The following is a 138443-nucleotide window of genomic DNA, read 5'->3' as shown; positions in this document are numbered from 1 at the left end:
AAGAAGAAATGCTAGACTGGAATTCCCCCTGCTTGATAAACTCCAGAGATGTATTTTGCAGCTTTGTTGGTATTGTTAAACTTCTCATAAGCATGGATGTAAAGTGCAAGCTGCGTGGCTTTAGAAATGTAGGTATTAATTAAGGCCAAAACAAGTGATGTTTTATATGTCTATTCAGATTTATGTGACTGAAGGGATAATACACATTTTTCATGTTTTTCTTTTTCTACTGAAAATTATAAAAAACATCTGTTTTTTTGAAACAGATTTCTAGAATTAAGGAATGTTTGTTGCAAATAAATATATTGGGAATCTTATTATTCAGCATCTTTTAGAAGTAGTTCTTTGTCCAGCTGATACAGAACTAGATGGTTCTACAAATACTGTGGGAGGAGCAGAAAGGAGTCTAGGAAATCCTACTACCAATGTAATATTAGAAGCTGCTTATGCTGAGGTAGCACTAGCTACTTCTGGTCATCATTTAAAATATTTTTGGTAACCCAAAATGTTTTGAATAGGTTGGTATTTAATCTTGGAAATGTGTCTTCATTTAGTTTGGAGTAGCCCTTCCTGAGTAAGAACAAATCCAGTCAGTGATTTGTAACACACACACAAAAGCATTCAAAGATGGTTATATTGGAGGAAAAGAAACCTCTGAAGAAATTAGGAACCTAAAATTAGCAAAGAATTTGGAAAAGTAAATCTTAGTGCTTCATATATCAATACACGTACTGGAAATATCAGCATGCTAACATGTGAACTAATCACATAAGCTAACCACTTCAGGTTATAACTGAAGTACAATAACATAAATACCAGTGCATATACAAACACATAGTCTTATGAGAAATAATTTTAAAATTGGTATACATAGGTTAGATTGTATTGGTGATTCTGTACACTCTCTGTCTCTGTGTTTTTGTTTTGTTTTGTTGTGTTTTTTTTGTTTTTTTTTTTTTTTTCTTTTTCTTTTAAAGTCTATGTTATCCAAGGCAGGAATCAAGCATATTGTGTTTGCAGAGCAAATATGGTAAAAATGAAGAATGATGCTTAGTTAAAGTACAGCAGTACTGTAATGAGACAAAATAGCTTGGGTGAAATCCTGGTTGTAGTCTTGAAAGCAACATATTTTTGCAATTATTTCCACTCCTCAATCAAATAAGAAGCAATTTGAGAACAGATTTCCCACATATAAAACCTTGATCCTACTAAATCTGCAGAGAATTGGTTTTGCCAAATATGCTTTAAATCAAAATGCTCCCAAACTATTTGAAAAAGCTTCTGCAAGTTTTCATATACAATCAATTTTGACGGTGTTGCTATCTCCATTTTCCTGTTCTTCGTAGCTAATAATTACTCTCTTTATACTGTTTTTGTTTGGCTTTGTTTGTTTTTTAAAATCACTGTTTTACCCGGTGTCCAGATGGCTTTGGTTTTAAGTTGGTTTTATCATTATTTTATGATGGAAGGGATTATGATTGAGATTTGGTTTCTCCATCAATCCATGTATGCAATATTTAAAAAAACCAAACACACCTTTAACTATAGATGTCATTAAACCAACATTTGTTTAATTTTCTAAGACTATTTACTGCACATAAAGTTAAGTATGTGTATACATCTTTACAGTACTGACTCCTACCTCACTATTATTTGAACAACTTTTTAACACACATTCTTTCTTATTTAGCATAATCTCAATCCACAGTAAACCTCAAATTTTTCAACAAGAAAATGTATTATTTAGCCAGATGTTTATGGAAGAAAAACCTATGTCGTTATTTTCTGCTATGATTTTGTATATACACTTTGTTTAAACCTAGTATACCCAGCAGAGGGTTTTACTATGGATGATCTTTTTGCTAACCTTCCTGTTGTAGATCCACTGCTAGTAGTCAGAATTCCAGAGAGACAGCTATTGGAAACTTTTTAAAAGGAGTTTTACAGATAACACAGCTCTTGATAGAAAGTCTGTGGTGTGATCATCTGGTCTGTTCCACCTGCGTATGAAAATATTAGTTGTCTTAGACACTTAAAATGCTTCACACCATTTCACTTAATGCTGATAATGGTATCACAAACCTTGTGTTATACAAAGTATGATGATTACTTCTCTACAAGAAACATTTCTAATATTATTACTGTATTATGCAAATATAAAAACTGGGATAAAAACTTAGATACCTTTCATTTGGTAGTGTTTTAACATAGATGATCAGTTCTGGACTGTTGGCAATAAAAGTAACAGCTGCTGCCTCAAATACCCTTATAATTGTAGGATATTTGGTGCAAGTAAGTTCTTATTAATTTTGTTATTATAAGAGCAATATCTTTTTTGCTCTGAGTCTGGCTCTCACAGCATTGTTCTGAATGGTTCATTAATTTGATTTATTCCTTTTTCCTATTCAGTATTTGTCTTCTTAACTTCCAGATTTCCTCAGGTAGCAGGAATAGAATTTGGACTTCATCCAGATGCAGAACCAGGGCACAGAACTGTAGGAGACTCAGTAAAAAATCGAGGACTGTATCTGAAGGAAAGCAAGGTCCATCAACTTGTCATTAAGAAATACTTGGTTAAGGTACGTGGTGATATGTTTATTGTTGTTATTAATGCCTGTGAAGCTTTAATTCCATAAACCACAATCTGACTGCTGAATTGTAAGAGTATACTGGATTATAATTTCATTCTTTCCTGGTTTTTCCCTCTGTTTTCAAATTTGTTCATTTACTGATATTCTTACATGTCTTTAGTTTGATAAATATTCCTGCCATCCTGCAGATTAGAAAACACAGATATCAAGCCTGTTTTTTAAACTCTCTTACTCGTCTTCTAGTAAAGTTCACACATGCAAATACTATTTTTGCATATTCAAATTAAGTATAGCTATTTGTAGCCACAATCTCTCAGTCTTATTTGCATGCAAAATGTACATGTTCAATCTGGAAGTTATTTAAGAAGGTAGCTCCAAGCAATTTCAACTCACTTTTCCAATGAATAAAAAATTCATACCAAACCAAAAATTGAATAGTTTTATTACTAATGCTTTTGCAACCTTACAGTTCAGAGCAATTTTGAAATAGGCATTTAAATGTGTACATTGACAGAACTGTCATATATGTGACTACTTATTTCTCTCAGACACTTTTTTTTTTTTTTATGGTCATCTTTTAATCATCCAGTTTACTGGGAATTCTAATAATGCAAATAAAGCTATGTAATACACAAAATACAAAGTACTAGGACATTAGTCTATGAGAACTTTACCAGAGTACAGCTGAAAAAAGCCAGGAAAGATCTGTGACAGCTTCCGGCTATCCAACCCCATAAGTCCACAGAGCTGCTACTTTATGAATATGGTAATACTTCCTCAGATACAAGCTGCTTCACAGATTACTCACAGTTGATCATTTTGGGGTGATTGTTCCTGCAGGCATACAGAGATGGGTTTCTGAAGGGATGTGGAAATGGAGGAGGTAGAAAAGACTCTTAAGGAGGTCAAACCCTGTTTTGAAATTCTAGTCCCCTTGTAGGGAAGTGGATTTAACATACACGGGCTTTGGATTTAGCATATAAAGCTTTCAAGGGACATAAGCCTTTCTGATAAAGTCCTCTCTCTACCCTCACAAAGTCTGTGACAGAACTATTTTGCAGGATGTAGGTCTACTGATACATCCTGGCACTGTCACCATCTATCTTCTTTTCTTTATTAGCCTCTCATAAACATCTCATAAACATCCATAAACGTCTGGAGAGAGTGACAAGTGTATCACTCTATCTCCTCACAGAATCACAGAATCATCTAGGTTGGAAAAGACCTTGAAGATCACCTAGTCCAACCATTAACCTAACATTGACAGTTCCCAACTACACCGTATCCCTAAGTGCTATGTCAACCCAACTCTTAAACACCTCCAGGGATGGGGAGTCCACCACTGCCCTGGGCAGCCCATTCCAACACCTAACAACCCGTTCTGTAAAGAAATACTTCCTAATATCCAGTCTAAACCTTCCCTGGCACAACTTGAGGCCATTCCCTCTTGTCCTATCGCTTGTTACTTGGTTAAAGAGGCTCATCCCCAGCTCTCTGCAACCTCCTTTCAGGTAGTTGTAGAGGGCAATGAGGTCTCCCCTCAGCCTCCTCTTCTCCAGACTAAACACCCCCAGTTCCCTCAGCCGCTCCTCGTACGACATGTGCTCCAGACCCTTCACCAGCTTCGTTGCCCTTCTCTGGACACGCTCGAGTAATTCAATGTCCTTTTTGTAGTGAGGGGCCCAAAACTGAACACAGTCATCGAGGTGCGGCCTCACCAGTGCCGAGTCCAGAGGCAGGATCACTTCTCTGTCCCTGCTGGCCACGCTATTTCTGATACAAGCCAGGATGCCATTGGCCTTCTTGGCCACCTGGGCACACTGCTGGCTCCTGTTCAGTCGGCTGTCAATCAACACCCCCAGGTCCCTCTCTGACTGGCAGCTCTCCAGCCACTCCTCCCCAAGCCTGTAGCGCTGCTGGGGGTTGTTGCGGCCCAAGTGCAGCACCCGGCATTTGGCCTTATTGAAACTCCTACAGTTGGCCTCAGCCCATCGCTCCAGCCTGTCCAGATCTCTCTGCAGAGCCTCCCTACCCTCGAGCAGATCAACACTCCCACCCAACTTGGTATCATCTGCAAACTTACTGAGGGTGCACTCGATCCCCTCGTCTAGATCATCAATAAAGATGTTAAACAGGAGTGGCCCCAAAACCGAGCCCTGGGGGACACCACTCGTGACCGGCCGCCAACTGGATTTAACTCCGTTCACCACAACTCTCTGGGCCCGGCCATCCAGCCAGTTTTTTACCCAGCAAAGCGTGTGATCATCCAAGCCTCGAGCAGCCAGTTTTGCCAGGAGAATGCTGTGGGAAACGGTGTCAAAGGCCTTACTAAAGTCAAGGTAGACAACATCCACAGCCTTTCCCTCATCCAGTAAGCAGGTCGCCCTGTCGTAGAAGGAGATCAGGTTTGTCAAGCAGGACCTGCCTTTCATAAACCCATGCTGACTGGGCCTGATCATCTGTTGACCTGCACGTGTTGTATGATGGTACTCAGGATGAGCTGCTCCATCAGCTTCCTGGGCACCAAAGTCAAGCTGACAGGCCTGTTATTTCCTGGATCATCCTTCCGACACTTATATATGGGCATCACATTGGCCAATTTCCAATCTGTCGGGACCTCCACAGTCAGCCAGGACTGCTGGTAAATGATGGAAAGCGGCTTGGCGAGCACCCCAGCCAGCTCCTTCAGCACCCTCGGGTGTATCCCGTCTGGTCCCATAGACTTGTGTGTGTCTATGTGATGCAGTAGGTCACTGACTGTCTCCTCCTGGATTGCGGGGGGGTCGTTCTCCCAGTCTCTGTCTTCTGGCTGAGGAGGCTGGATTCCCTCAGTACGACTAGTCTTGTTATTAAAGACTGAGGCAAAGAAGGCATTAAACACCTTGGCCTTTTCCTCATCACTCGTTGCCATGTTTTCTCCTGTGTCTAGCAGGGGATGGAGGATCTCCCTGGTCTTTCTTTTGCTGTTGACATTCTTATAGAAACATTTCTTGTTGTCCTTGAATGCTGAAGCCAGATTAATTTCTAGCTGGGCTTTAGACCTCCTGATTTCTGCCCTGCACAGCCTCACAGCATCTTTGTAATCACTGTGAGTGGCTAGCCCCTTCTTCCAAAAGCTGTGAACTCTCTTTTTCTCCCTGAGTTGCAGCCAAAGCTCCCTGTCTAGCCAGGGTGGTTTTCTCTGCCGCCGGCTTCTCTTACAGCACTCCAAGCACAAGTGGCAGTAATTTTGTTGTTCTGCATTTTCCATGGTTACAAAAGTTGGAATTAATTTAAAATAACTTCAATACCAAAAAGAAGGCTGTAAAGGAAGCTAAGACCATATTATTATTGGAAGATCCCCTTCAGTTTTTATATACCTGAGATTAAAGTGGGATATGTGGGTTTTAAGTCCTGATTTAATTGAGCAGGTCTGAAAAATCCCGCCTAAGATTTTATTCTTTACAGACATGAATATGGCCCTTCAGGATATTTTTAGGTTCTTCTCAGTGATGCTTGAATAAAGCTATTTCTTTCAGAACACTATTTACTTATGAGAAGGGACAGATGCTGATCTGAGGAATTCTTTAGATGACTGCAATAGTAACTTAAAAGTCTTCTCTGAAAGAGACTCTTGCCATCTATTCATGAACATTACAGGCTGAAATATATTCTTCTTATTTTCATACCAATAAACCATGTCCCTGTCCCAAGTTTGAAATACAGAAGAAAAAATCTAAAAAAAGGAATCTACTTACAGGCAGTTTAAGATAGTGAGTAAAATCCTTTTAATTCAGTTCTCATGTAGTCAAAAACATAAAAAACACTCAAGAAGTGAGGCATTATTCTTTGTCATCTACATTTGTGCACTTAAAGGAACAGTTTATGGCATATTCTGATACTGGCTATGTTGCATCTTATTCAATTTTTCCTACACCCTAAAGACTGTGAATAAAATGCTGTATTTTACTGGTATTATGTCTCACCTTGTGAACTTCCAATGATGGCTCTTATTTAAAATATTTATTGCTTCATAGGCAGGAAAAGCACAATATGGTGTTTGGTTTTTAAACTGACTGTACAGAGGAACAGAGAAGTCACTTAGTAGTAGATGCAATACCAAATATGTTTTAATCTCTTCCAGAATAGGATAGGGAAGTCTGGCTGACATTTTGTGATAAGCACTTGTTAGATACATGCTTTTGATCCTAAGAATGGTGTGAAAAGCAAAGATGAAACCATTTTCACAGATCTGTATTACTTAAGCCAGACAAATGGTCACATGCTCCTATGAATGGTGCTGAAAAGCACAAAAAAGTCTGTCTCAAAGCATTCACATTAGCCAAACCCTTCTATTTGTAATTTTGCCAAAGTAATTTATAACCCCATGTCTGTAAAGGTTTCAAAAATTCTATTGGGAGTGGATGGCTTTGTTTTGAGAAAGTGTGAAGCAATCAGGTTAAATCCACAGAACAAAACCTAGAAACACTATTAGCATTTCACAAACAATGGAGAGCTTGAGGTAATGCAATGATGATCTAATTTATGATGAAAGAAGTTTCAAAGTTCTGTGAGAAGCAGAAGTTCCTAATTTTCCTTCTAAATCTTTTCTTTCACTGTCCTTCCTTAGGTTCACTGGCTATGCCTCTTTATTTCCGTACAGCTGTGTGAATTGCTTTATTATAATTTTTTCTGTCTTTGAGAAACCAATGAAAAAATGTCACCTTTTTTCTGTTGGACCTGCTCATAGCACAAGTATCTTTTGATGGATAATAAAAGTGGCCTAATTGATGTCTTCCTTATCTTGCCTTATTGATCCTGCTGCAGCAGGCATGCTGGGTGCAGGAAAGAGTCATCCTATTCACAGTCTGTCCAAAGCTAATACAACCCCCACATTACTTTAAATGGCTCATGAGCACAGTGGGCTGGAGCTCTCTAATGAGCTCCTTGATACATGCATACAGGTCAAGCAAGGTTCTTCCCACTCTCTGAATCCCATACTGGCTCCCTCCTTATCACCACATCATATTTAAACTATTTTTCCTCACACAGAAAATTAAAAATAAATTATTCTTTTTCACTACTCTCCCTCTCTCTTTTTGTCATAATGTTCAAACTCATTGATGACTCTCTTCTATTAGAATGATCAATCAACATATTCAATTTGCACAGGTACTGTTCTCAGTCTGTGCATCAGAGTTTTCAATCTTTGAAAAGCTCCTGGGTACTACATGCTGGCGTACACCCTATGCATTAGACTTGGCATGTACATAGATCACTAGTGCACTCACTCCACACTGTGTTAATGGTATTTTTGAAGGAACAGGTAGGAGATGTAGTACTACTGTTAAGATCTTCTTTCAAGCTGTGGATTCGAGGGCCAAAGTCTTAAAACTGCACTGTGTGTAACTGGCATGTAAGAAATCTCTAGCAAAAAGCGGTAGTAGTTAAGTTGAAGCTGAACTTTTAGCTTCAACTCATCTGCATGAGATTATTCTGTGCTGCATCAAGAGAAGTGTGGCCAGCAGGTCGAGGGAGGTGATTCTCCCCCTCTACTCTGCTCTCATGAAACCCCACCTGCAGTGCTGTGTCCAGCTCTGGGGCCCAACAGAAGAAAGACATGGACCTGTTGGAGCAGGTCCAGAGGAGGCCATGAAGACAATCAGGGGGCTGGAGCACCTCCCTTATGAGGACAGGCTGAGAGAGTTGGGGTTGTTCAGCCTAGAGAAGAGAAGGCTCCGGGGACATGTTACAGTGGCCTTCCAGTACTTAAAGAGGGCTACAGGAAAGATGGGGAGGGACTTTAAATGCTTTAAACCCCAGTTTTTTATTATAACCTAAAATTTTGATAAATAAGCCAAACTTCATGGATGACAAAGACCATGACTGTGGAATTAGTTTGTTCAAGTTTATGTAGGATGAATTATTCATTGCTAGATCTCTACTTTCAATCATAGAACCACAGAATGGTTTAGGTTGGAAGGCATCTTAAAGATCATCTAGTTCCAACCCCCTGCCATGGGCAGAGACACCTTCCACTAGACCAGGTTGCTCAAAGACCCGTCCAACCTGGCCTTGGACACTTCCAGGGAGGGGGCATCTACAGCTTCTCTGGGCAACCTGTTCCAGTGTCTCACCACTCTCACAGGAAAGAACTTCTTCCTAACACCTAAGCTAAATCTACCCTCTTTCAGTTTAAAACCATTACCCCTTATCCTATTGCTATACTCCCTGATAAAGAATGCCTCCTCATCTTTCCTGTAGGCCCTCAATAAGGTCTCCCTGTGGAGCTCTCTGGGCTGTGAGCACACATTGTCAGCTCATGTCCAGCTTTTCATTCACCAGTACCCCCAAGTCCTTCTCCGCAGTGCTGCTCTCAATCCACTCATCACCCCAATGTTTTTACTTATGACTATTGAAAAGAGAAGTATCTTCAGAGTTTTAATCAGGTATTTACTCTGATATACTGTGGTTTTATTATGCCTAGTCATGTAATTATACATTCTCCCTATATATAGCAACATAAAAAGACCTAGTAAGCACATTCATATATACTACTACGTTAACTATATATTAAGAGATTTTAAATAGAGTGGTTTTAGCTGCATTTAGTGTATTTCATTTTTACAGGACCTCACAGAATGTACTGAAATAGCCTCATCAAGCTGTTGCTGCTTTTAGAACATTGAGATTTTTTTTCTCAGAAGTACAAACAATGATTGTTTTCTGGAAGCTGGATTAATGAAGGATCATGATTAAAAAGGGCTCAAGGTATCAACATACTCAGATCTTCAAGTTGGGCATTTACCAGGGGAACTGAAATTCAAAATAGGACTTAGATAGAATTCCATCTATCTAGAAGAGAGAAGATTAGATGCAGGAGAATGGGATTCACAATAGTCGCATGGCGACTGGGGGAAATGTCTAAAATATGAAAGGTATATCCAAGACTAGCATTTGCCTCTTTTCCCCTCCTCACCTATACCTCCAACCAAACCATGTTACTTAAAGATTAAATTTCTGTAAAATAGGAACTCAGAAACTCCATCTTCTACATTTAATAATGTATTTAAATTCAGATAGAATCATAGAATCATTTAGGTTGGAAAAGACCTTTAAGATCATGGAGTCCAACTGTAATATAGTATCTTTCTTTCACTTGACAGTAAAGTGTTGCTGCCCCTTCACATGCCTACATAATCATGTAGCGCTTAGGCCATTTCTGTGGACAAGGGAAGTTGTGATTCTAGGATATGTTATAAACCTTTCCTGGAAGCGCTCTGGCCATTAAACTGTAGAAAAAGATTACTGCGATCAATGATGAGCACATGTATCATTATATGTATCAGATACTGCTATTCTAAGGGGATTTAGGTGTCCAGGACCTTTGGAGAGCATAGGCCTAATTCATTCTACGTTAACAATTCCTTCCTGGGAATAAAGGAGAAATATTTGGAGAGCTGCAGCCACTTAATCTCCACTTTTTAAACAGTCACCTAGAGTCTGTTCTGGCAGCGCATGGGCAGTTTGCAGTGTCATCTGACTGTGCTCCCTGCCATCTGTATGATTTCTCAATGCCAACTGGTACTGCATACAGCCAGCTATGCTGGCTCTAGTCCATGTGAGAATTCCTGCACTAAAAGGGGAGTAGAGCACAGCAAACTCAGGTGCAGTATGGCTGTTGCAGCAGTACAGAAAAAGGACTAGCGAGAGACTGGATTTTTCTGTAACAGTAGGTCAAAAGCAAGGGGCTGGTGAACAATTTTCATTGTTGAATCAGGACTTCATCCTTACCTGTTTGGAAGCCTCTCTTTTCTAGGATTTGACAAGGACTAGGACTTTTTATGAGGACATGTAGTGACAGGATGAGGGGTAACAGTTTTAAACTGAAAGAGGGTAGATTTAGATTAGATAGAAGGAAGAAATTCTTTACTGTGAGGGTGGTGAGACACTGGCACAGGTTGCCCAGAGAAGCTGTAGATGCCCCCTCCCTGGAAGTGTCCAAGGCCAGGTTGGACGGGGCTTTGAGCAACCTGGTCTAGTGGAAGGTGTCCCTGCCCATGGCAGGGGGTTGGAACTAGATGATCTTTAAGGTCCCTTCCAGCCCAAACCATTCTATGATTCTATGACATTTTGTCCTTCAAATCCTTGATTTTAGGTGCACTGTGACTATGGTTAGACTCATTGCTTTACCTTTCAGGAAGAAACAGAAATGAATCACAGTTGTTGTTGCATTTGAAGATTTTTAAAAATGTAATACCATTTGTTATGTTTGAAAAAATTTGTTACTCTGCTTTTGAAATCTACCCATTATTAATGTCTAAGAAGTAATTTCAATGTATTTAAGAAGATTTTTTTTGTATTCACCATACATCACAATTGCATTGTTTTTCTAATATAATGTGAATTGTGCTTATAGTGTTTTTCAAAGAGACAGCTTAATAGTCTTTATAAGTATCCTTTTGTACAAAAAAAGTTGTATGACTGCTATGATCACATTGCTGATCACTGATGATGCTAAGGATGGGAAGGTTTATGACTCTTCGGTTTGTGCAATAACTACAACATTGCTTTACCTGTATTTGTTAAAAAGTTTAGGTATGGAATATACTCTTCTTGTGAGTAACAAAACAGAAAAATGTTGAATAAATCACATTGTGATTTGTATCTTGTTGCCTGAAGCAACTTGCTATCTGCACTATTTAAAGGTTTAGAGAATGTCTCCTTTTCCTGCTGAGGGTACTTGGTACATGGAGGCTAGTGGGAACCTTCCAGAAATCTCCTTCTTACCAGTGGGTCACAGACAAATCCTGAAAAACTTCTAATGTTAAACTTCCTGTAAAGCAGTATATGCTAAGACAGTTGTGTTATTTTTAAAGTCAATAAATATTTTAGTTAGTATCTACACAAGCCATGCATATGTAATTTGGTTGTCCTTTGATTTAAATTATGATAATAATGAGAATTTAGCTACTGTTGCCAAAATATGTGTTAACCTGTTGGATTAACACTGTAACACTTGTATTTAGATATCATAATGTGGTTGTAAAAGTGCCTTTCACTTGAGAAGCTGTAAGTGCTTTGCATATTGAGCATTGTTGCTACTAGACTGCATGGAAAATGGAAATTCTGAAGAACTTGATTTTAATGATTAAAAATAATGACAATTTGACCTGTAAATCAATCTGAAAATAAGGCACTTTAGGAATAACAGATAAGGAAAGAGAAGGGTATCGTGATTTATGCTACTGTTATCATTACACTATATTCCTGTTTTAAGTGGAGTTAAAGAAAAATACCAGTACAACTTGGTAATTTAATGCCATTGTGTAATTTTTTGTAGTTTAGGATTTAAATCACAATCTAGATGACAAACAAAAATGAGTTTGGGAGCCTTAACTCCTAGGTGAGTATAATATAAAATCATAAAAAATTTTGTAAGTCATGCAATTGTTGTTCCTGTAAAATTGTACTATATGCATTGGAAAAATCTGTGACCATATATCTAATTATTAACTTTTACGTTCATTTAATTCACAAGTGTTTTAAAAGATTAAAAGTGGGGTCCAGTTCTTTTAAGAAGAAACCAGATAGGATCATAAATTGCCTGTAACTTTAACTTCTTGCAAACATTGTGTGCTTGATAAAAGAAAATTAGCATATTCTTCTTCCCCTGAAGTCTAATTCAAATTATTTTAGAACTAGTTTAACTTCTGACAGCTGAAATGCATACATTAGCTAGCTAGAGCCATCTGCAAGGCAAAAACATTTTTACCTCATATGTTCTAATTGGAACGTGTTGTCTTTCAGGCATCATCAGATGCCATGCTATGACTGGTAATGAATTCTGGAATCATGTATATCCCCAAGGATTTCTGATTTGCATGGATTAAGGACAGGCTTTTGTAAATTTCAGTTATTTTCACACTTTGATTTTAAGTCTAAACAATATTTCCTGGGTAGCAATCTAGTTACATGAAGAGTTAACACCACCAAACCAGGTATAATTTTAGGGAGATTGAGATTACATAGGATTCTTTAAAGTATTATTTTTCACTTTTCATTGAACAGGATGGTCATCTGGATTTTTATGTCAGTATCTAACATCCTTTATTTTATACAGGTAATACAGTGAGGCTACATGAGATTTCCTTTCTGCTCAGTCTGAATTTCATTCTCCAGCTCATAAACAGTGGAGTACATTATATGCTTAGCATTTTAATACTAATTTTTAATGACAGAGTAAAAATTATTTAAAATAATTAATTTTTAATGCTTGTATCAATATGAAATTACGTGCCATGATCTTTTTATTGGTGGCATTTACTTTTTTCTGCTTCATTGTCTTGTTTGAGGATAAAAGATTAGATGTGGAGTATATTTTAAGTGATTGCTTGATTACATTTTAATGGCTTACTGGAAATGTAGAAATATTTCAACTGAATGCTGAAAATGTTTGATGGAAAATGAAATAGTTTATTATTAAGTTCAAATGATATCTAGTGAAAAGTCAGACTATAACTTTCTCATCCTAAAACCAAACTGCAAATTTAAGCCATCACTAATACGGTATCATAGTGATATGTATCACTCGTATAACGTCAATCTAGAAATCATGGGAACCATTTTATTTCACTTGTAGATTAGTATTTAGATGTCAAGGGAATGAAGCTGGAGTCCTTCCAGATTTTATGAAGTAAAATGGACATTAAAAAAATGTGGCTGAGGGAAGGCAGCATTGCTGATGGGTGCTAGAGGATTATCTGGTTCGTATATGCTGTAGTACTGAGGTCTAGTGTATTATTCAAACTCAAAAACTATTTAGTTAAGTACACACAGGATACTGACTGCTGCTGCAGTATTAAAGGAAGTGCTAACAGATATATTTAAAATTTCAAACAATCCTGCGGGGCTTTTTTCAGTAGTAACACTTTTCATGTATCATGAGCAATGCTGAATGAAGAAGCATGCTTTCCTGCCCAAGGATTGATGTGTAAAGGCCTTATGCCTCTGAGAGTCCTTGGGAAAACAGGTCCAGGCAGGCTGAGCCAGGACCTTGAGGGCTTTCATTTTCACAGATGAGCAGATAGGTTCATAAGCCACTCGTCTGTTCCTGTTCTCATTTCCTACCAGCCTTGAACAAAGCACTTACCTGTTTTCTAGGCAACAGTCAGGAAAAAATAACTTTGTGACATTAACACTGACCTTCCTTTCGAGGCCAGACTGAAAGGCAACCAGTACCCGCCACTGCTACACAGTATACCTCCCTGGCAGTGGTTGCTTTGCTGTCATTTGCTTATCTGCTACTTCACACCTTCATGACTGGTTTCTTGCAAGAACTAACCATGCTCTGGCTCCTGGAATCTTTTACAGACTTCTATACAGGGACCCCAGTCACTTTGAAAAGATCTTGGGCTTTTGTTTATATCTAGTGCTACAAAGTGTTTTGTGAGCTTCTTTGTCAAGTTATATATATTCCTTTGCCACAATTTTAATTAAAGGTTGTAAAATAAATTAGGTCACAGATTCTTACCTGGGTATAAGTTCAGAGTTTCAGAGGGGTATGTCATGCTCCAGCACATCAACTGATTGAAATCAAAGAGCCACTCCAGAGGACAAAAAGTAATGAAAAATAATAGCACATCACCTTGTCTCCTTTGGGTAGGGTTCAGCAGTCACAACTCAAGCAAAAGACCTTAAGAAAACTGGCAACATTCAGGAATATTTGAATGAAGAAGAAAAGGAAAAGCCACGTCTGCCATCAGATGCCCTGGATAACTCCCTAAGACTTGCATGGGACACCTGTGCATTCAAGCACAAAAGCAGACCCTAAAGTGCCAGTGGAGACTGTGTATCTGAATATGTACAGAGTGCCCGGCACAGCATTCAAAGGGCAAGAAAAGCCATTTGGTCTCCTACATAACTCTGTCCTGCTGAGAGCCCTTCCTTGAGAAGCATGCCCTGAGCTCTTTGTTCTACAGTGTCAACCTGCTGACTTGCCCAGGACCACTCCTCAGATCAAATTTGTCAGTTTATTAAGCACGTTTTCTCCAGTGTGTATCAGAGATGAAGCTGGTCCTGTAGGATCTGTCTCTAATGAAATAATTTTAGTGAAATCACAACATGGAATTATACATACCTTCAGTCTTTTAGGAACTTTTTTTTTTTTTTTTTAAATAAGAAATCACTCTGTAAAAATATAATCAAATGAAAAGTGAAATGTTCTAAATAAAGATTACATTTTATGGTTAAACTTCCACAGAATAACAATGGAAAGTACTTTCAAGTAGGATTACATTTTAATGCCTTACTGGAAATGTAGAAATATTTCAACCGAAGAAAATGTTTGATGGAAAATGAAATAGATTATTATTTATTTTAAACTAAGTTTTATTTTATTAAGTTCATTTTGACAGTACGTATTTTACAGGATTACATCACAGCCACAAAGAAATCCTAACATGTCTAAGACACTGGAGGTTTAGTTTACTTTCAGTCATAGGGTAATCAAATGTAAGTAAATATAAAATTTGAACTTGTTTGTGCCACAAGAAATTCTGAAAACTCATTTCAGAAATTCCATCAGAATATGTTTTACAGTGATGGAAAAAGTTTATAAGACAAAAATCCAGTAGTAGTTATATATGAGAAACTGGATCTTCACAATGATGGCTCCTGTTGATACTGCTGGGATCTGGATCATTGCTGACATCCATCATAAATAGGTGTATTTAAGGTTTATCAGGCTTTGGCTCCCAACGTAAGAAATCCTAAAGAACATATTTTGGAGAAAGGGGATCTTCAGCTCTGCACCAGGTCCCTTTAGACGGAAGGTCTCATGTTGGGAATGCCAAACCGAGGCACTCAAAATTAGGAGGTGTTTTTGGAAATTTGAATTTAAACCCTTACCTGTAAAATACCAGATTTTAGACTTTAAAATTAAATCATAATAAAAAAGTTTAAATAACAAATTCTGAATATCTGACAGATTACTCATCCTGGAATAATACAACTAGATTTCTGGTGATTCTTTCCTTGGTACTCTTCTGAACTTTATTGAGGACTGCAACAACCACAGATTTCAATAAGTGGAAGGAAAGATAACTCCTTAAAAGTTTGAAATGGTACCCAAAGAGAGATTGGTTGTATTGACTCAAGATACTAGTGAGAGAAAAAAAAAAAATTAATTGTTCCAGACAGGGAATTACAGATATGTATAGAAAAGAACAGAAATGGACAAATGTGGGACACGTTCTTCCAGCATTGCACTGCCTTGTGGTATTAAGGGAAACCATGATGTTCTACTCAGAACTTTCTGGTTTATTTGCCCATTATTGAAGGATCCACTTTTTCTAGTCCTCAACCTGGTAAATCTTGTATGATGACTTCACATCATATAAGAGATGCTCTAGTCCCTTAATCATCTTAGTGGCCCTTTGCTGGACTCTTTCTAGTAGATCAGTATCTCTGTTGTACAGGGGAGTCCAGAACTGGACATAGCACCCCAGGTGTGGCCCCACCAGTACTGAGTAGAAGGGAGGGATCACCTCCCTTGACCTGCTGGTCACGCTCCACCTAATGCAGCCCAAGATACCATTAGCTTTCTTGATTCAAGGGTGCATTGCTGGCTCATACTCAACTTGGTGTCCACCAAGTTCTCCTGCAGAGCTGCTTTCCAGCTGGGTAACCCCCAGCATGTACTGGGGTGGGGCATGGGGCTGTTTCCAGGTGCAAGACTTTGCACTTCTCTTTGTTGAAGTGTATGAGGTTCCTTTCAGTACATTTCTGCAGCCTGTTGAGGTCCCACTGGACAGCAGCATAACCCTCTGGTGTATCCTCCCAGTTTTGACCTCTGCAACTTGCTGAGGGTATGCTCTGCCCCAGCATTCGGATCATTAATGAAAATGATGAACAGGATAGGACCCAGTTTTGACCCCTGGGGTACACCACTAGTAACTTGCCGCCAGGTAGACTTTCTGCCACTGATCAAAACCCCCGGAGCTTGGCTGTTCAGTCAGGTTTAAGTCCACCTTACTGTCTGCTGTTACTGTCTGTCTTAGCCCTTTCTGCTAAATAAAGGGCATCTCTAAGGAGAGTTTGTTGTCTTGCTCCACATCTAGCCCAGAGCAATCCACAGCACATCTTGCCTTCTTTCTCTCAGCATCTTCCTGGGTGCAGGGCTGAACACCGGCAGAATGCTCTTGATGTCCCACGTTTGTCTCTTCCGTCTACTTGCGACTCCCCTTGTACAGACCTGGAATTCCCCAGAGGGGACTGTGCATCCCACATTTATGAAGCGGTCAGGATTGCCAAGGACAAAAGATGCTGAAAACACATACACAAATGCAACACTACACACCATCAAGATGGTTACTTGTCACTTGATAGCTATAATAGCTACTATTCCTCCCAGAGGTCCATCTTATCAGCACTACTTTTCTCGAAAAATAAGCAAATAAATCTAAACTCTGCTTCTTCATCATCCTTTTCCATCTCAGTATCAGCAACTGTGATAATGTTGTTGTTGACATACGGTAAATATTTCAAGTGTGTATGTGTATGTAGTGTACTGGTAAAGGCTTAGATCTCAGCTTCTGTGGGCAGGTGCACAGCTGTGAAAGAATCTGTTGTGTTTCACAGTGGCTACTCCCTGTGCAGCTATTGCTTGGGAATTTTTTTTCAAATTGTGTAAGGGAAGCAAGATGACTGGACCTTGGTAGGAAAGCTACAAACATAGCCACTGCTAGGCAAGAAACTCACACACTTCTGAGTGTGCACAAAGTCCCTTTGCTTGTCAAAGCTAAATTTAGTCTTGTCCTGGATTTCTGCTGCCTTCAACAGTTAACTGGTCTGGACTAACAGCACCAGGACTGAGTAATCTTCATTATCAGAATGTGTTAAGATCCACACCTTGCCCGAGGATGATTTCTGACAGAAGCTGACTGTTTCCTGGAAAGTACTGAAACAAATTCAAGGCTGCTAGTATGAAAAGAGTTAATCACAGTAGTAAAAAAATTCAACAAACCCTAGCTGAACCCTGAGCAGAAACAGAATAAATAACAAACAAGACATTGATTGAAAAAAATATTAAATTTTAATTCCACCAAGCAAAATCTAGTGAAATGAGTGCAAAATATTACAAACAAATTTTATTACAAACATTTTAATACTATTGTAGATAAGAAAGACAACCTGGCAGAACAGGATCAATTCAACCAGAAAATTGCTTACAAAGGACCTGCTCTTGCTCCAACAATATCAACAGCATTTTACAGGCAGACTTCAAGGAAAACCAGATTTGAGCCTTTGAATTTTTATTGTATTTTTACAAAAGCATGTATCTCAAAAAAGCAATAAAGGACAAATAGCTCCACTCTATGCCTTTTAGGTGTTTTCCTATGAAGGATGTCTCAGAGTTGCAACAGTCTTCATTATGTACATTTGTAATCTTTTAAAACTAATTATCCCCTGGAATTAATAACAACAAATATGAAGGAAAACAATATAGCCCAAGAAACAGTTTCTTGTTTAGGCCTCGAAGAAAGGTAGAGTTACACAGTTAGAAATGCCATACAAAATTGTCACTCCTACTAAATTTATGAAAATGCAGCCACCCTTAGTCATCAATTCTTGCTATAAACGTACAAAAGGGGTCAATATTGCATTGGATTTTTTACTCTCTTTTGTTGCCTTTTTCAGAATAAAACCATGGTAACATGCTATTAAAACTGATGTAAGTAACTTTTTCTTATATTAGTTAGTACCTACAGTATGTTTTTTATCTCTCAATATATTTTGGAATACTTACTTAAGGATAATGCTTTTCAGATATCCTGGTTAAATAATTTTAAATTATGTTATTACTGGAATTTCAGACTATGTCAGCTAAGTTAAAGTAATTTTTCATAACATCTTTTTATTTTAATATTTTCTGAGATCAAAAGATAGAAGCAATTTTGGCTTAATAGATGAATCAGTCCCTCTCTTTGCTGAGATAAGAGCAGTAAATTCATAAGATTAGAGACACAATAAAAATTGCAGTTAGAATACCAGTCCTGGCATAGATGAGAAAAATGTTTAGAATTATTGATAATATTTGAGCATACAGACCTACATCTGCATGTAGCAAAACATGAGCCTATGACCTAAAAAACCCTAATTTTTAAAAGACTTGTTTGTATCAATATAAAGAGGGAAATTCACCAAATGTTCTACTACAACCTTGAAAGTTTTTAAAATGTTATGCATATGCCACCTGTAACGGAGTCAATCACCTTTAGGTAGAGACAAAGTAACTGGATATACTGCTATTACAGAAAATGCATTTCTGTCAGAACCATGACTGTGATGGTGATAGTGAATTTCAATTATTATATCTCCTTAAATTTGCATAACTTTAAAAAGATGGCAAAAGTTATTTAGTCCAATCAGTGTTACTAGACTTGTAATTTTTAATCCTACATATATATTCTCCAAGAGATTATTCTCTGCAGCCTGTAAGAAAACTAAGTATTAGTAGCTGATTTACTGCTGTTTTTCAGATTAAGTGAAAGTTTCTGGTCCTGACCACTTTATAGCCTATAAGAGACTGACCATGCTGGCCCTGCTCCAGTAAAGAAGCATAAACACATGCTTAATAAAACCCCTGAAATCATTCCATTTCATCATATTGGGCAGATGGCACCTTCCACAACACATTTCTCCTTGTTCTCTGCTAGAACAGGGGAGTACACCACCTACTGAAGAACCACAGGTCTCCCACACAAATCCTGATACCAGAGGGACTACATACACATACTCACATGCTCTTCTTGATGAAACCACAGTGTATTTTGCAGGGTCATGCCCTTAGAAATAAAGGCTTCCTTGTACCTTCCTGAAAAGTACGCCCCTGAACTACCTCGTACCATTCTTCAGCACCTGATTCCCGCAATATTTTCCAATATCCTATTTATAATTTAATAGATGCTCTTTCACTTTCATTTGAAAATACTGTGTAAAGCAGCAAATATGGAATGATTGCTGAACTGGCTGCAGTTCTGTAACTGTAACTCAGCAATCTATATATAGAGTAACTATAAAGTGCTTTAGAATTGTTTCACACGAAAGGTGCAAATAAATACTATGTCCTCTTATACGATCCCCCTGGAGACATATAGTCCTGGTGAGTCCACACTTGAGTGTATCCTCAAATTGTTACAGCAATTTAAAAATTATACTGATTTCTTACACTGGAGAATGCTTCTTTCTCCAATATTTACTAGTGTCTCACAGCATCATAGTCAGCAGGCCTGCTGCTTGCCCTCCATTAGCTGTCTTGCTGGATCCAAACACACTCATCTGGGTGGGTTAAAAAAGGTACAGTGCTACTCTGGCAACCTGCACAAAAATGGTCGCTTTAATGTGCAGAACCTGGGGTTGTTAGTTGATTCCTTCTGACTGCCATTTGCTGAAAAGATGGAACTGTCAGCACACTGTGCAGTATCATTTCTCTTTTTGGCTCAAAATTTCAGGCATTGTGTGCAGCACATCCCCACAGTAGAATGCTAACAGGTATCAATTGTCAAAATTTTCGAGGATTTGGATTATGCCATTGAAATAGCTCTAATGAACGTCTATACAATGCATGGTGCAGCACTGCAGTGCTTATAATCTCCTGTTCTCAAAAGATTTGACTATGAATGAGAAGCATCTTTATTGCTTTTATGTGTGAGGAATTGAAGCACCAATGAAAAAGAAAAGTGTGCCAATGTAAGAGTCAAACCCCAAAATGATTCTATCGATCATATTCTTTTGTAGTACACAGAACTCCCCTAAGAACAAGCAGTATTCTATATTTCTACAGAGTAATTATTTTATATATTAGGGGTAAATCCTGTTCCTACCAAAATCAAGGCAAAACTCCCACTGAATGAAGTATGATCTGGATTTCACATTATATTTGGAACCAATTTCAAGTACTTTGTCACACATAGCAGAAGTATCAAATAGCCTCACAGCATGCTTGATGCAGTCTATTACAATTCTGAATTATAAAAACACAGTATCAAAGAGTTTGACTTCTTCAAGTTTTTTCTATTCACATACTGTGGTTCACATGACTCTGTCTTCCTTAACTGTGGTTACTACAGACTAAAAAGGGAAAAAGAAATAACAAAGAAAACAGAACACAATAAATCCTATTACCCAGTTGACTGAATAAATGTAGATTATCACCATGTCCATATCAAATCGCCATCCACGGCTATCATCCTCAAAGTCCATGTAGTCCATCCTGTGAGCAGCATGTGGGAAATGCCTCCTTGTTACAGTACCTGAGCGTCTTTGAAAACCTGCTGAAAAACAGACTAGGAGATAAAAATCTTTATAAAACCAATCACATTGAGTAAAAAAAAAAAAAAAAGTTAACCCTCCTTCCCCCAGTTATTTACAGAACAAATGGAAGCAGGAAATCTCACACCTCATTGTTAGGTTTCCTCACTTTGTTGGATAAGAAGCTCTTTGTGGACTTGATTTCGAGATTTAAAAAGTAACTCTGTCTTTCATGTCTGGAAAAGAACATGCTTGTTTGTTTGGATTTGGTAAAATAATGCTATCTGCTTATTTTATCCAGACATATGAAACCTCTCTTTTGGTGCATTCTTCCACTGATTTTGATTCAGTGATCCAAAAGTAAAAGGTTCCATATACTGTAATCTCTTCAGTAATTAATATCTGGATTTTCTAAGTCTACTCATCTGAATTCTTCAGTAATTGAGGTACATACAGATGTGTACACACATAGTTCAACAGTGCACATACATTTGAATTCCTATTTCTAGTATTTGAAATTTTTTTTTCAAAACACTCTTCCAAATAACTCCTTGCTTTAATATTATGTCTCTATATGATACATACCAGGTTAAAATTCAATTTTTATCCTACTGTTTGTATGCTGATAATACCTTAAAAATATACAGGCAGATGCAAACACAGCCTTTCAAGCAGAAGAAAAATCCTGTGACTCCCAAGAATGACTTGAGTATGGGGTCCTACCAAAAGGTCCTTCCTCTTCATTCCTCCCCTGACTTCTCTATGTAGTAAGAGAAGTACTGTAGGAGCATAGTTCTTGTATATGTCAAGATACGAGGTTAAAGAAGTGTCTGTACAGCTGTATTAGACAGCAGATGGTGGGACAGGAAAGAGGCTGGGAGCTGCGCTGCAAAGGCAGAAGATCCATCCAGTTCTGATGAAAGACAAGGAGGGAATGCAGTCATACTGGTCTAGATTTTTGTTCCATTTTTCAGGTAACTCTCAATCTTTATGATGCATTCTTTGATTTCGAAAAACAGGTCTTTGCTGAGCTGCCCAGATTCTTTTCCCCTGCACTGACATGATGGCTTTTGGTGTCTCCAAGTGGGTAGGAAGTGTCCCTTTCTGTATGCACCACTGCACATCAGTGTGCCTCAGCGTGTTCCTCAGTTTTAAGCTACTGCTGTGCTGCCTTCTAGTCCACCTTAATTAAGCCTCCTTGAAATTCCTTAATCTTCTGTTTTTGACTAATAGAAATAATTGTGTATAATTGGTGTTCACACGCCTGTAATTTTCATTTTAACATTCTCAGATCTTATTCAAGGAAACTGAGAAACATATTTTTAAAAAGTGTCCTAATACAGAACTCTGCTGGAATTTCAATATTTTTCCTTTTCAGTGGTGGGTATTTATTTTTTCTTTGTATTTTTTTCTGAATCAATATTTTGCCCAAAACTTTTATAGTACAATTGTTTCCACACCTTCCAAAGAAAAGTATTTTCTCTCTTTGGTATCGTTTTTAAGACAGTTCATCAGAGACCTTTTTACTTCAAATTACAAAGGTAGACTCTTCCTCCTGTATTCATTTAATGATTGCTTTACTTTGAAATTTGACTAGACTACTGAGATACAGAAATTCTTCCTTTGGAGAATCACTCACTGTTAGACATTGTTGCATTTCTTTTAATTTTTTAATTTTAATGACAATTTGGATCAGTTTCTCATGTACAGATACTAAGCTTTTAGATCTGTATACATCAGAATCTCTTCAACATTATTTTATTTTGGAAACTATACATGAAATCTTCATGCTCGTCAAGAGAGTGATGATATTTTATGACGGTTTTCAGTGATTATAAGTGGGCTAAGATTTGTCCCACAGCTAAATATGCTATACTGCATCTAGGAAAAAAAAGTTAAAATTTCCAGGGATTTGCTTCTAAAGAGTTTTAGATTATAATACCAAAAAATTTTATGCAACTCCATGAGTTAAACATCTGCTTAAAGATGCTGAAGATCTGTTTAAAGTGTGATACGTACCTCCTTGGTTTTTATGCTATACTTTAGATTATGTTAAATTAAAATTACATTAATTTAAAACAGTATCTCGATTACTGAAAAAATAACATTAGTAATTGGTAACAAAATTCTGAAAAATATTAGTCCTCTTTACATATCCCTCTGTCAAGATGCAATTTACTTGAAAAACACTCATTTAAAAACTTACCTCAATTTCAAACCTGTATTTATAAATTTCTTTTCTAACACTTGTAAACATTATTCTCAAATAGAAACCTCAATATATGATGTTATGTTCTGTTTTTTATTTAATTTGCAAATGGCATTAAATGTTATCACTAATGATATATCATTCACTTTGCTTTTTACATGTGAAATTTAGTGTGTATTATCCTCTCTGGAGGATCTTAGTCAAGACTGCTACCTGTGCTTTCTTTTTATTTATTTCTGTACTTAAAGTAAATATAACACAAAATGCTAGAGGCTGGGTTTGGATCAACAGCGATAATCAGGGAATTATGCAAACATGTAGCTACATTAGTTTGGACACATTTTATCCTTGTTTGCATGTCTGTGCAACTCACCTTAAGCAAACCTGCACTGAGTTTATCACAGATTAGACTTTATAATGTAGTCATTCTACATTCAGGAACAGCAGTTTCAGTATTCTCTAATTGCTCTTCCTACAGAAAGCCACAGAAAAATTGTTGGTGCTGTATTAAAAGTATGTATACAATCAGGAACTGCTTACTATACAGCATGTGTAATCCCTGTGGCTTCCCTGCATGTGAGTAAAGCTATTCAAAGTTGACAGCCAGTTATGTGGAACAGATTTCAATTCCATTGTTGAAATAGTCTCTTTTTTACCATCTGTAAACTGATTAAGCTTCATCTGAAAAGGTCAGTAGTACAATTATTACGTAAACCAAATTCTACGACTTAACAGAGGCTGACAAAGAATGAGAACAGTTTATTTTCCCTGAAGTATATTACCATATAAACTTGTGTACAGTACTGGAACAAAGGATCACATTTAGAAACCCCGTATGATCATACACAAAGGTTACTGCAGATTCTATGATCCGCCCTGTAACTACTGTCTTTAACAAATTCTGACATGAAAAATACCTTTATATGTCTGTCTATCCAGCCGGAGTGGAAATAAGCCATGTCTCTGCATCTGATTCTAGCCATCTACAGATAAAAACTGAGAGCTGTAGAGTTCCTCAAAAACTGTACAGCAACATGGAGTAGGGGTTTGTATTATGAAACAGAATAGCTGAGGGAGCTTCAAACCCCTTCTAATCTATTTGCTCCTTTTTATAAAAGAAACCCTATATCATTTGATGAAAACAGTTCCTAAATAATTTATACACAGTCACGTATTTGTTAAAACATATATTTTACTTAACTTTCTTTGTGCATGCCTGTGTTTCTATACCCTGAACAAGAATTTCCACTCAAATCACATGTGTATGCAAGCCAGTGCCAGCAGTCTGGCATACTGTTAGTGGAAACCTGTTATTAGATAACAAAAACAATGCTTTGTGCAAATCACACTTTTATACCCACCAAAGAATGCAAATAAAAAAGGATTTTCACCATAGGCATACCTGTTGCATGTGTCCCTGCCAGTTTTTGCAATCTCCTGTTGAGGTGCTAGTAATACTCAAAATAAGACTACAGACAATTTAAAATATTCTCCCAATTTTATAAATTGACTGACCTCATTTTGCTTTGACTAAAGAATGTAAGATATGAGATGGAAAATTTCACTCTAAAAATGTGCCCAAATGAATAATATGCAAGGCTATAATAACCATTTACATTGTAAGTGCTCATGTAAAATTAAATTACCTAAGAACAAGTGTTCTTAGGTAATCAGATGTACCAAGGTCATTTTGATGCAGTCTCTTCTTTCTGATTATGAGCTGCAGCAGATAGAGCTACTGAAAGACTATAGTCAAAAAGGCAAATACAGACTGATTCCTTCCCATATGTGCCCTTGCAGCACCCAGCAGCTTAGGACCCCAGTGCTTTGGAAACTGTGCCCAGAATAGTGTGTTAAATTGGCATCGACAGGATTTTCCTTCCTTGCACGTGTCTGTGCGTACTTTTGAACGAGATCTCGTATCGCCTCCAGTTACTATGCTTTGTGTCCCTTGGTGGAGTAGTCTTAGAGGAAATAAATTGATTTCCTTTAAGGTGAAACTAAATCAGAAGATGCACTCTGAGAGCTCTGATGTGTTCCAGTAATATGCTTCAACCACTAACAGGCATTCAGCCCTTGGGACTGGAATTAAGTTGCCCCTGTTGCCTAAAATGCAAACGTTGACGTCTGGCCCTCAGCACCATTTTTTTTTTTTTGCACTATCTGTGATGGCTGATATAATTGCTAATGCAAGAATGCCTCTGAGAGACAGTGAACAATCTTTCCTAAAACATCTTTATGCCATTCATAGTTTTACAGGCCTCTTGTAGCTGTTTTTTGTAATATCCTTTCCAAACAAAAAACTTGTAAATTTCCTTCACATGGAAAAGCTTCCATATTTCAGATCACCCTTTACACATTATGCTTCACCATGCTTTATCCTTCTTTGAGATGATGTAATCTAAAATTATATGCAAAACTTGAGATGTGGGATCACCACAAATCTAGACAATGACATAATGTTTTCCATTTTGTTATGATCCTAATAATTCCTGCTTACATTTTGACTATGGCTGCACATTGAATGTTTTCAGAAAACTAATCACAGTATTACCCAGATCTCTTTTCTTAAGTGGCAATAGCTAATTTACAGCTCAACATAGTGAATATTCTGTATTATGGAGATTGCATAGCCTCTGTGGGCAACCGCTCCACCACTTGACTGTGCTCACAGTGTAAGTGTTTTTCTTACTTGCAGTCTGAACCTCTCATATCCATTATCGCTCATCCTCCTGCCATGCACCACTGTGAACAGCTGGTCTGTCCTCCTGGTGGTCTCCTTATAGGTACGGTAAGGCTGCCTGGAGATCCTCCTCAAAGCCTACCCTTCTCCAGACTGAACAAGCCAGCTCCCTCAGACTCTCCTCACAGGTCAGGTGCTCCAGGCCCTTTGCTAAACCTGCTCCAATTTACTGCTGTCTTTCCTGTATTGGGGGGTGGGCAAAATTGTAGTATTTTAGATATCATCTGCTGAGTACTAGGGGATAAAAACTTCCCTCAGCTACTGCTGTTCAGACATCACGCTGTTCATAAAGCCCAGGATGCTGTTGGCCTCCTTTGCTGCCAGCTGACACACAGCTTGCTCTCCATCAGGACGCCCAGGTCCTTTCCACAAAGCTACTCCCCAGGCTGTCAGTGCCCAACCTGTCCCATTGCCAGAGGCTCTTCCTTCCCAGGTGCAGGACTCAGCATTTGTCCTTGTTGAATTTCACAAGGTTCCTTTCAGCACACTTCTCCAGCCTGTCTAGGTCTCACTGGCCACCCTGCTGCTGTCTATCAACCTGTTCTCTGATTTGTTGTCCTCTGCAGATCTGATCAGAGTGCATTCTGTTGCCTCCTCGAGGTTGCTGATGAAAAGAACTGTTAGCTGTTGAGTTCATATTTACTATCACCAGTGAACTGAATAATTTAGTACCACTGATGAACTTTATCAGCTGTATATGTATCACTTTTCCAAATCACATATGAGTGTTCTGAACTACCCAGACTGCTGTGGGGTTCCAACAACAGTCCAATGTAGTTTGCTACATGCTCTTTTATGTCATAATTTCCATCTTCTACCTCGGTCTGGTTTTCTTTTTATATGCCCTGCTGAAAGGAACTTTTATCTGCTGAAGCATCTGCTTTACTGTTTCAGCCTGTTTCTCCAGTCTGTCTTGGTCTCTCTGAGTAACAGCCCTGCCGCTGAGTCTACCAACTGGTCCTCCAATTTGTTGTCATCTGCAGACCTGATGACAGCATGGATAAATGGACCGAAATTTCCCAGAATTCTGCACCTTTTTCAAGGATAAAGTGTTTTTATATCGCTTTCACAAACAAGGTATCATCTGGAACTTCTTGCATAAACACCAACCTTCCCCCATATGCACATCATGCGGCATCATATTCTGGTTATACTAATATAATAGCTAAATTGCAAGATTGCTAGTTAAAATAAGCTGTGAGATCTGTATTTCCAGCAAAGAAAAACGTATATATTGCTAAAGAGGTTTATGAGAGGATGGCACTTATCCTGTGTGAATGACTGCAGGCATGTCCCATTGACTTTTGATCTCATGTCCTAAGCTCTAACTCAGTCTCAAGCCCTCCACCAAACTCAAGTCCCTGAAGCATCCAGTTCCCCAAACGAAAGCCACTCAATCACCACCCTTCTCAGATCCAGACTTTTAGTTTTTCTCCTCCTCCTGCATGAAAAGCTTGAACCTCCCTAGCCTCCTGTCTCAGACATTTCAGCTCCACACACATATTGTCACAGAAGTCAAAATCTCATTTTTTTCTAGAGAAAACCCTCAAATTCCAAACTTCTCTTGTCTCAGAATGCACACCATAACCTCCAGCTTTCCTATGCTAAAACTTCTACCCCACTTTTCAAGGCCTTTCTCACTGCAAAGTCCAATCACCCTCCCAAACCTCCCTTGCTATCCTACTCCTACCTTCCTCTCACGTTTTCTCTGCTGTCTGAATATTTCTCGGCTCTTGCCCTTCTGATTTCACCTATGGGCTTCCACTGGCTGCCAGCACCTTATATCCATGTGTGACTAAACTTACATGATGGCCTAAACATCTCTCCATTCTTTTTCCATTCCCAAATTCCAAGTCCTGCTTTCTGCTAGCAGTTGGGCTTTAGAAAACCTGGATGTAAAATGTACTTAAGCTGGACATAATCCTTATCTGAAACCATTTTTATATTCACTATGATGTCTACCTTACTAGCTATAGGACTTCTACAGGGCTTTGGGTTTAAATGTGGAAATGTGTGACAGTCCCAGAAAAGTAAATTGTGTGTAAGCAGTTATTTGCACATGCATAAAATGCGATTTATTGAACTCAGTGTGCATACAATACAGAGTCCTTCTGTATATGAACAAATCAGCAGCATTCAGGCAATTTAATGGGGAATACACAGTAACTGCTTTTCAAGATATCAAAGAACGTTGTCTGCAAAGGGTCTAGAAAAGCAACTGATTACTGTAAAAATCTGAAAAACCATGTCCTGAAGCCTTTCATATGGGGCACAAGATTCAACTGCATTAGGGGCATTCCTTTTTATAAGGCAGAGTGGTTAGGAACCAGTGATCATCTCTGTTACAACCAGTTTTTTGTTTTGTGAATTTCATAGGACATTTGACATAAGAAAAAGAACATCATGCTACATACAAAACTATGCAGAAATCCCAAAATGGGGTAATGCCACTAACTGACATACAATTAATCTGTTGAAGCAAAATTTTATAAAAACTGCAGTCCTACAAAATCAATTACCATGCAAATAATGCTTCTTGCTGATCAGTATCAGCATAAATATTGGCACCTAAGAATCATCTCTACTCTCTTAAAACTTTATAAATCCTACATGGATCTGGGAAGAAATATACACAAATGAACCAGAAATCACTTAGCAATTAAAAGAAGAAAAAAACCCCCAAAATAATTCCTGGAAGTTCTTGTAGCATTTACAGTTCTTACAAATATTTATTTCATACTGCTGTAACTTTCCATATTATTTTCAAGATTATAAATAGGATCATCTATTCATTTTTTTGGTAGCTATTCTCTGACTTTTTCTACAGAAATATGTAATCAAAATAAGACGAGGATTTAAGATTATATACTACATATCAATACAGAAAGCTGTACTTCAGCATTTCTTTGGACCCTTTATTGTGAATCACTGCAGTTAACACCTCTCAGGCCTTCAGGACAGAGAGGAGGCAAGCTCTCATTTGAAGTTTTTTTCCTCTGTGAAATACTGTAAATTTAATTCAATCAAAATTACACTTGACAAAGAGATATGACAGTTTTGCTCTGCACAGTAAATGAAGATGAGATTTTTTTCCATTCAAACACAGCTCATTGGATTCCAGTGAGGATTACTTTATAATTGAAGTTTTTTGCATGTTCCTACCATTAGTTTGAATTCTAAGACATAAATATAGTGCCTCTGCCATAAATTAACAACGACCTTCTGAATATTAAGTAAATAACCAAATTAGTAAGGCCTTTGACACCATTTCCCACAGCATTCTCCTGGCGAAACTGGCTGCTCATGGCTTGGATGGGCACACACTTTGCTGGGTAAAAAACTGGCTGGATGGCCGGGCCCAAAGAGTTGTGGTGAACGGAGTTAAATCCAGTTGGTGGCCGGTCACGAGTGGTGTCCCCCAGGGCTCGGTTTTGGGGCCACTCCTGTTTAACATCTTTATTGATGATCTAGACGAGGGGATCGAGTGCACCCTCAGTAAGTTTGCAGATGACACCAAGTTGGGTGGGAGTGTTGATCTGCTCGAGGGTAGGGAGGCTCTGCAGAGAGACCTGGACAGGCTGGAGCGATGGGCTGAGGCCAACTGGAGGAGTTTCAATAAGGCCAAATGCCGGGTGCTGCACTTGGGCCGCAACAACCCCCAGCAGCGCTACAGGCTTGGGGAGGAGTGGCTGGAGAGCTGCCAGTCAGAGAGGGACCTGGGGGTGTTGATTGACAGACGACTGAACAGGAGCCAGCAGTGTGCCCACGTGGCCAAGAAGGCCAATGGCATCCTGGCTTGCATCAGAAATAGCGTGGCCAGCAGGGACAGGGAAGTGATCCTGCCTCTGGACTCGGCACTGGTGAGGCCGCACCTCGATTCCTGTGTTCAGTTTTGGGCCGCTCACTACAAAAAGGACATTGAATTACTTGAGCATGTCCAAAGAAGGGCAACGAAGCTGGTGAAGGGTCTGGAGCACATGTCGTACGAGGAGCGGCTGAGGGAACTGGGGGTGTTTAGTCTGGAGAAGAGGAGGCTGAGGGGAGACCTCATTGCCCTCTACAACTACCTGAAAGGAGGTTGCAGAGAGCTGGGGATGAGTCTCTTTAATCAAGTAATAAGCGATAGGACAAGCGGTAATGGCTTCAGGTTGCACCGGGGAAGGTTTAGACTAGATATTAGGAAGTATTTCTTTACAGAACAGGTTGTTAGGTGTTGGAATGGGCTGCCCAGGGAGGTGGTGGAGTCCCCTTCCCTGGAGGTTCAAGAGGCGGGTTGACATAGCGCTGAGGGATATGGTGTAGTTGAGAACTGTCAATGTTAGGTTAATGGTTGGACTAGATGATCTTCAAGGTCTTTTCCAACCTAGATGATTCTGTGATTCTGTAAAAATGTGTGAAGGCTAAAATACCTGTTGCTATTTTATAGACTAACAATTCAGCTTTTACTGATTAAAACACAAACCATAAACATAGCTAATATATCTTATCAAAGATTTGGGTTATTGGAAAAGAAAACAAGAAAAAGCTTTTAAAATGAATGACAAAATCGATAAAGACACATTAAATGCATGCATACACATTTTACATTGACTGTTTTGCATAACTAACATTTTTGTTCATTTATTAAATATGAAATCTATATTCAGTGACTACGGTGCCCAGTCTCTCTCATAAATTCAAAGCAGAACTAGAACAACTCATGTTTTGTATCTCAGGCTGTTTATTTCCCTCAAGCAAATGACTCAAGAAGCAAAAGGTCTGTGGGAGGGCAGAAAGAGCTTAGAAAACATGCTCTTCCAAACATCTGTGATTATTCCATAATTATCAATACTCACAAATACAAGCTAATTGGCTAGTTTAAGCACTGGGATGCATACTAAAACAGGAGTAATTAATCTCACGTTTCACAATGTAAAAGCCATTTGACTGTGGAAGCCATAAATGAGTTTTGATAGCCAGCCAACAAGCAGACTTTTTTTAAACTAACCAAGTGAATTATTTGTTTGCTTTTTCATTCTTCCCCTAAACCATAACAAACTATGTACCAAACAGGCAGGACATCATATAACAGCTTTTAAAATGACTTATAGCAAAACCTACTCTCCTACTTTAAAACCACTTTATTTCAAAATTCAATTAAGGGTGATAAAATAAAAATCATATACAGATGAAATAAAAATACTATGGAGTAATTGAAATGAATGTCTTTGTTTTCAGGGTGCAAACTAGCTCTGTGAGTAAATGAAACGTTGGCTTTTCTAACTGCCTTCCCCTTCACCATACCTGTTCTGACTGCAATCCATATAGTTTTGATGACTGATACCAAGAAATGAAGCTGTACAGTCTCCCTCTGAGATCATGTCATGGATCTAAACTGCACAGTATGCATACATTCTAGACCATAAAATGTCTTCCATTAATTTTAAAGGTAAGTTTTCTACATATATATTGATGATGTAGATAAACTGTATCTTAACAGTGAATTTAACTTGTGGACAACTTCTCTCCTTGCCGTGACAGTGCAGACAACAAAAAACAGGGAATCTCAAACAGCAACCTGTAGTATTTAATTTTCCGTGGTATGTGCACCAATAATCTATAAGAAAAAATAATTTTAGAAAGTATTCAGAATATTCTGACTATGAATTTTCCTATTAATTTTAATCTATTTTCCATTTATCTTCCACTGTCTCTTCACTAAATCTCTTACTCATCACAGTCTCAAACTCTATTCACCATCAACACCTTCTTCTGTTGTTCCTACTTTTTATCACTGAACTTTTCTAAAAATCATGTTGCAAGTTTATGTTTTCTTTACATTTGTCATCTCTCAGCTGATCAAATACTATATTTCAGCTTTTCTTGTTAATTTCAGCAATTCTTGTTAAATTTCATCATAAGTGCCTTCACCCTTTTGTATCATATTGTTGTAATGGCAGCACCTCCCTCCAGTTTCATTCTTCCCTACAACTCCTCCCTAAACACTTACACCCCTTCAGGCTCCATTTGTTCGGACTGCTACCATACAAAATATGTAGAGGCAAAGCTATTGATATTTATAGGTAGGCTTAATATAATAGCTCAAGATGACTGAATATGTATAAAAAAATAGCATTAAAAAGGATCTCATACCAATGCTTGTCTCTAGTGTGAATGCTACTTGGCATACTGCTCAATTCTCTTTAGATGCTTATTTCTTGACTTGCATGATTGCTTGTTTTGTTAAAAAACAATTAATTTAGTACTAAAGACCATTTAACAAAAACTTTGCAGATTTTTGTTATACACTGCTGTCCACAAATGTTTCAGTGCTTAAGGCTTCAATGTTTTAAGCTAATTTTAGTGGAACACTGCAAGATAACAGTTACGCAAATACTTTCTTAAAAATAAATTCATGAATTGGCTCTACTTGTCTTAAGATGGTCAGTCTGGCAGCAGAGGTCAGAGGGAATACACAAGATAGGCATGGCAGGGCCTCACCACACCCCTCTGTAAGACAAGGCTGTGTGTATCTACACAAAGCATTTAGTTTATTTGCAAATCTATCTGTCTGGCAACATGCCTCCCTTAATTCCTCCCCAGAAACAGGTGAATGACCTACCTTGGAGCCATGGCATTGTCTCGGAACAAATTCATATTCAGTCTTAGCTAATATCAACCCCAAAAATTTCTACTTCCCATCTGAGCAAATGAAAGAAATATTAATTCCTCCAGAGAATAAAAGATACAAAGCACAACACCGTATCTTGAGAAAGCTGTCATAGTGTTTCTGAACTGAAAGTTTTCTGATGCTGACAGTAATTAACCAGTTTTTAGGAAGCTGACCAAGGTTTTATGGAAACAGCTGTCTGAAAAGTCTTCATATATGTTCACCAGAAAACGAAAATCAAATTTTCACAAAGAAAAGTAACTTAAAAGGTTATCAAGAAAGAAGCTATTTAAAATTAAAATGTTTATGAAATGTTAGAAAATCCTTCCTTTAGTCCTTCATTAAATGTGTAATGGTGGTTAACTCTGACTTTTTGTGACACCATTTCAAACATCCATTTTTACCTACTCAGTTAAGATATTCAAAAAGTCTCCTGACTTTGCTGTTTGCTCATCTCTTGCTTCTTTGAGAAGGTGTGGTTAATCTGGCTCTGATCTAATAAAAATACAATCACCTTTTCTTCCTTATTATTCTCACACGTCACCTTGAGTGCTTTCATGCTTACTCTTTTGACCTTCATCAAATTCAGATTTCAGCTTTTATCTTCATTTTTAGGGATCTACAAAATTCTGCCTTGCCCAAAAAATGTAGTCTGACTTTTTATAATTATGCTATGTGAGTACCATATTCCTCCAGAAATCCTAGCAGTTTTCTACCTAATAAGTGCTCTAGGATCAAACTGAACTCAGGTTCATGTCCAAATTTTGTAATGGTGTGGATCTATCTGTGTCACTGGTACAGATGTATGAAACAGATATCCCGGGCATGTTAGGTAGCAGAAACAATGTACGTGTTCATCCTACTTTCTTTTCTGCTAACTCACTGATAGTGATGAAGCCAACATATCCCTACAAGCTACTCTCAGACAAAAATTCTTTGTTATTCTTACAGTAAATGGAATTTCTATGAGGCATCGAATCAAAAGACTGAACACCAGGCAAACTTAACTTTCAAGGTAAGATGTGTTTACACTAGCACAGTTGAAACTGTTTAGGGGCTACTTCAGTACAAAACGCTCTCCTATGCAGTGCATTTCAGTGCTATGTGGATCAGGGGAGTATGCAGGGGATGCATGTCTGACGTAACTTTTACTAAACATAATTAGTTCACAGCTAGTTAGGAATATAACCAATTTTACTGGTCACTGCTCAGTGGCCACAATCTATCTTTTTGACATTCTATTTGGCATAGCTGGCAAGGTTCACTTTCCACTGCCACTAAAATGCATAGAAAGATACTTGCTAATTCCTGCCGGCGATGAAAGCAGAAGGCATCTTTGCTTCCACTTGTTCACAGAGACCTGTCATAACTTTAATTAGTCTCAGCAGAATCTTAACACAAAACATAAAAATTTAAGACCAAGAGATATTTTACTCTCTAAACAAATTCTGTGATGAAAGACTACCACTTCAAAAAACTAGTAATCCGAAGTTTACCTAGGGTGGTTTAACTAAGATTATGTATTGCTCTAATTGTCTTTAGAGGGCAAATAATAAATATTTATGTAATCTTATTTAATAAATACATAAAATCTTTTTACGATGCCTAAGTTAAAATTGTAATGGAAGACATCATTGTCATCAAATTGTAGGATATCTCATAAGAATAGGCATACTAAGAATAGACTAAAGGTCTTCCTACCCTATCATTTTTTCTCCAACAAGGTCAAACAAGGAGGAACTGGTGAATGACGCGGAAAGAACATAACAACAGGGCAAGCATATTGCAGTACTTTCCTGGTATTCTCTCTCAGCTCCCAGGGGCTTGCAGTTCAAGGATCTCCACAGGCAAATGTGCTATCTTTGAGTTTAATACACTTTACCCCATTTTTCTTCCTAGAATCTGTCATTATTTGAACCCATGCTCTGGGATAATGATAATTTTATTTAATGTCCTCTAGTTCTTTTATTAGGACACAGTGCATAACAGCAGCCCATTCACTTCTGCTATGCCTCTCATGATTTTAATTACCTCCATCATCCTCCCTCTTTAGTCATCTCTTGTTTTGGCTGAAGCACTCTAGTCTATTTACATATTCCTCATCACGAAGTAATTTAAAACTGACATCCTTATTTATCTTCTCTGTACCCTTCCAGTTTACTATCTCCTTTTGCGATGAAAGGCAAAACAATGTAAACATTGCTGAAGATCAGTCAGTACCATGACAGTCTTCTGCCACTGCTTGCACTTGGCTTTCATTTTTATTATCCCTAATATTTCAGTACTGTAAGCAAATGTTATCACCTCCATTTCTACAAACAAATATGCTGGATAGTACAAACTGTACCATGTACCCATCTAGGACCAGACTGCTAATGTCCCTCCAGAACACATTAGCAGAGAAAAATGCATCATTTTTCTCTGCTAATGTCTTCTGGAGAAAATGAATCATTTATTTTCATCCTTTGTTTGGTATATTTTAACCAGATATTAGTGGATGAGAGGACTTTCCCTCTTATCCTGAACACAACTTTGTTTTTTCAAGCATCTTCAGAAAAGAACCTTCTTAAAAGGTTCAAAAAAATTTTGGAATTTGTAAGCTGCAGGGTGAAAAGCACGATACCTCTAACTCCACTACAAGTTCATTTGGGTCCCTCCAGTACAGCTGTGGGACCATGGCTGTGTAAGAGGTCTAAAATGTTCTTAGTTTCTCTTACCAGGCAGTATGAACACTTGGTTCCCTAAGCAGAAATAAAGATGCCAATCTAACATCCATTCAGGGACATGTCAAGAATTACATAGGGAAAGGCTACATACAGTATGTTCTTTTGCCATGGCCATTCTATCACAATCCTTGGTGTTGCATAATTTTAGCTATCAATATTACTGGTACATTGGTCTAAGAATATCATGGTTAAATGGAAAAAAGGAATCCTGATGACACATATAGACTGGCTAGAATTTGATTCCCTTCAATGCACTCATGAACCAATATGACTGAGCAGACATTAATTTCTGAGAGGTGTATCACTCTCCTACACAGGCTAGCTCTGGATGCAGTCTTCAGGACTGGAAAAAGGCTACAAAATACCTTTTGCAATGAGACTGTGGTTCGCAAGAAGTCTGATGAACAGTCTCTGCAAAACAGCTTAAAAGGTAAATAAGGCTATTGATACTTACACCATGCTTTGGTACTAACACTGCTGGCAAAACAGCAGGGACAGAAAGTGGCAGTGCTAACAGGGCTGAAGCTTAAGACATCTCTGTGGCACTGACCTTTGTACCTTGAAGTTTCCCTTCCATTTTATTTTGGTTCTTTTCAGATTCACTTCTGCTTGGTGAGTTGCAGCAGTGAAGGCTGAAGGCTACTCAGAGGGAAGCTATGACCTTTGGACCTTGGAATCAAGAAATCAGTCTTATGTTTCTTACCAGTGACCTGATGGAGCTGAAAGAACTTGGGGGCAATGAAAATGGGTGCAAGTGTTAGGGTCCAAGTGCTGACAAATCAGCAAAATGACAAAGTTGCCATCAGTGCAGCTGACGTAAGACACACTCAACCAACAGCGCTTGGATTCTGTGTTTTCTGTCTTAGTATACTATACACATAACAGATGCTCAAAGACTACACTTCCCAGTAACGTGTGTCTCCTTGAGGTAGAAAATTCAGTTACCGTGAAGACTGTAGACTGTAAATGCATTGATAGGACAAGAGGCAATGGCCTCAAGTTGCGCCAGAGAAGGTTTAGACTAGATATTAGGAAGCATTTCTTTACAGAACGGGTTGTTAGGCGTTGGAATGGGCTGCCCAGGGAGGTGGTGGAGTCCCCATCCCTGGAGGTGTTCAAGAGGCGGGCTGACATAGCGCTGAGGGATACGGTGTAGTTGGGAACTGTCAATGTTAGGTTAATGGTTGGACTGGATGATCTTCAAGGTCTTTTCCAACCTAGATGATTCTGTGATTCATCTTGTGAGAAATGAATGTGTGCACATTATTTTTTGTGATTCCACAAGCTATAATGAATAATTTGATGGATCCTGGCTAAAAAAAGAAATCCTTCTGGTGAAGAAGCATTGCATGGTCCCACAACTGCAGTCTTGAGTAGTATAATAAAGGAACAAACAACTTAAAACAAAGAAATGAGGAAGTAAGGAACTTAACTGAAAGAAAAAAGTACAATAAGGTAGGATATAATAGTAGGACTTGGGAAAAATAGCTCAATATAAGCATTATTCTGAGAGACTTCTTATACTCCAGCATTACTTTTTAAAAAATACATAAAATCAATGCTGCACATTCTATTTTCAGGAACACCTATCTTGTTTCTCTTCTCAGTAGATCACAGCATCAGAAACTTGAAAACCAGTATCACTTTTTTCTTCTTTTTAAACAGAGAAGTATACACTTAAAACTTGAGGTAACTTTATAGCTGTATATTTTCACAGCTGTTACCATCCTTCCTTTATTGCCTATCTGACTGAAATCATGTTAACAAGAATCTTGAATCAGGAAAGTAGATTTTAAACTGTTGGACCCCAATTTTAAAGACAGATACAAAAATGTATCAACAATTGTTATTTAAAGGTTTCACAACATTTCTTTTTTTAAAAAAAATATGTTGGAAATTGTGCACCCTTTTCTCTAGAGAATGATTCCACAAAAGGACATGGCATATGTGACCTACTGAGGTGGTGGGAATTTCTACTAGTATTAGCAGGTGTTGAAAACACTGTATCTTGCAATCCTTGACTGATGCAGAAGCCAATAGCTTTTTATTAAGTCACTAAACAGATGAGATCAGTAAAGAACTAGCACAGATTTCATTGTATGTGATATTGCGGAAATGTTTTCTAGATTAAGGATTTAAAAAACCAGATAAAAATAATTACTCTGTTTCTAAATAGGCTTTCTCACTTTCAGTTTAATCATCATATTTTAAATAAAAACATAAGCATAAAAACAGTTGGAGGGAACTTCCTATTAGCCTAGGAATAATTATATCTTGAAATAGTCACCAAGGGTTGTAACTCAGAGGTTTCATAAACCTCCCCTTCCCCCCCACTCATTCTCAACACCTAGCTATGTACTTATTTTCAGGCATATCTACATCTTACTCTATATGCAGACAGCCAGCACCCTTTTACATTACCATCACTATCTTGATTACTCTGTTCTGTATCTCTGGTCTCTTCAATGTATTTCTATCGCAGATTTATGCAAAAGCTTTTGAAATAATCCTTTTAGGTCCAGTGCACTAATTCTCTCAGTCTGTTTTTTTAATTCCTGCACCTGGCTACATCAACGTCACTGTTAAATTAAGTATCGTATTTTCAATTTAAATTATCTTTATCATTTCTTTTAGTCCACATTTCTGATATCAAATTATATTTGGAGACTTACCCTTAGTTTGTGAACTTTTGGTAACTGTACAGAATTTATAGAATGCAACTCCAATTTAATGGCATGCAAGGGCTACACTTATGATGTTATTAAACTATAAATATGTAACAGGATCCAACTGAGCATATTTGCTATTTAACTAACATACTCAAACTACACTATTTATTTTTAAATCTATTTAAGGAAACCATTGTTTAAGATGTTATTTCTATTGTGCAATTACATTTTTAAAAGTTACCAATACTAAAAACAATAACTAATGTAGTATCTTTGTTAATCTCATATAAAACAAGACATTTTAGAGGAATATTTAAAATTAGCTTGTTAACTTCCACATATATTAAAAATCTGAATAGTAAAAGAAGATCGGCTTTGCTTCTTGAATTGCATTTCCATTTTATCATTAACTTATCCTTGACCAATTAGAGCATATCATATGCAAGCAATGCCACAAGTAATGTTTATGAAACAAATGGGAATTCTGTTAATGATTTTAATTGGAAACAATTACAATGCAGTATAAGGACAAACTACTCTGGAGCAATTTTCATCAGCTTGAAAGCACAAAAGTGCTACAGTGCTGAGGTTTCTTACTTTTTGTATAGAAACTCAAAAGCTATGGATGTTTGGGTTTTTTTTTTAGTTAGAAGTTAATTTTACATTCCTCATGGAAATTCTCGTATGAAAGAAGACTCACGTATTGATTACAAAATCTTTTTGAGTCAGTGCATCAATTCAGGAAAAAAAGTAACGAAAAAGAAAAGACACTTCATTTTATCTAGCAGTCCTGCAATGTTCAGAAAGTCTAAATTAGTTCAAACTGATAAGTCTTCTATATAATCTAGGCTTCTCAACATCCTTCTGTCCTTACATCCCAATCTAATTGTGAGGTCTGATTTCATCAGGTCTAGCATGTCTAAGGAGTGGTTTACTGTTTAAAGTTTATTATTTTTATGTCTGGAGTATTAAAATAAGATTGTGGAAGAGGTTTTGTAAAACGGAAAACTGGAATCATACAATATTTGAAAACAGCTCCTAGAGTCTCAGTGACCACTGAACCTGCTGGATATGAACTAGACAAAAGAGCATACACATTTCTAACAGGGCCACAGAATTTCTTCTTTGACAATGAAGTGTTGTCTTATAAAGAGGCAGTTATTCTCACATTCAAACTTGCATGTTTTCATCACTTTCTAAGCACTGTAATCACATCCCTTTTCACTCCAGTCACTCTACTCATGTAGCCACTCTCTTCTTCTTCCCATTCTTTAAATTTTGCTTTCTGCAACTCTAACATCTTATTAGGCTGTTACCTTCCTAATTAAACAAAAATTAGTCTAATTAGCCTCTTTCCCCTACTGCTCTCAGTGATATTAGGGTTTGCATTTGCAAGGGCATCTATTACAGTGTCAGAAGTCTTTTGCTGCCACTATGCTCAGTCTTATGCCCCTGTAAAGTTCCCAGGAGCCTCCTGAGGCAGGGAACATAATGCAAATATGGAACTTTAGATGCTGCCAAGCACAATTTAGATATAAGCCCAGAAAAGCAATCCAGGAAGAAAATATTATACACTCATGTTTTGAACTGACACAAACCCTGAAATAGCTTTTATTAAAATAAAAACTCAGAAGAGAGACACACTGCAGTGACACTTGTAGTTAAGAAGGCAAAGACAAAGTTTCAGACAGCGATGTGTTCAGGTTTCCTATTAACTAGATTTAATCATGTTCCCATTCGATGTGGGACTTTTAGGCTATACTTTGGAGACATGTAAATTCAGCATTCTGAATTAACTTCATAGAACGACATGCCCAATTTTCAAGTAGCACAATACTGAAGCTGTATGACCTCTCCAGATCTTCCTTTTATTTTTAATTATTTATGTTTTGTACAAAGCTCAGCATGGTAACTTTTCATATTTATGAAACACATGATTCATCTGACACTCTGGAACATATATGAACTATGTCACATACATAAAGTCATGTATTACAATAAACCAATACGCTCAGCATCAACATCCACACTACATTAACTGCTGTTAGAGAAAAGAAATATGCATCTTTGTTTTCCCTGCCAACAGCTTCCCCTCTGAGTAATATCAAAGATGATACACCAGTCCTCAAACTTCTCAAGTCTGCTCATTTTTGATAGCTAGTATCATTTCTTGTTACTTTCAGTATCAAATCATGACCTTCTGTGACACAGTTTTGCAAGTGGAGGATCAGAATTTATTAAATTTGACCTGTAGAAAAGCCTGAGTAGACTCACAAAAGAAATATAAAAAGGATGTCCTGGTTTATTTTTTCCACGTACTTTTAGAAGCAATCTATATTGTTCTTTCGAACAGGAAAAATATATCTGCTATCAAGACTCGTCAGTACAGAAAGTAACTATACAAGTAAACATAGATGAGGCCTGGTGAAGAAAGGCCATTAGACTGAAAACAGGGAAACATGGGTAAACAGCAGATCCCACATTTCAGTGGTCTAACTTAAATGTTTTTCAGTTAACAACCAGTTAATACCATGAAGATGTTTAAGTGTTAAAGCAGCAAGAAGAGGACTAAGCTTTCTTCATATTCTAAGCAGAAAACAAAGCTAAAACACCCACACCCTTTACTTCATTTCATATGTATAAAACAAACAATAGAGAATAATATATAAGGTATTCCATTTTTTTTGTGTGACTTCTTTCATAAAAGACTGATTCTGATGTTTTTTTTGGAGAAGTCTTTACTGACCACACTCAGAACCAGTGACTTTTTTCCCTGAGTAATTTTCTTTATTCCACTATGCAGACACATTTTTTTCCAAGCAGGAAACTACATACAATTATCCTGATAATGTGCACAAAATTAAAGATTTAAGAATAAATAAAAAGGTGTACACTCAAATTGTCTTTTTACAATTTGCAGTTTATCTTTAGATTCAGAGCACTGTGTATGAGTCACCCAGGAGAATTTAATTCAGCTCTACTTTAATAATCATCCATCTCTGATCTCCTATGGCATGTATTAGCTAGAGACTTATTTTCAACTACTGTACTCAAGATGAGTGAAGTTTAGGGAAAAATTAAAAAACTTACCTTCAAAAACTCTGAAGGCTTTCTTGCAGCTTGGTAGAGGCCATTTTGCAGAATTTGATTTTTGAAAATTTTCTTTTAACTTCAAATATTCCGTGGGGAAAAAAGATTTGGTAGAGTTGTTCAGTTCTACAAGAATTAATGGGAGAGAAGGTATACATCAACGCTGTAAATACAGCAATAATTTCCATACATTTATACTACAAAATAAAAATGCCTTATCTACTGTGTAATGCTTTTTCTAACATCTCTTAAATTGTTTTAAAATCACATAAACCAAAGCATTTCCAGATATATCAAGAATAAGTCTTAAACATGCCATTTTGACTCTGTTCCTCTGAAAAAAACATTTAGGAAAGATGATGTAAAAATCTAGCAAAGTGAAGTACATAATAAATCAGTACATAATAAATCAGGCTATTTAACTTACAAAACTATGATGACCTCTATGAATGACATCTATCAAACTGACTGTGGTATTAATTCTCAGTTCACATTGGTTTTTGTTTAACACCATCAGTCAGTAATGCAATGAGAGGGGAAGAGTCTGAAACTTTTTTTGGAGATTTTTAAAATGTTGAGGATTAACAGGAATTAAGAACACATTTGTAGAATGAGTAATGACATGTTGCAAGAGTTGACATTACATATTAATCTCAAGAAATCATCAGCTTCTCAGGATATAGTTTGGGCAAATATCTACATGGACTGCAACTCAAAACTGTCAAAACTAACCTATCCATAGCAATACAACAATGGAAAACAATTTAAAAATAACCATATGTTCCTACCACAGAGGGAAAGTGATCTGCTGATAACAGATGGAGTTGCCAAGCTAGTAGTTAACAGGGAAAACTTCGAACCCCCCCATTTTGGCCCTTCAAACCACCATGGCTCCAGATAAATAATAATTATAGCAGATGCTACCATAATTCTTTCTGTACCTTAAAAGAAAGAAAGGTCCTTCACAGATCTTTGAAAAGGCTTATGTATTATTATTACCTGGTTCATTGTAATTGTACATACTTTTCCAATAATCAATATTTTATGAAAAGATCAAATCTTTTTCTCTGGCAAATTTGAGAAAGCTAAGCTTTTTGTGAGCAGGCTCCAGAAGGAAGAAAACATTCCAAATGCCCTTTATGTAAGAGGAAGGCATTAGCAGATTTGAAGCAAAACCAATATGCTGGTCTTATGCTAAAAATTACCCTGTATTTCACCATGTCAGAACACTGGTGGAATGAGGCTACACAACACATGCAGAGTACAGAAATCTCCAAATCCTTCTATCTCATCATGTGAGAACAGTGCTACTGCACCCATAAACCTCTGTCAGTGAAGGGAAAGAGGCCATTTTCTCTCCTAAATGTAAAAGGTACAAGCTGTGTATTTCTCACTAGCAGTTTTATATTTTTATATAAGAGCTTTATATGCTACTGAACGCATTTGGATTAAGTATATTCAGATTCAGAGAAATAGCTTCTGATGAGACTCTGCTTGCCTCTCACAGCATCAACAGAGAATATTTTAGTTTCCTTCTACATGCCATAAAAATCAGTTCAGTTCTTTCAACTTTATTGTTCAAATTTAAACACTGAAATCTCTGGTGAGGCATCTAATTTGTGTTTTTCAGAAAAGGCAGTGGTCATAACTCTTACTGGCTTTTAGGTGGTTGCTTGGTTAGGCTTTTAATGAAAGATCATTTCAGGCTGGCCAGGTCACCTGTCTTTCTGTATGTATGTGACCCTTTCCCTGCCATGTGTCTGGACCTCCCATGCACAACCACTACACTGAAGCTGCATTTCTCCAAAGTGGTGGATTTATTTTATGAGTGCCGTACCTGTCCCTTCTTGGCCACACTTAACATAAATGAAACTTTAGATGAATGGAAGCACAGATGCCAACACCTGGCTCACTCTTTCCCCTGACAGGACAGGCATTTAAAAGACAAAGTAACTTGAAGTGGGTTGCCACAATCAGATCAAAAGCTGTGGTCTCAGATGTATCCTGGGCCCCCTATCATCTGACTTAAGAAAGCCTTTAAGAAAGATGGAAATGCATGGCGGACACCATCAGAGCAACCCATCTGGACTAGAATTCACTCTCGAAGGAACCAGTGGAAAAGCCTCACTTGATCGAGGCATCAGGCCAGATGAAGTATCCTAAAGGGTCAAATCCAGCTTTGTAGCTCTGGGTTAAGCACTCTTTTTCTTCATAATTGGTGGATAATTGACCTGTTAGTCTTCATCTTTTTTTGACATGTTACATGCATTCTTCTGTTGCAGTTATGTTCAGTTTGAAAAACTGTACAAGCTGAAAAGTGAACTTCTGAATATATCCTTAAATGTTTTCTTTTTGAGATACCCTCGTAAAATAAAATGCAGTTATACAAAAGGAAAGCTGCAGAAAATATCCAGAATAAGTGAGTAAAATAAGACATCCCAGCTGTAGCATTAGAGAAATACATAAAGAATACTAACAACTTTTGCTTTGCTGACTGCACAAACCTACAGCAGCAGTGACTTTAGCGTAACTTTTAAAAGGCTTAATAAATCTCCCGAGTAAAAAAAGTATTTACAACCCTTTACATTGGTCTGGCACCATTCATCTTTCTTAAAGTGTTGATTTTACTAATTTCTCTCAGGATATGATATCATCATCAATATTTCTTCGTACATTTAAAAGGTGCTCAATATGTTAGGCACTGAGAAAGTACAAAATATTTTTCTTAGTATATGTATAATAAACCAAAGTAAATTTAGTGTATCTATTTTCACATATATTGCTAAGTCAAGCATATATTGCTATATACTGAATAGCAATAACAAATAACTGCTGTAAGGGCATATGGATCTATCTCATCTGAAGTTTTAATACTAAACACATCTTCACGTACTGTTAAGGCTCTCTATTCACAGTAGAGTCTCAATTTACATATTTATGACACTGTATTTAACTTTAGCCACACAAATCCTTTTCCTCAAAAAAACTACATACCTTTTTAATATTTTCACAGAATGGGTTAGGTTGGAAGGGATGTCTTGAGATCAACAAATCCAACACACCCTGCTCAAGCAAGGTCAGCTAGAGCAGGTTGCCCGGGAGTGTGTCTGGTTGGGCTTTGAGTATCTCCACAGATGGAGACTCCACAGCCTCTCTGGGCAACCTCTTTGATCACACTCACAGGAAAAAAGTGTTTTCTCGTGTTCAGATGGAATGTCATATGTTTCAATTTGTGCCCGCTGCCTCTTGTCTTGTCAGTGGGCATCACTGTGAAGAGTCTGCTTCCCTCTTCTTCATTCCCTCCCATCAGGTATTTTTACACATTGTATATTAAGTACTCAAAGGCTACAAATAATCACGGTAATATTTCATTTAAATGACAGTACTTTAAATGTGTTGAAAAGTTCTGCAAATATATTTTAGCAAGTATCTACTCTCTTTGTGCTCTCTCAGTAGTATTTTACTGCAACAAATCTGTTAAATACCTTTTTAAAAATTTAAATAGCCCTAAAACAACAAAAAGTAATTCTGTATTGGTGAGCCACACTTCATCTGTACATCAAAACCAAAGGAGCATCAAACATTAAGCAAATGAAACGAGAACTGAGGCTGAAGCTTTCCATTCATTTTCTTTGCTGCAGTGCTGACATAGTCCCTATCTCTGGCCACCAGCAGCTCTCCAGTGAACCAACCTGGGGCAATTAGTTTGTCTGAAAAATATCTGAAAAATGCCTCCTTCCCACCCAAATGAGTTCTTATATTTAGCCCAATCAGTTCCTCTAACTGGTCTGCCATCAAATTATACAAAGTTGTGCCTGTGCAGAGGAAGAGTCTGTGCATAACCAGAAATAGAAGCTGGGCAACTCTGCTGATCAGTGTGAAATCATACTTTAATCTGCATCCTCAACCTGTCATCATCACAGCACTCTCTCAGTTTAAAGAGGATTGTTGCAAGATCTTTGCAGCATGCAAAATAAACAAACACTCCTGCATGGCTTAGTCATTTACATTACTTTGTGACCAGTCTATCCACAGTTTTAAGTGCTGTTAAGGGCCTAGCTCCAGATATCATAGTGCAATTTTATTCATGGTGCTTGAATTTACCTTTTTAAGCTTCAGGCATAAAAGGCTGACTCATGCTGTTCCAGCTAACCCATCTACAGCACTACTTACCCTCTTCTATCCCTGTACCCATTCTGACACCAAACACCCCTTACCCACCATATTTTCCTACTGCTAAAAGTCAGGAACACTAGAGATGAGAGAGTAAAAACTGTATTGTAAAAACTTTCATTTTTATACCTGTTTGGAAAAAGACTCGGGCAATTGTAGTGCGACACAGTGGACATGGAGTGCTGGCTGGATTGTCTTTGGCAAGCATCCTTAAGCAAGGTTCACAAAAGATGTGGTGGCATGGATAGCACATGTAAGGATTGAAATAAACATCCAGGCACACTGCACAGAGATAGCTTTCTTTATCTCCTCTGAGTTCACGCTCATCGTCTGTATGCAGGTTATCATTTGCAGTCTGCAAGAAGAAAAAGAAAACATCTTTTCACAGCTCAGCTCATAACTATTTTGGATAAACCAATCAGCAGGAAGGTGACTTTAAATAACACTTAAGAAGTTGGTACACACTGGTGATATTCTTAATTTTTAATACAGGTTACTTCTAACAAGATGATGAAACATACTGATAAGACAGGAATGTCACAACAAGCACTCTGTGGGAAAGGAGAACAAAAATGATATGAGACAGTAAAGAAGGAAATAACAAAACCAAAAAGGCTGCGTAAAACTGTACTGTGATCAGATTTCTTCTTTTAAAAAGAAATTTTAACAATTTATTTGTAACTTTATTATGAAATACCTGGTTACTTTGCCAGGAAAGGCAAAACAAAACAAAAATCACTAAAAATAACCTGTGGATTGTTCTGCCTTTGAAAGGTAATTTGTGAAGGGCACGTTTCAGCAAGAATAATGACTCACAGTTTGAAACAAGCCACAACTTTATTACACAATGCAGAATCTAAACCTTGAAAGTAGAAAGTCTAGGAACCCCTAGCATCTTTGGTAACTGCTTGTTTTTGCCAGCACATATGCTCCGAATTTCCTTGCACTGATATATTTGTAGGGGGACATAGCTGGACTTCCTAAATGGTGTACATGCCATATGAGTGTAACAACTTGTGTATACTGCCAGGTTCCTGCTTTGAACCTTGTAAGATGGCTAAACCTTTCCATGTAATCTGAAGATCTTAGAGTAATGGCAGCCAGGGTTTTTGGTTTAAAGAAAAAGTATTTCTTTTCATCTCTGTGGGAGCCACACAAGAGACACTGATTTTGCTCTAGCTCTTCTATCCATCCTCTCTGTTTCACAGCTAACAGACCCCAGCATAGTCCAATACCTAAGAGACCCATCAGGAAGGAACTAAGACAGGAGGGTATCAGACACTGCTAAGTATCAAAACTCTTCTCTCATGCCCCTTAATCTAAATTCCCAATCCTTCCCCAATGATTGCAGTTTAAGTGTCTTAATTCTAAGCTGCCCTGCAGTACCAATGACTTCTTGCAAGCTCCAGTATCCATACTTAATGATCCTTGCTCAACCACTGGTCTGTACCTACTGCTTTGCTACTCCTCCAATGCTAGTCCTGCAAGTCCTTCCAGACACCTATTATTGACCTATTGTTGATGCATTTCTACCCAATAAATACTATTCTCTTCTAGAACAGTTGTTTGATTTGCATCTAATTTGCATACTCACTAGTATGTAACACAGGCCACTTTTGATACTCATAGGCCATGGCAGATGGCCACTGCCTGATACTGGTATACCAAATATTAATGACAATTGTTATTTTGTGCCTACTGTAGAGATGGAAGTCTCTAGATCTGTTTCAGAGATGATTACATGTATAGCTTACCAGTTTGGATTTCTGTGGTCTCTCATTATAGTTAGTCCTCTTCTAGCTGGGATACTGTACACTGCAAATAATGAATAAGCCCTAACAGTACGGGTACTGTGGAGTGCACTTAAAAATACAGAGCAGAAGTATTTACCCAGAATTTATCAGTTCTGGGTAAGCACTCATCCTGCCAGTCCAGCTCAGCCTTTGCATTGCACTTTCCAGAACACCAGGTGCCAAGAGGGCTTGTAAATTCTGGCCTGCTGTGACACAAACACATGGAGATAGTCTAGTGCAAACCTAAACATCAATAACTGTGTGACTCTTTTAACGCTTATTTCAGAACTAATTACTCCAGCTTGATTTTCTCTGTGACAGACTTGAGATGGGCCCAGAAAACTTCAGTGTATACAGAGGCAACTGCGCTGTACTGACAAGCAGCCAGTGTAGGTCTGGCTGGGACTAGGTTCTGAGTTCTCTAGCATCTAGAGAAGCTAAACCCAGACAGTAACAACTGGGACTATTACTTCCAGCTCCATGCTGTAGGAAAGAGTGTTAAAAGTAGCACTGTATGACAACTAATCAGCAACATGGTTTAACACAGACTGTCTCTACATTTACAGCACAACAACGTGCACCAGAACATAATGGGAAAAGGTAATTGCAAGTTGATTATAGCTAGGTAATTTTAGAATGAAGGAAGCCTCACATTACCGTTTCTTTGATAAACAGTGGAAAATAATTTGACACAGAAATTGAAAAAAGTAGTCCGAGATTAATACACGACAGAGATGACTTCGGCAGAAATTAGGAAACACTAGTATGTTCTGACAATAACAATCCTCTCCAACCCAGCCATGTGGTCTTGGCAGTGTTAGGTTAACGGTTGGACTTGATGATCTTAAAGGTCTTTTCCAACCTAAATGATTCTATGATCCTATGTAAGGACAAAATCATAATTAAAAGCTAGCACAAAACCAAAAGATGGGGGAGGGGAAAGCAAGCTTTTGTTGACTGGTTTTGATGGGCAAATAGACAATGTGTACAGAGGAGCTGCCTGTCTCACTGACTGCAAGTTAAACATCTTGCATGAGCCGATTAAGTAAATGAGGGAGCTAGAGACAAAATAGCTGAGAACTCAAGGGTATGGTTGGTTCTGAGACAGGTTTGTAATCACAGTAAGAGGCACAGACAGGAGAATCTCAGAGACAATTGCAATTAGAAAGAAGACCAAAATTATTCTAATGTGGAAACTAGGCTCTAGTTAAGAGTAATTTGCTTAGTTGAAGAGCTGTCTTTTCCACAGCTTTGTGCTCCTTCTCAAAAGACCTATCTAGGCACATGGCATCATTTAGTACTGCAAGGCTAAAATCAGAGCAATGTTCTTATGCAAGAAGCCCTAATTTAAACAGGCACTGTTTTTCATTTGCAATTAAGCAGTGCCTATGTGTTCCAACTAGAGTCAGAGCTTCGATCTTTGAGAGCTTTACAAGCATAAACCAGAATGTTGTTCTTGCACAATTACAATACAGACAAAATTGAGAAAGGCCATGTAAACATCAAGGACAGTGATGGGAGCAAAATACTGCCAAATACTAACAGTAAAACCTTGAAAGCAAACCTGTTAATCCTAAGAAAGGAAAGAAAGGTAAGAGCCTTCAAAAGTTGCCGTCTTCCCAATTCACTTGGGAACTGCTAATACTGACTGTATCACCTAACAGTAACCCCTGGTATTTCACCGGTTGGACAGCAGAAGGGTTTTAAAAAACAACAAAAAAAGAGAGGACCAGAGGATCAAATTCTGCGTGAAAACTCTATAAAGAATGTCAATTAACAAGGAATCTAACATAATTTGGCTGGACTACATCAAAGTATTTGATTCAGTCCAACATTCAGAGAGAACACATGCACCAATGAATAACGTGATAGTTAATGTAAGATTTACCTGTAATCATGTGAAAGACCTAGAACTAGTGGATGTAGACACCAACAATGAAAGATTCTATACGTATGCTACCAGTAAAAGGGAGTTCAGAGTAAAATCTGAGACTATGATCAGGACAGTCATAAAACTAAATAAAGCACATATAACACTTATCCCAAGATGCCAAACTATGAAAAAGAACGTGCAAAACCCTTCATTCTAAACCGACCAATTTAGAATGATTTGTAAGATCAAAAATGTCCACAGTTAATGGAAATGATGACCAAGAAGAGAAATCCGTTCTATACTTCACATGATTATCTTGCAAAGATAACTGCCTGAAATAAAATGTGGGAAAATTACATAAAACTGTATTTCATAGAAATATTAACCCATCAAAGATTAATGATCAAAGGTGGAATTTTTTAAAAGGCCTTGAAGTTAAGTGAATATTACATAAAGTTTTCCATATATTTCACTTTTTAAACAGAAGAATGAAAGCCTAAAGATACCTGGTATGCTTCGTTCATGCAAACAATCCCAAGTTAGTTAGTAGCTGACTTACTATTAGTGCATAATAATTGTACCAATAAATTGCCCTGAAATGACAGCAGCAGAAGAATCTAAATGCTCATAGGGCTATGTTCTTCTACTAACCGAGAGTTAAAATAGAATGGCATGGACTGACTCTCCCCATCTAAATGAAATTAGTGTGAAAGCAGAGTCAGGGATAAGCCATTCAACATGGACATGCCATTTTCAGGGGAGCACTCTGCACCACTGTGGTACTAATAATGAGAAATAATCTGTATATTGGGATGTGCTAAGCAGCACAGTGCTGTGCAGTATGGTGCACCAGAGAAACACCTAGCAGTGTGAGATGCTGGCCTGAGTAGTAATGTTCACTGTGAAATGGCTGAGCATTAAATAGTACAGGATGGTGCAGAAAATTGTGTAAGAGTGATGAAGAGCCCTATGGAACAGACACTGGGGAAACAAGACATATGCATTATTAGTGTGTGGCCCACCAAATACATCCAAATGTTCTCTTAAAATGAGAAAGGTTATTCACCCTTGCCATAAAAGTGTGGAGATCCCATTCCAGACTGCACTTGTAACATAACGGTGATTACATGCTCTACTGGACAATAATCTTTCTTAGTAATTCTTTACTAAAAGATACTGACATATGTGGTGATCAGAATACATATTCCATTAGATGTTATATAGACTAGTGAGGAGGGGAAAAAAATTTCTTTCTGTCCTTGTATGCTTAATGTAAAGGTGGATAAAACCAGTCTCTTTGTGGAAGCAGCTCCTTCACTGTTCTCTTATGTGAACAGTACCACAAAAGGGGAACAGTGGTGTGAGAGGCTCAGGAAGCCACATTTTCACCCTTACAAACCAGGATGAAGACCTGATTTCCTGCACATTCACATATCTCCCATTTTGAAAGAGCCCAGTATGCATACTCTCCTTTGTTCTCTTGGAAGCTGCCTCTCGGTCATCTGTTCCACACTATTTGTAAGCTGTACATAAACAAATCTACAATGATTTGCAGCTCTAAAATAGACTTTAAGCCTTCAGTTATACTATATAATCAGAATCATACACCCTAGGTCTGAAAAAGTTTAAAAGAATAAATATTGAGCCTGTTTTGTACAGGAATGGATCAAAAGAAAAATAACTACTTCTTGGTTGCTACTAGAAAAAAATAATCAGTGGGTTTAGCATGATTTCCAACGGAAATGCGGCTTATGGGAGTGCCATGTCTATCCATCTGTCAGATCGTCCTGCAACAGCTTTTGAACCCATTAGACAATTGTAGCCAAATCTGATATAAAGGGCTGTGACCTCAGGTATACTGGCTTCCTGAAAATTGCATAGAAATTGACAGCTAGATTGAGTAGAGAGACTGAAATGAGTGCTATTGCTATGGGAAAGTCTGCAGGTGCTTTGTTGCTTTAAACAGAATTTATCTAGCCTAATTTCTGCAGACTAAATTGGTGACTTTCTATGGAGTTTCAAAAGCAAACTCAGAAAAAAAATTCAAGTCCAATTTTTAAATGTAGGAAAACCCCTACCAAAAATCTTTACCAGACAAACTAGCGGGAGTTCTTCCAAATCAGGCCATATGGCCATCAGGGTTTGTATGCTTTTGAGAACTCTGTTTTGGTTGACTGGTATGATGAATGGAAAAGGGCATCTTTTCAGGTGTCTGGCAGACCTAAGCTTGAAACATATAAATCATAATTGGGCAGAGGTGACAATGCCCATGGCTTAAATATCTGAACAAATCAGTAATTCAGTCTGAACTCCCTGCACTCTAAATTTCTTCCCATACAACATTTCAGAAAAACACAAGGGCAAGCCAAAAACTTCCAAGAACAGCAAAGCAGCCAAAGCAGCTCTCTGGAGCTACTGACTGCCATGTCCTCCATTCATACCCTCTCTGCTGCATTTGGATTGGATAAATTGCTCAAGGGGAAACAACTGAAGGACATTTTCTTCATTCTTCTTCTAGAGAAGAATGTTCTTCTGTTTAAAGCTAACAGTATATTTTTCTTTATCCTGTATCATTTAGAAGTAGCTTTAGACAGAGGAGATGTTCTTTGCAGATGAAGGCTTCTCACACAACTACTGATAGGACACCTACACTTTCTGTATATGGGGCTCTAAAGAGACAACAATAAATGAATAAACAATGAAAGTGAAAATCAGAATATTCTCAACATATATTCTCACTCTAACCTCTAGTTAGCCTCTTCCATGTTCCAGAGAAAATAAATTACCTGTCTCCCTGCTTCTCAGAGAAGATACTCTCCTTAACACTCTAATTCCCTTTCCCTCTCTATTTGAGTTATCAAAGGTTGTTCTGAGGTCATGTTTATTCATGAGGGCTACTGCTTTGCAGACCTGAAAAGACTTTTTGACCCTCCAAACTGTTTTTTCCACACTCTAACAGTTTGACTAATCAAATAGGCTTTATTTGATTTGTTTAATCAAATATATGTACACATACTAACTTCTATCAATCTCAAATTGTTTCTATCTTTAGGTAATGATGGCTATAATAGTATTACTACAATCTTTTCTTAATCCTGAATGATCTCATAGTGAATAACAGGCAAGTTAAATTTCTTATCTAGTTACAGTTTACTGAATTAATATGCATAGGCCATAGTCGAGAAAATTAAGTATCAAGTTTTTAATGTTTACTGTATCCAAACATTACACATGCTACAAACAGAGTCAGGTCAATAACTCTATGAGTTTATCATACGTCTGCCTAAGATAATTATCCAGTCTATTATTTTAATATTTGAGCACTTCACGAGTGCATCTCATTTAGCTGAATTTATTTTCTCTAATACACATTAAAATTTCTTGTACTTGTCTACTGTGACTTTGTACTACTGTCAACCTACTCAGCTATGATAAACTCATGAAGTTCTGCACAGTGCTGCTTGGACTTGACTAGGTGACTGTCTTTTCTCACATCACTGGTGAGTCATTAGAAGGTCCAAGTCTGTTAGCCACCAATTAAAATGCATGCAGAAAAATTGGATAGTGTACAGAGAAGATGTTAGAGACTAAAACAGTGAGCCAATAGCCTGAAGATGAGATGCTCACAGAGAGCAAATGATGCTTGTTAGTTACGAGCCCTAATGTGTACTGTCTTCTTTTGTTCAGGTATAGTAAGACACAGTTCGGAGGAAGGATCAAAGGTGCTGACAAGGCTGCGCATACTCAACCAATCTTTGAGAATTGTTCTGAGTTCACTACTCTCTCAGGAGCTAAAAGATGTTGTGTTGTACACCCTGAGATACAAATAAATCTTCTCGTATGTTGGCCTCGAAAAGTTACCTTGAAGATATTGTTGAAGCACACAGAAGGAGATAGGAAACAATTTTTTTGGTCCCAGATGGGAACACTTGGGATAACTGGGTACTAGGATCCAGGCAACCAATATGCATGGACACAGGGCCTTGCTTCAGTGCTTACGAACATCATTTGGAGCACTGTACAGGAAACTACTCCTTATGAGTAGTAAGCAAGAAGTCAAGTGTCCAGTGCCAAGGAATTATGTATTTCATTTAACCTATGTGATGCTGCCCCTTGGATGAAGTCATTCATATCATCAGCAGACCAGAGGCCTCACCAATGGAAGATGTAGGGAAATGAAAAACCTGACAATTCTATGGAGCCTTGTAAGGCCAAAAAACTCTTCAGGTATGGAATGCCAGGACACCTTCATAATGTGGATATAGAAAACCACTGGAAGCATATATTTGTGCTTGCCCAGAAGGATGTTCTTCTCTTGCTGCCTACATAGACTGCTTTTAAAGGGTCTCCTGAAGTTCTACACAGGTTGTTACTCAAATCTCTTCTACAATAACATACCCAAGTTTGAACATCTACAATTTAAAACTGACATTGAGAACCAGAGAGGGCACAACAAAAACATATAAAAACCTAAAATATATCATAAAACAGAAGGCAAAGGAATTCAATCAACTTCATTTTTCAAAATCTACCATAAAAAGGAATAAGATGCCAAATCATACAGATGCAATTAACACTTCAAACTGAAAATAAGCCACAGATTTGAAGTGAGAACTGTAACAATTTAAATGGATTATCAATGTGATAAACTCTCCATCACATACAAGCTACAAATGCAGACTATTTTTTTAAAATAGCTAATCTCATGGCTGGTAAGTTAATGGAGTAGGTACAAGACACTGAGTGCAAAGCCTACGGGGAGGCTGTTTATCAGTGTATAACTATTACAGCCCAGCCGCAGACAGAAGTTAACTAAGAGACAGTACTAGCACTGAAATGGCTAGACTAATTCAGCACTCTACAGAACATAAAGCCCATCCTTGTATATGGGCACTTCGCTGGAGTCTAAGTAGGTTCAGCCTGCATTATTCTTTGGAGAAGCAGTTATATTCCAAAAATATCAAGGCAATCTGACAATATCTGGCTTTCATAGACCTAAAGCTATTACAAAGAAACAATAAAAACATGATTTATTCAGAATGGATTTAAAGTTTTACAGGGCATATTTATTTAATCTGATTGTTCAAATCAAATTAATTAATGAACATTATTTAAAGCATTTTTTAAACTTCCAGTTAGAGATTCATTGAGTTACAGAACTGTAATAATCTCAGTAGCCTGATAATGACAAACATTATTTAACAATAGTTAAATGCATTGTTAATATGATTTTTTTAAAGTAAAAGGACAATTTTAAGTACATAACGAGTATCTTAAGAAAAACAAATTTATAAAATCCCTTGATACATGGCAAGTTAACCAGTTTTTCTGACTGAAATACTTTTAGTTCAGCACATCTTTAATCTTATTTATGTCAGGAGATAAGACTTAATTTGTGGAAGAAGTGAAAAAAACCTCAGAAAAACAGATAAAGGAGAAGAAAATTATCTATTTCCTTTTTATTCCTGTATACACTTCACAGAACTAGAATAATGACTATTTTATTGTATTACTGATTCATACTGTTTTAATCAGGTTGAAACAGGCCACATGCAACTGAAAATCCCTTGTGATAGATGTTTTACATGGGTATTATGTACATATGCTCTTTCTTTCCAAGCATCTTATATATTTCAGTTTCTTGTCATGATGGATTTGAAATTATTTAAACATTTTTTGTTGTGCAATTTGGTTAATCTCTGCAGTTCCTTCTATGGTGTAATTGAGCCTTTAAGCTTTTGGGATATACATCTAAACTGGCAGCTCTAAATATTATTAGCCTCTTGGAAATTTCTCTTAGGAGAATCATATTCATTGTTTAAGGAACATCTGTAAACACAGCTTTTATTAAGATCTCTTGAAGAACATGGCAACTACTTAATTGACTTATCATAAAGTATTATTCCTATTAAAATTTAATTATCAAGATTAATTCAGAGACAGGCCACTGGAATAAATGTTACTCAAAGTACTTGAATCACAATCATCTTAATGCTTTACTATTTATATCCACCCCTAAACTAGTATATAAGTGCCATGTTACAAGCCTATCTTAATTTTTATTTTCATTTTGCATTTAAAAAACAGGCACATTATTTATTCAGGCATTTAAGGGAATGATATGAGCATTATAGCTAAGTTGACAAATGAAGCTTTACGCCAAAAATAAATATGCAGAGTAGAGCATCCAGGCACTGCTATTAATGTCACTACACCTAACAATAAAGCAAATATTAATAATCATTCATCTTTACTGTAACCAGGATTCCAAACAAAAAGGAAGAAAATTCATTTGCAGAGGCCTTCTATGAATCTCCTAGAGCCTTGATGCAATGCCTAAATAACAGATAAAAGGTTGTGTTGGCCCTTCTCGTGTGAACTCCATCTAGAGAAAACACCTTTTTTTACAACTTTTTTTTTTTTTTTTTTTTTTTTTTACAGAAGTTGTAGGGGAAAAAATGAGAGTATTGTCCCTCCTTTTGGTATTACAGATCTCCTTTGCATTTTAGAAACTGAAACGATGTAGAACTGACAGTAACACATGTGATAAACACTCTTCTGAGGTTTACAGACATATTTGAACTGGAAGGTTAAGTTATAGGCCTGAAGAAGTAAACAAACTACAAGCACAAAGACTGCCTTCTGTTGAGCCCTCCTCTCTAGTCCACAAGAGTCCAAGTGTTCTCTAGTACAACCTAGTAGTTGTTCTGGTACATGATAAAAAGACGGAGTCCTGTCAATTAACAAATATAAAGAGCTAGAGAATCAATAAAATATTTCTGCTGAAATATTAATATTATACCTGTACAAATATCATATCTTTCAATTTTAACACAGAGATTTGCAGCACTGAAATAACATACAATTGTATGCATTTATTTTCCCATTCTATTTCTAGGCTTTGTGTGACTGTACACTATTACTCTGTTAGGGAAAATACTCATAACAAAATGTTTGTAAAAGAATTTCTGGAACAGTGCTGCAGTATGCTCGCAGCTTTGCATAAATATAGTCATAGTATATCAAACAACATATCTGAAATTATTCTTATCATTCAGCATAAATCTAACGCAAATTACAGTGATGCATGACACAATCTGAGTTAACGGATAGCATACAAAGGGTCTCTTTGTTCAGAACACCTACTCTTATCATTGAAATAGATCTCTTCCCCAGCACTATACAGCTGAAAGTGGAGTAGACGACATGGGAAGACTGCTGGTCAGAGATGAAGGTCCACTCCTGTTTTGAACAGCATTGTCAAACTGTTTATAACTTAATATATTTCCACTTCTAGAACTCAGCTTTATAAACAACATCAGTCTACAGTTTTTAAGTTTCCTACCAAAGCCTCATTGTTCCTCGGATTTGTCAGCTCCAAATTATATTTCTCTCTGCTTTTGGAGTCTACAGCAACTGCATAGATTTGTCTGTTAACAGTTATCAAAAGATCAACACAATGAGAGTTACACAGAGCTCCTGGGTACTAGATATAGAAGACTTACTACTGATTTGGACAGAAAGATGTGTTTCCTGAACTTAACACTTGTTACGATCTGGACTGGGACCCCAGGATGTCATAAAGATTCTGTGATCCCCTTGGGTTAAATTAAAGTGAAATGACACCAAACAACCAGCTAAAATGTTTTAGTTGTGGTAGAAATGGCTTAAACTTGGAAAAGGATAATAAGCAATGTGGTCTCTTATAAATCTGTAAGAAAGAAAAGAAAGGGAAGAAAAGAAAAAGGAGAGAAAGAGAGTCAAAGAAATCTGGCCACCACCCCTGAATCCAGCGTTGGTCTCAGGTTGGGTAATCCTGGGTGGTGAGTGCACACACAGCAAAGTTTTCTGTTTCCTTTAAGTTCATCTTATCAGCTGATTAGTATACTAGACAAAGAGAGGCAGGTATTCTATGAACTCATTTCCATGAGAGATGGGGAAAAGGTGGAGCATGGGTTCTGTGCATGTGCTGGAGGGTAATGGGGTACATTAACCCTTTTGCCCAATTGAGTTGGTGGTCGTGATCTCCCCCTAAAACCTTTACTTTTTCCTCAGTTTTTGTTTCTTGGGCAATTATCCAGTCATTAGCTCTATCTGGTGTTGGTTGTTTATCTCTCTTATGAATCTTTTAGCTCTTCTTCTAGGCAATAGTCATAAATTAAGGTGTAGGCATTAACCCTGAACATATGGTTTTACTCAGTCTATGACTCCTCTCTTTGAGGCTTATCTAAGGAATTTGGCTATACAACTGCAAGGGAGTGGAGCTGTGCACCCTTTGAGACACCCTGTGCTTCCCTGGGCAGATAATTCATTTCTTAGACTAACCACAAAGGCCACAATTTGTCCTTGAGGCTTTTCGTGTCGATGAATTTGAGGCATTAATTCCTTCAATTGCTCACAACTCTCATCACAGGCTTTTTCAAAAATGTCTTTAAAGAAATTTTACAAGAGTTTCTTAGTAGTATTACATAACCATGACCTTCCTTTCAGTCATTAACTGTGCTGGCTACATGATCACCCAAATTTTATTAATACAATAATAACACAGATTTCCAACACAGGCTGGGGCAGAAGTGAGAAAGTTCTTGCCTTTTATTTATCAGATAGAAGAGAATTCAGGTAAGAACCATCACGACTATGACTCAAAAAAGGTATTTAACCCAGATAAATTAACTGTGCCTCTATCTGTATTCATCTGGATGCACATTATAGTATGCCCAACCTTGACCCTTCAGATGGGCACCTGTCAAATGCAACATCCTTCTGTCTGGACTGGGTGCCCACAGTGTCCTTTTCATTGGGCTGGGACATGCCTACCTCTCACCCCAAAACCAAGGTACAAACAAGACACCCTAGATTTAAGAATCTGCAAGTACCCTCTGTTTCCACAATCGAGGCGTAGTTTGTTACATACTACAGTAAAAGAAGGATTCACCTAGCGAGATGAATTGCTTTAAAATAAGTTGCCCTAAAATTAGGGACCTAAAACTATATTTAGACAATTAAATGATTGTCCCAGTTTTCAAAAGCTTCCTTATCTGGATGGAGCAACTGGGTGATCATCTTGCTCAAAACAATCAGGCCACCTATTTAAAATGTCTTGGCCAGATTTCTTAAACTCCATCTAATTATTGATTACATAAATAGACTCCATCTCTAAACAGTGTTTAAAGTACAGCATTTACTTACACTGAAGGAAAATAAATACAAGGGCTTTGAAGAATAATATATCTAAGAAACTTAGGTAATCACATTTCATCACTGTTGCTTAAATATTTTATACCTAGTAAAATCACTACTGAATAATACTAACTTCATCAGAATTGAATCTTTGAATTCACTTCTTATGCAGTTCTGGGATGACTAAAAAATCATATACAGTTTTTCCATAAAATGCAAACAAATGAATCACTGAAATACATAAATTTATGTTCTTACTTCAAATAGTCAGGAAAATTACGGTAGATTTACCCTTACTACAAATTTGCAAGAAGTCCAAATCTGTTTGATTTCCTACAGAACTTTTACTGCCTTTCTGGAGATTTTCTTGAAGTTGTAAATGACACTTTGAAAAGAAAAAAATGATTTAAGGTTAAGACTTGAGGAGTCACCAATAACAAGAAGCAAGATTTTTTTCTCCCTTTTGATTACATAGTTACTCTGACTCAGTAAAACTTGCAGTTTGCAATCCATCTGTAGTAGACATTGTAATGCAAAATTAAAACAAAAAGTCCTTTTGTTTCTTATTTTCATGCAACCTTTGGAGAGTGACATTGAAATTTGATCCCACACTGTTTAAAAAAAAATCCAGGTGAATCTGCAGTAGCAAAACGCAATCCAACTGTTCCATATATTGATTTTCTGACAAATAATATCTAGATGTTCAATTTGATTAACGAATCTCTCCTCAACTCTTATTCTTTATGATATTTTATCAGAAATTTTATCATAAATTATGGTTCTGTGATGGCAGCTGTCAGCAATAAGCACTATATTCTTTCCTTGGCATTTTATTCAGTCCTATCCAAAGTCATCCAAACTGCGCAAAAGCTTGTTTTCCTCAAATGTAACCACTGGATGCCTCAGTCTGAAAGTGCTGAATGTGGCTGGCTTCAAAGGGGTCAGCTGTCAGTATACTGGTATCTAAATAAATCCTCTTTCCAGATACTTGATTTAAGCTGCTGTTATCCAAATCTTTTCTGTCTGATAGGCATAGAGGAGATTATTGCTTATTTTTTATTTCTCAGTATAAATGAAAAATCTTGTATGCATGCATGAACGTTTCTATAATATTAGCAATTTCATATATACTTCCATAAATATTTCCTTTCCTACAGAGCAAACTACATTCCCTGAATAGGTATTACAACAGTCTGAATTTATTTTATGCAAGACATGAATTTTCTGTGTTGTATAAGCAGCATATTGCATCCTACTTCATTTTCCCCCGAAGTTATTTATGAAGATGGTAAGGCCATTTTAAATTTTAGGGTGGCAACATTTCTCGTGAGCCTTCCTACAAAAGCCTTGAGGGGTCTGAATAATGACCTCTGAGGATTTCAATATTTTCTCTCTATTATAGTTTGGTACTGCAGATTTATCTTCTAGTGAAGTATCTCACAAAGCTTCTCAGAAACTGAATATGAAAATCAGAGATTTTAAAGCTTTTCTTTGGAACAACAGGATGCTAAAATCGAAAATCGAGCTGAACATCTGCTATTTCACATTTCTCTGCCTGGATTAAAAAAACATGATGCAACTATTAAGGTTGGTGCAACATACTCACCAACACAAAGATTTAAGAATTACTGTGCTGAAGTCTGTAGCTGACTATAAATAGAATTAGTAGCAAAAAGAAAGCAACCTTGAAGTAATCAGTAACTGTGTAAGAGACAGCATACAGACAAAAAAACCCTTATCATTTACCCTTGAGCATCACTTCTCAAACACGATTTTCAATAACTTGTTTAAAACCTAAACCATACAAAGCATCTAGATGGTCCACAAATTGAAGCTTTCTGAATTTTAAGCAGCAGACTGATGACAAGATCTTTCGACAAGCCCTGCCAGCTGTCGCCTTCTCTTGTACAGAAATCTCTTCACCTGTTAGCAGTGGGCTAGGCATGATATGTGGCACCACTTTAACTGGCATAAAGTTGTTACAGACAGTTTGATTTATGAGTGACATGCTACTCTGCTAATTATTATGTCATAAATTTCTGTTTAAAAACCATATTGCTATGAGATTAGACTTTTGGATCAAAAAATCAAAGGAACACCAACGCTAGAAGATTTTCTACTTGCATTGGTGATGACATTTTATTAGCAAAAGAAATAAGCCCTTGGCTACGTTTGCACAGGAATTTAATTCAAAATTTCTCTTGTTCTGTAAAGGGAATATAGCCCTGTAGATGACATAGAAGTGGCAGAAGAAAGTTTTGCAAAGAATGAGCCATATGAGGAAATAACATGTCTTCTGCTTAGCATTTCAGAGTACTCTGACACAGGTGATATTTAGGAAGTAGAATTAGACTTCTTGCTTAGAACATCTTGGACAACAATCTTCCAGATGAAGCTTCACTGCCAGTTACTAAGCTGTGATCCATTGCTTGTAATGTTACAGTTTCACTCTTGACAAGATCCACTGCTACAAGCTGATGGTGACTGAACCTTTGTCTTCTGTGACTTGGGGTAAGCAACAAAGGACCTGCCTCAAGGCAGGCTCCCACATCTCTGTCTTCAGAGTGGATGTGAGATGCAAAGACAAGTCAGGGGAAGGGCCAACACAGAGCACTGCTGTTGGAATGCTCAACAAAAAAAAATTACTTTTTTCGTGGGATGGTGGAGCTGAACTGATCTTCTTGTTCTAATGAAATTCATCCACATTCTGATTAGCTATGTAGGACAGTGGAAACAAAAGTTTCTTTTATTTTTGAAAAAATGTGCCTAGGAATAACTTATGATTCTGCTACTATGGGTGTTCTTTCATTCAAGTGTATTTTCTGTCTTTCTTGTAACATTGACATTCATACTGCACAGTAACCTGGAATTTATCTTTCCATTATTATCTAAATATAAAACACAAATATATTTCATTAACGAAGGGATCTGTACAGAAATGCTGTTTGTGTTCTCATTTTCACCTACAAATTATTCTTTTGATAAAATGTCTTTGTAAGAAGAAAATGTGCTTCAGATCTTGTGAATTGATTACACTGTAACAGAAACTTTATTACCGTATTTTAATCACATCATCTCCAGAAATTAAAGCTACTCCAACACATTCTGTTATGATTGAAGAATTCAAACTTCTTGGTAATTTTATGTGGCGAATACATTTAGTCTATGTTCATCTCCAAATAGAGCTCCAACTAACTTTCTTCCATGTACAAATAATTAAAATGATAAAGCTTCCTTACAAAAAGAACAAAAATACTTTGGTAAATGACAGTGAGTAATAAAGATCACCTATGAAAAGGCAGAAAAACCTCAATGGACAAATTCAGTCCTAAAATAGTTACAATCTCTATAGCTAATTAAATTGCCATAGAAATCTTCACCAGATTTTGCTGAAGCTATCATTCAGATTGGTTAGGTCAGTCTTCTCCAAGGTCCTTTACAAGGGTGTTCAGGGGATCCCATTTCACTTACTGACCTTAAGAGTTACAGAAAATTACAGTCAACTAGAACATACAGGGAACACAATTTTCTAACTAAGAATAAAGCAACAAATTGTCAAGCACAGCTGTAGTATCTGGATATCTGAAACTGCTAAAAAAAGTATAGGAAGGAAATGCTCAAATAATTTTAGCACTCCAGGAAAGTACAGCTGATACAAAATAATAACAAAAAGAATTTTAAAACAATGCTCATACTTCTGGCTGCAACACTGAGCACATAGAGACAGAGAATTAGAGCAAATAATTTTGATATTCAATTAACCAACTAGCCAGTATCTGAAGAATTCACTAGTCAAACAGAACCAGCAGCCAAATAAAGACTAAGATAAAAAAAAAAGTATACTTGGAATAATGGAATAAGCTTCACACTGGCTTTTTTTGTTACTGAATTTACTGGGAATATACTGTTTCAGTCAAACAGTACTTTTTAGGGTCAATCAAAAAAATCACTCTGATGTCAGGACAACTTCTTATAGGAAGAATCAACTTCAAATCCATGTTACATATGAACATTTTCATGGTTAAGAAGCAGAGACTAAATCCATTTGGATTCTCTACTAATTTCAAAAGCTTGCTGGGCCCTATCTTTCAAGACCCAAGAGGATACGAAGGAAATAAATGAATTGGACAGAATTCCTTTCATTGAAAAACTGAAATACAATCTAGAATGAGACAGGAAACAAAGCAATTTAACTCCACCAAACAGAAAGTATAAATTTATAAAACACACAAAATCTTCTGTAATTAACCCCATTGAAGTCACCTGGACAGGTCTAGGATTTTGTTCTGCAGAATTAGATAAGAAGAACTAAGCTGGCTACTAGGAGTTTATTGCAGCAGTATAGCATGCATTCATTCAGAATTACTACACACAGAAAAATTATAAATGTACAGTTGTAGCTACTAATTTTACGATATAAACGGAGGCACAGAGTAGTCTAGGCAGTTATCTGTCTTTCAACAAGAGCAACGTTACCATAAAATCCTTAGATGCAAGCAAGGTTCTTGTTAAAGGGTTAACATTTTTCAGAAAGTAGTCCAGAAAAAAAACCCCTTAAACATGAACACCTTCTCATATCTAAAACAGATCTCAAGCTTTTGAATTTATCTTAGCACTGCTACACCTTATCTAAAAAGCTTAACTGCTCATGCAGCAAAATCACTATATACATTCATTAAAAGTCTCAAGATACCTGGATTTACAGAAGTCAATATACTGCCTTATACTTCACTCATTTGACCCAACTTATATATATAGCAAAATGAAAACGCAGATCTATGGTAGCCAACATACAAAACAATTCATCATCAGTAAACAACACATCTCAAAAACTTCACTGCTGACACTTTAAAGTCCTTCAAAGACTGACACTGAGAATGTATAAAAGTTTGAAAATTTGTAGAAACATAAACAAAACTGGAACACACAGCTTACAATGTTTTCATGTGAAGAACAACTCAAAATATACACAAGGAAAAAAGGAACATCAGAATAGGTTATTTTAGACACATTGCTCTAAATTATGCAAAATGAATTGCAAATTATTTTTGTGGTAAAGCACTGTTTGAGATCAGAACATATATCCCCTTTTTTAAAAGTTCAATAGATTTCTAATACTGCCCACTACTATTAACATGTTAGTTAAAGATGGTTTTATTTTTTATTATCTATACAGACAGTAAGAAAGGATACTACTTCCTACTTTGCATCTAGTAAAACAGTGGGGGAAAAAAAAGGAGAAACTATCAAAATAATCTAACTAGACTTCAGCAGAGGACATATCTCACACAAGAGCATCCCACGTAATTCCGGACTCTCAAGTGAGGTCTTGGAAACTTTCCAAAGTCAGCTACTAATTTTAATTTCCTTAATGTGGGCAGCATCCTATGTCCTAGTTTAGCAGAATGGAAAAAGTATTTTCTAATGAGGAAACGTAACAGGCAAAGACAAAAGACCCAATACAGTGAAGCAGACAACGCGAACCAATGCCCTTTAGTTTGGTTGTGCTGGGCTGGCTGCCTCCTTAATGTAAGTTTGTAGCTGATAAACTGTGATCATTGTTAGATGTATTATTTATCTCAGTTCTTCAGGCAAAAGCAGGGCATGTTTGGAGCCACAAAGCTCACTTCCACATTGTTCAAAGACCTGCCTATCTTAAAAAGAATAAAACTTGTTAGGCTGCATACTTTTCATTTTATGGCTTTCAATGGGAGGCTAGAACTTTATTTTGGGTCTTAAAGGATGGAAGCAAAAGCCCTCAAGCAGAAGATCCAACATAAAGCCCTTGCGGAGCATACAACCAGCACAAATACTTAAGACTGCACATGACAAATTCAAGTCCTCTAGCACCTGACATTTTGTTACTAAAAAGTTCTTAGCTCTCATTCTGCAGATAAACCCTCAAAAGTAATAAAATTTAACTGATGGAGACAACTTGAAAGAAAAACTCAATGATGCAAAACCCGCCCTTCTTAAGCCTGAGTGCAGTCTTAATTCTGAAGTCCATCACTGTCAACTTTAGTCACTTAACCACGGATCATTTAGTGGATACATGGGGTATGAAATGGCAACAAAACCAGACTCAGCTGGGAACTGGAGATGCAGCTGGGAAGAAAATGCAAAGAAAAGTACAATGATGTGTCAAAAAACAACTACCAATGAGAGAAACAATAACATTTCTTCATAGCAGTTGGTATGTGGCTGTGCTCTGTATTTTTGGCCAAAACTGCTGGTAACACACCAGTGTTTTGGCTGTTGCTGAACAGTGCTTGCACAGTGACAATGCTTCCTTTCTTCCCACTAGTGCAAGTAGGCTGCTGGTGGGCTTGAGGCTGGGAGTGGATATAGCCAAGACAGCTGACTCATACCACAGGGTGTCACACTTGGCAATAAATCTTCAGAGAGATGAGGAGGAAAGTGGGACGTTTGTGGTTATGACATTTCTCTGTGCAAGCAACCATTATGTGTGATGAGGCCCTGCTTCCCAGGAAGCAGCTGGACATCTGCCTGCTGATAGGAAGGAATGAATAAATTCCTCTTTTTGCTTTGGTTGTGCACACAGCTTTTACTTTCCATATTAAACTGTCACTATCTTGATTCATGAGTCTTCTCACCTTCCTTCTATTTCACCCATGACCCTGTGAATGAGTGTGCAAGAGGCTGGATGGGTGTCTGGCTGCTGACCACAATCAGTCCACCACAGCCTTGAAGATACTGAGCAGATACTACTAAATAAGTGTTCAATTATTCTTCCAAAGACTTTATCTTGTCAGGAATAAAGAAGCATACAGACCACAAAATAATTTTCTTTAAAAAAGAAAAAAAAAATCAAACAAAACCCAAGTCATATGTTGCATAATTGTGGAGGATAATTATACAATTAAAGAATACAAGAAAACATAAATTTTGCTCTGTGTACTAAAGTAAAAGATGTACACAAGTTTTTATTAGTTCTTCAGCCTGCAATCACAGTGCATTCGCACCACTCCTTACATTACTGTATGTAAACTTGGAGATTCAACAGCTATTTTTTAAATGCCAGAAGAGACCACTTCATATTAAGTGCTTTAAAATATTATTTTAAAAGATCTTGTAAGAAGCCTAAGGCAGTCATAAAATATAATAAAATCCAGTTAGATCTTACTCCTATAATTTTTACACAAAACATCATCGTAAGCCCCACTAAATGCTGTTCTTAATTCAGTATCTCATACGCATAATCATCCACCTTTAAAAACAAGAAGAAATCGTGAAAACTATTCTTTTGCACAATATTTGCACAGCTGCAGTAGAAAACTACAGAGTAAAGCTGTACTTCCACATTCAGGGAAAGACAGACTGAAATGACATACTATACAAATGTAATTTTGATAAGTGATAGAAAGCAGCAGGTGTTAACTCCTGAGTATAAAGAATGCTTTATTATTTCCAAGTAGTTCTAATATAATTTCAGATTAGTTGAAACTATGTATCAACTGAGTATTAATTTGCTAAACAAAAATAGAGTTCATATAACATCTCACTTTACAATGTGTGCTCCCATTTCAAAATATACAAGCTTACTAGACAAGGCTTTATATAATCAATATAAAATGCTGGCATAAAGATGTCAATAGACAACATTCACATCAGCTTTTGAAAAGATTAGACAGCATCTAAGAAAGTTATTGAAAGATGTAGAATTAGTTTAATTTGCAAAATCAAAATACTACTTCTACCTTATTACCAGTTCTAAAAGGGTCAAAGCATTTGATACTGTCCTACACAACATCCTTGTCTTCAAAATTGAGAGACATGGATTTAACAGACAGACCACTCAGTGGATAATGAATTGGTTGGATGGTCGCACTCAAAGAGTTGTGGTCAACAACTCGTTGTCCAAGTGGAGAACAGTAACGAGTGGTGTTCCTCAGGGGTTAGTGCTGGGACCAGTATTATTCACCATCTTTATCAGGGACATGGACAGAGGGATTGAGTGCACCCTCAGCAAATTTGCTGATCACACCAAGCTGTGTGGTGTGGTCGACATTGTCATGGTTTGAGGTCCTAGTGCAACTGAGCACCACGCAGCCGCTCACTCCCTCCATCCCCCCCCGTGCTGAGAAGGGGAAAATAAGCAAAGATGCCGTTCACTCACCCCTTCCCCCCCAGCGCTGAGAAAGTGGGAAGCAAAAGACCCAGGAACTTGAGATAAGGACAAGGCGGGGTAACATCATCCTTTAAGGCACAGACAAAAAATGGACTCATTAGGGGAAGGAAAAAAAGAACATAAAATTTATTACAGACACTAACAACAACACGTAACAAGAGTAGGACTGTGAGAAGCATTACCAGATTCTGGAAACATCCTGCCCCACCCCTCCCTTCTTCCTGGGCTCAGCTTTGCTGCTGGTTTCTCTACCTCCTCACATCCAGCAGTGCAGGGGGCAGGGAATGGGGGGTGCAGTCAGTCCCACCGCTTCTTTCACCTTGGGGCAGGGGCAAACTTCTGGCATTCCTCCCCTGTTCCAGCGCAGTCCCCCTCTCACAGGAAACAGTCCTCCACAAATTCTCCGACATGAGTCACTCCCACAGGCGTGTGGGTCACCCCCACGTGTTGCAACCTCTGACCTCCAACAGCGGGGCCTTCTTCCATGGGGTCCCGGCATTCTTTGGGCACAGTCACCTGTGTCAGCGTGGGGCCCCTCACAGGCTGCAAATCTGTATCTGCTCCACCGTACACCCCCTGGTGGGCAGGGGGGGGAGGCGGCCCTGCCGTCTTCCCACAGGATATAGGGGAGTCTCTGCTCCAGTGAACCTCACCCCCTTCTCCTCCTTTATTCCACTGACCTCGATGCTCACACAGATGTTCTCACAACTCCTCACAAATCCCACCACTCCTCCCAGGTTCCCCTTCTTAAATACAACACATTGCCGCAGAGGAGCAGCTAATTGGCCTGGCCTTGGTGCAAAGGTGGGTCCAACATGGAGCCAGAGGAGTTTCAAGAAGGTACTTATAGGGGGCCACCGCTGTAGCCCCCTCCCCTGCTACCAAAAAACCCCTGCCACTCACTCAAACCAGGACAGACACGCTGGGGGGAAGGGATGTGCCATCCAGAGGGAACTTGACAGGCTTGAGAGGTGGGCCCATGCAAACCTCATGAAGTTCAACAAGGCCAAGGGCAAGGTCAGGGCAACCCCAAATATGGATATAGGCTGGGCCATGAGTGGATTGAGATCAGCCCTGCAGAGAAGGACTTAGGGGTATTAGTGGATGGAAAACTGACTATGAACCAGCAGTGTGCGCTCGCAGCCCAGAAAGCCAACCGTATTCTGGGCTGCATTAAGAGAAGTGTGGCCAGGAGTTTGGGGGAAGTGATTCTGCCCTTCCTCTCCATTCTGCTGAGACCCCACCTGGAGTACTGCATCCAGCTCTGGGGCCCAACTGAAGAAAGACATGGGCCTGTCAGAGCAAGTCCAGAGGATGCCATGAAAATGTTCATGGGGCTGGAGCACCTCCCTTATGAGGACAGTCTGAGAGAGTTGGGGTTGTTCAGCCTGGAGAAAAGAAGGCTTCAGAGAGACCTTACAGTGGCCTTCCAGTACTTAAAGGGGCCCTATAGGAAAGTTGAGGAGGGACTGTTTATCAGGGAGTGTAGGGATAGGATGAGGGATAATGGTTTTAAACTGGAAGAGGGTAGATTTAGGTTAGATATAAGGAAGAAATTCTTTCCTGTGAGGGTGGTGAGACACTGGAACAGGTTGCCCAGAGAAGCTGTGGCTACCCCCTCCCTGGAAGTGTTCAAGGCCAGGCTGGACGGGGCTTTGGGCAACCTGGTCTAGTGGAAGGTGTCCCTGCCCATGGCAGGGGGGCTGGAACTAGATATTCATTGTAGTACCTTCCAATCCAAAGCATTCTATGATTCTATGAAATGATACTGTATCTTACCCGTGACAAGTGCTTAGAAGCACTTCATTCTGAATATATATATTAATTATGAAAGAATTAGCTTACAGGTAGGAGAACAGATATTAAAGAATAGTTAAGCAAAAAAAAATATTTTTGCAGGAGGAACTGTGGTATATGGGAAAGGGGAGAATGACACATACTCTACTATACAACTTCAGGTTTGCATCCCAAATATCATCCCATATTCTCAGGCCATACTCTTAGACATTCATACCTACTCATAGTTTTATGCTGTAAAAATCACCACACTGGTACACTGCAGGATATATAGCCACTTTGACCTGACAAAGGAGACATCCAAGACTTGATTACATCTTGAGACTGCAGGGCACCACCTGGGGCTCTGATCCAGAGCCAAGTGATTTGCAGGATGGACACAACTAGTATGCTCTGGGGGGAGTGAGCTCTAAGCAGAGTGACAGGACCAGGGCCACCAGGCTTCAGGTCAGAGGATGACTCCTTGGCCCTCTTTCAACAATTACAAATGTACCCAGTATGTATAAGTGTCTGACCTAGATCTATTAGAACCAATGCAGAGTGGAAATATGATCTGCAGTGGCTAAAAGGTCTTAGAATTACACAAAATAGGACCAAAAGAGCCTCTGAATCACTGAGCCCAGTACTCTAAAACTATGAGTGGTAAGACTGGATGCTGTGCCTTCTCCACAGTCACAGATCCTAAACCCCATTCCAGCACCCTGAAACAAGTTTTAGATTTGTACCAAAAGCCAAAAGCAAAACCAACAATCTAGCAAAGAAAGAGGAAGGAAATCAATGACACATAATATTGGGAAGGAAACTATGAACTCGTCCAGAGGTCTGTACTACATACCTGATTTCACCAGTTTAACCTGTATGAAAAATTTCTTCCTGGCACCAAATCTCGACATTAGGCTATTCCTGAGAGGCAAAGCTGACCCATCAAACCAGAATCTGAGAAATTAATGCCAAAACATTCTTCCTACCTTATATCTAGGTGTCATAGATTTCCAGTGATTGGTGATTTTCTAAGTGCTTAAGTGCAGTACAAACAGACAAATCCAATGGTATAAAAACCAAATCTTTCCTACCTCTGCCATGGTAGGAATGATACTTTGAAAAGAAAGGAGCTCAGACATTGCCTTTGACAAAAGGTTTCTTTAGAATATAACTTCGGTCTTATTTTTCACAAAAAGAACATTTAATTTTCGGTGTTTACAAGATAAGCACATAATCTGAAAACCTGAAAGATACACTTTTCTAGGTCTGTATTTCAAAAGGACAATCTTCCAGAAGTTTAAAAGGTACACACACTAACTTGAAACAGATGCTGGTGTCTCATTTTCTCTTTACACTCATTTACAGAACAGATACCATCATTTAGCTCTTCACTTGTATCAAATGAGGTTACGGGTCATGATCCTGAACTTTATAATGGAAAAAAACCCTCAGCTATTGATTTCACAAAATGTGTAGCTGTACACATTATAATTGCCATATGGCAACCTAATATAGTTCCTTGTAATAGAGCTGGAATTCTTTTCAGAATCCAGAGGCTAACATGATTGTTAAAACAACTATTTCAGTTAAAATTTGGAACAAATTTTACAAGGCATCAAGATATCCTGGTCAAAAATCCAGGAAAAGTCTTCAGAGAACACAATAATTAGCTCTACTCTTCCAGGTCTGAATATACCCATTTTAACCTCAGTTTTCAGTATAACAAAAGGAATGTATGTTACCATCAGAAACTGCATTTTCTAGAGAGCTGCTGCAAAGTGTGAATCCATTTTACACACTTCGACAAATGTTATTTGCCAATTAGTTAAAGCTTCAAACAAAATGAGTTATTCCAAAGCAATCTGCAAGTTAGCCAGCAAACAACTCATCTCTTAAAATGGGAAACCTATTAGCTAAACTAAAGCCTCCTAAGTACTTCTGATTTCTATAAAAGACTGTTTTCAAAGAACTGTCCTTTTGTCAAATATGTATTTTTAGTTTCAGATTATGCTTTGTTTTTGAGCATACTAATTTATGCTTACTCAACATTAAATATTCATTAATATCTTTAAAATGCAGATAACAGCTCTGTGAAAGCACATATACATAATCAATTAAAAACTATTTTACCTGTCAAATGAAACTAAATAATTCAGACTGCTCCATAATACCACAATCAGTGCAGCAGCTTTTAACTCAACTGAGAAAAATACTTCACAAGATTATGGTCTTTTAAATTAGAGATGATTTGTGATTTGCACTTACTTACATATATACATACATATTTATATATAAAAGAAAATTCTTGCAGTTGGGTAAGATGGTCATTTAAGAAAACAAGAATATCCCAAATGCCCTGCAAAGCAAACACCATTGCTTGCTGAAATTTAACCTTTTGTAACATTGTAATACCAGAAATACCTTGTGAAAAATCACTAGCCACAGTCTGCTGCCATTCTGATAGACACTAATGTAGACTTTGTCTACCTTGACTTCAGTAAGGCCTTTGACACCATTTCCCACAGCATTCTCCTGGCAAAACTGGCTGCTCAAGGCTTGGATGGGCACACGCTTCGCTGGGTAAAAAACTGGCTGGATGGCCGGGCCCAAAGAGTTGTGGTGAACGGAGTTAAATTCAGTTGGCGGCCGGTCACGAGTGGTGTCCCCCCGGGCTCGGTTTTGGGGCCACTCCTGTTTAACATCTTTATTGATGATCTAGACGAGGGGATCGAGTGCACCCTCAGTAAGTTTGCAGATGACAAGTTGGGTGGGAGTGTTGATCTGCTCGAGGGTAGGGAGGCTCTGCAGAGAGACCTGGACAGGCTGGAGTGATGGGCTAAGGCCAACTGGAGGAGTTTCAATAAGGCCAAATGCCGGGTGCTGCACTTGGGCCACAACAACCCCCAGCAGCGCTACAGGCTTGGGGAGGAGTGGCTGGAGAGCTGCCAGTCAGAGAGGGACCTGGGGGTGTTGATTGACAGCCGGCTGAACATGAGCCAGCAGTGTGCCCACGTGGCCAAGAAGGCCAATGGCATCCTGGCTTCTGTCAGAAATAGCGTGGCCAGCAGGGACAGGGAAGTGATCCTGCCCCTGTACTCGGCCCTGGTGAGGCTGCACCTCGATGACTGTGTTCAGTTTTGGGCCCCTCACTACAAAAAGGACATTGAATTACTCGAGCGTGTCCAGAGAAGGGCAATGAAGCTGGTGAAGGGTCTGGAGCACATGTCGTAGGAGGAGCGGCTGAGGGAACTGGGGGTGTTTAGTCTGGAGAAGAGGAGGCTGAGGGGAGACCTCATTGCCCTCTACAACTACCTGAAAGGAGGTTGCAGAGAGCTGGGGATGAGTCTCTTTAACCAAGTAATAAGCGACAGGACAACAGGTAATGGCCTCAAGTTGTGCCAGGGAAGGTTTAGACTGGATATTAGGAAGCATTTCTTTACAGAATGGGTTGTTAGGCATTGGAATGGGCTGCCCAGGGAGGTGGTGGAGTCCCCATCCCTGGATGTGTTTGTCAGGTTGACATAGTGCTTAGGGCTATGGTGTAGTTGAGAACTGTCAGTGTTAGGCTGATGGTTGGACTAGATGATCTTTCAAGGTCTTTTCCAACCTAGATGATTCTGTGATTCTGTAATCTTGCATTCTGCATGGGGAACTATCTCTTTTTGGGACATCTGTTTGGGTTGTGATTAACTGTCATCAATGCAAAGACAGCTGTCTCTTTGCAGTCATTTGTATCTGGCAGGTCTGATAGGACAGATCCAGGATCACATGAAGGCTGATCTTAAGCTTTCAGTAACAGATAAAGGAGCAGTCTAGCTACTTTCATACAGTGTAAAGAAATAAATTTAGTACATCAGAGACACTTCTGCGCAATGTTAGCTCAAATTTGCATTATGAACTCAAAACCAGGAATGTATGGTACTGCATCATGCTCTTTCTTGACAGTGCAAACCATGGAAACAATTTGTATGTAGCCCTCCGTACATTCATGCTAATCATCCTGCAAGGCTGGAGAGGACAGCAAAGGAACTCAGGAACACCTGCAGAATTCAGCTTGATCCCCAAGACAGGCTTATCAGACACAAGTTCAGCACTGACTAGACCAGATCCAGAATGATCCCATGTGCAACAACTGAAGTGCCTTGTCAGCATGGTTGAAGAATCCTTTTTTCTTGGATTTTTCATTTCCAGCCCTTGAAATACCCCAGGATTCCTAGTACTCCAGATGAAATACCTACACTGTGCTCAGTATTTTCAAAGAAAAAACTCTGCCTGGAAAATGTGACATGCTTAGTTTTGCATCAGATCAAATTTAAATTTGAATTAGCATACATAATCTACCTTATCTCACAGGTAGATATCTTATCTTACAGCCCCTGCTCTGTCAGTGTTTCTAGCCTCACCATAGCATGCCTTTTTTCTCCCACAAGGCTCTAAAAACTTTTTCTCCCACTGTAACCTCCCTGAACTCTCTAACCACTAGTCTCCATAGCACCTATTTCAGCCACAGAATACACTATTTATTTCTAATTTTGTTAATTAAATTCAGTTGGTCATGTGCTTCTTCATACGCAAGGTGCTGTTGAGCATTTCATTTTATTTCTCCAGTTTTTATTCTTTACTTCAGCTGATCTTCACCCTTCTAGTTGGTTGTTCTCTTCCACTGAATCATTACTGAAAGTAAACTGCATGCCCTTGAGGCAGGGATTATTGAGTTTACCTACACTGAAAAACATCTAACACTTCTGAAGTTCTCGGAAACAAATAAAGATGCTAGGCTGCTCTACCTCCTAAATGTTTCATTGAAAATGCTATAAATCACTTCTACAGAAAAGCTACACACTAAACAAAATGTTGCTTACAAACCAAATGGTTTAGTACGAATTTAGCAATATTTAAAACAAACAGTATAGCAGTTTTTATGGGGAGCTCTTACAGTTCTTATGCTCTTAGGCACCATCACTGTGTATTTAGTGTAACTGCACACTGGAACATTTCTACATCTAACTTAATTTCTGTCCTTCCAAAATGTGATGTTCTTTCTTCCAAGTTGTGACTAGCATAAGCAAGTTTATGTACCTTTAGAAGGAATATAATCTGTGGGCCACAAATAATTTGTGATGATTGCTATTGTTTAGATATAGAGCAGTCTTCTTCAAAACAACACTACTGGAAAGAAAAATATAAAAAAATTTCTATAGGCTTTGGAAGGAATGTCTAATGCAATATGATGAAGCTAAGCTAAACCAAGTCCTCTTTAGGGAGAGAATGAATCAAGCACAATAATTAGCCTTAATATACTGGCAAACCTTTTACTTTCAATCATGTAATTGTTGGTAGCCACATATTTGGCACAATTATAATTTGGCATTATTGCTAGAGCAATATTTTAGGGTAACTCTGCAGTGTTGAAAAATACCTTTTACTAATTTATCAATGTGCTTGCTGCAGTGGATCATGTTTAGGAAATATTTTATTCCTAAGAAAAAAACAACAGCAGGAAAAACTTATCTCGATGCTTGATAGAATACAAGAGTACAGCATGCTACTATGTAATATAATTGTTATTAATGAGGCAGTACAATAGCTAAAGCTATGATAGTATTCCCAGAACACATTCTCTTTTTCAGAGCATATTTTTCTTTTCAGAAATTCTGACATGGCATTAAAAATCTTCTACAGAGGAAAAATTAAAATGCCACCGACTGAAGTTATCTAAAACATGGCTGGACCTGTTTTCTCCTATAAAATGATAAAAATATAGTGATTTCTGCAATTTCAGGTTAGTCTTAAAAATACTTGTAGAGAGTAGTTAATTGTAACTATGTTTATGATGTACTGCCATGTCCACTCAGGCTACAATTAGCACAAAAGTAAGGAGCCAGACATGAGAGTGAGTATCTGTCTTTCCTAGAATCAAATGAGGACTAAGTTCGACCTCAGAGTATACCATCAGACTTTGGTTATCCAATGTTATCAGCATGCAGGTCACCCAGGCACAATTACTAGGTAGGATGCTCCTATTCATTGTTCTTGCATTACTGGGTGGAAATTAAAATGTACCCCACAGAACTAGATATGTTAGTTTCTTAGGAAACACAGGAATCACCAGATACATAGTTTGCATTGTACTTTTGCTATTTGTTACCATGCCCATTTTTTAACCCAAGAATATGCTCAGTGCCTTGTGGAAAGAGGGCTGTACATAACTAGATGAGCAGGGTGGTTTTGCACTGTAAAATGATCACTGTCAATGACATTTCATTACAAAAATGGAACAGACAGCTAAACTGGGGTCTCAGATTTGCCCATTCAGAATTAAACAAATAAATATTTCTATTAATATATCTTAAAAATTCCCCCACATAAATGACACTGCATAATTGCTGAAGCTGATCTCAGTTAAATAAGAATCAATACAGGCTTCTTTCCATGGTACTGGTCCTCTGCATCCCAGCCCCCCCCGATATGAAGATTTATATCACCTAGGAGAACATTTATTTTCACAGTTAATTTTTTTAATAATGTTTCAGATTCTGTTGCTGAAAAAGTAGTCCTTCTCAAAAAAAATTCCTAAACCCAGTAATATCTATAGGAGTATAAAAATGCTATAGACCCAAAATACAAACTCCCTGACTATACTGCAAAGCAATGTATCAGTGGACATGTCACGTTAGAATAATTCATGATTTAAGTATGGATTATTAAATACATTATATATATAAGGCTACAAAAGCTCCAAGGCAGATACAAAAGTCCATGTTAAAAATTTATGAAGATAAAAGATGGATCAGTTTTTATATACACATTATAGAGTCAGGGTATCAATACACTGTGATTATGCACTAGCCCTCAACTTAATTTCATTTGCAGCAAATCAGTTCTGGATAATGTCTCATACATTTCTACTGAGAATAATTACATTGCTATAGCCATCATAAGAAACATCCATCAAGTGACGATGATTTGCTGATAGGAAACAGCATGACTGCAAATGACCAAAACTCTAATATTGCCACATTTTCTAGCAGAATTGTTAGAATATGAAACAAATGAATATTCATCAAAAATAACATGTATAAAGCCATGCTTTCATGTTATAGCTCAGCTGATCTATCCACTAACATTTCTTTACCTCCAACCACACAGTTCCAACTATACCCTTACACTGGTTGCAGCAACCTATGGAACCCAGCACGAGCTGATGCGGCAGAAAAATCAATAGAGAACTATTTAGTTTTCGCCTTTTTTTCCTCTCTGGATCGGGGCACTGTGGAGTCAGACAAGACAAGAGAAGTAGACAGTTGTGGCCAGAATTGTATGGGGATTCCTTTTCACCCACTGTAACATGAAACCACTGCCTACGCTGCCGACCCACACTATCATTTAAACTAAAAAGATAATTAGATACTGGCATATTTTGGCACTGCCATGTGATTCTATGTTGGTACTTCAAACAAAGAACTATGCAAATTGCCCAGAAAGTCATTCATAATACTATGTCGCAATAGCATATGACTGTCATGGTGAGTCATATACCTTCCTTGCTGCTCATGCTTGGCAAATGAATAATGTAATTCCTGAAAAGTTCTGGTTCAGTCAGAAATCCACTGTGCCAATCCACCATCTGACAGGCCAGCATTCTTAGACAGCCCAAACAAAGTTGCTGAAAAATTAAGATTCAGCATAGTACAAGCATCATACCTTTTGCTCTGTTTTGTGCCAAAAACTTAGATTAGTTGGTAAGCTTGTCAAAAGGTCTGTCCTGTAAAGTAGCAGGTACCTTGAACTCCTAGTGAGCTTCTAGAAGAATGTCCCATAGAGCCACCAACAGGCTTTAAATCAGGAAAGGTGAGCTATTGGCACTGATAAGAAGTTTGCACTTCAGCATAAATTTTTGTGAAACAAAATTTCCACAAAGCGCTCGGTTTTTCTTAATAAATTTGACACTAAACACAAAAATTTCATAAACACAAAAAAGTTCAACATTATTGCTCTATACTAAACTAGGGGCGGTTTCCTTCGAGAAATTCCTAAGATCACAGGAAAATACAGAGGTGTTCTTGCATAAACCACAGAAATGGCCTCAATTTGCTTTTTACTAATATGTCTTAACTTACCTCTTTCTTAAAAGTAGAAACATGGAGCCAAGTGAATGTTTAACACACACTCCATTCTGTGTGTTACACATTCCCCCACAAGTTCCTGGCCTCTTTCTTCTACATCCAAATATAAGTGTGAATTGACAGGTACCACTCTTTGTCTCTATTTGCTACTTCTTAGATTTCACTTCTGTGTATGCAAGAAGTCATAGCCTCTGGAGAGCCTGCTCCGCTTCAACCCACTCCTGTTTATTCTTTGTAGTTCAGCTTCAAAACAAAGCACAGTAGAAGCAGGGAAGGTGTATGCATTTGCACTCCAGCTCTGCTACCTTTTGTTCTTCTTCTTCCACCTCCAGCTGCAGTTCTATCCAACACAGTAGGAACATGACAAGAGACAGCTGAAGAAAAAAACCTGTATTTCCTCTACTTTCTTAAGCTAAGCGGTCTCACTCTTGGACACTAGATTTACAGTTTGTCAGCAAACATCCAGCTAGCTCTGTCTGTGCCCAGTCTCTTCCCTCTCCACACACAAAAGGATCCCTTACAAACTAGTATCTGGGGCACAAAGGACTACTGCAGAAGGTGACATGTGAGCTACATCTGGGCCACAGTTTACTAGTTGAGGGGTCTTCCTGCAGAGGTTTCAATACCTATGGCACTAAAATACCATTTTAGTGCCTATTTCATGTATCATCTATATGGCTAGGAAAACACTGACAAACATTTTTTACAGTATCTATTTTGAGGTGTAAGAATTGTTTTTTTCCACTCTGCCCAAAACCCCATGTTCTGCCTGCTTTTCATGAAGAATTATTTGAACAACTGAACTCTACTTGCAATAAATTATGATAAAAAGCATACTGATGCAAAATTAAAGCAAGTCTGTTCCCACAAAATGTGCACACCCATATCTGAAAAATGACTGAAGACCAGTGGGAGACAAGTAGGAAAAAAACTTGTCTTAAAGCTCAAATAAAAAATTGAAGATAAGATGATGAGAAAATGCACATGAGACTTCAAAAAAGCAACTGTGGTGGTCCAAAGCCTTTTGATATGGTGCCATGTGTAGCACAGTGAAGGGCAAAAAGAGACAAACTGCTGTCAAGAGCACAGGGAGAAGATTAGATAGAGAAATTTAGGACAGATAAACAGACATCCTGAATCTCATCTAACCAGATTGCTGGATTTGTTGAGATTCAAAATGCTGAACAAAATCTGTGTTAGAAGAAAGAGAAAAATGAATCTTTGTAGCTGAAGGTGATGAAATAGTGGTATAGATAAAGTGAAACAGAGAATTCATAAAACCTGCTGCTAGAGATAAAAATAAGATCTTCCACTGTAACTGTCCAAGACAGGTTTTACTAAAGTTTAATCTAGAGAACATGTGGAGAAAAACTGGGAGCCCATTTCAGCACTCTGGCTGAGCAACCACCTCCTACCGTGGCTCTCCATTAAAAAGTGAGATTATATTTTACTAATAGTGGATCAAGTTAATCCCAGAAGATCCTCATCACATTCTGTACCCACTGTGGTGGGTCACATATTGTACGTTCCAGCATATGTCACTAAAATTCAGTACTGCTCACGTATTTTTATAAAAATAGTTTCAGTGCACTAGTCAATGCTACATTTATACTTAAGCTAAAGGGAATTGGGATACTCTAAGAACAAAAGAAATCCAGAAGACAGACATCCACACAGTTAATACCATTCTAAATACAGATATATTCCATAGATTAACAGATTTTAATCCAAAAATACTCATCTAGTAGTATTTCTAATACATTATTTATATCCTCCTAAAACAGCTTACCTTTAGAAACCAGATTAGTCTGTTGTGCTGTGCTGCAGAGGGAAACAACAACATATTGCCACAGCAACTACAAAAATGGTGTTCTGCTTTTTAGTTTAGTAGTTCCCTGTAGAAGAGATTTGATCATCCAGAAGAAATCTGTTTCTGCTCAGCATTTTTCTAATGTATAAAATCAAAATTCAGTTTGCTGGTATACCAAAATCAGTATTCCTCTTTACTGTAACATAATTAACATACTCATTTCAGTCTGGATTTTGGACCCACATCAAGGGGAGTATTACTTAACAGTACAAGCTGTGTCATTACGCAGCCAAGATGAACTACCAGGTTTGCCTGTATTGAATCTTCAAACAATCTCTTTACATATCTTTTCATACAACCTTGCCTGTTTTGTAGCAAGTAAGATTGAATACCAAACCCACTTAACACCTGGAAAAGGCAAAGAATGAAAACCATATACAATTGCCCATATGCAATGCTACATTCCTCTCTTTGCTGTTCTAGAGTCCCACTTTTCCAATGTTGTCAATAAAACAAACAAGTAGTTCTCTAAACCACAGAAAATCTGTCAACTCTGCTGCTAACAGGGAATAATATACTTTAGTATCTGCTACTGTAAGGTGTAAGATGTGATCTTAACAGGTATGATAAATTAAGTATATTTGGTATGCATCACACTTGACGAATATAAGGAAATTAATCTGACTGAAGGACAGCAGGTCCTATATAGGACATGCTGCTTCTGGACGTGCCAGTGCTGGCAGGTCTGCTACCATGGGGATTTTTGGTTTATGACTGGTACTTCTTCCTTTTGTAAAGTTCATGTACATCATTTCCCACATTAGAACATGTGGGAAATGTCTCTTATGTTTACCTACCTTCCTAAAATTTCCTAAATAATCAGTTACATAAAGATAAAACTTACCATATCATAAATTGTGGCTGAAAGGAACAACAAGGGTAAAAAATATTGAGGAAACACACAAAAAAGAAAAACGTAAGTTTGTTTCTGTATGAATGACTGGCACCCAGTTTTTACCTTTTTCCAGAATCCAGGTGTAAGGTTTTGTTCTAATCACATACACCTTTTTTTTTCTTTTTTTTACAACAAACCCTCGCTATATCCAATTGGAAAACAGAATGCTCCAAAATCATCTATTTCCAATTCAGGGAGCCCACTGAATGTAACACTCCACATTGCACGGTTTCTTTCACTATTTAATGTTTTTTCAACATGTCTGCAATTCAAGCCCTTTTTCGTGTTTTAACGAATGTTGTTTGCTTTGTTTCTTATGAATTAAATATTGTCTATGACTTATTTTCTTAACCCGTGGATTGCTTTGCATGAAAATGAACATGACAAGAATAATAGTGGAGTAAGCACATAGTTGGAGTTTTGGTTTTCCAGTAAAGTGCATTTCAGAATTGGACCGTAATTCTAGCTCTCCTCTTCCTGAGACATACTAATTTTAATCTGTAAATGGAAGCTGAGATATTCTAAATTAGATCTATTTGGATGTTCTAATTTTACTTTTAAGAAAAATCCATGGAATTGTTTTTTCTTACCCCTATTTTTTTGTTAGATATTTCTTCATTTTCTATACAGCTTTTACCAAACCATGAATTAAAATTTTTGCATTTATGGAAGAATTAGAGAATCATCATTCTTTACCAGTTATTTCTGCTCAGTCTACCTTCGCTAAGATCACATTTTAGTTCTCAAGCTACTAGCTAATTACTTGCAATTTGTTTCAGACTCTGTATAAGCAGTGCACTTTAGCAAAAAGACTAAAGCACAATCAAAACTCAAAATGGCTTTTAAAAGCTATTGAACAAAATATAAATGAAATAGATAATGCCATTAAAAGTTGGGAGAAGCATCAAATTATTGATTTTTTTGAGTGTTTATAATGTCAAATATTTATTTGATTCTACATAGTTTTACTAATCATTCAAAATTGATTAGTAAAAGAAGTGCAAGCTTTCCTTACTCTGTACATAGAAGAAAATGAGATATACAAAATATGAAAATAAGATTACTTAAAATTTTTCAACTTATTGTGCTACAAAAGATTAAGATTTGGATTTCTTTTGTAAAGACTATGGGGAGGAAGCCTTACTTAATGAAGATGAATATATTTCTTTCTGACTGATGGCATTTTCAAAAATGTTAGAACATTACTGAATCAGAACATTTCTTTTCTTCATGTTCACTACGTCCAAACCTCTTCTTGTTCATATTCCAGTCTGCAGTCATTAGAAAGAAAACATCAAATCTTCTAATGAAACATGAAATAATTTTAATTAGAAACTTAATTGCAAATTACCAATAATGGGAACTGACAGGTTTCTAGCATCTTTACAAAAAGCAGATATACTCTTGAAAGAAAATTAAAAAAGAAAACCCACATACACATTCCACCCCACATAATTCTAAATTGTATTAAACATGAAGCATGTTTCTAGCTAAGTCATCTGTAAATTAAACCTTTACCTTCTGATGTGTAATCATTTTACTTTAGGTGTTGATAGAAAGCATTAGGGAAGCAGATGATATGAGAAAAAGCACTGTATCAATAAAATCTTGGCAATAGGTAACTTTTAAAAACTATATCTTGTCACAGCTTTACAGCCATAAGGGTGTTAGACCATAACACAGGAAACTTTTGTTTTGTTTTACTTATTGGTTTAAGCTTGTACTTTGGATGTGAAAAAGACATCCATATGCCCAAAAAACTGCCAACTTCTTCAGCTGTAACAGTAGATGCTGTCTTTCCTTACATTTAATTCTGCAATGCAGCTACCATACAACATCTCTTCAATATTTTGCGGTACTATATACAATAATTCATTTCACTAATTTGCTAATTTAGTTTTTCCATTTCCTACTAGAATCACTGATTGCTTATCAACTTCAGAAACAGTAAGTTTGTATGAAATCTATTCTGTTCTATTCTGTGTGACATCTTTTTGATGCATACAATGACTTCTCAGTGACTGCCTGTAGTTTTACCTAAAATAATGGCAGAAATGTAAAGAAAAAAAAATATTTTCAGATAGCATTATTTTCTCTGAAATGCAGATATGAGGAAAATAAATGCTTAGAAGTTGGATACCATAAAACTTAAAGGGGAGTCATGGATGAGAAACATTCATAGATACATTGACCACTACAAAGCATGAAGAAATAGTTCTTTTAAAAAAAGGTGGGGAGTTTTAATTCTCCCAGATGTTAGCAATTTCTTCTTTCCTGAAAAAAAAATTTTTTTGAAGAACCAAGCCCTGTACTCTACTTAAATCTCCGTGCAAGCAGTATTTAATTTACCTCAGTTTATATGTATTCTGAGAGTTTAGTACCAGGAAAACCAAGCAGAAATATAAAACTTACTCAAATTCTTAGTCACTGAGTCAGTAACAATTTGTAGAAGTGAACAACTACAATCCTCTTAAAATTCTATAAAATTTGTAACAATACATTCTTTTCTTATGCAATGTCTCATCTTAAACTCTCTTCTTACCGTGTATTTGATGAGGTCCTTCTGGTAATACACAGTAAATCTCATAAATATGAAAGAATTCTTGTATTCTTGTTCATTGTTCAACCATTGTTGAACTTTAATTTTTATCTGCCATGACTCATATAACTGCAATTTAGTCTGCTCTTCACTCTATCTATGTAGTAAGAATCCATGCTGAAATTATGGGATGCACCTAACTGCACACCACTGCTACCTAACTCAGTGAACAGGTCATTGTCTTTCTTAGCTGAGGGACAGGAAGTCTCATAAATTGTTATGACCTAAGCTGTCTGTGGGCTTCCAGAAAAACTAAAATAATAGTTTATAATACTTACAGTTTATACAAGAAAAAAGCATCCAGTATTTCTATAGTTGTAGGCTGTTCGTTAATATTTTCTTGGAATGGCAATCAATATAACCTTGAAACGGCAGCAATGATCCGTATGTTATTCATCAAAAAGCAGCACTTTTTTGGCAGACAGTCAACAATAAAATACGTAACTTACTTCACTGGGCTCAGTTTCTTTCCTGTGTTGCTTTTGTCCAGCAAGATGCAATGTCTGCAAGGATGGATTGGGATCTTATCCACGGCATAGCACATTACACCAGCTGATTGTTGATCCTTAGGTTTGTAGCACTACCAATACAACATTACTATTTCTACCTGGAAACTATTTCTACCCGAAAACATCAATATTTCAGGTAGAAGTGGCTGCATTTGGAGACTTTGTGTGTCTCTCTTCAGAAAAACTACACATTACCAAGGGTGCTGGAGAAGCACAAAAAGGTCACTTCTTAGCACACTAACCACCAAAGGTGGCCTAGCACATGAACTAGCAGATTTAACAAACGTAAGTCATGCATTTGGGCATGAATCCATCATTCTTAAAACCTTCTTGCTAATCCAGTTTATGATCAGTGACAGAATTAATCTTCTAATTACAAAAATCACCATGCAGTAACAATAGTTAACAACCAAAGCAAAAGCAAAGATAGACAAGCTTTGGCTCAGAAGCGCCTCCTGTCCAAAATTTCTCCCCTCCATGTATTAGCTAGTTAAAAAAGATACTGCTTCTTACTTTTAACCACGTAGCCCTGTAATGCAGTATCACTGCTGCTAGGATCAGTCAAAAGCTTTCTACTGAACTTGCCAGGCCTCAGGGCTGAGGCTGGCCACACTTGCTCTGGCTGAACTTCCCTTGCCCTGCCTGCCACTTGGTTTTACTTGGTTTAGCTGTGACAGCCATTTCTTTAACTGACCAGATGTCTGTGGCTAACGTGTTTTACTTTTGTTATCTTTGTACTGTACAACCACTGACAGTGGTTTTTCCATGTAGAATGAGATATTTACAACTCTAATACAATGATGCAGTGTAAAGAAATACAGGTCTGCTAAAGTTAACACAGGCCTTGAGAAATGGAGACCCAGGATGCAACATGGAGGAATACAGGCATGGGATCACATGAGATGGGGCACTGGGTTGGTACTGGAGACCACAACAGCTGTGAGCAACTTCCCAGGGCTCTGTTACAGAAATGCAGACTTGGGCCTGGACAGAATTGGTTTTAAGGGTAACAGAACAAAGAAACTGCATCTTACATATCTAAAAGGCACCACATAAGGTAATTTGGATGTAGCATGAAGCTGCAGACCAGTGAAGAAAGAGCAAATGTATAAAAGTGTGTTACCAAACACACAAAACCAAATTCAAGTGGATTCTGGAGTAAAGAAAATGAAACCATTAACATGAACGTTACATTGCTTGCAGTGGACTCCAGATGCTGGTAAGCTGCAGTAACATGGCTCACCACCAGACCCCAAGGTCTGCTGCCAGCCCACAGATCCCAAAGCATAGTGCCATGGGCAGAACCACAGGAAGCAAGGAGGAACAACTGAGTGCGTGTAACAGTCTCAATGGCAATGTTATTCTTTCCTTTTTAACAGTTAAATCTGGACTAACAATAATCACACTCTTAGACTTCAGTTATATGAAGAACAAATTCTTGGCTTTGTATACACAATGTGTATTTCTTCTTTGCCCATAAACAAGATGCGAGTGTAACACCCTGTAGCCTTGCTGCTCAATGTCTCTTAAACCATTAATGCTATAGCACCATCAGTGCAATACCACTATTTCAGAAAGAGTAAATCATAAATGTATCAGGGACTGTGAACCCTGTAACTGCATGTTAACACAGAAGCATTTCAGTCGTCTGTATCTCAAAGCTTACTGTGTTTTAAATGTAAGTACAACCAGTTAAGTGCAGAACTTAAAAACTGCTATGTTATATTGAGAACTTATCCAGAGCAGGAGTGGTTTTGAACACTGAAATCAGAGTTCCCACCTTTCCCAAGTTGGAAAGGTTTATAGTAATATTTGATCTTCATTTCTCTTACAGTCACTTGAGGAAGTGAATGAGAAAGCTGGTGTAGATACAGTACAAGCTGCTCAAAGTCAAAAGGCTCTCCCACTATTGCATCCCTTAATCTTAATTTTGGGGATTCATAGCTTGTCAGTCACTGCAACTGAATATTACTTCATATTAAATCCACTATCTTTTGGTAGACATTTCAGCGTACGGGCTTAGGACTTTTTCCCTGTGTTTCTTCTTTCCTTACTTTAAGCAGCTCCTCCAGGGCCTCATATTTCCCTAACAAATGTCACAATTGAGATTTTGTAGTTACTGCTTGCCTCTTCCAGCTGTGATTTCACTTCCTTTGCTTCTTGCTTTACTTTGGTACCAACACTAAATAATGCTTTTAGCTCTCCAACAGCCAGCTGAGGAATCCATAAGCAGTCTGAGGATAATTCTTGTTACGAGTATCATCATAGAAAGAGTGACTGAAATCCAAGTGCATAAACATATGACAAGACACCTGAAGGACTTACAGTTTAAATGCAAACATGACAGTGCAAGAATTATAAACCAATGTACACACGAAAAAGAGACAAGCATAGATTAAGTGAACTAAGGTCACTAAGGTGAACTAAGTTAAACCTTTGAAGCCTAGTGCCTTCACTACAAGACGGTCAGTTGCTAGAGAACATCAGTATGGACTTGAAAACTCAAGGCTGCAGGGCAAGATAACAGCACCTGGCAGTGTGGATAAACAATGCAGTATCTCACCACCTGTTTATCCTGAGTTCAGATTAACATTAGGAGTATGAAAGCAAACTCACTTCATGGAAACTGACCACTAGTCACCTTTATAAGACAAAACTTTCGTGTTTTAAAAAAGATACAAAAGAACTGGTGATGTGTCAAGTTATAAAATGAAGCAAAAAGGCCAATAATAATTTTTCCAATGGATCAGGATCATTTCCAAGAGGATACTGCATTTTGAAGCTTACGACACAATCCTCCTCTATGTAAAATGATTGTGAAGAGAAATGAAATAAAATTGGAGGAACTACAAATAGTATTTCTGTCTGAGATCTTTCAGAAAATTATTGTAAGCTTCAGACATTAGAAAACAATGCAAACATATAACAAGATATACACAAAAGGGAATTTATAACATAAATACTTAATCTTCTTAGTGATAGCAGTAACAAGGACCATACTGGCAATTCCTAGACTTAAGTGGTTATTATCATACCCTAACAATATACCAGAAACCTAAAAATCTGCCATGAACACAAGAGTGTGCGTGCACACACAAAATGCAAGTATCCCCCTCATGGGCATTAAGAGCTTTCCCACGTATGGCAGACAGAGGAAGCTTGGGTCCCTCTGCTGTTAGCAGGCTAGCTCAGTCCCACACCCCAGAGCCTGCATCAGCACAGGCCTCCAGGCCCAAGTGCAGATCAGAAGCTCACAGAACTGCTCCTATTTACAATCCAAGGTTTATATACTTCAACTTAATAATAGAGTGCATTCTGCCACAACACAACTTTTATGAGCACATTTCAGCTTACTGCAAGACAGAAAAAATGTTTGACAGATAAAGTTATCACCTTACATAATAAACTTAGAGAAGCTGCCTCTGCATTTACAGAGAAATTTCAAAGACTGAACAGGTCCATTCTCTTGAACAGCTCTCCAGAAAAGCTTTAATTAAAGATAAAAATGAGATGCACAGTACCTTTAACTGAGAGAGCTTAGAAGAGATTCACCTCACATCAGGGTTCTGCTGCACTGAAGTACTTCTTAGAAGACCACTTAAATGAAATACTTCCCACTGTCATTTATCAAAATGCTTTCACTCCATCCAGTCAGACGGTTATGTTTTTTTCTCTTTGTGAACTTTTACTATCTGATGCTTAAGCATACGTGGTAAATATGCTGGAAATCATGGTTACAAAGTACCATGAATCAGCTTCCGCTTTTAAGTACCACTGTAACAAAATGCACATATTTACAAGGAGAGGTGTCAGAATGCTGACGAAAAAGACCACCAAGTGGAACTCACAAGAAAAGGAAGGCTACCTAGACTGGCACATGGGAGTGTGCGGCAGAGGAGCATCCCCTTTTGCAACATGTCAGACTGTACAGAGGATGTGATTTTCTAGATCCACATTTTCCTGAGAAGATACCATAGTGATGGGAAACACAGCTGCACTAGCCACACGTGCTGCTTGACACAGTCTGAGAAGCGGGCCTGTTCAAATATTCCGTGCCACGAACACAGACTTTCACCAAGGTTACAGAAATCAGTGCAACCCCAAAATATCTTCCCCTCAAAACTACTACTCAAAACCAGGTGATTTTACATACTTATTTTTGAATTTTTTGTACTTTGCAAACCATATGCTTACTGATTAGACATACTAGATTTAACAACTGTGTATCATTTGCTATATGAAACTTACAAAATAATGTAGGAATTGGTTAAGCATGGTTTAACAAGAAAACGATCTGAAAGGGTATTTTTCTTTCTTGGCTATCACAAATTTGGAATATTTGCACAACATTTTATTCTTGAAAGTAACATCTAACAAAGATTAAAGTGGCTGGAGAGGCTGCAGATGACACGACTGTGCAGATGCTCATATACTGTGCTTTCGTATCATCATTTCAGTTAACAGAAACAATGAGGCCTGGAATTTTAAAAGTCATTTTATGGACTCAGACACCTAAGAATCTTTAGACTTAACTAGAAAACAACTATTCAATATTAAAACACCCAGATTCAGAAAGATTCTTTGCTCTCAGTCTCAGAAAAACATTTTACAAAATAAGAACAAGTTTTCAATATATCACAATGCCAATTTAAATCTTTCTCTAAACAAAACAAAAAACCTTCCCAAAGATGAAAGAATATATACACACACCATACTGAAAATTCTCATAATATGTCCCAGACTCATCGTATTTTGAAGGTGGTTCTTATATTTAATTTAGAGACAACCTCTACGTACCTTTGGGTACCTTTGTATTTTGGGGAGGAGTGGCTGGAGAGCTGCCAGTCAGAGAGGGATCTGGGGGTGTTGATTGACAGCCGGCTGAACATGAGCCAGCAGTGTGCCCACGTGGCCAAGAAGGCCAGTGGTATCCTGGCTTGTATCAGAAATAATGTGGCCAGCAGGGACAGGGAAGTGATCCTGCCCCTGGACTTGGCACTGGTGAGGCTGCACCTCGATGACTGTGTTCAGTTTTGGGCCCCTCACTACAAAAAGGCCATTGAATTACTTGAGCGTGCCCAGAGAAGGGCAACGAAGCTGGTGAAGGGTCTGGAGCACATGTCGTACGAGGAGCGGCTGAGGGAACTGGGGGTGTTTAGTCTGGAGAAGAGGAGGCTGAGGGGAGACCTCATTGCCCTCTACAACTACCTGAAAGGAGGTTGCAGAGAGCTGGGGATGAGCCTCTTTAATCAAGTAATAAGTGATAGGACAAGAGGTAATGGCCTCAAGTTGAGCCAGGGAAGGTTCAGACTAGATATTAGGAAGCATTTCTTTACAGAACGGGTTGTTAGGCGTTGGAATGGGCTGCCCAGGGAGGTGGTGGAGTCCCCATCCCTGGAGGTGTTCAAGAGGCAGGTTGACATAGCACTTAGGGATATGGTGTAGTTGGGAACTGTCAGTGCTAGGTTAACGGTCGGACTGGATGATCTTCAAGGTCCCTTCCAACCTAGATGATTCTGTGATTCTGTGATAACCTCTCTCTTGATTGTGAATTCACTGCTCTGCTTCAATTCTGTACTGTATTCTAATGGCTCTGTTGACTGTATGTTGGAAAGAGCTCAAGTCATTTGGTGCCTGAGCAGAGTGGAACTGTAAAGGACAGCAGAATATTAAGGGTGAAAATCATTTTGGTACAAAGGACTAATGAAAGATCCATATGTGAACTATTGGTCTTCTATATCCTATTGCATTAAATGTAAACCAATGAAAACAATTTAATAGCTAACCTAAGCATAGACCATTCAAATAAGCTTAGTATTTCTCAATAAGGCATAAATATTAAATTAGACTTGTCTACTATGAAATGTAAAGCAAATCACATTTAAAAAAAAAATTCGTGAGATAAGGTTTACATGAGCTTTACCTGTCACTGCACTTCATCTGTGGAATATTCTCAGATTATCACAATGACATACCTACCCAAAGCGAGAACGATTTCTTGAATAGAAACTATACTGATGAGAGTTAGTATGTTTGCTCTTGCTGGCCCCACAGTATTTTGTAGCAGAAATTATATGATGAGAAATTTTCTTTTGAAGGCATACATATCATTAGCCTTTCCACTGAATTTCAGAGCAAACAAAGACTTGGTAATTAATTTTAAGGTACAGTCCTGATCTTTCTCCCCTCACTGCCACCAAAAATTGCATGACCATCTATGGTCTTTAATTCTGTTCTGCTTTCAATAGTTTAAAGAAGGAAACCATGGTTGTGTAAGAATACATAACGTTTCTGTTACATCTGTAGACAAAATATTTACCTACTAAAGACTAATATTTTAAATAGCAACAATCAATTCTTTACTTAAAAAATATTTGTGTTACAATAAATAATAAATACAATCACCTTTTAAAATATAAATTTTTCTTAACTGTAAAGTTAATTCAAAATGCCATTACTTAAAAGTTAGAAAATCCTGAAATGCTAGGGTTTCTCATTTAGAAGATTTGAATGTTTAGTTTTCCTTTAATCACATTGATTAAATTTTACTGTATTTTTTCCCACTTCAAATCTATTATTACATCACAAAACAATAAGGCGGCCAACAGAAACTAGTTATATATACCCACCAAGGTTTGAATTTACCCAGAAAAACTGATTGGGTTGAATTAGAAAACTACAGGTAGGAAGAGGTCATAAATCCTTGTTTGCAGGATATCTGACTCCCGACAGTACCATGTTAAACCAGTCTTAAGAGACAGCATAAAAAAAGTCAGAATGATTTATAAAAGCAAGCCAAACTTTACAAAAAAAGTAGCATAATTAATTTTAAACACGTACTTGCTTCTGTAGCCACCGTTCTCGCCTTCTTTGTTTTCTCCTCAAGCTTTTCAACTTGTTTCTTTCTCTCTTATTCAGCTTTTGGTTGAAGGAAATACTCGTAGGCTGCACAAGACCAACAGGTGCGATGTACTGCTCCTCTTCTACAGCACTTGTAGGTGAAGAAAGGTTCATCACAAAAGGTAACCCATCAGCAATGGCACTCCCAGAAGATTGTCCAGTAGCTTCAAAATCACATTCACTTTCTGTTTCTCTGTGTAGTAATGTGGTGAAGGAAGTAACTCGAAACCTTTTTTGTAGTTTGTCAGCACTGGAACTATATAGGCCCTCAAAAGAATTACCATCTTTCCTATTGGACTCTAATTGCAATCCACCTCGTGTGTAAACAGGTGGATTTTCATTTCGGCCATGGTAAATTGTTTCCATACTGCAAGTTTCATATAATGCAGGTAACAAAACAAGTCTCTCTGCGACATTTAAATCCAAACTACGTGATCTTCTGTGAAAAGGTTTTACAGTGCATGCATCACTCATAGGATAGGAAGCAGAAAGATTTCTTTCTTGATTTAATACATTTAAGGGAAGTCTTTTAATCTCAAATCTGGGAGCTCTTACTTCTAGACAAAGTGCTTCTGTTAATCTTCCAGTACCATTATTATTTCTGGCCATGTATGAAAGCCCTTGGTTTTTGATTTTCAAAGTTGCAGTTACCAATTCATGACAGGTATCCTTGCTAAAACCAGACTGAATTTTGAGGAGAGGTAAGTGTTTTCCTGATGATTTTTCCAATTTAACAGACAAAGCTGGCTGATAGTCAGTTTGACTTTTGCAGAAATGTATATTTACTAACTGTCCACTGGAACATTTTGTGTTGCAAACAAAGTTAAAGCCCCCTAAGCAGGCCTCGCAGAATGGACAGTGAAGTTTTCCAATTGTCCAATGTGCCTATTGACAAGAAAAGAAAAAAACCCCAACACATTCATTGTAAATAGATGATTAAGAAATCATTACTAGAATTACTTTTCTCCTTTAATAAAAGGGTTTACTTTTTGTTTTTCAAACACAATAAAAGAGACTTTACAGCAGAAAGAAAATCCATCATTAATAATGTTCTGGTCAAAACTGTTTGCTGCGGTGATAACTAATTCTAAGAAGTCTAGAATACACATTTCAAAATGTAGGTGCTTTGAAATATGTTTTAAATTTGTACATAGATAGAATAATATTGCAATACTAACAAAAACATTAGATCGTTTAAAGCAGTGAAATCAATTTACCATGTTAATCTGGAACTGGCGAGCACAGTTTCTCAGCTGAGTCTTCTGAGTGCTGATACATTTCTTGCATACTAAGTACAGTGGAAGGATAGTTCTTACAAACAGCATATAGCTTTTTACTTTGCTTACCCAATGAAAACTTGAAATGGTACTTGTATGTTGGTGTACATAGCATTACAACATAATCTGTGTGCAGATACTATGACAAATCCTTACTACTCTATAAGGAGACAGTTTTTTTCATTATTTGTAATTTATGAATTTCATTTCAATCCTAAAGGCACTTTTTCAAAAGAAAATACGTATCAAAGATCTATAAACTCCTACATATTTGCACAACTATTAGTATTTTCAGTAAATATATTCATCTGTCAGCAGAAACATTTCTGAAGATTGAAGTTATTCAAGAGTTTGTAGGATCAAAGCCCAGATGAGGAACATTATCAACTCCAGTCACACATTACTCACTAGTGTGCCTAAAGTGGGTTTGAGCCAGGAATACAGAAACTGCCCAACATTTCTAGTTAAAGTATTGCTTTCAGTTGCAAATGTCTTTCAAGGTAGTTTGGGAAGAGGATTCCATGACTGAGGTTTGTCTGATTGAAAACTTCAGAGATTTTAGTAAAACCAAATGTGCAGTTTCAGAAAAAAACACTTGTGAGGAAAAAAAGGTTATCGTTCACATGAAATGCTAGAAAAAGTTTTGGAAACACTTCTTTGAGAACTTACTCCTGCCTCGTGGGTTAAAACCTCAAAATTTCACAAAGTATCAAAGATATGCTTTTCATCGCACTTACAAGAATTTGTTTAAATCTAGACATGATTTTAATTTAAGAGAAAAAAATATCTCAGTTTACATATGCCCAAATGCATTCAGATTCCCGAAAATCCCTTGAATGTGCACAGTCTCTCTGTTTATAAGGCTGACCAACATATGCACATGCCATTCCCAAAGAAGAATTAAGCTGGTTCAGAGATTTACCTTAAGTCTCCCACTCTCCATTTTCCAGATGCCATGGGCTAGGCACTAAAATTCAGGGAAAAGCACTTTCTAGTGCCTTTAGTGAATCTTTCTGACACCGAGGCACTATGGAATAGTAACCTGGATCTCCAATTGTAGAGGAGGAGGGGTACATGACGGTTAGGGAAGAAGGTGGGGAACCTGGCAAAATGGGAATGCAAGAGATTGAGGGAAGAAAAAGCACATCTCTGTGTCCTATGTGCACAGAGACTGAGAGATGAGGTGCAGGACAAGGGAGTCCGGGACTGATTTAGCATGAGTTTGGCAACGGACTGTGGAAGCATTGACTCAGTAGAAGAAGTAACAGCCTACTAGTGGAGGAGGTGGTAGGGGAAAATCAGCAAGATCTGAAAAGGAGCTGAGGGTACACAGATTTAATGATGGACTGCATAAAGAGGAAAAACTGGGAAGGGTTAGCCAAAGAAGCTAAAACAAGTGATGAGTGATGGGGAAATGAAAATGAGGTCAATAAAGGTCACTAGAAGCACCAGCTGGATATTTATAATTATTGAAGATAAACTATACATTAATGTGTGTAAGAAACCCAATGAGATTGATTAAGAACAGGGACAGATGGCAAAAAAGAACTGGCTGGGAAGTAGTGGGTTTTTACAGCCTGCAAATAGACTTTGTGCTTATGTAAAATGATTTAGCCTTTGATTCAGGAGTCATACAGGAGAAAATAACACATGATCACAAAATTATTCAGAGCCCAGGAGGATCTGGGGATAAGTCAGAATTATTTAAAAAACCCACACATTTAACCATAAACCCATACGATCTTTCCAGAGAAGTCAGAAGTGAATGAGGGAAGAGTTCCCAGGATATTAAAGGACAAAATGGACACGAAGATACTGAAGGTGTTCATAAAGAATTAAATTCTCTGCTTCTGCCACCAGTGGAGCATTGCTTCTCTGCAATCTTGAGCAAGTATGGTAAGCCTTTTCTGAGCAGTCTACGGGTTTTGTATTTCCCAGGTATCCAACCTGACCCTCTAAGCTTTCAAATGCAGAAGGCTGACCATTTACAGCTAAAGGTGAAAAGAACATTAGAATCAATATTTAAACCAAATTTACTGAAATAATATAACACGCAAAGTACTGTAAAAGACTGCATCCTTATGATCAGGCATTCAAGATTAGGCAATTCTGTGAAGTGGAGAAATACCTCATCACTCCTAATTTCCCCCGCTCCCTCAAGATCTATGTTTCTGAAACAGATACACTATTCTGTCATGGACTATTGAAGTATAAGAGAGCATTAATTTTAAAAAGAGTTTATTTAATGTCTAACAAAATAAAACATAGAGCAAAACAATGAAGTAAGATTAAATAAATTTTCTTAATTTTTTAATATTTAGTTTAGTTTTTTTTGGTTTTGTCAGAACAACTTTTTCTTTGTGTATCATTTTCAGGGTATATTTGCTTAGATCAGAAGTTACTTCCAATATAGTAAAACTTAGACACTGAAGTTCAAGCAGGAAGGAAGGCAGATATTTGCCTCTCTCAAATTGAAAGAACACTCATCAGAGAAAAACTGTAGGGTCAAAGTCAAGCACTGTTTCTGCTTATTATATCAATGCAACAACATTGACTTCTAGACCTAAAATAATTTAATGAAAATACTCAACTGAAGCAGTCAGTACAACAGGAAAGTTATGAGATGGTTTGTAATTTCAAATGGGCAGTTAAAATTCAAAAGCAGTGACACTGGCTTGTCATCAGACCTTTGAATTCGCAGGAAGGAAACTACTTTCTATTCGTATGACATATTACCACATTAAATATAAAAGACATCACATCATATTCCAACAACAGATCTCTTAACAACCCTTCAGTCGAGTGTTATGGAGAAACATGCTTCTTCCTGTCACTGTCAACATATGCATTAGTACTGCAAGATACGATGATCAAGACAAACCAAACCCCAAAGCCTCTATAATAAATATAATTTTAAGCATTGACAAAATATGCAGAGGTGCCCATGACAATTATTTGGACAAACATAAATATAGTCATCTATACATGGGCAGGAACAGAATTTATCATTGTAGGTTTTGTGCATACTTAAAAAAACCTAATTTAACAGGGAAAAAAGCCTCTGTAAATGGTAATGATAGAAGTTACTGAGAAAAAAATCTGTCAGAAGATATCTGTAATATACATGGACCCTGGCAGAAAAGTGCCCTTGAAATGTGTTCCCCTTACTTATTTCACCTTTTGAATGATAAAGATGCAAGCAAAAAAAGATCTACCTTTTCAATGACACATTTCACCCACTCTGGAATGGCTTCTAAGTTCACATGCCACACATTGCAAGACTCCTGAACAGCAGCTGAAAGTTGTGATGTCTGTTAGAAAAAGAATTATTGTATTGATATTCAACATTCATGTAAGCTTTTTTTGTTTGAATATAGCCAGAAGTCAGCTTCCCAAATTCAGTAAATATTTTATTAACAAATGATAAAACTCAAAGATGTTGGTACATTCTTTAAGCTAAAAATCAGGTAGATGCTGTCAATAATCTTCTATTTCTGAATCTAAGGACATTGGACAGACTCCACTGTGGAGATGGTGGTGTTTTGTTTTGTTTACAAGAACAGAAAGTATGCAATTGTTGATCTTCCAACGATATTCAGAAATTGATTTCAGAAGCACTATCAGCTGGCACAATTTTCTAGTAAAGGCACGAAAATCTAAGTTCTAGTTTGTATGAAGACTGTGGTCAGCACTGCATAACTATGCCACAAATAGTTTTAAATTAATTTTCTAATGCTTCTTAGAATAGCAGAGAAATCACGGACTCTTAGCCACTTCTGAATTTTTATGTTAAAGTCTTAAAATCAGTTGTTAAAATTTATGAATATGGAAAATCACTGACTCGTATGTTATGAAACTCACGGGAATAAAAGTTTCATTACGCTAAAAATTGAAAGTGGGGCTATACACAGAAGACAGAAGCTTTTAGAAATTCTTCAAGTAATTACAGCAGACAAGATAGATCCATTTGCCATGTCTATGCTATCATCTTCCTCCTATCTGTGGAGAGTTCCTGTATTTCAACTTGGGTATAATTCTGATTTAAACTGTTCACACTGCATTCATAATATCAACATCTGGTTTTAAGATTTGTTCTAAGATTTTTCTTTTTTACTCATATTTCACCTGTGTCTTTGACTGAAGGTCTAAAATTCATCAGGGAAAACTGACATACTGAAAACATTATTACTCTCATCACAATACAATCTTTGCCTCCCAACGTCTTAGGAAGTAGCGTTAAATTGAGTTTTTCTACCTGCTGTCTACATAAATAGAGAAGGAGCTCCTTCAGTCTTGTGCACAATCATGGTGGATCTCCATTAGCCATTAAAAGCTCCACCATGGGGTACAGACACAGATACCTCCTCCTTTTCACTATATTTTTTCCATGAAAGGAGTTGAAACTTCTCCATTCCCAAAAAACACTTCAAGCCATGCACAAAATAAAAACTCCTCAAGTATAAAGCATGAAAAATATTCCAGAATCTCAAGTTCTGTAAGCAGAGTGATTAAAATGGGGCTTATTAATAATACTAATTATATCAGGATCTTAAAAATTAACAACTTTGTTTCTAACTCTATTGGTTATACCCTTCTCCACTGCCAAAAATAATGTTGTTGCATTTCTAGTGCATTAATAAAAAAGATCAACACCTTTCATTCCATTTGTTTTTTTACTTAGATTCAAGATCATAAGATGTCAGCAGTCTTCTTGGCATATTTGGAAAGACTCTAATTCTTTATGATTACTAACTGCCATTATAAAGCAGCAGAAAAGCCTCTGTCATTGTCTTATTCTGTATGATTATTTTTCTGTTTATTTTAATAAAGATGATGTATATTACTAAATGGTATTTTAGCCTGGCAGAGCATCCCCCAGCTCAGGGCAGTCTAATAATCTGAACTATTTTTGTGCACAGACTATTCCCCACTTTTTCAAAATAAGAGCAAAAGTTTCTGATGTAGGAATATTTGGCACACAGTTAACTACTGCAGTGGAAATTAGTATCAGTATTTAAAACACACCTTAGAAAGAGAGTTCTCTGTTAAGAGACATTAAACCAAAAAGTAACTACATTAGAACTGTCAAAAACAGACATCAGTTTTATAGGAAGAATGGTAACACTATATACTCTACACAAGGTAGTAGTCAAACATATCATGAATAACAGCCTTCATGTCACAGAACGCAAAGGTGATCGCTGCATACTCGGCTTCACTAGCATTACTGCTTACATTACTCTCTATGGAATTGTCCCTACTTTAGTACTTATCTCCACAGGAGATTAATTAGTAATGGAGGGCAAGTCTAATACTTCTCCTTTATTTAAAACCAATGGCACTGGAAAAAGTTACAAACTCCCTCCATATGCTATACCTACTTCAGATGGTTCTTTTCCATGACATTTTGCAAGGCAAACAGAATTTGCTATATATTTTCTACATCTCCAGCAACGTAGAACATCAGCCTCCTGGCTGCTCATTTCAACTTCTGATTCTTCAACTCTGTATGTCTATCTGTAAAGACCACAAAACACAATTCAGTCACCTGTTGAAACCACACATACCTTCCTCTTTCAACACAGAAGTCTATCAGTAATCTTTTCACTATAGAGGAGATGAATACTTTATTTACAAACACTCTCTCGTCTCGTGCAGCATGTCACCTAGACATTTTAAATAGCAAAGTGAAACAGTTTTTTTTTATTTCCAGGTTGCATACAGGACTAGAAAGCAACAACAACAACAAAACAAAATATAAAAAAACCCCACAACTTCCTCAATGTTTAGACAAAAGAGAACTCCACTTTTCCCAGAATATGTCCATAGAAATAAGGCATTGCTATCCTACATATTAAATACACACACACACACACATATGTAATGCCACATAACAAAAATAAATGCCAACATAAAACCACAGATGACAAAGACTGTTTTCTCAGTGTGCCCCTGGAAGCTTGCTCCCTTACATCTTGTGCGGGAGGATCAGTACTACTGGTGCAACAGAGATTTTCACAGACCTGAATCAACCTCCTTGTAAAAGAGACCTAAATTAAGACAAGCAGAAGAACAAGACAAGTGTTTTTCTTTGTGCCTTGCTGTGTTCTGATGTCTCTCTAGTCTTCTCTGTTTCCAAAGCCTTCCCTTTTTGCCATGCTTTCTCCAAAGGTCCTCCAACTGTTCTTTCTACCTGCTTCTGTTTTTATCTGCTTGTGCTAGCTCTAGGAAAAAAATAAGAGAATTTTTTACATCTACACACTCAACTCAAGCACTATGCTAGGGTTATGCCTAACTCACAGTGCTAATGTGAAAGGGAAGCTGGGGCATAAAACTTAAAAGAATCTCTGTTATCCCACATTCCAAACGTGATTTTGCAATTCTTCCAATAATTTAATTTTTATGTTGTTTTCACTAACTAAAGAAACTCTGAGGTCCTCAGTATAGGCTGCCTGAAGAGCAATTTGGCTTATTGAGCTGTACAGACTTCTGCATTTTCCCTATTTCTACCTTTGCCTTTCCTGACTTGTTTTCTGAATTAATCAAAGACTATGAAACACACACACAGAGGTTATTAATGATTTTTCATTTATATCTGAGGTCTTCTTTCAGCAGATTTCTTTTTCTACATATGTAAAGAGTCTGAAACAGTTTGACAAGGAGGAACAGAAACAAAGTGTGCATACATTAGACTCCTAGCTCAAGTGTACATGAAGCTTTTAATAACCAGATCCATGCTAAGCTTAGAAAGTGAAATTAAGGCAAACATTAAATCTTTTCTTGCAATGTCAAAATAAATTAAAATGAGTTTTTCTTGGGATGCCATTAACATATTTTAATGTAAGTTAAGATGGCCAAGCAAAAAATCATGGAAGACACACTTACAGAAAAAGCAGAATTTACACTGGAAACCTGTATTGTTCATGACAAAAATGTGATGATTCAAATGCCTTGACTTAGGCAGAATCTCTCTCAAGTATTTACCAACCTAGCTATGTCAGTGCTGCTACGTTCTGTACCAGATGCATTTCAAAAGTGGAATGTATAAAAATGCTAGACCTCTCTCCTTTTTTAAAAAAACCAAGGAAATTCAGACTCTGAAGGATTTTTACAACCAGTGTGTATCACTTTGCTGTGACAAATGCAACACCAGACTTCACAGGGTATTGAAAGAATGATTACCAGTTATGAATTTGTTTGTATCACTCAAACACCTTAAATCTTAATTAATTTATTCTTCACAATTTCGTAACACACTTCTAGGATGAATTTAATCTTACAACAGCTCAGTGAGAACCGCAAATCTAAGACCAACCAGGAAGGACTGAAAGACTTTTTGCATAAGGCTAGCTCAGACATGTTTTTCAGGTACAGCCATATCCTCATCTACCAAAATACTTTCTTGAAATGTAATACAGCTAGTGGTACATATCTTGCACACCTTATAAACTGTATCTGAGTATTCAAATGGTATATATTTATGTCTCTGTATACAGTCTGTTCTCCTTTTGTTAATTGTTGTTGAAAAAGCTGGTTTGCTAACTGTTGAACAGCTGCTTCATTTGAGGCTGGTGATGCTGGAGTGGGGTATAAAACAATTGGTGACAGACATCTGAACCAACAGATAAAGGACTCACGGATAAAGGCACTTGCTGTATTTAAAAGACAAGGTTCAAGTCATGCAAACAAAGCCTGACTAAGGATCACTGGCATTTGAGGGGATGTAAACATCCCCCTCGCCTGAACAATATCTAGTAAGCAAGCACTGTTTTATTGCAAAATAAAAGGTCTTTTTTTTTTTTTAGTTTATACACTTCAAAAGTTTCTTCTTAATTCTGCATACACTTCTCATTTAAAAATACACAAAATAAGAGAAATGAATATATAATATATAATATGTAATAATCGGCACAGCACAGGTTGTATTTTGTGTAACCAAGAAAGCTGATAGTGGACTACATGGAAAAAAAATCTCAAAAGTGCAAATACTTTTTAAGACTATATTACAGTAGGCTGAAGTGTTCTTCTGGCCTAGCAGAATTTAAAAAGGAAAATTTCTGTAGGTCTGTTAAAAATCTGCATGTATGTGCCTTCTGCAGTTCTTACAGAGGACAGAAGAAATGCTACAAGTACACATTAACCCATTGCAGAGGTTTCTACATGTGTCATGATAGAACCATTTTTATTTTGATTTGCACATAACTTCAACTAGAACTCAAATAAAAGCATACAAAGACAGGTTTTTGAAGTGGTTTTATAGTTAAATGCAGCTTAACCATAGCATTCTGAGCATATTTTAATACGTTTTTACTTGTTTTGCATCTAAAACTATTAAAAGGCATCTTGTTCTCACCTTGCTTTGTCTTTCAGAAAAAAAAATGCCAACATAAAGATAAAAGACTCCAATTTGGCACTGAGAAACTATATAGTGTCACTCTCAGTGGGCCTTTTCAGTGTGGCACTGGGTCACGTTTGTTGTGCTGTACTGCTTTCAGATCAGTTGCTTTGTGTGAGCTCATGTTTGCCTCTAAAATAGCATGTAGTCATTTCTGAGTGTTAAAAAGCCTGTGCTCCTCTATGACTCTTGTTTTATGTCCTTCAAACGTTTTTCTATGACTCAGCCTCAAAAAGACAGGAGCAGAGGGTCCTAAGGCTTCCTTCCCAAGGCAGGGTCTCAGTTCCCTTTCTTGAAAACCATTTGTCTAACCTTTGATGGAGACTCCACAGCCTTCCCAAACTATTTAATTACCTTCTCATCTTGTATTATTTTAAATTTTCCCCTAACATCTAACCCGAATTATCTGGCAATTTCCCTTATTTGCTGTGAATAAGAGAACTTCTGTGCAAGAACATTTTACAACTTTAAACACTTATTATATATTAGCTCCCCTTCAAACTTGTCTTTGGGCTAAATAAATCCAGTTCTTCCCCTCTTTCCTCACAGATCATACTTTCTTGATCTCCAACTGCCACTGCTATTTTGTGAACTCTTTCAAATGGGTCAGCTGTTTTTGCACAGCAGTGTTCAAATCTGGATGCAGAACTCAAAATGAAGTTTTACCAGCACTGACTAGAGAAATTATATAAATTTTCAAGAGAAAAAAAAAAAGAATAGAGAATGCCTTACTAGGGTGGAAACTAATACAAGCTTCACTAGATACATTTGAAAACGTTTCTTACATTTATAAGGGCAGGAAACACTGGAAGATTAAATAACAATTCCCCAGCAGCAAACAATTTTTAAGTAATTTCAACAAGTGATCCTTAAGATTTTCAGGCTCTTACATGCTCATCAATATGTTAAGGGAAGAGGAAACAGGAATTGTATTTTTTTCCCTTGCTCCCACTCTGTCTGGAAAACCTATGAGCAACACCACAGAAAGCTAGTGGAGCTATTCATGAAGAAAACAACAAAAAATAGGTGAAGGATCAAGCTGCAGACATAGCAGCTAGAAAAATGGTACAGAGTTGCTGATAAACTTCCTGTTTATTCATCACTCCTTGAATGGGACACTTTCCCTCCTGGCATCCTCTCACTAGTAGGAAGTCCCCTTTGATATGTGTATCTAAGTTTCTTATACAATCAGAATTGTATAATGTATTAAGCTTTGGCCACCTCTGCTTCAAAAAGATTTCTAGAAAACAAGATGTAAAACCCCAATAAAAAATTCTCAAATGTTCAAAGAACTAAACACAAAAACCTAAATTTCTGTTGAAAACCTGGTGTAAATTTCTTTTTCAACTAGCTTGCCCCTCATCTCCAAATGCATAAAAATAAGAAAATTAGTACAGCAGGACAAGAGGTTCTCAATGTCTTTTTGTTCAAAAGTCACCTGTGATCCCTTCAGAACACTGCAGTCATAAAGATTACAATAATAATTAGGTTGCAACAAGAAATTAGGGCAGAGAAACTTGAGCAATAGTTACTGGGAGTCTTGAAAAAATATTAGATGAGTGGCGGCTTTGAAGGATGATGATGGCGAGAAGCTGGATGAGCTGTCCTGGCCAACAAGTGCCCCTGCCAGAAGTTCCTGCTCCCAGAAAGGGAGGAACTGACAGTTTGCTGGACAGAGAAACAGTCATGGAAGGCATTCAGGTACACATAAAAGCTTGCTGCTACCTTCTGATCTCCAAAGTATTTCTGCTTAAAGAGACCCTTTTAAAAGCATACTTAACCAGTGTTTCTCAATAAAGTAGCACTTAGATTGGAAGACAGAACAGAAAGTTTAAAGAACTGCCTCCAGGCTGCCAGAGAAGCAAAGCAGCAAGGTGAGTAAAGGGCTGTGCCATCTGCTCCGGTGCCAGCTCCTGCTTGATTATGAAATGTTCTACCAGCTCAGCTATTGTGCGATCAGCTTCTCTGTCATGGGCCACTGGTTGATGAGAGAGGGTGGCCAGCGTGTGATACTCTCTCATGTAGCAAGAGTAGCCCATGCAATTAAAAGGTAGTTAACATAAAAATGGGAGTGTTACTTGCAACGTATTACGTAATTTGCTAAAAAATCCTACTGCATGCTGAAGTCAACAGGTCTACCACATATAGCAATAGAACGTAAGGCGTTTAAATCACTTGGACCTAACATCTCAATGGAAAACCTCGGATCAGTGCGTAACCTCTTTCTTGCTCGAGATCCCGCTGACCAGTACTGCCTGTTTCATGCTCTTGCACGTACCATTCATTAGCTGTTCCACAAAATAAAGGACTGAACAAAGCAGGAATACTGTGCCCGCGTCCCAACGCACCGCGAGCTGCTGACCGCAAGTCACCGGGCAGCTGGGCCGCAGCAGCGGCTCCCGGCCGCCCCCGCCGGTGCCTGGAGACCTCCCGCCCCGCCCGGGCCCCGCCGCAGGGCAGCGGCGCCACCGCGGGTGCGCCCGGCGGCCGGGCACCGACCGCCTCCCGGCCGCGCCTCCGGCTGGGCGGGAGGAGGCCGCGGCGGGCCCGGCAGCCGCCCCCAGGGCGGGCTGGGCTGGGCTGGCAGCACGGTGCCCCGCCCGCCCCGCCCGACGGTGGGCTCCCGGGGCGTTCCGGGCGCTGACAGCCGGCGGCGGCAGCGCTAAGTTAACTCCGAGAAGTCGGGGCTGTCGCCGCCGCGCGCCGACGCCCCCTCAGGCAGGCACCGGGCGCGCCCCGGGACGGGCAGCCCCGCCGCCCCCCAGCTCCAGGCAGGTGTCCGCACCTCCGCGCTCACCCTGCGCCCCCGACGCCCCGCAGCCCCCCCACCCCCTCCCCAGCCCAGGGCCCGGCTCGGCCCACCGGGTGGCGGCGGCGCCACCCGCCGCGTCCCCCGGCCCCGCTCAGCTTACCGGGCCGCGCCGCGCGAGGCTGGGAGGAGGAGGCGACGCCGCTGGGGCGAGCGGGCGGGCGGGGAGGGGGTTGCGCAGCAGCAGCTGCTCCTGCGAACGGGAAGAGACGGGAGACAAACGGCGTCGGAAAGCGCTCCGCTAGCGCGCCGCCTGCCCGGCGCGGCCCGGCCGACCGTGGAAGTCAGCCCGGGGCGGGCCAGTCCTCTCCGGCGGCTGCTGCGCCTCTCGTCCCCGCGGGAGGCCGGGGCCCTCGCCGGCTGCGGGGCCAGCGCTGCTGTCGCCGGGGGAGAGGGCGGCGGCCGCGCCAGCCTGCGCCGTGCCTAGGCCTGAGGGTGGCACGGCCTCTCGTCTTCTGACTGACAGAGATGTAGCCGGGGTGGGGTCGGCCCCGGCGGGAAGATGTGACCAGGGTGACGAGGTGCGGTAGCGAATTACGGGGAACTGAATGAAAACTTTTCACTAAAACTGGGATAAAACCCACATGTTCCTCCACGCCCGAGGAACAAGCCGAGACCCAGAGAGCTTCCAGTCAAAGCGTGAGGCCAGGGACATCAAAGGGACCGACAAGTGCCGGCAAGCAATCCATACTGGGTGGGGTGTCATCAGTAGCCCCTGAGTACTCTATTAGGCAGCATGAGCAAAGAGGAAGCTTTAAATGAAATATGGGGGGAAAAAAACCCCAAACTTTTGAACCTTTGTAGGGAATTGTTGCATATCATGCAGGGCTGCATGGGAGAAAAGGCGGTCATAACGCTCTGAAGATTCCGGGCAGCAGAGAGCAGCATTGGGGGCCCTTCGCTGATGAGCGTCTATGCCTCCGTAGTGAATAAAAGCTGATCAACTAGATGGGCTGTGTTTCCACCTCAGCAGTCTTTTGACCTTTTTTTGATGATACTCTGACTTGTAGCTGACAATCTGCTAATAATAGTTGCTCCACTTCGAACACAGGAAGGGACCAGAGTTATTAAAGCAGTGTGAATGTAAGAGGCTGGAAGATTGCTGAGGAAAAAAAAAAATTAGAATCTGCCCATTTTCCGGTCTGTGGAGGTGGTTTGAAACACTGAAACCTCCATTTCACTGTTTCTCCTGCGATTATTTAATTTTTGTGATTTTTCTTGTGTTTCAACGTACATTCCCAGTAGGTCAAGTCAAGGTTTTGTTATCAGCCAGCTTATCTTGGACGATGTAACACTCACCGTAAGATACGGGCTCTCATGGATGCTGAAGTACACTACCGCAATTTTTTTTCCCAGTGCTCTCAGTTATCTGAATTTTTTGCTAATATTTGCTCTTCGCTACCCTGTTATTATTCTAACAGGCTGCCTTGTCACAGTAGAGTTACTTAGTCTGTTTTTTCTTGGGAGGAAGTATAGGTTTATTCAGTTCCTGCTATTTAGAGTCCTATTCATGTGAAAAGTTTTTAAAAACAGTGTGATGCAGACAGTTTAAATAACAGTATAACGTCTAACAGAAAGTGTTTTTCTGGCAGAGGATGAGGACAGGGCAGCTGGCCTCTCCAAGGTTAAGAGTGGGTAAAGTGATCACTAAGAAGGTAAATGGATATTGCTTGTGCTGTGGCTTTGGGATACATGACAGCATGGCACAGAAGTTGATTCCAAGAGAGAATATATATGAAGTGCTTTTTACTGGGATAGCCCCTTGAATCTATGGTGAGCAGTCCCAGGATCACTGCCAAAGTGACACACCAGAAACCATACAGTATTTTTGACTTGCTGTTCTGAGGCAAAGATGGTATAGCAGGAAGACTCTGTTGAAGGCTGTATGCAGTACAACATGAACACTGAAACACACTGCAGTAGTGTAGTGATTTGTGCATAGACAGTGGCACACACCGTTTTCATGTCCATGGCACGTGGATAGTATATCCAGTTCACAGGTGCTCCATGAACACTTCTAACAATGGTGATGTATTCCAATAGCCACAGCAGGGACATGTTGTTTTCCTTGCCAATGGTGTTGGTGAAGCTGGAAAAAATAATCCTTAGCTGCCTAGGAAAATGGATGACCTGACTTTCACTCCTGTAGAGTTGCTTTGTTTACCAAAATACATCTTCTCCAACAGAAGAAATTACATTTTCTCCAGATATTCCATAGTGCACTAATGACTACCCTAGGCATTAACCCAGCTCTGTAATACCTGGTCCTTTGACCCAGTGGGCTGTCCCCATCAGCTGGGGTCATCTCCAAGACCTGCATATCTATTATTTGATCATCTGTGCTGGAGGAAAGTATTTTAGAAAACGGCCAGAGCGGGAGCATTAGGAGAAATGAATGAAGAAATGGAAGCTGTTGGCTAGAACTTTCAGGACTAGATACTGAGCCCAGGGGAAGTTTATTGTTGCCATTGCCTGTTTGTTTTCTAAGAAGCTTGCACACTTGAAGAGCCTTGTAACAGGAGAAACCCAATGAGCAACACTGGCCTGTTTCACCCTTCACTATAGGATTCATTGTTGGAAAACCTTTGGTAACACTAGGCATTACAATAACCATAAAATAAAACGTTTCACTGTATGGAGATTACCATCTTTTTGCATTTTATTGGCCTTTCAAAAATACACCTGATTTTCAATTTAATTTATCACTGAAGAGCTTTTCTTATTACAAAGCAAATTGCAAAAAAATGACATTTCTTTCCCTTGAAGATAATGTTTTTTTTATCTGCAGTTAGGTTTCCAAATCTGATTTGTAAAGCTCATCATACTCCAGTAAGAAATCTAAAGCCTATGCCAAATATCCATCAGTTAACGAATCATTTGCTTTCCTTTTGCTTCTTTTTAAAAAACAATCTAATCAGTCTAAAATTGCTGTATATGGTCATTGGCTCTAGTAGGGAAAACATTTTTTAAGTCACATGGAACTAGATCTAATAAAGTAAATCTTAATACTATTTTCTTTACTTGTGGTCACTTGTTCCTTGGAATGGAATCCAGAACTGTGTTAAACTCAGGGATCCTCTCTGTGCTTCAGAATTCTGCTGATCAAGGAATCCTGCTATCTTGAGGTAGGATAAAAGAAAATCCTGTAAAGAAGACACATTCTACAAAGGTCAGTGAAGTTTTTTATATGTGTTCTAGAACTAGTTCTAGAAACTAGTTCACCTGTTGGGAACTAGTTTCTAGAAGTGAAAGTATTTATGCAGAAAAGAGACCTAAGGTCACTTTTCTGTACAACTTGTTTATTCATCCCACATTTCCCATAACTTGGGAGAACATACTAGTTACCCAGCTAAAGGTAATAGCACGTTTTCTTTTTCTCCATGATGGCACAGCTTCAAAAAATTTATGATCTGTGGGACTAAAGTTATGGAAGAGAATGTGCCTGTGCTCAAAGAACTGGACAAATCACATGGGAAAGGGAATTTCAGGGATCTTCAAGGACCAACCTGAGTGTTTTACACTAAGCAGACTTGTAAAAATGCATTAACAGCCCTTTGAAGAGGGTTTTGTACTATTTTATATTTAGTTTGGGTAAATAATAAGGAGATTACAGTAAAACTATTCATTGTACATTTTGATCAGGGCTTTTGATTAAGTTGATTCAGTTTAATTAAGTGGAAAGACAAACAAAGGATGGCTTCAGGTAAAGTGCTTGACTTGGAAGAGTGAGTTTAGATAAGCTAGAGAAACTGCAGTGATAACTCAGCCAGTCTGAACTGCTCAGGAATTTGAATGGAGAGGATATCTGAAATGGAAGTTAAATTTGTTTAAAATACTAAGAATTTATATCTGAGCAAGGAAGAGACTTTCAGAAATAACGCCAGACCTAAATGGATAGTTACTTAAAGAGGGATTTTAGAAATACATGAACACCTACAAGGAATAGAAAAGAACAGAAAGGAATTAAAAAATACTGATCAGCAAATAAAGTTATTTCTTAAAATGTAGAGCAGGAGTAAAAACTGTTTAAACTGAAGCTGAATTAGAACTTGCAAGGAATACTAAGAAAGAATTTTACAACCTTGGCTATTAAAGAAGTGGAAAACTAATGAGATTCAGGCGAATAATGTGCAAGGTTATGGACTTGGAGACTGCTGACAAGAATTTCTGCTATCAGCGGAGGAATCATCTAATGGAAGCAATAAAGAGGAGGAGTACTGGAGTGTACTAATTGGTCACAGGATGTCTGTGCATTGACAATGTGATATAGCTCTGAAAAGACAAATTGTGATCTGGACTGTGGGTGTATTTCCAGTACATACAGGGGAATATCGATGCGCTGGTAATTCTTTATTTGAAATAATACAGATAGTTGTAGTAATCTATTTTTCAAGAAAGAAATTTGGGCTAGAGTAGGCACAAAGAAGTAGTACTATGATAATAAAATGGATAGAGACTGCCTTATGGGAAGACAGAAAGAGCTTTGCTTACTCAGTTCAACAAAACAAATGCTGAGAAAAGTCTTTCTTGATAGGTATTCAGTGAGGCAATAAAAGATTATGACAGCCTTATATAGCCTAGAAGATGTGTGTAAAAAAAGTAGGTACGAATTGGCCATTAAGAAATTTAGCGTGGAAATTGAAGAGTTGTAGTTGTTCCACCAGGGAGATTACTGGAAGAGCTTCCTAAGTATTGGAGAAAAACACCAACTAACTTGAAGATGAAGTACAGCTGTATGATATGAAGCTTACAGCAGTTGGTGGTGGGATTTGAAGATCTGGAAGGTTCTTTCCAGTCCTCTCTTACTATACTCCCAGCAGGTTTTGGCTTTTTTTTTTTTTTTTAATCTTACACTTTCTAGGGAAAGGAGATTATCCTTGGTAATTTGCTACTGTGTGACTGAGCGTATCTCTGTGTGCTTAGTCCTGATTTTCCTGTCTCATGAGAGGCACTGCCTTGTCAGTGCTTAATATGTATATAAAATAAGATTTCCTAAGAAGTGTAAAAATATCTTTTATATCCTTCAGAAGGGATATGAAGAAGTTTGTTTTTTTTCAATGCTGCTGTCATTCAGACATTCTGAACAGCTCTGCACAGTAATTTCTATTTGGTGAAGTTTTAGCTTTCATAAGACTCCAGTATCATCTGCTGTTTTACCATTGTCTAAATTAAATCTGCAAATATTTTTTTAATTCTAGTGTTATATAGTTTATGAGAGCAGCCTGAAATGAATTAACTTTTTCAGTAGGAATTGGTAGAAAGCAGTGAAAGTTTCTTTCACTCAGTGGTAATGCCTGCGTTTAACAGGCTTGTTCTCAGGATGATACAAATGAACTAATTATCCTGTTAAACTGAAAATTGGTTTTAGTGTATAGGATCATTAAATCAGTTTAGCTTTTAAGCAGTGTTTTTCTTTTATATAAATATATGTGTGCCTTATATATGCAATCTTATATTTCACAAATATTAGAGAGGAAGTAGAGAGAATAAGCAACTTGTCTGACTGCCGAAGAAAACAATGTAATCTGTTTTTCATTTTAGAAGACACCCTAGGTTAAGGTATCTCATTCTCCTTGAGAGCAGATCAAAATATTAATTTTATAAAACCTGTTTAAGTGGACATATACTATGAATGAGGTGTTTTTGTATAAAAAATGATTTACACAGATTTTGCAGTTGTAGTAAATTATTTTTTATTTTCTATTAATGACGTTCTGAACTCTTTTTAGCCTCTTAAATAGCTGGAATTTATCAGCTAAAAAGCTTGGTATATAATAAATCACTGGGAAATAAATTAATCTCTAAATTACTTTGGAGTTAGCTTTTTAGGTACACATTCCACTGTAAGTTATGTAATTAAAATATACAATTATGAAAAACTTATCATATGCTTGGAGGATGATATCCTTATTCAGATATCAATTTCAATTGAGAAGATAAATAATTTGGAAGTAATTTCTAGCTTTACTTTTTTTTGAAAATTATGTTAATTATTTATATTTCACAGTTTCTGAATTGAGGATTGTGGTCTGACAAATGCTATGTTGGTATTTGCAATTTGATGGCATAAAAGAAACAAAACAGAGGACTGAATCTTTATTTTTCTAACATGGTACTGTGTTCAAATAGTCTTTTGCTGGAGTTGAAAGAACCTCCAGTCATGCTTGATTATGCGTATTTTTACTATTACTGAAATATGTCTATGAATCTTCCTGCCAGATGTCACAGAGATCTAAAATTCTCCTCTTATGGTATAATCATCTAAAATGCGTAATAAGACACTACAGTAAACAATGTTTTCACTTTAGTTATTTATCTGTTACCAGACTGTATATAAATTGGGTGTTATCTCACTGCTTTTGCCATGAAAGCCTTTCTGTAACCCTTAAAAGTAAGCTTTGGTTTATCCCAAAAAAGTGACCTATTAAAGTGACCATTTTGGTTGCCAAAACTGAGAACTGATGGGCTGTTGTGTGCCCTGTAGAGTCAGTGAAGAATGAGATTCTTTAAAGGATGGTTCTCTGTTCCACCATTGAGCAGAATGCCGTCAGAGCTAGTGAGCAAGAATGTGCACCTGTGTAATCATGAAGCTGAACTCTCTTTAAGTACTGATGCTATAGACTAACAGAGCAGTTGCGTTTATGGCCTTTGACATGGTTTAGTCACATCTTTCAAGAAAGCCCACTTTTATGCTTCACTTTTTGAAAACTGAAAAAATTGTGAAATAGTTATTTTGAGGTTTCCTGTACTAGTTACTGGGACTTGTGTTATCCTTATGCATTATGAGGAAATACCTTGCTGTAATTAAGCTACCTTAGAATTTTCCACCTCTCTATAATTGGTGTAATAAAAGGTTGTGATGGTGTTGTCCATCTTGGTGAGAAAGTGCTGTATTCCTGCAGAGTGTAGCTCCAGCCAGGGCCTGAAGACATAAGAACAACCAGAAATGAAAGATTCTTCATTCCTACACATGGTTCATCAGATTTTCTGTGAGGGATTGGCTTGAGAATTATCATGAAGTTTTATCCCTTTGAAAACTTTATCTGCTTAGGTCAGTATAACATAGAATATTCTTGCTGATTAAAATGCACAGCGAACTGTAGGTACGGTTCTGAACAGGGAGTGGGGTGCAAGGTGCACTGCTCAAAAAGAGTTCTTTTGAAGGTGGTTCTCTCACATAGGGATTTCTCCTGGTGTCTTCACCAGTTCCCTGCTGAGTAAGGGGTTGGTGTTGCTATTAGTGCCTTTTCATTGATCATGCCAAAACCTTCCTTCTGCCAAGTCTCCGTTTAACTCACCAAGTGTGAAAACTTCAACTAGAAACAAACCTTTTAAATGCTTTTCATTTTCATAAGACCTGACACATTTCAGGGGCAATGGGTATAAAGCAAGCTGCCTTTTACATGTTGTGGGATATATCACTTTCTGGAAATAGTTATTGTGGAGCTGTTCAGGTTAGTGAGACCTTTAGAGTCAAATAACCTTCTGACTCAGCTCTGCCAGAGATGAGCACCACGGCCAGACCGTCCTGATGGGACTCTGGGAAGTCACAGCAGAGGCCTCGATGACTGGTGTGAAACAATGATGGCAAGCAAAAGATAAAAGATGAGGGGAGAGAGTGGAAAGTGGGATTGCAGTAGCCCCAGATGTCTCGGGTCTTGTTCCGACCTGGCTGCAGAAAAACTGCACAGTTCACAAAAGTGATGGAAGTAACTGTACCATCATCTGGTCTGTCCCCTGTGCCATCCCCCAAAGGCCTGATGTCTCCCTGCCGGCTTTCTCATCAGGACTGAGAGCACAGTAATACTGTCTTCCCACTTTGGAGCGAACGACTATCACATAATTTCTGGAAGAAGGTGTCAAAGATCCACCTTTAGATCAACAAATCTGTAAAAACTGCTGTTTTGAAACCTAAGTCACCAAGTGGCCAAGTATGTCAGGATGTACTTGGGAACAACATGAACTCTTTCCTGGGACTCTTATACCCAGAGACAACTTCCAGCAGTTACAAAGATGATGCAGAACTTGTAATGCAGTTTGATATCATATGCAACTTCCCTCTTTTGTGTATATAATAAAAAATATGCCCATTAATTGAATCATGAAAGTTATATTATGCTGAATCTATGAACTTTGCTTAGTGTCAAAATTTCTAATGAGTAACAAGACACTGAAAAAATAACTGCTTTTAATAGTGGGGAAAAAAAACGCAGATAAAAATCATTCCACAGAAGATAATGAGAGTGTGATCATGCAGACAACTGTTCTGTCAGATAACAGTTGTCTGCAGTTAAGTTTATTTCCATCTGCCTTCACTCCCCTGACTGCTGGTCGCATTGCCAAACCCAGACGTAAAATGTACTCAGCATCCTGATGTTAAACAGCTTTCATTAGCCTAGCAGAGTTGACTGACTCTTCATATGCATATTTATGTTCCACATTGTGATAAATGTGCTCTCCTGTAAGTCTCTCGGGACACAGGTACTGCTGAATGAGCCCAAAATAAATAGTAATCACTTATAATGACTTAAACACAAGACTTTGAAAATACAAAAAATACGTCAGGGTTTATAGTGAGCTCAAGTGATAAATATTTCACACTGTTCAGCAGAATCTTTAAAAGATACGAGGAAGACTGAATTTTGAGAAACCTTGCCTGTCTTTCCCCATTCTGTATGAAACTTGACCTAATTATAATGATTACCTTAAAATAAATGAATTTAAAAAATGGAGAGGAGTAAGAAAAGGAAAAGAAGGAATATGAGAGGAAAAAGGAAAGGGAGAAGGAGGAGGGGAAGGAAAAAGGGAAAGGAAACAATTTCTGCAATCTCTATATGTGGTAGCAAGGCATATTCTCACATCCTGGCATAAAAAATGGTTTTGTATGTGGTTTGTATGGGGACAAAGAACAATTTTTTGAACTTTCAAATATGGAAACTGCTACAGAGAGGTGAACATTGGTACAAAGGAAACATCCAGGCACTCTAGCTTCCCTTAAAAATTACTATATTTCTGAAGCCTAAAGATCAGAGATATGCTCATTATTTTAAAAAATTGTCTTGCTTTTACATTGGGATTTTCTACTGGAAAAAAGATTTAAACTCAGAGTCTTGCTTATAAAACATCTGTATTTCTAAAAAGATTTTTCTTTTCACAATAATCAGCCAAAGACCTCACTGAATTCTACCTTGGGAAACCAAATCCATCAGGCAAACTTGTTAGCACATCTGGTAACAATGGTTGAGGAGATAGCTGAGGTACTCAACAACATTTTGGCCTCAGTCTTCACAGGCAACTTTTCTTCCCACACCTCTTGAGTGGATGGACCACAAGACGGGGACCAGGGAAGCCAAGTCCTTCCCACTGTAAGAGAAAATCAGGTTTGTGACCAGCTGAAGAATCCAAGCATACATACATCTATGGGACCTGATGAGATACATCCCAGACTCCTGAGGGAATTGGCTGATGTAGTTGCCAAGCCACTCTCTGTGATGTTTGAAAAGTCATGGCAGTCAGGTGAAGTCCCCGGTGACTGGAAAAAGGGAAACATTGCACCCATTTTTAAACAAGGTAGAAAGAAAGTACTGACCTGTCAGCCTCACCTCTGTGCCTGGGAAGACCATGGAACGGATCCTCCTAGAAGCTGTGCTGAGGCACATGGAGGACAGGGAGGTGATTCGAGACAGCCAGCATGGCTTCACCAAGGGCAAGTCCTGCCTGACAAACTACTGGCCTTCTGTGATGGAGTGACTACATCAGTGGACAAGGGAAGAGATACAGATGTCATCTATCTGGGCTTCTGCAAGGCCTTTGACACAGTCCACCACAACATCCTTCTCTCTAAATTGGAGAGACATGGATTTGATGGGTGGACAGTTCAGTGGATAAGGAACTGACTGGATGGTCACATCCAGAGGGTAGTGCTCAACGACTCAGTATCCAGGTGATGAGTGGTGTCCCTCAGGGGTCCATATTGGGACTTGTACTGTTTAATATCTTCATTGATGACATAAACAGTGGAACTGCATGCACCCTCAGCAAGTTTGCAGATGTCACCAAGCTGAGTGGTGTGGTTGATACGCCTGAGGGTCGAGATGCCATCCAGAGGGACCTGGACAAGCTTGAAAAGTGGGCCCATGTGAATCTCAGGAGGCTCAACAAGGCCAAGTGCAAGGTCCTGCACATGATTTGGAGCAACCCTCAATATCAATACAGGCTGGGGGATGAAGGGGTTGAGAGCAGTCCTGCAGAAAAGGACTTGGGGGTACTGGTGAACGAAAAACTGAATATGAGCCAGCAATGTGCAATTGCAGCCCAGAAACCCAACCATATCCTTGGATGCATCAAAATAACTGTGGCCAGCAGGTCAAGGTTGTTGATTCTGCCCCTTTACTGCGCTCTCATGGGACCCCACCTGGAGTACTGCATCCAGCTCTGGAGTCCTCAGCATAAGAAAAACATGAACCTGTTGGGTCCAGAGGAGAGCCACAATAATGATCAGAGGGATGAGACACCTCTCCTATGAGGACAGGCTGAGAAAGTTGGGGTTGTTCAGCCTGGAGAAGAGAAGGCTCTGGGAAGACCTTACTGTGGCCTTTCAGTATTAAAAGGGGGCTTAGAAGAAAGATGGGGACAGACTTTTTAGTAGGGCCTGTTGCAATAGGACAAGGGGTAATGGTTTTAAACTAAAAGAGAGTAGATTCAGACTAGATACAAGGAAGAAATTTTTTACAATGAGGATTATTAAACACTGGCACAGGTTTCCCAGAGAGGTGGTAGATGTCCCATCCCTGGAAACATTCAAGGTCAGGTTGGACGGGGCTCTGAGCACCCTGATCTGGTTGATGTCCCTCCTTGTTGCAAGAGGGTTGGTCTAGATGACCTTTAAAAGTCCCTTCCAACCCAAACTATTCTATGATTCTATGATTTAGACAAATTAAATTCATCCATTTGAGTTCATAAATACCAGGTACAAATAAAAGGTGGGAAACTGAGTCTTTTCTCATTAAGAATTTGAATTTATTAAAATAATCAAGCTTAAAAGAATTATTCATTCACACCTAAAGCATGAGAGGTTAGTCTTCCTTTCAATTGTTCCCATAGTTTTTCCCTCTTGATAAATTTGCTGCTGAGTTGTCTTATTTTAACCAAACTAAAAATGACAGAATTTCTTTTGTCACCGAGGATGTCCACTCAGTCAAGATATAGCAAAAGTAACATGAAATATAAAATCTTCACAACATAGTTTTTACAGTCAACATCATCTGTGCACTCTTTATAACCTAATAGTACGTGCAACTCCCGCTTCCCACACCCACTGAGCTGGTCCACTCACATTACTCAAGCTGAAAATCCTCAGAGCAGGTACAGTGATTTTTTGGGGGGTACGTCTTCATGGCTGAGCATGACAGAGACTGGATCTGTGACTGGTACTCTTAAATGATGCTACTGTATAACAGTGGCAATGCAATATACGGTTGGCATGTAATAATAATTTTATATTAAATGGCCAATGCTTTGTCCTTTGGTCCATGATACCACTGTTTCAGAATGTGCCAGATACTTGCTATAGCACCTCTTTTTGTCTGCTGCAGGAATCTAAGATCTAATTGTGTCTGTTTCAGGTTTTTTGTTTTGATGCACTTTTTTTTCTCTATTTGGTTAGATTATTAATATTAATGATATATGAGAAACAGTATTTGTTGATTTATTTATTAACGGTGTTATGCTTTACAAGAGAGCCTGTGGTTCCTCTTGCTGAGTGCAGCACAGCAAAATCATTGTAAATTAATATGCAATGTAAAAAATAAGGATTATAAGAAGCTCTTCTTTAATTTTAATGGAGTAGTAAAATCCTTCCATAGCATTAGCAGGCTCGTGCCCATAAATATGTTCGCACATCTTCTAACCTGAGAAATCACATGTGTGCTTTGGCATCTTTTTAACATAATATATTTAAAATAAAGTAGAAGTGTTGGGAAAATTGTGTTTTCTGCTATCCATAATCTTCCAAGAGGTTGAATTGTCAATGATCAGGAGCAGTACAGCCCTGATCTAAACTGATGGTCCTGCAGTTACGATCCTACACTACACAGGGTACAGTTTCTCACACTGCCTGGTAGAAAGTACATGCTTGGCGTAGCCACAGAATCCAGCTCTGGGTATCTGCCTTTGGTTTTTTATATTTTCCATGTTTCTCCTACAGCATTTTTTTATGCACTTTTTGATACCTGCCTAACCTGTGTATTTTTTTGTAGTAATAGTTTTAAAACATTCCCTTTGTCCCCTTTGCAATCTTTTGCATCTCTTATCTTGTCAAGGTACTACTCTTGTATTCTGATTTTTATCTGCCCTTATTTGCATTCACTATTCTTTATCTGCCCCTACTTTTCTTCTTTTACTTGTTTACCAAGTATCTCCCCTTTCCATGAAATCTATCTTAATTTTCAGAGCTCAACAGAAACAAGCAGACGGTATCCCTTGCTCACTATAAAAATACATATGAAGTTGCTTTATGTAAACCACTGACTGTGCTTCCAGACAGTGGGCCACCAAACAAATAGGAGGAGAGAAAATCGTAGATTAGATCCATCTGGAAAATGCTGCGTTGAGATTGTAAATTGTAAAAGCAAGAGGGTCGAGTGACCAGCAGAGGGAGTGATTTCCACAGCCAATACCCCTCTATTAGGAATGCCGACTCCAGCCCTAAAGAGTGTCAGCAGAGGCACAAGCGTTGAGCTGGTGAGATGCCTAAAGCAAAATATGTAAACTACCTGAACAAAAAGCACTATCTTGAAATGGCTGCAATTCTTACTTAGCTAGCAAAAAGTTTGAGGAATTTAGGAGGTAAGAATATAGAAATAATGGCTAGCAGACTAGAAGTATGAGACATTACTGAGGAAATAATTGTTATTAATGCTAGTGATATTTATCTTCATGATTGCTACAAATCAATTATTGATGAAGTAAGATTAAGTCTTTAATAGGGAAATGTATTTCATTACTGGAACATGTAATTTTTCATATCAGTTCATTAGAGTGTAAACTGAAATGATACGTCTTGCCGAAATGCTTATTGGTTAACAAAAATTTCACCACTAACTATGGAAATGATGTAAACAAATTATAAACCCAAACAACTCATAAAAGCCAACCTATACAATGAGTAATTAATTCACTAGTAGTGCCTGGAACATTATGAATCTCATTTTGATCAGTACATTCTGAGCAAGTAACAAGGTAAAAATCTCTAGAAGTTTTTGCAGAATGTTTGTTCTTAATGTTTCTAAAGATTTTCCTGAAGTACATTCCTGGGAATGAATGGGAAAGGTAGGTTGATTTATCCATGAGCCGTCAGTAATTTGCAAGCAGTCATTGATCTCTAGGAGTAGTGAGTTCTAAGAAAGGTGTGGACTGTGCTAAAGTATTTAGTTATTGGTTTATCTTGTTTTTTTCTGGAAAGAGAGAAAGGTGAATAGAGATGAGATACAAAGTGGAGTGACCTGAATGACAGCCCAGCAATTAAACTGACCCAAAACAGCTAGCAATTATGTTTGATATCCTCTTTTCTTTCCATAATTTACTGAAATTAATTTTCAGTTCTATTAAAAATAGAGGTGCTGGGCAACAACCCTCTTGTACCTCTAGATTAGAAACAAAATTAATGGTCTTGGTTATTATGAGCTAAAGCATAATTACTGAAACTAATTGTGGGGAGGTAAGTGTTAGGATTCCGCAAAAAGTCAGTATTAGGAACAATATCATTCAATGTGCCTTGTTAGTTATTCAAATAACATTTTAATATATGGATTGGCAATGTTCTAGGACACCATTTTAGATCAAAGCACAAGATAAATGGAAATTATAGAATAGTGTGTAGTTTTCAGAAAGCATACTGTAACAAAGTTTATTAACAATAAGCAATACTAAATCACAACCTAACACACACCCAATGGAGCTCTGGGTGAGTAATCCGATCTGTAGTATGTACAGATTGGTTGAAACATGGGTGGATTAAGGAGGTTTACTGTTGTTGACCTTTAGGTCATGCCAAATGCCAAAATAATATTTACCTAGATTGTTGTCATTGGGATGGATAGTGAAAGGATATTTTTCTTTGTTGAGGGGTGTTACTTTATTTTGATAGCATTTTCTCAATATATCAAAATGGTATTATAAACTGTTCACATAAATTACTCATTTAATACATGGAAATACTTGTAAAACTCAATATAAAGAAACTGAAACCCCCCAACAAATCCATCTGAAAATTGCTTAATTACTTACTATATATTTGCCCAGCACCTGCCACAGTAGAACTCAGCATGGCTTTGGTCATTAAGAGCTACTTTAAAGATATCTAGTAATAACATTCAAAGGGAGAATACACAAACATGTTGCTCACCATAATTAATTGCAAAATATTATAGTAATTTCACAGCCACAGCTGACAGAGGGAGGCCTGTTGTGCTTGGTTGAGACAGAATGCTTCGCCTAAAAAACTCATCTCAAGCTGGGAACCATCAAAGAGCAAAATCCTACAGGTATTGTCATCTAATGAAATAGAAGCATTAAATCGAATGATAGACACCTGTGACTTATTTTAACAGTCTGTTGCACTCTGAAAAGAAGACTCAGATTTAGAAGTTTGATAACAGCAGCCTAATTTGTATTCCCCTCATAAAGGGATGCGATACTAGGTAATGTTTTCATCTTAATTTCTTTTCTTGACTAGCATACATGTAATTCAGTTCTTAATAGAAAATTAAAATTTCAAAAGGTAAAGAAGATTGAAGTTCTTAGCCAGGGAAAACATTAAAACTGAAGTATTAAGGGATGACAAAGGCTATGCTCTGGCACTCTCAAAAGAACATGAAGATTAACATAAAGATTTCTACATTTGTCATTGAGTCTAGCCAACATGGAACATCCACAAGAGCAAACTTAAATAATGACAGGGAGATGGCTGGTGGGTGACCCACTAGCTATTTCTGGCTCTAGCTGCTGTGATTATTTTAATCTAGAATTAAGGAAGACAGTTCTTGTGAATTGTTTGTATAGATATGGGGTTTGAAAGACATGATATTATATATGAATATGTAAATGAGTATTCCTGACAGGCTGAGTGTTCAGAAGTGTTTTGCTAGCAAGTGTAATTTTTAGTATTTTTTTAATTTGAGACAGTTCCTTCTCTTTGGGGGGTAACAGGTTTCTAGGGAGGGTTAATAGCTTATCTTAGACTGACTGATGTGATCAGAAAAACATCAAGGAGTGTTTCAGAAGGCTGACCTTCTTTAAAAAGAGACATCATCAGACTGCAGACAAAATCCCAATATCATGATATAAATGGCCTCAGTATTTGCAAGAACAAGACCGAGACAGACTTTATTCAGACAAGTTGCTATATTCACTTACTTCATCTTCACCTGCAGCCATATTTTCATCAATGATAGGAACTTTCACTGATTTTGGGGCATCAAAAAGCATCTTCTACATGTGCCATCCCAAGGTTAATTAACTTTTAGATAATTGTCTAATGAAATATCTTTTTTTTTATGTGAGATGTATCAATGACACTTTAATCATGTATGTTAACTCCCACCATTGTCTCACCATCAAACTGTCTCCAAAATATCCTCTAAAATATGAAGTTCACCTGGTATTATTTGTATTACAGGGATACTTTTTCCAAAGAAAGAGTGGTGGAAGAGACAGCTAATGCAAATTGACTATTGTATGTCTTCAAAAGGGCATCAGGTTTGCAATAGCAGAACAATTGAAATGACTGGCACATTGTTTTTTCTCTGATTTGTCTGGGAATCGATAACTTAACATTTGGTAGATGCTTTTGGCAGGCTTCAAAAGAGGTTGGAACCTGTTGAAAGAAATGGGGAAACAGTATTTATAATTAGATCTTCGCAAGAGCAGCTACTGCTAGTAAAAAGAGGTATTTTCCTTTGGCAGAGGTGTAATTTCACCATTACTCCTCCCCAAAGAGCCTTCCTTGCTCTAGCATGCATTGTTCTAGACATTCACCTAAAGTATCTTGGGTTCATTTGTTGTTACTGCTTCTGTAGTCACCATTGTATATTTGGTATAATTAACTGTCAGCTCACTACCAGTAGTATTTACCTTGAAAAGAACTTGAAGTAGCTTTAAAAGATGAAAGTGAATGTTATTGCTTGTTTTGTATGTTGAATCCCCCAGGAACCCACTGTTAGTCGGAGTGTCATGTGGTAGCAATGTGTTTGCCAAAGTACAGTAATTGTGTAGTTTCTAAAAGCTCTAAGGGAGCAGTGTTTAAGAAAGTGAGGTCCAATATTTGAGAGAAACCATGAATGTATGAATATATGCTTAATAAACGTTCGCACACACAGATACCAATTAAATAAAGTCTTATATTCCAATGTAAAGATGTGATGAGGGTTGGCACTCAGGTTTCTCCTTTTCATAACTGGTTCAGAAGGTAATTTGTCTCCTCTCCCAGATCAGGCAGGATCTTTTACTCAGTATACTCTCCAGGTCACATGGGGGTGCTTTTCTACAGGCTATTAAAGATTATGACTTGCTCTAACCTATAGAGGTATACCAGACCTGGCCTGAGAATCAAGAGCTGTCCACTTAAAGCAGCATTGAGTTAAGAACTGGTATTTCCCAGGTTAAATCTAGCTTCTGCTGAGCTGTGTGACTGTGGCTAGACTGTCAAAGGTTCCCCAGCTAGATGCTTTAAAGTTAGCATGATGATTGCTAGTACTGGTGCTGAATGGTACTGAGTATGAGCAGACATGTATACTTAAGGGTTTCTCAAACGTAGTTGCAGTAGGCTTTCACTGTGAAATGTGGTTTCATTTCTGTTATTGTAATTTGTGTAAAAGTTACCTTTATTTATAAAGTGCCTTGATAGGAGGTAACTGAATTTTAGGTGAGGCCTTGTGTTTCAGACTGATTTTTGTCAGAATTTACCCTGTGGCATAGCAAGTCTTTTGGCACCCTTTGCTATCTAGTGTGTCTCTTTATTTTAAATACAAACTGTAATGAGTGTCAGTAATGGATGCTCTGAGTGGGGATTTACGGATTCTTATTGGCTCTGCCAAGTTTCGTCTGTAAAGTATATACAGATTTGAGCTGGCTGTGATTGCCCTTTTCAGCATGTCTGCCATAACTTTAGTATTTATATCAAATTAAACAAACAGAACAAATAAATACAAAGCTGTTTGATTATTAGCTGTCCTAGGCTGTCCAGAAGTCACATATTTTTCGCTGAATAGAAAAAGACCATGATGAGACATCACTAATGTGCAGCGAACCTTCATTCCAGAATATTAATGGAGGAGAAAACCCAAAATACATCCTTGAAAAGGTGGATTCCCCTTTTCCTCAACCAAACTAAACCAAGTAAAAACTAGGAAAGATGATGGTTTTTATGGGTCGGCATAAGGCACTTCATAGCTCAACACAGGTAGCACCACAACCATGGTTGCTTTTAAGGGCTAGATGCTGGCCATCTTTTTCCTCATTATAAAAGTATGAAGGAGAACACTGAGCCATGGGATGTCAAACAGATCCTCTTCTCAAACTGAAATCACAAATTTCTTCTGGGCTGCTTTTATTGTGAAAATATTTCTGACTTTCAGTGAGATACACTAATTCTCTTTCTTACTCTGCAACTCAGTGACAGGCCCTTACTTCTTCAGGGAAATAAAGGTACATTTGACTTCATCTTTGTCTGAATGGTTTTACCTTTTGGCTGCTCCTTTCCCATCTGTTGAATGGACCTGAAATGGGAGAAAGAGGGAGAGGACCTGAAATGAAGAAAGAGACAGACAAGAATGGTTTGAGGGGATGGAGGAAGAATGGAGTAATAGTACTGCAGCTTTGAATGAAGAGACACAGAGGAGACACTTGTCTAGCAGTCCACTCAAGAAGCCTTCCAGAAGTTGCCAGCTGCCTTATGGATTTGAGTGTGTGACTAAATGCTAATACTAATGCTAATTAATGCTAATTTAGCATGAATGTTCTTAAAAGCTTATGGTGGCCTTCTTTGGAGAATTCAAATCCCAGGGTACAGCATATAAAAAACTAGATAACTAAATCAATTTGATAATTTCTTTCATATAATTTTAACTTTTGATCTGGTACCATCTTTACATTAAGGATGAGTGTACTGCTTGTTGCTCTTTTGGAACCTGATGGATTCATTACACTGAACTCTTAATCCTTCTTGCATTCAAACAGAGTTGTATCAGTAATCAAAACAGAAAGATGGTAAAATAGAACTAGCACATATGGTAATAAATCCCATGAAAAGAACACAGACTGTAGCATAAATCTACCATCTGCTCTAAGATATACAGACTCCCTTTTTGCTTACTAGATGACAAACAGATAGATTACCCACCCTGTTAGCCCACGCTGAAAGGGATTTTTCCAATGTCTAGTAACAAAATTAGCTAGGCTGAAATTTGCCTTGTACCTAGGCTTGCCCTTGGTGTATGGAAGAAGTCTAAGGTGTTAGTTCTAGAAAGCAATCTCCCCTCCTGCAAGGTGTTGGTCAAGAGTCATTGGAACAGCTAGTGGTTTCTCAAAGCATGGTGAAAGGGAGAGGCAGAAGTTTCTACTAATAAGGCAAATAAACTGTAAACCCACTTTTACAATTTAGAAAGGCAACAGAATGAAAGCACAGCACTGTCTTCTTTAGCTAATACTTCACTTTACCAGGGCTATTTTTTGCACCTGGGATGTCTGCACAATGGGGCCCTTTTCTTCCAGATGTTATCCAGCAACCTTAGTTGCTTGTATGTATAAGTAAGGCTTACCTGTTCAAAAGTAGGTCAATTCAGTGCTTTGTACTTTCCAAAACTGTTAAAGTTCCTTACTTCTGAACTGGAGTTCCATGCAGCAGAACAAGACTGAAAGGGAGCTATTTTCCACCTCTTCAGAAGTGGCAGTGATTTGCTTGCCTTGAACAGAATCCTGCTCCACACCCATGCATTTCCTGCCAGGACTGCTGGAAACATGTGGAAGAATCTCAGTTTCTGCAGAAGCAGTCTGAATCAGTATCTCTGAAGTTTAACTCTTCTCTTTCTACCCTCTGCTAACTGTGATGAATTAACTGGAGGACAGGAGTCCCCTGTGGTGAGCAAGTACAACGGTGTAACAACTACACAGCCTTAAGTCCTGGAACTGGCAATTGTGCTCTTAGTGAGGCATAACACCCTCAAGCCCTAATGCTTCATCATAACCCTGAAATGTCCTTTCATATTAATTTTTCACCTCTGAATATAGCATACTTGACAGTATTAGTATTTCAAATGTCTACATTTAACTCCAGAGTTAAGACCTCAGACATAAATGAGGCACTTCAACTCTATTCTCTGAACACTTATTCCACATCACTGATCTGCATTCTCATTTGGATCACACATAGGTTTCAAATACAGAGCCACAGCTGCAGATAGAGGAAGTAGAATGTGAAAGGCCCAATCTGCAAAACTGCAAAGCACACAAAATTTAAGCAAGTCCTGATAGAAATCTTTGAAACTCAAAAAACATAGAGAGATTTGTTCACCTTCAGTAAGAAAACAAACAAACAAAAAACCAAAATGGAAAAGAGAAAGATAGAAGGTTTACGTACTAGGTAAAATTTTAAGAGATATTAAAAATGCACAGATAGACAATTAATCTGCTTGATTGAACTGTATTTCCATAATGTTTTATGCTTATCTTTCTTAGAGTGTTTTCTCATTGGTTGAGAAGTCTGTACACTTCCAAACTGAGAGCATCTTAAGTAAGACAGTGTTTTATTTGTTCTTCTGCCTCCTTGAAGGTTTCTGCTAGAAAGCTCATTTGTTCTACTTTTTCCTTGTTTGAGATTTCTTAGGCTCATATGAAATGAGGAGACACTCTAGAAGGTGGATGGAAATAAAAATTTTCCATTCTGAGTACATCCTTTTCATATCTAAGATACTTCAATTTTTTTAAAATGCAGCTTAAGCAGCAATGCCCCAAATGCTTTTAACTTTTAGATAAGCAGCAAGGGCGTGGATCATAAAGACATATTAAGTCAGTTAGCCTTCTCTAATATCAGCCATTTTATTTTGGTCAGAATATCTTTGAGAATTCATCATGGTTCAGATTAGGCTTTTTTCCTCTTCTGTCTTCTGCAAATTTTGAAGAAACTCTTGAGATCATTTGCTGCATCAGAGACTGGCTGGCTCTCTGGAACTCTTGACAAGTATGAACAGGAATGTTGGAAAAAAACTTTTGATACTGTTTACCATGTAGCTATTATTATTATTGTACAGAAATGGTGCAGAATGGTCCATGCAGGGATTGAAATTATAGATATATATTACTTTCTTGCAGAGAAAAACAATGAGCAATTCCATCTTTATTTCAGTGTGATGACTACCTAGCTATTACACTTCATGTACACAGACACTGACATCACTGTCTAGATTATACCAATGCTTAACCAAGCAAACTACCTCAAACAGTTCTAAGGCAAAAGAACCTCACTGTTATCAATTGTCTTTCTGAAACCTACTAGTAAATTGAACAGTGCAAGGGAATGCTCCTGAGCACTGAAATTTCATTGCACATGTTGTGAAATTCTTAGTGTGGTTCCTAGTATATTTTTGGCCCATGTGAGCTTGCGCTGTTCCAAATACACTACCAAGCCAGGCTTGTGATAAACTACAGATCATTTCCACTAGACAGTTTGTATGTGCCCGTGTTGCTTTAGAGGCTAACATAATTAGTAGTGTGGAAGTGAGCTGTACTCTCCTGGTTGGCGTCAGCAACTGGTACGCAGGCCCGCAACTAAAGTTATGATATATCAAGTGACACAAAAGAGACTACATAAGTTTTTTCATTGGCATAATGAGGGCCTAGTAAAATCTCACTTTGTAAGGCTCACTTACTCCCCCTTTCACAGTAGCCATCTAGAATGACCTTGGCTCCTTGACATCTGGCTGAGTGTCCTAAGACCAGCTGATAAATGAATCTGCTTACCTCCTTCCCTCAAATCTCAACCAGAAGTGGTGATGCTCACTGTAACAAAATCTTTGCATACTAATGCACAGAAAGTGTTGCCAACTCTCAGTCACAGATTTACTTGTGTGAAAGCATTGATCCTGTTTCTTAAAATGCATCTGTGAGTGCATTTTCTCACTCAAACTAGGCAATAAAAAATAAGCTAAAAGTGCAAATGCACACTAAAAGTCACAGATAATATACATTAATGCAGGAAACTTCATAAGACATTATGGTATAAGAGAGAAATGCCAAAGACAGAAATCAGGCAGTGTACAAGCTATGTGTCTGAATATCACTCTTAACAGGTGCTTGCTCTGCATCTACCCATCCAGTTTAGGCCAACTAGTACAGATGCTAAAAGTGCAGACTCTGACTGAAGGTACTGTGAGAAGATAATGTAGCTTTACTTGAAAACAATTGGTAATACAGTGATGTAGCTGAATGAAAATAATTAACGCATATTCTCTAGGGCAATTTTCTACTTGTTTAAAGATATCAAAGAAACTCCTGAACACATATAAGGCAAAAGATTTAATTTTTAATCACACCTGTCTAAGTTAAATAGATTCTGCAGAAGTCTGAGATAAGTAGTCAAACATATCATGTCCTCACTAGTGATGTAACTGGAATTCCGTCTTTAAGACCAGTTGAAGTCTGTTTTGCTTCAAATCCTAAATGACACTGAAGCGCTGACTGAAGTTTTGAGTTTCGTATCGTTATTGCTAATTGTTAAGGCATCCTTTATCCATGACCCTGATGTCTTCCTACATTCTGGAGCAGTCTCATTCTTCTTCCTGGATAACACAGTATTCTGCTTGTCACAAACTATGTCTGTGGTGCTGCAGATTCTAGCTGAAAGAGTCAGAGACAAATAATGAACATACAGAACCAAGAGTAGCTGAAAGTTTATTACCACAAATGTGGGAAGACTAAGTATTTCTGAACAGTATTTCTTACTCTTGACTGGAAAACAGCTTTGAAGACTTCAGTAATTTCAAGGATTATCTGTTTGAAGAGTTCAGTTTCAGAGTTATCTTTCCTTCCCTCTAAAGGTCATTAGCATAAGATATAAATAAATCTTGAATGGTGGTTACATATTTGTGTAGCGTCTGTCCATTGACAATATCTGTGTTAGATTTTAAGCTGTTTAATATTTTTAAAGCTGCGCATATTTCCTTCACATACCTTATGACTAAAGTCATACTAAAATTGCACAGGGATGAGATATTAAAAACAGCTGTGCAATACAATTAATGCTTGCAGATTTGATAGGAGAAGAGGCAAAAATGCCGTGATTCTTTAGACTGCAAGTCATGTATTCCACAAATTATAATGAACACCTCAGAAAAAGAGTACAGCCCCTTTTGTTAAGCAAACAGCCTTGTGTTTTCCATAGCTGCTGTTGCAAACTTTTCTCAGTTATATTCCATCACTCCCAGGCTAGTGTACCCTGAATAGAACCTATGAGCAGATTAGAATAGAAGCAGTTGGAGTCACAGATAGGAAAGACTTTTGAGATTTGGAGCATAAGGCGAGCTCTATTGCTCTTTCCCCTCATGTAAAGTGAGCTGTACAGCTCGGGAGACATGCACAGGAAGCTGACTGATCACCACAAGTTCAAAGCATTAGTAAGAAGTGTGAGAATCCCCAGACTAAGAACTTTCATTTCAAACATACAAAAAAGACAGTGGATGAGGAAAGTGAATGCAGTATGTAGTCACAAATTCTAATTTCTGTGTATGGCTGTATGGATTATGAATCATAATAAGGCATCTAGAAAGTTTGTCTCACTGCTGATTTTCGCTGGACTCTTGACAGCTGAGCTTGGTCATGGCTTTTTTGTTACTGACATCCATGGGAGTCAGGCTGTATATATTGTCTATGAATTCTAATGAAAACAAACCCAAACATCCTTCCTTGCTTTTAAAATAAGGAAACACTAGCTTAGCAGAATCCTAATAATTGTGTACTCCACTCTCATATAGAGTAGCAACAAGAGCAGACCTTTAATAACAGTAGTATTTTGGTGACTCTCTTGGAGTTGAGCTGTAACTTTGTACATGAACTCTGATATTTTTGATTTTTTTATTTCTGATTTCCAGAGTGGACCTTTCTGGCAATTAAATCAGGGGACTGCATTATGGCCACAAATAAGCTGAGCAACAGAGATACAGGCAAAACATTCTTATGAGGACACTCTTCAGAATAACAATAAACCAGATTTTGTATGACAGCCTTGACTTTGAACTATCTGTCTTATCTAATAGCTCCTTTGAAGGTCAGATTTACTCATGAAGTCACAGGTAAAAAGAAATCCCTTCTCACCAGTTTGCTTACAGTCCCAGTGTGTTGGCATGGAAATGCCCTTTTTGTTATTCCTTTTAAAAGATTATCTGTGAGGACCAGAGTTCATATTTTCCAAATGGTCCATCAATGTTGCTAATTTCTGATGAAGTGACTGTGAAGGACATAGAAAAGTAGTGTGGAATGAAACAAGTCGTTTGAAGGATAATCTCTAGGTGATATAGCTGGCAAAAATGGCAACCATCCAAAATGAAAAATGGTGTGGGAAAAATAAACTATCAACAATCTGTCAGTTTACATCAGTTAATTATAAATGCTTCTCTGTATCAATCCCAACTTATTTTTTAACAGTTGCTTCATTGTTAAACATGTTCAGGTTTCTCTTCTTCATCCTCATCTGATGGAGTTTTGCTCCTTTTTCTGCTTCTACAGATTTCACCTGGTCTCACAGTCGAGTTGTAGACAGTAAAGTGGCCAGCCCTTTTGGACTTTGAACATCATTAAATTCTCCTAGTTGGGCTAAAGACTTGGATTCCACATGTTTTCTTCATACTATTTTAATATCAAGTTCCTATAAGTATAGTAAGCATAATTATATAATTAACATTTATGATTCAAGGCATGAAAGTTCTATTTCAGTAGAGAATTAGTTGTCACAGAATCACAGAATTACAGAATTGCAGAATGGCTGAGATTGGAAGGGAAATCTGGAAGTCATCCTGTCCAACCCTACTGCTCAGGCAGGGTCACCTAGCTGCTTGCCCTGGATCGTGTCCAGACAGCTTTTGAATAAAATAGAATCATAGAACCATTTAGGTTGGAAAAGACCCTTAAGATCATCAAGTCCACCCATTAACCTAACACTGCCAAGTCCACCACTAAACCATGTCCCTAAGCACCACATCTACATGTCTTTTAAATACCTCCAGGGATAGTGAGTCAACCACTTACATGAGCAATCCATTCCAATGCTTGATAATCCTTTCAGTGAAGAAATTTTTCCTAATATCCGATCTAAACCTCACCTGGTGCAGCTTGAAGCCATTTCTTCTCCTCCTATCACTTGTTACTTGGGAAAAGAGACCAACACCCACCTTGCTACAACCTCCTTTCAGGTAGCTGTAGAGAGCGATAAGGTCCCTCTGAGCCTCCTTTTCTCCAGGCTAAACAACCCCAGTTCCCTCAGTCACTCCTCATAAGACTTGTTTTCTAGACTTTCACCAGCTCTGTTGCCCTTCTTTGGACACACTCCAGCACCTCAATGTCTCTCTTGAAGTGAGGGGCCCAAAACTGAAAACAGTATTTGAGGTGCAGTCTCAATATCTGCAAGGAGGGATACTCCACAATCTCTCTGGGCAATCTGTGCAAGTGCTCAATCACCCTCACAGTGAAAAAGTGTTTCCTGATGTTCAGAGGGAGCCTCCTGTGTTTCTGTTTGTGCCCATTGCCCCTTGTCCTGTCATTGGGCACCACTGGAAAGAGCCTGGCTCTGTCCTCTTTGCGCCCTCCCTTCAGATATCTATATACATTGATAAGATTCCCCCTGAGCCTTCTCCTTTTCAGGCTGAACAGTCCCATTGTCATTGTAAGCAATCACACACTTAGGATCATGAGGTCATGTTCCTGTTTTCTGAATTTTTTTTCTTATGACAGGTTTAATTAGAGGAGTGCAAGTTTTTAGAGAAGACATTTATGTGTGGGATTTTTGACAGCATTGATTAATCTGCTTTCTATTGATTTCAGTGTGAGTTACTACAAACCATCTTTCCCTTTTCAAAAAATTATACATTAGAATTTGCACTTCTCACAATAAAAATAACCTGTGATTATTTTCTCTTTCTTTAGAATTTTCTTTGCAGCAATGTGATTGAACTCAGAGTAATAAACAAAAATTGGATTTAAGATGTTCTTGAGTCCTCAAATATGTATTATGAGAGACCTGTTCAATATCATAATTCAACAAACTTTCCACTGGCTAGAGTAATTTTTTTGTTAGACAACCTGTGCATGCCAGCTCAGGTGTGTAGAGTATTGCATATTTTTTCAGACTGTTTTGCAAAAGTTCACATTGCCATACAAAAATCTGATAGCAATTGTGAAATATATTACTTTTGTTGGTAGAATACACTGTGTTCAATGCACTGTTATTTCAAGTATCACAATGAGTTCTTGATCACGGACATGTCTGTAAAAATATCATAGTTATTTCTGTATCAAATCTCTTTATTTTCCTTTTCTTTTTTTTTTTTTTTTTTTTTTTTTTACTATCTTTATGTGCAGACACAACTGGGATCAGAAAATCAAAGTGTATTATTTTCTTCCAGTGTTTGGTAAAGATGTAGTTCTGCATATGTCATATTTGACTGATAAGGAGTTAAATCTTTCTTTCTCCTCTGTAGCTGAGCAGCTCTCTTGCACTAATAGACACAGGAGAGACTTACTAACCTTTACTTTATGTCAGATTTTCTTATACTTCGGTGAACACGACCCTGTACAGTGAGGGCAGAATTTAAATCTCAGACTAATAAAACTAGTGGATTGTACACATCAAACACTGAAGGAGCTATGTTCTTTTATCAGGATTGAAACAATACAAAATAGTAGTAGACTGCAGTCTGTGGTCCAATACAGTAGTCTTCTTCCAGCATCTTTCTGCAAAGCTGCCCTGAAAGAAGACATAGCTTTTGAATGTTTCAGTTATGTTGGTACCATGCTCCACCAAGCTTTTGCATGGAGCCTAGTTAAGGCATTGAGGATTGATTAGATCCAAGAGTGATGCCAATGCTGGGTAGAGGGTACACTAGGCTGCATGGACACACTTTCTTTAGTCCCCATATGTGTAAAATGAGAAAAAAAAAACCCAAACCAAAAAGCTGTTTTGAGGACTAAGAAACAAAAAAATAGTTTCACAGTGTCTCCTAAACTAAGAACATGTCTTATGGGAACAGGAGACACATTAGTACGTAATCATCCTGCTTCTACACAGAACTTCAAATATCTGTACCGTTAATATTAAATAATCTGGATTTTTTACTTTTAAAAAGTTGTAACATGTTTTAAGCTCACAGGTTGCTATTTTAACAGTCCTGTACTTAAGCCATGCTTCATCAACAGCCATGAAGAAATACCCAAATTAAGAGAAGAGAATTTTTCCCGACTGAGATTGGGTCAGGTTACAACTAGACTGAGATATCTGCATGAAGAAAACTGTTGAATAGGGCTTTTGTGAGGATCTTTACTGAATATTTGAACATCACTTGTCTATTTGGCAAGATGTATGAGCAAAATAAAAATTGCTGAATTTGTCTCTTCCACTAAAATGACTATGAAATGAGAGGATTGTCATGTCATCTATTCAAGTTTCCACTCTTTACAAATAGTTTTGAGGGATTTTCCTCTTTTTAATGTATCAACTGGCTGGATGGCTGGGCCCAAAGAGTTGTGGTGAATGGAGTTAAATCCAGTTGGCAGCCGGTCACAAATGGTGTCCCCCAGGACTTGGTTTTGGGGCCACTCCTGTTTAACATCTTTATTGATGATCTAGACGAGGGGATCGAGTGCACCCTCAGTAAGTTTGCAGATGACACCAAGTTGGGTGGGAGTATTGATCTGCTCGAGGGTAGGGAGGCTCTGCAGAGAGACCTGGACAGGCTGGAGTGATGGGCTAAGGCCAACTGGAGGAGTTTCAATAAGGCCAAATGATAAGGTTCTGCACTTGGGCCACAACAACCCCCAGCAGCGCTACAGGCTTGGGGAGGAGTGGCTGGAGAGCTGCCAGTCAGAGAGGGACCTGGGGGTGTTGATTGACAGCCGGCTGAACATGAGCCAGCAGTGTGCCCAGGTGGCCAAGAAGGCCAATGGAATCCCGGCTTGCATCAGAAATAGCGTGGCCAGCAGGGACAGGGAAGTGATCCTGCCCCTGGACTCGGCCCTGGTGAGGCTGCACCTCGATGACTGTGTTCAGTTTTGGGCCCCTCACTACAAAAAGGTCATTGAATTACTTGAGCGTGTCCAAAGAAGGGCAACGAAGCTAGTGAAGGGTCTGGAGCACATGTCATAGGAGGAGCGGCTGAGGGAACTGGGGTTGTTTAGTCTGGAGAAGAGGAAGCTGAGGGGAGACCTCATCGCCCTCTACAACTACCTGAAAGGAGGTTGCAGAGAGCTGGGAATGAGTCTCTTTAACCAAGTGATAAGCGATAGGACAAGAGGTAATGGCCTCAAGTTGCACCAGGGAAGGTTTAGACTAGATATTAGGAAGCATTTCTTTACAGAACGGGTTGTTAGGCGTTGGAATGGGCTGCCCAGGGAGGTGGTGGACTCCCCATCTCTGGAGGTGTTTAAGAGTAGGGTCGACATAGCACTAGGGATATGGTGTAGTTCAGAACTGTTAATGTTGGGTTGATGGTTGGACTGGATGATCGTCAAGGTCTTTTCCAACCTAGATAATTCTGTGATTCTGTGAACTGGTTCTAGTCAATAAAATTTATTAAAATTTATTCTGATAGAATTTGCTCTGTTACTAAACTGGTCATTCTGTCTGCATACTTCTCTTCAAGAAGATACAAAAGGTGCCCAAGAGAGATAGCCAACATTCAAAGTTCTGCAGTTGAGAATATTTCTTAATTCCATCAACAGGGGATTTTCCATGTATGGGAGAGCATTTAGCAATAGATTTGCCTGGCTGGGTGTGTCAGTGGACATGACATACAAGAGGCTGTCTCATGAAAATTATAACCTGTATAATTTCCCTATAAAAACATCGACCTTTCCTGCCAACTTGCTTATACAACATTGCATAATCTTGACTATAAGCTTGTCTAGGTGTTCAAATTTCCTCTTCATGCTTATCCCTTCAAATCATTGAGTCATGAGTCCTTAGTTCAAACTGCAGCAACATTGATTCTTCCAGTTACAAAGGTCCCCCATTTTGTCCTTGTTTGTTGAACAGGAGGCAGCCTTTACAAATGGAGATCCCTTTGGGTTGCCCACATATGTAAGAAGTTGCAGTAGCATAAACTGAAGCAGCTTACATAAAGCAGTTCAAAGGCCTAAAAAAATATGCTTGATCTATTTAAATTATTGTTTAATTGAATTAACTTGATTCAGTAAGTTACCTGTGCAAAATAGACATAAACAAGAGTTCAACTAATTTAAGTGTCTCTTCTATAAGGGCCTTTTCATAGGTTCTCTTCCCAGTGTACATCTCCCTCCAGGTAAAACTGGGATTTTTTTGTTTGCTTTTTAACATTAATTAGTATCTTTAAAATAGCATTTTAAAAATCTAGCACAGACATATTGTATTTTGAATGTGTTAGGTAGTCAAGATAAACTCTTATCTCAAGAATTTGATTCATCCAGAGTTTATTTTGACAAAATATGTTAGATTATAATTTGCCTTTAAAAAGTGACAGATTTAACAAGTGTTAGCTAGCACCCTGGTAAAGAAGCACAAACACTGCCTGTTGTGCTCTGAGGTGGTTGTTTCATGGTTGCTTTAATCTAACCTAAATGCTCTTTTCTCTACCTGCAGCCACTTGTTCCTATTTCCTTTCTTATGCAGGTCTTAGTGTTGAGGTGAGTGAGCTGGGCCCGGGAAATGATCCAGCTAGAAAAAAATAGCTTAAAAGATTAATTTTCAGCTGGATCAGTTTCCAGTTCTGTTTCATCAAGTGACCAAAGAAATGTTCATGTGTGTGCTGTGAGTGTGCTGATGAGGGTTATGTAGATGATGTAAATCACCTCCTTCAGTAGCAGCCTGCATTTATGTTGGGATTAAAGTAATATAAAACCACATTCTGAATGCACCCAGCAGTGGTCTTAGCCAGAAATGACAGACATCTGGTTCCACTGACAATTCTTTAGAAGTGATCCTAGTTACATTTTATCTTATAATACTTTCAAGATTGTTCAGTAGATCTAAAATGATAGCATCTTAAGCAAGTCCATCTGCCTTGTATCCAGTCATAAAGTTTTCACAGAAGGATAACAACTGTATTGCAGTTGCTGAGTTTGAAAGATACTCAGGAAAGAAAACCAGGGTGTGAGAATAAGCAGTAAGAAATACTGAAAATTCTGTACATGGCTACACATAATAATTTTTAAAAACTTCATTTGTCATAGACAGGGACAAATTTTAAGTGTAGCAGTGCTCAACTGGTTAAGTAAACCAGTGCTTCTGGGTTTTCAGTTTTCTTGTGACCAAATGCTAGTAGTCATTTGAAACATGCCTTCTATTTAGCTTCAGAAAAAATCCAGTTAGAATTTCTACATCATGGTATCTGAAGGGTTGTTCAGTTCTGCATAACCTTTAGCTCAACAGGTAAAAGAAGGAATTCTTTGCATTTCATTATGAATTTGATATCAGATTTTGATAATAATTATTAACTATTTTTTCAATAACAAATTTTATTTATGTGAAGGGAAAAAAAAAAAGTATTGACATCTATCAGTGTTGGAAAGGTAATCATTCTCTTTCTTCCATAGACAGGAAAACCTGAAATACAGAAAATGAAGTTATTCAAATTTACACACTCATTCAAAGGCTGCTGATGGATTTTGTATTCTAGTATCAGCTACTACATTATCCTCAAGATTACATTTTACCGTGTCAGGCAAATTTGGGTGGCTACAGAAAAGAAAATTTACACCTTTCTTGTCTTCCTGGTAAAATCTGTGCTTTAATCAGGAACAGCTTAATTCAGACTCAATTCACTGTAGTGGTTTGAGGCTTAATTCATTGCAGCAGTTTGAGGCTTGCTCTCCACTACCTAAGTCTAAACCTAGCTTTAGGCAGGTGTAACTAGTACAATTGTATCAGATCCTATGCTCAGAAGTAATCCCTGCCCATTTGCTACACCAACAAGATCTAGGTGGGAGGTGGGTTGTTGATTATAAGATTTTATGAGAAAATTTGCCAGACTTCTCCTCAGAAAAAGAGACTACCTGATATTTAAAATTAATTGAGCAATTTTTTTTTTCACGCTAGATGCAAGAGCTGTCTAGTAAAATCACCAAATGCTATGTTTAGCACTTAAAAATAATTACATCGAATTTGCTGTTGCATTGATGTTTCCACCTTTCTCGGCATTTTAGCATTCTTAACAAGAAGCAGGACTAGTCTAAAGCTCTAGTGTGTGGTACATATAGCATGAGATATGCCATCAGAGTCTGCAAATCACATGAGCATTATATAATGTGACAAAACTGGATTCGTCCATAAAAGGAAGAGATTTTCTCTTTGGCTATTCCCTCTTCAGCTTCCTCTCCCTGTTCTCTGTTTTTTCCAGCACTGGCTCTGTGTTGTTTCTATTACTTTTTTACAAAATTATGGAATATGACACAGATGATTCAGCCTTGCCGGATGTGTTTGTTCTAGTTATCCGATATAAACACCATGTACAGATTCTCAAAGGCATCACCACCATAGTGAATACAAAAGCTCATAGAAACATTGTATCAGGTTTTCCTGACCTATTCCCAGCTCCCCTTGGAGGTGAAATTATAAAAAAATGGCATCCTGGTGCTGCCCTCGTGTTGCAGTAGTTTTTTATGTGATCATAAGCTCTAACCACTAGGAAAATTGGTCAGTTAGCAAATAGAGTTTTGGTGTTGTGGTGGGTTGACCCTGGCTGGATGCCAGGTGCCACCAAAGCTGCTCTATCACTCCCCTGCTCAGCTGGACAGGAGAGAGAAAATATAATGAAAGGCTCGTGGGTTGACATAAGGACAGGAGATCACTCAGAAATAACTGTCATGGGCAAAACAGACTTGACTTGGGGAAATTAGTTTAATTTATTGCCAGTCACATCAGAGTAGGATAATGAGAAATAAAACCAAATTTTAAAACACCTTCCCTACCACTCCTCCCTTCTTCCCAGGTTTAACTTCACTCCTAATTTCTCTACCTCCTCTGCTCAAGTGGCACAGGGGGACAGGGAATGGAGGTTGCAGTTGGTTCGTCATATGTTGTCTCTGCCTCTCCTTCCTCCTTAGAGGGAGGACTCCTCACACTCCTCCCCTGCTCCAGTGTGGGGTCCCTCCCACAGCAGACAGTCCTCCATGAACTTCTCCAATGTGAGTCCTTCCCACAGGCTGCAGTTCTTCATGAGCTGCTCCAGTGAAGTCCTTCAGGAACAGACTGCTCCAGCGTGGGTCCCCCATGGGGTCACAAGTCCTGCCAGCAAACCTGCTCCAGTGTGGGCTCTCCACAGCTTCCTTCGGGCATTCATTTGCTCTGAGTGGGGTCCTCCACGGGCTGCAAGTGGATATCTGCTCCACTGTGGACCTCCATGGGCTGCAAGGGAATCTCTGCTCTGGTGCCTGGAGCACCTCCTACCCCTCCTCACTGGCCTTGGTGTCTGCAGAGTTGTTCCTCTCGCATATTCTCACTCCTCCCTCTGACTGCCATTGTGCAGTTTTTTCCCCTTCTTAAATAAGTTATCACAGAGGTGCTACCACTGTTGCTGATGGGCTCAATCTTGGCCAGCATCGGATCCTCTTGGAGCCGGCTGGCATTGGCTCTGTTGGACATAGGGGAAGCTTCTAGCAGCTTCTCACAGAAGCCACTCCTGTAGCACCCCCGCTACCAAAACCTTGCCACGCAAACCCAATAGAAGTGTTTCCAGTAAGAGTTAACATCTCTCTGAATGTTTTCTGCAAAACACTTTTTCCAGATTCGGTATTTTTGTGAGATAGATTTGCCCTTGGTAAATACCACTTCTGATATATTTTCTTTTAAAACAATTAAGTATCCTGAGCAATAGATTTTCAGAGGGACTTTTCTGGATGAAAAAAATGAAAAGGAAATATTTAAATGTAATAGAATGGAAATATAAAATCTCTGAAAGTCTGGCCAAGGAAAATATGTTAAATGTTGTTATACTCACATTATTATGTGATTTGCTCTTGGGTATACTCGGCCCCTGAGTTTCAACATGTTCCTCTAGCTATTAGGAAAAAGGTGTTATTACTCTTCAATCTGCTCTCAAGTCCCAAACCAAGAACCTCTATTCTAGTACATGGGAAAACTGAGTGTTGTGGTTTGAGCCCAGAGGGCAACTGAGCACCATGCAGCCGTTCACTCACTCCTTCCTCCAAAGCACTGGGAAGGAGAAAAATGAAGCAAAAAGCTCAGGAATGGAGATAAGGACAGCACCCATTAACGGTTACAGGCAAAAGACAGACTCGTTAGGGGAAGAAAAAGGATGTCACTTTAATTCAAAACACTAATGATAATGACACTGAACAGACAGAATGGGACAGTGAGAAGTGTTACTGTATCTTAAAAAAAACCCACCTCCCACTGCCTGTTCCTTCTTCCTGGACTCAGTTTTGTTCCCAATATCTCTACTTCCTCCCCCAGCGGTGCAGGGGCAGGGAATGGGGGGTGCAGTCACTCCACTGCTTCTTCCTCCAAGGTGGGGGGGGAATCACTCTTCTGCATTCTTGCCCCTGCTCCACGTGGAGTCCCTCTCATGAGAGACAGTCCTCCACAAACTCTCCCCAACATGAGTCCTCCCCACGGGATGCATTCTTCTCGAGATGCTCCGGCGTGGGTCACCTCCACGTGTGCAGTCCTCCCAGCACTGAGCTGTAACAGTGGGGGCTGCTTCTTCCCACAGAGTCCGGGGTCCTCCACAGGTGAATCTCTGCTCCTTTGGTGACCTCCATGGGTGGCAGGGGGGGCAGCGCTGCCCTCTCACCATGGGATACAGGGAGGGGTCTCTGCTCTGGTGCACCTCCCTACCTTCCTCCTCCTTCCTTCCACTGACCTCAGTGTTTGCATCAGTGTCCTTCTCATAACTCATCCTCCAAGTCCCCACCCCCTCTCAGATTCCCTTCTTAAATACGTTATCACAGAGGCACAGCTACTGTCCATTTGTCCCAATTGTTCCAGCCTTGGCCAGAGGTGGGTTTGACTTGGAGCAGGGGGTAGATTTTGAGTAGCTTCTCACAGGGGTCAACTGCTGTAGCCCCCTCCCTCGCTACCAAAAGCCTGCCACTCAAACCCAGTACACTGAGGTATACAAAAAGGGTAAAATTTTACAACAATAGAATTAGTTCCTGGTGTTATGGAAGACAGTACCTTTCTGCTACCATTTGTTATATATTCAACTGCCAGGTGGATTTAAACTCCTCCTACTTCTTTTTTTAAAAGGTTTATATCAAGTTAACTTATCATAACGTCAGATTCTATTAGCTTTTTCAGAAGTAACATTTATGGGGGAAGTATTCACAGAACTTGACAGAAAAATGATTGCGTTATAGAGGTTTTTAATAATCATCCAAGAGCATACAATTATTTGAATAAAATCCTTTTGGAGGGATGTCTTTCTTGAGTACAAATCATAGCTTGTTTGAGTAATTTCCGCAATCTGATTTTCTAATTTCACCCTTGATTTCTTCTCTTTTGCATTCTGTAGGAATTTCCCAGGGTACTTGCTATTACTCTAAACAACTACTTCCACCATGAATCGTAACAGATGTCTGAATATTGAGAAACTGGGTTTTGCTACAAGAGATAAGAATCTGTTGGATATAGAAGACTGTGCAACTTTAGCCAGGCTTAATGCTAATGTCAGGATTTTTTTCTCTTTTCCTTAAGCCTAAACAGTAAATATATAACTTTTTTTTGAGACACTATGGACTCCGTATTTTCTAACTGTCTAGATAGTCAGGTTATAGATACACAGAAAACTTGCTTCTTATAGAACTCTGCTACAGTATGTTTGTTATGGGACTTTATGAGCAAGAAAATGGACCAATACCTTTGAGGGCATCAGTTGATTTAGATTTACCAAATTGTAGTTGTCTAAAGGTGACTGGATTTTGAAAGTAACAAAACTGTGGTAAATGTTTAAAACAGAAACATTGGGGGGAAGTTTCCACAGTCGTACTAGGAAAGCAGAGGGAAATCAAAGGAAAGACCTGTTTTCAAAGGACAACCCAATCTTGCTCTGTAATTTTATGATTCTCTGCCAATGAACAGCATAGGAGAGATCAGGTTGGATAAAATGGAGGTGAAGAAAACAACAACATATATCAGCCATGAATTTCAATCAAATAAAGGAAAAATATGCAGAATCTCATTTCTGTTAATGCATATGAGAATTTAGTAATGATGGGAAAGTTTACTCAGCTGTGATCTAAGGAGAATAAAATTTGTTGCTGTGGATATACAGATAAAAGTGTGAAAATACACAATATTTTCATTGCTAGGACTATAAGCAAGTCCTACTTTGAGCAGAAAGTCCTTAATTATTTTCACTGTTGAGAACTGTATACAGAGAAACTGCAACTGCTCTTTTTTTTAATGTTCTCTAATTTTATCTATGCTTGACTGTCCAAGTTTCAGTGCATTTACTGTGTTTTCTGTCTGCTCTTTCAGGCTTTGGGAAAATATTTCCTGTATATATTTCACTGAAATCTCTTGTCCTTCATGCCAGACCCTTGCCCTCTTTTGCACTAGTGGTGTTAAAATTTACTTGTTAGCATTTGCTGATGTTACAAAATCTACCTAGTTCGGTGGCAAATGCTGAGAGGGAGGTCTCTTGACTGGAGGAAAAACAGACCCCGAAGTTGTCATGGGAAGAGTAGATGAAACATATTAGCATGCAGGCATTAACCTACTTCTCAGATCACAGATAATACTGAAAGTTTTGTTCCTACAAGACTATGCCACAAACATGCTTGTGTAGGCCATTGTGAATGCAAAAATTTGGGCTTTCAAAGTGAGTTACATTTCTTGAGTTATAATTGTATAAAGTTGACAATATGGCTATGGTAAATGTCAAAATTAAGGACACAGGGAGAAGACTGAAAGAACATAGCAGTCCAGGGGTGGAAAGGGAAGAGAAGGCAAGCATATTCCTATAGATTAAATAATTTAATTTGAGCTGGTTTGATTAAACATGGAATTAGCACCTGTGATGACAGGATTTTTTCTGAAATGGCCATGTGACTTGTGTCTGCTCCTCAGAACAGATGCTAAGAAGAAGAAACACAAGATGTCATCTCCGGGAGTTAGTTAAGCCACCAAAAATCACCAAATATACTCTTGGGTACTGGAAGGACAAAATAGCTGTTCAACAGGAGTAGGTATGACCTGTAAGATTCATACTCAGACTGCCTTGTGAAGATATGCTGGAGTTAGCAGATTCCTTCTGAATTTACACCTGACAAATGTTAATGACCAGGGGAAGGGTTTCTCCCACAGGCCTAAGCTACTGCATTTGGATTATGTAGGCCTCATGGGAATAGGCCTTGGGAAAATGCTAATACCACGAGTGGAGACCTGTGAATGAATGAGTCCTGCCAGACATTTGGGTCCAGCACTCCCAAAGGAACTACAGTCCACCTGTGGCATCAGCATGGTCTTTGAGATCGTGCCTGCAGAAATGGAATGGCTCCTTTGTTGAAGGAAAACATACTGCATATGGTACAGATTTACTGAGAAGGGAATAGGAGCAGTGTAAGGGGTTTCTCCTCCCCTATTAGTAGAACTGATTTCTAACAAGCTTGAGGATCACTAATGGAAAGAGAGGGCTTTTTTTATGTTGTATGTCTGGCTGTGTTTGCTGTGTCTCTGGCTGTATAACGTCTATTATAGTTTTGAGAAGCTGTACCTGCCTTATTCTTTCTGCTAGCCTGCTGAGTCAGAAAAATATGGAGAAACAATAAGACAAATAAATCTTTGGTATTATATTATTATATATTATATATTATATAATTATATACAATATATTATATAATTATATACAATAATATATTATATTATTGCCTTAAGTTTCAATCTTGACTAATTAATTTATTATTTTAGTAATTTCATGCAGATACAGATGTTTCCATTAGAAAGTGATTCATCACTGAACGTGATTTTGATTGCAGAGACTATTGCACAATGGCTCAATAAATCTGTTTTAAAGAATACACACTCCCTGCCATGTGATGCATGGTATGCAGCTGTATATTACTTTTATAATCAGTAAATACTGCAGGGATGCTTCTAGAAGATTAGATGCCTCTAAAAGGCATTGCTGACAGCCTTTAAGTGTTGCATAGCAGGAGTGATTCACAGCCTTTAGACAGACAAAAACTACAAACTCTGAGTGTCGTTCTTCTATTCACATTTAAGAAATGGTGAAATAGAAACCTCTTCTTTATTATTACATTTTACATGAAGATTAGGTCCTTAAAAGAGTAATTCTCTACTACCCTACATGATGTGGTGTGCATCAAAGCAAAATGAACACAAATAACTGTCATCTGATCTTGGCAGCATTTTAACATTTGCTGTGTATTATTGTAAAATAAAGAATTTTATAGGTAATAAAGGAGGAAATCATCCACAAACCAGAAACAAGTTCTGTATAGTACAGACTTACTTGTATGACGTGGTTAATATTATATGTTTACTTTTGTAATATTTGAGCACAAGTCTGTACATTCTTCCCTGTTACACTGGACATGCATGATTTATGTAGCATGAAGACAAAACATAACAGTATAAAATCTTGTGTTCATCTTTTTAACATTAGCAGAACCCAGAAACCCTCAGGGAGAGATAAGTAGTGTTTTAAGCTTTCACCAACCGGCCTATCTTGGAGGTGAGGTAAAACTTGGGTGCTGGTAATGTTCAAACTAGTTTTGCAGAAGACATATATATATATATATATATATGGATTTTTCAGCAAATCTAGTGCTAACTAAAATCCTAATCTAATGGCTCCATATAGCTGAAATGTATAGTAGTCCTGAGCAAGTTGTCACTGTTGACTTCCTTTGGTCATTTTGCGATGTGTGTTGTCAGA

At 38.2% G+C, this 138443-nt stretch overlaps 1 protein-coding gene across 1 annotated transcript; it reads right to left on the bottom strand.

The window, feature by feature from the left end:
- Window positions 1-17641: 17641 nt before the first annotated feature.
- Window positions 17642-101455, bottom strand: RNF180 (ring finger protein 180). The gene is made up of 7 exons (XM_074855621.1): window positions 101399-101455; window positions 95473-95608; window positions 93307-93402; window positions 88755-89699; window positions 45271-45496; window positions 40969-41094; window positions 17642-20905 (listed from the first exon to the last, which is right to left on the bottom strand). Exons 2-7 carry the CDS (start codon window positions 95572-95574, stop codon window positions 20703-20705), a joined length of 1698 nt encoding a protein of 565 aa, XP_074711722.1. The 5' UTR covers window positions 95575-95608; window positions 101399-101455; the 3' UTR covers window positions 17642-20702.
- Between the last annotated feature and the right edge of the window lie 36988 nt (window positions 101456-138443).

Source organism: Strix uralensis, chromosome Z (assembly GCF_047716275.1).
Source record: "Strix uralensis isolate ZFMK-TIS-50842 chromosome Z, bStrUra1, whole genome shotgun sequence".
NCBI lineage: Eukaryota > Metazoa > Chordata > Aves > Strigiformes > Strigidae > Strix > Strix uralensis.
This window is presented reverse-complemented; position numbering and strand designations above follow the sequence as displayed.

Excerpts from the sequence above, each read along its gene's own strand:
- RNF180 (XM_074855621.1), bottom strand. The coding sequence starts at position 95,574 with ATGAGCAGCCAGGAGGCTGATGTTCTACGTTGCTGGAGATGTAGAAAA. Across the intron at positions 93,403-95,472 it reads ATGGAAAAGAACCATCTGAA|ACATCACAACTTTCAGCTGC; the intron begins GTAGGTATAGCA and ends TTTTTCTAACAG. Across the intron at positions 45,497-88,754 it reads AACGGTGGCTACAGAAGCAA|ACTGCAAATGATAACCTGCA; the intron begins GTACGTGTTTAA and ends TTCTTCTTGCAG.